The sequence below is a fragment of the Phocoena phocoena genome, chromosome 3 (assembly GCF_963924675.1).
Source record: "Phocoena phocoena chromosome 3, mPhoPho1.1, whole genome shotgun sequence".
Taxonomy (NCBI): Eukaryota; Metazoa; Chordata; class Mammalia; order Artiodactyla; family Phocoenidae; genus Phocoena; species Phocoena phocoena.
Genome location: NC_089221.1, coordinates 10,416,253 through 10,560,431, shown reverse-complemented (window position 1 = coordinate 10,560,431; position 144,179 = coordinate 10,416,253).

The window sequence follows — 144,179 nt, the reverse complement described above, 5'->3', positions numbered from 1 at the left end:
TTATTCCACACCCTAACCAACAGACAGATGTATTATTAGGGTTTTTGATTGCTGCCAATCTGATAGCTAAAAACACAGCGCTCTCTCATTGTGGTTTTAATGGGCATTTTTCTTCAACCATGTGAGTTATAGCATCTTCTTACATATTTAATTGAAATAAATCTCTCTCTATTTGTAGACTGTATATTCATGGATGCCTATTTTTCCAGATGTAAATTGGTTTCCTTTGTATTCTTTTTGTATTAATGTGTAGAAAACATCTACATGGGTTAAAAGAGCCATTTGTCTCTAGTAATATTACAAATATTGTTTCTTATTTGGTCATTTGGTTTTAGATTTTGCAGATTTTCTTTCCTATGCAGAGATTTTTTTTCTGTATTTTAATATAGTGGAGAAAATCACATAGTTTAAGTTCTGTTCCCTCATACAAAACTAAATTCCAGATGGATGAAATATTTAAATGTAAAAAAAAAAAAAAATTACTAAGGAACCTAAAAAGCACCACAGGGCGTACTCTTAATTTATAATCTACCAGGAATAGTTTCTAAACCAAGACCATTTTCAAGAGTTCTGTGCTAAAGAATGTAGGAAAGCGAGGTCAAACGTACCTGATGCAAACTGCTGGCTGGGTGGAGAGGCCTTTAGGCAGATTAATTTTTAGGATCCCCAAAGGGAGAACCAGGCCCACTGCTCCAGACACGACAGTCCCCACCCAGCTGAGGCCTCTCACTACTACTCGGAGGTCATTTCCAACCTCTCATCATTGCCCAGAGGTAAGACTACAAAAGCACTACTCAAAAGTCATGTCCTTAATAGTGGCATCCCATATACCTTCTCTAAAATTTCAATAACATTCACCACACTTTCAAACTCATTTTCTTTCTTTACTTTTTTCCTTTGATATTTTCACTATCTGTTATGTATATTAGCTGTTTAACTTGTCATTTCATTTTCTGTCTCCCCCGGAAATGTAACCTTTACAATAACAAAGATTTTGTCTTCTTTTGTTACTGCTGAATCTCAGGAATCAATCATGGTTCCTGGCACACAGAGCACAGTAGGTGCTCAAATCTGCACTCTTTAATGAACAACTGAATGAATTAATAAAAGAGAAACAAGATAAAAATAAGACAGGAAGTTATTAAAGTGAGATTCACTCATACTATAACAGGACAAATAGAAGTCTAATGAGATGCTTAAATTAAAGGTTAATCAAGACAAAAAGAAATGGTAGTAATTAACCACATAATCTTACAATAAATACATGCCTGCATGCAAACATGCATACATGCATGTGTACATATTTTTCAAAGGAACACTGATAAGTAACCCAGAGTGAAAGAAGTTACCCCAAGAAACAGAAGAAAACTCCCCTGAGTGTTTTTTAAATAGAACTTATTAAAAATATGAAGTAATAAGGCTTCCCTGGGGGCGCAGTGGTTGAGAGTCTGCCTGCCGATGCAGGCGACACGGATTCGTGCCCTGGTCCGGGAGGATCCTACATGCAGCAGAGTGGCTGGGCCCGTGAGCCATGGCCGCTGAGCCTGCGCGTCCGGAGCCTGTGGTCTGCAACGGGAGAGGCCACAACAGTGAGAGGCCCGCATACCGCAAAATAAATAAATAAATTAATTAATTAATTAAAATAAATAAAAAATATGAAGTAATAAATCGATAAATTGAGAGCTTAAAATTAAGATCAAAGAGTAGATAGTGGGCTTCCCTGGTGGCGCAGTGGTTGGGAGTCTACCTGCTGATGCAGGGGACACGGGTTTGTGCCCGGTCTGGGAAGATCCCACATGCCGCGGAGCGGCTGGGCCTGTGGGCCATGGCCACTGAGCCGGGAGAGGCCACAACAGTGAGAGGCCCGCGTACCGCAAAAAAAAAAAAAAAAAAAAAAGAGTAGATAGTGAGCAAAACAGAACTGTTTGCCAAGAAAAATAGAAATTCACATTAAAAATCCATAAAAGAAATTAAGAGCAACAGAGAACAGAATACACAGATTTGAAAGGAACTTAAATCAACACGGTATTAAAATTATTTTAAGTTCATTTGACAGGTTTCCTAAGGGTGTTAACAGCCAGGGGATAACTTCTGCCTGAAACTGACCGACATTTAGAACTTGATCTATTCACTAGAGAACATAATCCCTCCATTAGAAAATACAGATGTTTTATTTGCATTTGGCCCTTTTCTCCTTTTCATATTATCTTGTTGTCTTAGAGAAGCCTTATATGAAATATCCAAGATGGCCCATTTATACAGTTGTAAGTTAATTATTTTCTTTGGATATTCAACATAATCTTTAATTAAATATATTTGCTTTTATTTCAATTCTTCAAATTCATCTTGTAGAAATCAGAAGTTTTATAATAGAATTCTCAAAAAGACTTTTATTTAATTTCTTTTTGCTAACTCCACACTTTAAGAATTATTTACATCTAATTATTTTAGCTCATGATTTTTTAAATAGACTCAACCATTGGGAAAATCATAATGTAAATTTAAAACAATACATTTAGAATAAATTTTAAAAGTTTTAAATAAAAATAAAACTTTAACAAACCCAGACATTCCAAGTCCATATGAAACCAGAGCAACAGTGTCCTTGAACACTGGTGTCTGCTGACAGGAGCCCAACATGTACATCCCAGAACATTTTTTAAGGTGGAAAGCGAAAGTGAAGGAGATGTACCCTATTATTCTACTTCAGGGAGAGCAGTAGAGCCACAAGCGTAACAAGAAATTGCCTAGGACTAAGAAGTCACATGACTTTTTAAGTTTATGCTGCTTTATTTGCTGAAACATATTAACAATTGACCTGAATTAATGTACTAATCTTGAAGCTTTCTTAACAAATCTGCTAGAACAGAAAACAGGCATTTTTTCCCCTTATTTTGTTATCACAGTATCCCCAACACCTAGAACAGGGTCAAGAATATATAAGCACTCAACAAATATTTATGAAACACTACCTATTTGAGGTATGTTTAAGACATTTGTTTTTGTTATTGCAACCAGTGGAAAGACATTCTCATAAAATTACTGGTGATTATTTCTGCGGATAGGAGTAAAAAAAATGTAATTTTCTTTAGGTAGCAGATGGGGATTTTCACTTTGCAACTTCAACCATCCAAAATGTAACTTTTCTATACCAATTTATTTTGACTTTGGATTCCATTCTGCCTGCTAACAGAAAAATGGTCTATTTAATTCCAGGAAAAACTGGTAATTGATTTTTTTTCCAAATTTGTTTCAAGATTGAAACTCTTTCCATTGAAAATTAAAATTCAATCAACTCATTACACTCTCACATCTTCATCTTCCTCTGTCAGTCCCTGTCTACATTTTTCAGTCTGTTGCCTTCAGTCACTGGACCCTGGGTGCTGTGATTCTACCTTCAGTTTCATTCATCTGCTTGGATCCACTAAGCTGTTGCCACCATGCTGTTCGCTTGGTCATAGGTACTCTATTCTCTGGCTCAGGGTGGGATTTGCAGCCTCTGAAAGAGGTCCACTGTTGCCTTTTAGCTACATCTTTGGAAGATAAGCACAAGACCAAGTATTCCTGGATTCTGCCAAGATTATCTGGCACTTCTTCCCCAGCTCCACCACATTAAAGTTCTGTCTTGAGGAATGTGAGTCACTTTTTAGAAACTTCCATCTGTAGTTAAATCTATTGCTGCTCCTTCCAATTTCCCAGTCTTTCACCAGCCATTTAATTTTTTCTCCTTTGCAGCTGTAAACCAAAATCCTTCATTGCTGCATAGTATTCACAAAGCTAGCACTCATAGTACAGGTCACCGAAGCATGAGGTATACTGCCCAGGGGGCAGTTGAAGTGACCCACATCTGAACGTCTATTTCTATTTACCTTTTTATCTTCTTTTTTATTGTATTTTTGTATGAAATTTCCAAAGTATACAATATATTACTACAGCATTATATGCATACAATTTATAAATAATGGTATACGTACATTATCTTTGGTGTCCCAAGCATTAATAAAGTTGGGCAATCCAAAATATGACACTTGTGCTTTGGTGCACAGCATTTATGTATCATGTTCTGTAGGAAAACTCAAAGCCAAGTTTTCCAAAATCAAAACATTCTCTCCAGCAATACAAAGCCTTTTTCTTTAAAACTACAATCTCTCCTATGAATTTTAATAGCCTATTTTGCAGCTCAAAGACTATAATCTATTTTTTTGTTATTTCTGTGTTTTACCAAACTTTGAATAACAGTCTCTGCACAAACTGTTATTGTCATTTTACTTTAGAAAGTAATTATTTCAGCAGTTTGATACAGAATGTATTTTTTAACTGATTTTGGGGTGGCTAGTTTTCCTCTACCTTATAGTTTTGGAAAATTTCAATCATACAGAAGAGTTAAAAGAATAGTACAATAAGTAACATTTACCTAGATTTACCTAACTATTAGCATTATTAGCACTGCCAAATTTGTGTTCTCTCTCTCTCTCTCTCTCCCTTCCTCCCACTCTCTCTTTCATTCACAATTCTGAAAATTTGAGAATATACTGCAGACATCATGCCATTTCACAAATAAATATTTCAAGATGTATCTAAAAATAAGGTCATCCTTTTACATAACCAAAATAAATCATCAAGTACAAGAAATTTAACAATGAACAGTATCCAAATGTCCCCAGTTTTCCCAATAATATCTTTGATAACTTCCTAGTCTTTCCCCAGGATTTAGTTAAGTATCCCCTTACTGCATACACTTTGCATTTAGTTACCACTTGCTCAATCTTACAATGAACCCAGAGTTGTATCAAAATCCGTAACAGTACCTATAAAAAACCAAGGAAAATTCAAGATTACTTTTGTATTCGTGCTTAGAATATATCCAACTGAGAGCAGACAGAATACTGTCTTCAAAAGTTTCTTGGGTCATGTTTTATCTTCTTTATCCTAATTAATTTGATGTTGATATAAGTGATAACCAAGAGGGCATTAACTTTCTCTCCCTTGACTAAACTTAGGTATCTTCCTCTCTCTAGGCCAGACCTCCCTTTTCTTAGTACTTACATTAGAAAAGTTGTAATTGTAAATTTTTACTCTTCCCCACTGGGATATAAATGTTCTACATCCCAGGAATGATTTTCTCAAGGACCTGGGAGCCATTCCTTTGAAATGTAACCATCAAGGAAGACATGGCTTCTAACTCAAAGTCTCTATGAATGCAGATAGGAGCCCAACTCTCCAAGTTTTAAAGCTACCGCCTGTCAAAAAGATACAAGAGAGAAGGTTGACTTTTTCTTTGGGTAACCCCAATTAGCAAACACAGATAGCCTATGACCCTTGTCACATTTAATACTTGTAAGTCTGAGTCTGAACGTTTTCTCATATGAGGATTACAATCCTTGCTTTCTTATTATTCCCATTTTTATTTTTTTTTCCTATGCCCTTATTTTTTAACCTTTCTGATTCCTTCATTTTATGGTAATCTGTTGTATACAGCATGTTTGGGGTTATATTTTGTAGGCTAATTTGAAATTTCTGGTTTTTTGTACCTGAATGAAGCGCATCAGTATTTATTTACATAACTGATTTGATTGTTCTTACTTTATCAAAATATGCTTTGTCCATATGATTTTTTTCTCCATGCAGACCCTAATTTACTTAGTTAATTGCTTTATTTTGTGTCTTTATGGATGCTCACATTTTGTCTACTGGTTTCTATATTCGTACTAATATAGTTACAATGCCTTCAATCCCATTTTTCCTTATTTAGGCAACTAGTTGGGTTTCAGCTTTATGTGATTTATCTGACTCCCACATATTAACAATGCGACAAGGAATAAGTTTATATCACTTTCTCTTTTTGTTTACCCTACTGATCACAGTTTTAATATTGTAATATTTCTATATTGCTAAATATTGTTTTTCTATACATGAATCCACATTTATTTTAGTATGAGATGTGCAATTAAATACATTTACTTCCCTCCATCAGTTCTTTTGGAAATGTTTACCCTTTAATTCTTGATTGAATGAACCAATCTCCTAGTAGATTCTATGGTATTTTTCATGAGTACCACATTCCCTGAATTTTTCAATATCCAAAACTTTTCTATAGCTTTGAATTTTGAATTACAGCTTGGCTGAATACAAAATCTCTCTTCACACTTTCTTTCCTTTATTTTGTTGAAAATGCTGAAGTCTCTCTTGATTTGTAGACTTTATTTAAGTCCAATGCCAACTTGATTTTCCTTCCTGCATAGCTGATTTGGTCTTTTTGTCTAAGGCCTTGAGAGTTTATTTTCATTTATTATTAACATCATTATTTTATCAGAATATGTCTTGATTTTGAAAACTCCGTTAATTTTTCCTGGTATGTGATGGCCCCTTTAAAAATAAATTCAGGTCTTCTTTTGTTTCCAGACATAATTTTTGGATATTAGTATTAATATTTTTATGTAGTATTATTTTTTCTTCTTCAAAATTCCATTAAAATATAATGGATTTCTTTTCTAGATAGTTCATTTCTTTTATGATCCATTTTAAATTATTAAAAAAATTTTCTTCATTATTTTTTTCACTGTATTGTATTTTTGGTCAAATCTAATTTCCCTCTGGTCATTTTATATTTCAGTCCAAAATAATATTTTTTTCTTTTTCTTGAAATTTCTCTTCAATTATTAAAAAAATTTTTCTTTAATTATTTTATTAGTTTAATTCTCATTTAATGTCTTCCTAATTTTTTGTTTGTTTTGATTTTGTTCATTCATTTTCTGAGTATTTTTTAATATTTCTGAATAAGGAATTTATTATGCTTGTAATTTCTTATTTAAAGATTCTTAATTCTGATTCAGAGAGTGTGTCAACATTTTTTCTTCTAAGCGGTTGGCATTGGTGGACGATTTTTATGATCTGCTGTTCTAATTCTCATATCCTGTTGTCTTCTTGTTGTAGATATCATCTACCATTTTCCATTCGCTTTGTAATATCTTGTTCTTCTAGGTCAGATACAATGGCTGTATGTAGACAAGGTGAAGGTTGCAGGAGAGTGTTACTTGCAAGCTACATGACCACTGACAGTATCCACTGGTCCTTGGTTTGAAATTATTGAAAAAGTTTGTGTGATACAATATGTTCCAGACATAGTTTTATTTAACTTTTGAAAAAGAAGCAAAGCATGCAAAAGAGCACACATTCAAATAGTAGTTTCATTCGAAGCTCATGAAAAATATCAGGTATAAGTTCTAGACCACAGCTTTCCCTGCAACTGCCAGAGGGAGAATGCTTGGTGGTTTAGCCTCATAATACAGCAACCAACCTATCCATTAAGTCTCATAGTTAGCCATTCTTATATCTAGATACAATTCTCTTGGTACCACATGAACCAGCTAACATAACTCAGCTATCTTTACTAAATACATTCAGCAAGCAGTATTGCAAATAGGTAAGTCTAGAGTCATGTACGTGTTCTGCCACAAATTTGGTACAGCATTTAGGTAACCAGCATTTTCCTAGAGCAACATACAATTCTGTAACCTAATTATGAAGGTGGAGGCTTTGTGGGCTAAAATTAATTACTGAGAATGCAGAACTATTGAATATTATTTCAAAATATAATTGTGCAACCTCTTCCTCTATTTTCTTGCAACTCTTAAAAATGGATGTGCATCCCATCTAAAATTTAAATTAACATTCTCAAATATGAATGACCATAAATCTGTCACATTGTGATAATCTTAGATAATTAATGCCATTCTTTGATATGTTCTATAATCGTCAAAAGTCTGATTAGATTATGTTTCCCTCCAGAATTTAATTAAATTACTGTTCAGTATTTGCCTATGGTCAGAGAAGACATATTACAAACATCTAACACGGTCCATTTACCTCTAGAAAAGCCAATTCCTATGTCACTACACCCTGTGAAATCTAGGATTTTCATCTCTTGTATATATGGTTGAATCCTGATTCTCCCAGATAGGTCACTGAGACAGAATTTGCTCACTGAATATTTTAAATGTTAAATAAAATTTGAATCTAATCACTGAATATATAGTCAAATGATATTTTTCTTCTATTGAAAAGACAAGACTCTGGGTCTTAAGTTGGCTTAATAACTATATTTAACTTTACAATATCCTTAAGTGATAGCCCGAAGAAAGTTTAACAACAGTTTAACAAGTTTAATAAAGCTGCACTTAGCACTGGAGAGAGCTAAGGGGAAGTTTAGTTTAACTAAGTAGTACTCATATAAGTATCTAGCCCTTGAATCTAGGCAATCTCTTCACTACCAATTAGAGTACCATATTAGAAAGAACAGGTTAATAAGGGAGAAATTATAGACATAAATTGATACAGGAAGTTGTGCCTATAATACTGTATTTCTATTACCTAAAATTTACACAATGAATAAAGAAGTACAACACAAGTTACAAAGGACCTGAGAAAATCAATGGAGGAAAAAAAAATCTAAAATGAAATTTAAGGGAACATTCCTGAGGGCACTGCAGATTAAGAATCAAAATCCTTCCAGCCAAAAATTATACTAAAAGTAAAATGAAATTCTGTGACCTTACTCATAACAGGGGCCTGCCGAAAATATCACAGGAGCAAAATACCTGTTATGGGATTGTCCTCAGGGGGTAAAAAATAATACCTCCAATCAAGCATGCCATGTACTGCTATCTTTGTTAGGGCTTTGGATGACTTGCACTTGGTGACAAATCAGTTAGGTACTTTTTACAGGCAAGAGAAGTGATAGTTCCTGAGAACAACTATCACAGCCAAGAAATTCATTCTTCTCTCAGAATGAGTTGAAACACTCTCACACACAGGATCTCAATCTTGTAATGCCCTTTTGTGAATTGTCGATTGTAAGACAGTAGATTTTTTTATCCTGAACAAGCTTCACAAGGAGAAGGAAGCTACGAAAACCTCTTGCTAAGCTGCTGGAGGAAAGGAGTACAAGTTACAAGATGTGAAACTTAATAGTAAACTGGATTATTCTATATGCTATAATTTTTTTGACCTTATAATTATTAGGTACTGAAAATAATTATTTTTAATCACTAAATGTACAGTTTACAACAGTTAAATTGGTAAGCTAGTCAGGTAATCTAAAATGAGGAAGTATAATCCATAATACATCTCTGATCTTATTTTTGGTAGTTTGCATTTTGTCTTGCTTGAAATGTTTTTTCATTAGGAAATTTTCAGGCCATGTAAAATTACGTCTGTTATCAGTTTGGGGGACAGGGAAGCAGGCAGCGGGGTTAGGAGAATTCCCATTTACCCTGCAATCCTTTTTGTCTGTCATATCTTCTCCCATCATTTTGCCCAACTGTGAGCCTAAAATCACCTTGCTGCTGGTTGCCACGTGGACCACAGAGAACACAGCGCCCTAGGTGAATGCTGCTATTGACAGCAAGTTTTGGCTAATGCATTGGTGTTAACAGTCCTGGGAGATTTATCCCATCATACTTCCCTTGCCTTGATGATAACTGCATCCAAATATTCATGGGTCATTAGGGTTTACAGGAAGAGAAGGAAACACTAAAGAAAGAAAACTGTAAGATTGTATGCTAAAATTACAAGACATGGAGAGAAATGGCGTGGGAAGCAGAAAGGAGAAACCACCTGCCATAAAGGTCAAAGGGGCCTCTTCTGGAGTCAGAAGGTCCAGGATTAGAACCCAATTCTGGTGCTTACTTAGCTCTGTAGTCTTAAGCAATTTACTTATTGCACTGAGACTCAGTTAACTCATCTGTGAAAGGGGAACCTTAATAGCACCAAAATCAGGATGATCACATAGTTGTTGTGAGGATAAAACATTGAAATTGTTTACAGCAAAATCTGGCACATACACAGTGATTGATAAATCTTAGTGACCACTAATTATAATTACAATGGCCCAAGCTAAACTTTCTCAAGTCTGTCATCTCTGCAGCTGTACCTCCTTCAAGCCTCCACATTAAGCACCATCTACCTCCCATTTCCAGTGTATTTAACTTCCTAATAGAGGTTGTTCTTGTCCAGTGATCTAATTTAGAAGAATGACTTTTCCACAGTTGCTTAATCTAGACCAACTCTCCTGTGCAGTTGTATCAGGGTGGTCTAGGTATTTTGCTCTGCGAATCCAGCACAGGTTTTGACAGTACAAGTCTGGTACATGTGTGAGGTCTCCTGCCAAAGCTAATGGAGTTGGTGCTTCAGATTAGTACATAGGTGGGTGATAATCTCTATCCTTAGTTTGCCTCGCCCTCTCTGCCTTGAAATCTGCTTCCTCCTCCCCAGATGATAGGCTCATTATTCAAGTATGTTTCTCTTCTTGGCAGTTCTTTCCTGTACACAAAACCAGGCTCGAAATAGCTATTTGGAAGGGGCAGACTCATTTTAGAGAAATGTTTTCTCCTCCCCAGAATCAGCCTAGTGTGTATGTGGAAGCATAGAGCAATGTTAAGGGGATTGTGTTTCCTTTTTTCCCAGCATCAAACGATTTTCTAGGTAGCAAAAGAAGGGAAAAAAACTCGTAAATTTATGTAACTTCTTCACATAAGAAGTAAAGGAGAACCTAATATTATAATGTATTGAATTATGTAATGTTTTTTAGATTAATTTCCTTTTGTGATATCATCCACTCTCAACAGCCCTATAAGGAAAGTAGGATTCTATTATCATCATTTTACTAAAAAGTAAAAATAAGCCCTGGAGAGTTAAGTGATTTTTCCAACATTACAAGTACGCAACTCTGTCAGTAATTATTTGGTCATATAAATATATTTTTTTACTTTAGAGGTATTAACCCAAATACTAATAATTTTTTTTTTTTTTTTTTTTTTTTTTTTGCTATATGCGGGCCACTCACTGTTGTGGCCTTTCCTGTTGTGGAGCACAGGATCCGGACGCACAGGCTCAGTGGCCATGGCTCACGGGCCCAGCCGCTCTGCGGCATGTGGGATCTTCCCGGACCGGGGCACGAACCCCTGTCCCCTGCATCGGCAGGCAGACTCTCAACCACTGCGTCACCAGGGAAGCCCAATAAATTATTTTTATATACACCTTTTTGACATTATGAATATAAAATCTAATAATATATCAATGTGAGCATCAAATAATATCTTAATTTCTGGTTCCCCATCATCATAGTTAAAACATTGGTATATATCATGTCTTTATGGTACACTTTTGTGGAATTTAGCTTTCATTCCTATGTATTATGTTGAACCATGTAAAATTGTCATTTGTGACCAACCTTGACCTACATGAACAGTAATTTATTATGATTCAAACTAATATGTAATATCAAGAGTATATGGGGTATCCAAAATTTAGATATCTTAGTACAAAGAATTCCATTTAGATGAGACTGCTCAGGAGGAGAAGATGGACAAAAAGAGATCATTTCTCCCCTTCTTTCCTATCTCCCTTCCTTGCCTATCTCAACCCTGTATATTATGTATAGATCAAATCTGAAGTTCATGGATAAAATGCATCCTTTAACATATAGTTATTAAAGACCAAAATATATCTTATTATAAAATATTCATCAAAGAACATTAATGAGGTCCATTATATGCTAATTTGCTTTTCTGAAAATGAAAAGTATCTTTGGCCTCTTAGGAAATTTCATGAAACATAGTTTCTGGACTGATGTGTCAATTTCTTCAAGGAAGCAATCAAATGCTAAGCCTGGACATGCATTCTCAATAGTTTTGTGTAAATTTCAACCAATCAAAAGAATTTTTGTGAATTACCTTCAAACTTAAAAATGGAAGGAGGTATTAATAAAAGGCTACATGATGACCAAAATGTGTCTGGATGCAAGCAAACAATAGGAAAAACCTTTCCAAAGGTCTTGTTGCCAGCTGTGCAGGCACATGGGACGTGTAGACTCTGTGGGCTGACATAAGGAGAAAATTCATGAGACTCATTGTAAAAGAGTAGACATATTAGCAACTTGACTTCAAAATTGATCCCTTGCTGTTGTGTAAAAACTGGCTGCAGAAAACAGCTGACATATAGTTGAAGAAGTCAGTAAGAAGAGGTTAGGATAGTAACTGAACCAATTACCGAAAAAGACAGGGTAAATCCAGAGAAGCAGCAAATAAAAATGATTGTCATTAGGTTTCCCATTTCTCCCAACTTTAATTTCATAAATTCTGTTTGCAGACAGTCTCAACTGACTAAATGACCTCTATCTAGAAAACAGATAAGACAATCTCATTCCCAGATAGAGAGGCCACATTTCTCTGCTAAGGCAGCAGCCCGAGTTGACCCTGAAGGAAGAAGGGTGGGGAGATGTACAAAGCACTGAAAAGCAGAAACAAGAGCACAGACAGTAATACTGTAATTCATTGAATTTAAGATGCCATATACTTTACCCAGCACCATTATTTGATGTAGCATTAACAAGGGAAAAAAGGTGACAACCAGGACACAATGTTTTCTAATAATTTTAGAGTTGTAATTTTGTTCTTATCAAAAGAGCTCTTTTAGAATTATTTACACAAAGCTTTTTTATCATTTGTTTCTCTCACTCATAGACAAAAATTAAAATACAAACTAAATGAATTAGAGATTGCCCCTCCCCCCAAAAGAGATTGGCCAATTGAAGATATTCCTCTTACGATAAATATTTGTGTCACTAAAAATATGTGTCCACTGTTCTATTTCTGTGCTGTTTTCTATACATACTAACTTTTCTTTAGTACCAAGTCATTGTGTAATCTTTTGAATATATTTCAAAAGGCAATTAAACTCACTGCATGTAATTTAACTGCAACTGAAGAAATGACAACACAAACAGTAGAACCAAGTTTATTATTACATGTAATCAATGACAACCGTAAAAAAACGGCCACCTAACTAATAACAGCAGTGAGTATTCTCAGTCATAAGAAAAATCCCAAGAACACAAATGTTAAAATGTAGGAAAAAAATCTTAGAATAGTTGAAAAACAGGAAAAACAATGATAACCTTAAAATATAAGTTTATAGAACATTACATAGTTTAAGAACTCTGAGAGATCTTTTATTTTGCATGACTGTAATAAACTACTCTTGTTTTTATACCCTCCTGTGTGCAAAAAAATACATTTTCACTAAGCTCAACAAAGTAGCTAAAATGACTAACAGTGTCAACTAGTGGTGAGTATGTAGGGTAATAAAAACTCCCTTACATATCTAGTCAGGTTGTAAAGCAGTACCACTAAGTTTGAAATTGTTTCGGGGGTTCTGTTAAAGTGAAACATACTCCTACTCTATGACCTAGCAATCCTACCCCTAAAGCAATGAGTGTATCTATCTACCCAAAGACTTGTACATGAATGAGTCTGTCTACACAAAGGCTTGTACATGAACAAGTATATCTATCTACACAAGAACTCATACTCATAGCAGTAGTACTGTTATCAGCCCAAACTAGATGATTCAAACATTCATCAGGAGATAAATGGAATATTTACACAATAAGAATTGTTCAAGTACAGACGAATCTAATGAAAAATGAAAGTTAGAATGTCAAAATAGCAGTTAATTTTGGTGTGTGTGTGTGTGTGTGTGTGTGTGTGTGTGTGTGTGTGTCCTGTATAGACTGGGAAAGTGTGTGAGGAACTCTAATGTTACCCTAGGTATGTTCTATATCTTAATCTGGATAGTGATTAAATCTGTGTACATATACAAAATCATTAAGCTGTGCATGTCAGATTAATGTACTAGGTGTACTGTATTGCATGCATGTTGTGTCTCAATTTTAAAATATCAAAAATAATTTACTCAAATTGCCTGAATTGTTTATTTCATAACTCAGTTCAACACACTTCACTTTGTTACAGTTCCTACATATATTCAAGTCACTGTCAAAAGTAACTCTCCAAATAAGCTTAGTATGGCATAAGTCATTTACTCTTTTTTTAATCATTTTTTAAAATTGAAGCATAGTTCATTTACAATGCTGTGTTAGTTTCAGGTGTACAGCAAAGTGATTCAGCTATACATATATACACATATATGTGTGTATATATATATATATATATGTGAGTATATATATATATATTCTTTTTCAGACTGTTTTCCATTATAGGTTATTACAAGATATTGAATATAGTTCCCTGTGCTATACAGTAGGTCTTTGCTGTTTATCTATTTTATACATAGTAGTTTGTATATGTTAATCCCAAACTCCTGAATTACCCTCTCCCACTATAGCCTTTCATAACCATAAGTTTGTTTTCTATGTCTGTGAGTCTGGTTTGTAAATAAGTTGATTTGTACCATTTTTTTAGATTCCACATATAAGTGATATCAAATGATATTTGTCTTTCTGTGTCTGATAACTTTTTAGTGAACATGAGTTAAACTGCCTTGCCTTCCCCCAGCAGCAAGTTAAGATCAACAAACTTAGCCATTTTTTTTAGGTTAAGGAACAGAAAAATATATTTTGAGCATGGAACTGTATGCAGTCTTTGGGGTATTGGAAAGGAAAGACCAGAATACCAGAAAGGACTACAGAAATAAATCTAGGACGTTGTCTATTTAGGAATAGACTAGGAATAGAAAAAGAGACTTTTCCACCTCATACTATACACTTTTGAGAAATTCAGTCTAGTAATGTAAATACACTGGTTTAGGTATATTACTAGTAAAGTAGCGTCTGTGGGCTGATATGAAAACATAAGCAGCACATAAAATATGGACAATTTAGTTAATGGAATTTATGGGAAATTTTGCTATAAATTGCACCCTTTCTTACCCAAACAGTACCTTACAGTGGTATTATAAAAATGCCTTATAAGTTAGGGAGAACATATACTGTACTTAAATTCAGTTATTTCAAATTTTATCATGTTAAAAAATAAATAGTTCCTGTATGTGTCAGGCTGGTTGCTTTTCTACTTGGGTGCAAACTGCAATATCAGCAGGTTTGAATTTCAAGTTTCTTTCCTCAGAGAAATAGGTACTTGCCTTCTCCTCAGGCTGACGTGTAAAAGCAAAACCTGTCTAGAGGGTAATCAGGGGTGTATAAAATTTTGAAACATGCTGAGGCTTCAGTGTCATGATATCATTTTCAGAATATTTTTCTAAGGGCAAGTACTTTTAAGGATAGTTGAGGCAGCATAATTTAAAAGTGAAAAACTAAAAACAGCCTAAGCATTCAAGATGTGGGAGCTTGTTAGGAATTTAGTGTTTCCATTCAATGGAATACTTAGTAGGCACTGAAACTAAAAGGTAGACATATTTGTGCTGACAGTGAAAAAAATGTAAACGCTAAATATATTAAATATCAATCAATCAATAAATAAACAAAATTTTTTTAGTTTAAAAAAATTTTTTTAAAGGACATTAGTGGAAAACTAGTCAAATTTGAATATGGTCTATAGTTTGGTTAATAGCATTGTACCAATGTTAATGTCCCTGTTTTGATAAATACACCCTGGGTATAATATGTTGTTAACACCACAGGAAGCTGAGTAAAGGTTATATGTAAACTTGCTGCATTATTTTTCCAAGTTTTCTGTAAGGCTAAAATTATTTCAAAAAAAAAGTTTTTAAAAAGAAAATAAAAAGCAAACCAAATAGAACTTTAAATTTAATAAAAAATTTAATTTAAAAAATTTAATTTAAAAGATGGAAAAAAAGGAATATGTAGAATGATATCATATGTCTTATGCACATAATTACCAAAATTGAAGCATAGTTGATTTACAATGCTGTGTTAGAGAGTTGTATATCAAATGACTGCAATTATCTCGGAAAGATAAACAGTAGAAAACCTTCTAAAATTTTTACATTAAGCAAAAAGTGTACATACTTAGCCAAAACACAGATCACAATTCTGTTTTCAAAACAGAATTAAAACTTAAAAATCATATTATGGCCCAACTATAAAAACCATATCTTATCAATAGTTACCAACTTCCCACTTAATAAATTTAATAAGGAAAATATCCTGCCATGCCATTTTCTAATTTTCTCATGAAAAGTTCTAATTTCCTCTTAAATTATGGAGCAATATTCAAAGCACCTTTGTAAAAATGTATTAATTATGTGAACAGTCACAGATCTTATGTAATTCTGTTTCTCAAAGAATTCTATGTCAATTAGTAACCACGGGGGAAGATCAATGAAGATGAAAAGTGATTTTATCATTGACCACAGTAATTAATAAATTAATAGCTCTATAATAGAGGCTTCCATTGCTCTTTCTCAAGTATATACTCCAAATCACCACATAAATCACTTATTTAAGAATTATTTAGTCTATTTTCTGACATCGATCTAGGGTATTCATTGTGTCCCAAATATTTATCCTCTATTTGTTTATATTTCAGTACTACAAATTGTAATTAAAGGTAGTGACTTTCTGCCTGGCATTGAATAAGGTACTGTATTTATATGTCTAATGTTAAGAAAAAATCATGCATACGCTGAAGGCAAAGAGAAGTCTTAGATTATGTTATCCATTGCTCATTGTTTCAGCACCTACTGAGACCCCAAATGCTAGGGTTCACCATTCAGATTTGATGTCACAGCCTCTGACCTCACGGGGACTCACTTTGCAGGAAGCCAAGCAATTATCACCTGGAGCAAAGCATCCTCTAACGGTGAAGATCAGAGTGAAACAGAACCCTTGGGAAAGTTCCCAGAAATAGCTGGGTTAGATGAATGAGAAAGAGTCAAAGAAATAATTGACTAAGGACATCAAACTGCTTCAAATACAACCTCATTCATAATCATAATCACTCAAACAAAAAGGAGTCATCATTTCTGTCTCTAAAATCTTTTAAAAAATGAGAATACAACTACCTAAAGTACACATTAGTGCATGCGTCATCATAGAAAGTATGTTAATCATTTTCATAGTAGGGACTAAACGGACACTCTACCCATTTGACTTCATCGACAAACTGGAAAAGGAGATTAAGAGGGAACTTGGAATGATTGGCAGCAAGGTAGACCTAAGATGCAATATAGGAACAAGTCTATGGCAGTGGGAATCTATATCCAGACACAGTGAATTGGTCTGAAATTCCTTCTCTTTTTGTTTTGTTTGGAGGGGCAGGGGCTGTAATCCCATTGAGATTGCCTCAGGAACTAAGATTTTTTGACCTGTTGTCAGATAGGATGGCGGCTTTAAGGATCCAGGGAAAGCAATCGAGACTAAAGCTGCAGAATTAGTATGAATCAAGTACCTATCTTCTACTTTTCCCATTTTGGTTTGTTTGATTCTTATGGAAATATTCTTATGCGTGTGAGAAAATAATAAAACATTGTAATTCTAAGAAGGAATTATTTTTACTAAAAATGAGGAAAGAGGATGAAGCTGAAAAATGTATGAATACAACATGAAATAAAAAGGTGGGCTATTGCAACTAATGTAGGTCTCAAGAACTTGGTCACATAAAAAGATTCGTGAAAGCACAACCTAGGAAATTATTTGCAAAGGTATCCTAAGTCCTAATGTTTAAATGTAAAACATAACTTAAAAGAAATAAAACATAAGCCAAGATTGAACTGACCACTGTATGGATGCTATGATACTCTGTTGACAATCATGTATGGAAAAGGAAACTGGAAACACATCTGATTTCTGCAATTCATCACATGCTTTGAAGTTTCACAAACATACAAAATAGATTCTAAATATGTATTTCCTGCTTGAAAACAACAGTTCTGACAGGGCCTCTCAATCAAAGCACAGTGTGGTGCTCAGTTAAACACAGTCATTTTCAAATGGCGAAATTTTGTGTTGAATTAATTTAACATCTCTCTTAATATCCCGTGATGTGAACCATTTGTCTTTTCTTCAGTCTAAACCACAAACCTTGCTGCTTAAGTGCATCTACTCTCTAAAATTCACTCAACTCCTTCAAACGTTCACTCCTCTGAGCAGTGAAGAGGGCTGCCCAGTTCCCTAATTTGTACCTAAATTGGGGGAGCAGGACAATAGTTAGAAACCATCTTTCCCGATCTAGCACCTAAAATCCTGTTGACTGGTGAAGGGATGATAATGAAGATTCATTGGTGTAAAGGAGAACAATGGGAGAATTATTTTGAAAGAATTAAACTTTTTCACAGATGTATATTTTCATTCTCCCAGTTATCCAAGTTCTCCCAAAGATATTCCAACTTCATGATCCCATTAAAAAGGGATGAGTGTTACCAGCTATGAAAGAAAAATCATACGATATAGGGGAAGTTCCAGACATCGAGCAATGAGAAAAAACTAAATTTCCTGATCCCTAGAGGAAAGGGAAAGAGAAGAGGAAGAGAAGGGATTTGGGCCATCCTGTGTTCTGACTTTCCTTTTTGGGATGCAAATAGATTGAGAGGGCAGCTGACAGCAAAATTGTCTTGTGCTCTGGTTCTCTGCAGTTAGGCTCACTACGTCACAGTAAAAGGTGTTGTGTTGGGGTTAGGCGAAGCGAGGCCCTGATGAAGCATGTGTGGACCCCATTCCATCCCCTCACAACAGGGAAGGGATGCTGGTTCGTGCATAGGATACAGAAAGGGCCAATACGTGAGCCGACGACATGCTCACTACATATTCATGAGAGTCAGCAGCACAAATAACAGGGAGAAGGGCCAAGTCAGCAAGGAAGAATGGCTCAGTCTCAAGGAAAATAATCCACTGTGGACAGAGCTCTCAGACAACACAGCTGAATAGCTACCTGAGTCAGTGACCTGGGGTGACCTGGAGGGAAGCCTGAGCACCTGCACTGGGGTCATCTTCCCTTTCACCAGCAGTCAGGTGATCTTCACATATCTCTTCTCACCTTGGGAAAGAAGGATGAAAACACTGAGCTTTTGACGCAACTACTTGGACATTTCTTTAGCATCTCAAACTTTAAGAAAAAAACTAAAATCTTGGTATCTCTCACCATACATCTTTGCTATTACCTATTTTAGTAAATAATCCAATCAAGCCAGAAGTTGGAGAATCATTCTTGGTATTTTCTTTTCCCTCATTACCTGCATCTAATCTACCAACAGTCCCATTTGATTTTACCTAGAAGTCACCTCAAACCTATCCAGTTCACTCTCTCCCAGCCCAAATCACTATCCTCTTTCCTCTGAGTTCAGGTGTTAGCCTTCTAAGGAGTGATGTGGCACTCAGGCTCCCACTACATTCAGGACAATGATGCGGTAGGTAAATGTGGACTGAAGCCAGACTGTCACAGCTTTGCCTTTTAGTCATGCAGTGGCTGGGCGAGTTACCGCCTTTCGGAGCCAGTTTTTCTAGCAGTAAAATGAGAGATAGCAAGAATACACACCATTTACAGTTGAGGCAAGGATTAAAGGTGCTCATATGTGCAAAGTGTTTAGAATGATGCCTGGCCCATAGAAAGTACTATAGAAGTGTTCTTCCTTCCTCCTGTCCTTTCGTCCTTCCTTCCTCCCTCCCTCTTTTCTTCCTCCCCTTCTTTCTTTCCTCCCTCTTCCTCCTCTTTCTTCTCTCTTCTTCTTTGTCTTATTTCCTTCATTTTTTGGTTAAGCTCTAATTCCTTGTCACTCTGAAGTTTTTCATTTCTTCCCATACCCGGAGCACATTTCCCTCTCACTACCTGTTCACTGGCTGTAGTGTGCTGCCCCAAAGGCTCCATTCCCCACAATATGCAGGCTTGGTTGTACCTGTGTTTTTACTTGAAGCTTGAATACAAAGTCCTCAAAAACACTATCTCAAACCATCCAAGCTAAATTTCCCCTGAGTACACCCCAGAGTTTTCATTTTATAAACTACATTATTTTGGAATCATTTTAGATGTATTGAAAAGTGGTAAACAGAATACTGAGAGTTCCCATGTAACCCGATTTCCCCTATTGTTAATATCTTAGATAACCATGGTCCATTTGTCAAAAATAATAAAACCACCTTGGTACATTACTGTTAACTAAACTGTAAACTTTATTTGCATTCTGTCAGTGTCTGCACTAATATCTTTTTGCTGTACCAGGATCCAATCCAGGGTACCACATTATATTTAGTCATTATGTTTCCTTAATTCTCCTCTGGTCTGTGACAGATTTTTTGTTACCTTGACTGTTTTGAGGAGTACTGGTGACATATTTTGTGGAATGTCCCTCAATTTCAGTTTGTTTTTTGTTTTGTTTGTTTGTTTGTTTGTTTTTTCATTATGAGACCGGGGTGATAGATTTTTAGGAAGAAAACTGTACAAGGTTGAATAGTGTCCTGGCAAAATTCATAACTACCTGGGACTTGTGAATGGTGAATATGACCCTTTTCATAAATAGGGTCCTTGCAGAGTCTTTGGAATCAATTTAAGATAAGGTCGTACTAGATTAGGGTGGACCCTAAATCTAGTAACCGGTGAGCTTATAAATCGAGGGTCATCTGGACATACAAACACCCCCCAGTAGGCCATGTGATGACAGAGGCAGAGTGATACAACTACAAGACAAGGAATGCCAAGGATTGCCAACAACAACCGTAAGCTAAGAGGCAAGAAAGGATTCTCCCTTAAGAGTCTTCAGAGGGAGCTTGACCCTGACAATGGAATTTCAGAATCCTAGCCTCCAGAAATGTAAGAAAATAATTTTTTGTTGTTTTAAGCCATCCAATTTATGGTAATTTGTCTTCAAATTTCTCTTCAGTAAATACATAGAAGTAGAATTGTTAATTATATGGTGGATACACTTTCATTATATAAATAACTGCCGAACAGTTTTCCAAAGTGCCTAAATCATATTGCATTTCTGCTGGTAATATATGAAAGTAAAGTTTCTCCATATGTGTTGGTGTTGGCCAAGATTGGATCTCATCTAAGTATTCAAATGGGATTGGTCCAGTCCTAAGCTAATTTTTGCTGTTCCTCATAGAATCTAGTTCCTTGAGGACATTTGGACTGAGGGCATCAGTTTCTCACTGGTTATAGCCTGGAGGCGGCCCTCAGTTCCATGCCCTATAGACCTCTCTGAACTAGCAGCTCACTTAGTCAAAACCAGTGCTCGCAATTTTTCTTGTAATGTAATCATAGAAGTTACATCACTCCAAAGTTGCCATATTCTATGGATTAGAAGGAAGTCATTCAAGGCTGGATGTTATACAAGGACATGGATATGAAAAGGTGAGGATCATTGGGGATGGCACTGTATGTGGCATTGCATTTGTTTCTTTCTATTTTTTTTTTTTTTTTTTTTTTTTGCAGTACGCGGGCCTCTCACTGCTGTGGCCTCTCCTGTTGTGGAACACAGGCTCCGGACGCTCAGGCTCAGCGGCCATGGCTCACGGGCCCAGCCGCTCCGCGGCATAAGGGATCTTCCCGGACCGCAGCACGAACCCGTGTTGCCTGCATCAGCAGGCGGACTCTCAACCACTGCACCACCAGGGAAGCCCGCATTTGATTCTTAACAGTATCTCTTGAAGAACAGAAGTTGTTAATTGTGATGAATTTCAAGTTACCTTTTTTGTTTTCTGTTTGGGCTTTTTATGTCTTCTCCAAGAAATGTTTGCCTACCCTAAATTTGCAAATATAGTCATCTATGTGTTTTAAGAGGTTTTACGTTTCTAAGTGTTATGTTCATATATATGATCTATCATAAATTAATTTTTTGTGCATGGTATGAAGTAAATGTAAAGTCTCATTTTTTCCAAAAAAAAATCTAGGTTAATCCAGCACCATTTATTGAAAACATATCTTTCTCCATTGGCTTATCTTAACATCTTTGTCAAAAATCAGTTAACCATATATGCATGGATCAATCTAGACTCCCTATTTTGTTCCATTGATCTATCTGTCTATGTCATACAAATACTACATTGGTTACTCGGGTTTATAATAGAGCTTATCAATATTAAGCCTAGCTAACCAATTTTAAGTCTTCCAATTTTGTTCTTTCTCAAAATTATATTTGCTCTGTCAGGTACTTTGCATTTCCACATAAAATTTTGAATTAGTTTGTCAGTTTCTATCCAAAAATATTTGTTGAAGTTTAATTGATATTCCTTTGAATTTATTAATAATATTTTTACACTAAATAATATTTTAAATATTTTACACTAACAATATTTTACATTAAAATGGTTTCATGACTTTTACCATCATTTTACAAATGCTTTTAGTGTTCATCCTTGAAAGAAAAATATTGGTAAATGAAAAATTCCTAAATATAAAGACTACTATAGGAAGATTTCCAGTCAGTTACCAAAATACATTATAATGAATTTAATTAAATGGTTGGTATCAGTACAAGACTGATAAATGTAATTAAGAATCCAGAAATATACCTGCATATAAATTGCCATTGAACTAGAAAATCTTGAGCTAGAAAAATTAACTATAAAACTGACAAAAAGACTGAAAAAAAGACATAATTAATAATAGTACTATTCTAACTTAAGTTACATAAATATTATAATTCTGTACAGTGCAAATATTTTAAAATGATAAACAGGACTATTTATTCAATTTTACAATAGGCAAAAATTTGTGTCCTTAAAAATCAATGTGAAAAAGAAAAACTCCCAAGAAATGTAAAGATATGAATAAGTAATTCATAAAAGAAGAAACACAGTTGACCAAAAAGTATTGAACATTCAGCATATTAATAAACCAATTCAAATTAAAACAATAATAAAATATTTTTGCCATTTAGCTGATCAGCCGATTAGAAAAAGTAAACCATATAGCTCCAGGATTTGTTATTGCTATATGAAAACAAATTCTCTAATAACCTGTAAATTTGTGCCATCTCTGTAAAAGGTAATTTTTAGCGTATGTATCAATGTTTAAAATGTGCATATTGTTTGCCCCAGCTGTTTCATGTCAATGAATGTACTCTAAGATGTTAATGGAGAAGGTGCATGCATGTGGTGCGTGTGTGTGTGTGTGTGTACACACATGTAAAGATTATCATTGCTATGTTGTTTGTAATAGCACATAACTGTCAACATTCAAAATATCCACTCATAGGACATTAGTCAAATAAATTGTGTACATCTATACTAGAGATGAATATATTGCATTTAAAAAGGTTTGATTTTGTATAGTAATTGGCATAATAAAGGACCACATCCTTTGTCTAGATTTTAAAAAGGCTCTTGAGAAAACTACATGCATAATAGGATCGCTTTTGATTTGTGTGTGTATACACAAAGACATTTAAAATCACGTTAATAGACCTTTTATCCTGACTTGTGGTATTTGGATTGCTACCTCTTTTTGTAGTATTTTAAATACCTTAGAATTTTAAATAGTTACATATAATAAGAGAACCAGCAATGAATATGAAGACAAATTTACAGACTAAATACACAAGAAATATTAATGTCCAATAAATGTATGAAAAGATATACAACCTAAGTAATTATCAGGAAAGTGTATATTTTAACAAAATGTAGTATATAACTCTTCCTAATCACTTGCCTGCATGTAATTTTTAATGTGATAAATTCAGAATGGAAAATAGTTATGGGAAATGCATCGTTTTGTACATTGCTAGCAGAGGGTTTAAACTGATACTGATTTTCTGGTGCGCAATTTCATATCTTTAGTAAAATAATTATTAACAGCTTTACTGAGGTATAATTGATATATAAATAACTGCACATATTTAATGTGTACAATTTGATGAGGCTGGACATATGCAAACACCCATGATACCACTACCACAATCAAGGTAGTAAACATAACCAAAACTGCCCACGGTTTCCTTGCAACCCTTTGGTTTTGGGCATTATTTTTAAATTTTATTTTCTCTTTTATTTCTCACCCTCATGGTAAGAACACTTAACATGAGCTCCACCCTCTTAACAAAGCTGAAGTGCACCATACAATGTTGTTAACTCTACACACTATGTTGTACAGCAGATCTCGAACTTATTCACTTCCCTGGTGGCGCTGTGGTTAAGAATCTGCCTGCCAATGTAGGGGACACGGGTTCATATCCCTGATCCGGGGAGATCCCATAGTTGCCCATGTGCCACAACTACTGAGCCAGCACTCTAGAACCTGTGAGCCACAACTACTGAAGCCCACATTCTACAACTACTGAAGCCCGCGCACCTCAATGAAGAGTGGCCCCCGCTCCCTTATGCGCAGCAACAAAGAACCAACACAGCCAAAAATAAATTTTAAAAATGTTTTAATCTTTAAAAAAAAAAGAACTTATTCATCTAGCCCACCCAAGACTTTACACCCATTTAACAACTCATTTCCCCCACCAAAGTGTGCATGTAATTTGGTGTAGCAAGTCTTCTTCTCGGAATTTCTCCGAAACTATTTGCTATGTGCACAAAGAGACCCGTAGAGCCACATTCTCTGTGGCACTTTTTTGTAACAGAAATATTTGGAGAGATACTATACAATAAATGACTACTCTTACAAGAGTGAAGGGGACTACTATATAAGCCTGTGGAATACTGGACAGCAGTTATAAAATGATTAACGCCATATAAATTGACAAGAAAATAGCTCTAAGATGTATATTAACATAGAAAATTGATAGAAAGTAATCAGTTTCTCATTGTAACAAGATTAAAATTTAAAATATATACTTTCTTAAAGTTTAAATTTTCAGTAGGATACACAAAGATTGTTGTTGAATAAGTCTAATGTAAGAAATGGGAAATAGAATGAATGAGAATATGTAGCTTCCTATTTTTGAGGATTTTACATGAAAACATGATCCCATCTAAAATATGGCAAACAAATTTTAAAAGCCTAAAATGAATGTTAAATACAAGTTTTCATAATGTCATAAATGCTTTTACATTTTCTCTGTAGTTGGATTTTGCTTTCTTTTCCAGAAGTGCATGAAGAGGTAGCTCTAAGCTTCACGATACCAAGGCAGTATGCATCCTACTCATAGCTTTACCTTTAGTACATAGCACCTAACAGACATTTTAAAATATTTGTAGAAATAATTCACAAATAAATTCACTAATTACTTATACCAGAAAACTAACTAATAAATGGCACTTGCAAGAAAGTGGTAAGTGTATTGACCTTGACATAGCCGGCCTAATGCAGGAAAGCAAAACAGTTTATCATTGCTGATGATATTGTACTTCTTCACTCAGGGAAATGTGCTATTTGTAGGATTCTCGCACATACTGAAATATTATCTCATTAAAATATACACTTATAGACATACATCACTATGACATCTTTTATAATAGTGCTATTAATGTTACAAGCATACTAAGTAAACTGTTTTATAATTGCTTTCTTTACGAAAGTTCTCAGTGTTTGAGATGATGGTGCCCTTCTTTTACATAGCCTTACAATTAAATGAAATCTTGCATCCTTTTACAGTATAGTAATTATAATTAATAAAGGTTGGAAAACAAAGTCTCTTGAAAAAAGCAATGTATATTACAAGTCCAATTATTTAAATGAGACTAAGAAACTCTCATTCTTTTCTACTGCTTAGTAATTGGGAATGAAAGGTTGCCGTGACAACAGAAGACAACAAATAAAATGTTAATGAATAGTAATTGTTCTAATCATTGCATAAAACCCTGGCTTTATATTACGTAGGACAAATGCTTATTGAATTATAAATCATATAATAACAACAAAACATTAAACATTCATTCCTTTAATGCATATTTCAAACTATCACCTTTGATAATGAACTGATTTCTTCTTTTTTTTTTAACTGATTTCTTCTTGAACCCAATTAATGTTACTTATGGAATCCAAAGTTAAGTTTGCCATCTCACATTTATCTCTCAGTAATGGATGGCCTGGAGATGGAAAAAAGTTGGAAGATATTAAGGGAAAATATTAAATAACAGTCCTCTTTCCCCACATTCTAAGATTTGAACCAATTGAAAATTGAAAAACAGTAAGGCAAATAGAGATGATATTGGCATTAATACTTTTAAAGCTTATAGTTGTTGCAGTTAACACCAGACTTCCTAATATTGTGCTATAATGAGCCATGCTTAGGCAGTTAGACAATCAAAGTGTTTCTAATATTGAAGTCTGCTCTTTACAGAACTTGTTTCATGGAAGAGCAAATCACATACCTGGCCAGCTGCTTCTACGAAACACTCCTATCAGCTCAGGGACCATTTCTCCCCTGGGAAAGTATCAAAGGCATAGGCCAGTAGTGTTCAAAATACTATGGCATAGAAATATAGGGCATGGAGAAAACTGCCCCATTCTAACATTTGCCAATACTCTTAAACATTTATAAACATGCGGTTTAGTCTCTCCTACATTTACATAATTTTTTTTTCAATCTCAGGGGTTGTCATATACCATATCCTTGCTAGTCTGTTCCTACATTCACAAGACCTTACTGTCCCCAAACTAACCAGTTCACCTTTGTGTGTCTTCCAAGAATTGCTATTGGTTAGTAATTATTTATTCCTCAAAGGTTCTGAAATGTATACGTGTCAATCCCAATGCTCTCTTCACCCAAGACTGAAAATTCACTCTGTAAACTATATCTTATCCCAGATTGTTGTACATAGCCTCCAGAGACCTGCTATTTGAATGCTATAAAAAGCTTATTTAATCATGAAACACAGCTATGTAGAAATGCCAACATTTTAAATTCAGTTACAATAATTAAAGCTTCTTAAGGTGTTAAAAATCCAAGGAAATTAAATTCGAAAAAAAAGGTTATCTCATTCTTGTAAGTTAAAACCCAAAGTAAAAATATATATCTTAAAGTTCAAAACAAACAGATCTGCCCCCATCCACCATTTTCTTATTTTAGTCACTCTTAACCAGAAACCCTCTCAACACCTGGGTGGTGGTTGTGCCCTAAAGCAACTGCAGCCTGGCCACATTTCACTGGACCAGGATGAATCCTTTATGGTCTTAGAAATGTAATTAGATACATTTCAAAGCCAAGATGCATTGTTCACTTTTTAAAGTGTTCAAAGGTTTAAAAAAGTGTTATTTCCCCAATTCAGGATCCACAGTAACCAAATTTAAAGCACATATCAGACTCCCACCTTGACAGCAATTATCCTGAGAAAATTATAATATCAGAAAGCAATACTTAGTGTTATAAAAGACCATAGAAGAGATTTAAGGGTACTGATTACTGGAGTGGTGATTCCATCTGAAAAGTACTTCTCAAATTACCTATTTCTCTTGAGGGAGCTTTGATAGTTTGTGTCTTCCAAGAAATTTGTCCACTTCAATTATTATCAAAGTGATTGATATAAAGTTGTTCATAATACTCCCCTTATTTTTCTTTGTCTGTGTAAGATCTTAGAGATGTCCCCTTGTCTTTGTAATATTGATAATGCGGATCCTCTTTCCATTTTCACTCAGTGCATCTGGACAGAGGTTTATTAATTTTATGCATCTTTTCCAAGGATCAGCTGCATTTGGTCTCATTGATTTTTTTCCAGTTTTCAATTTTATAGAGTCCTACTCTTTATTATGTTTTGGGTTTATTTTGCTCTTCATTCTCAAGTTTCTTGGGAAGGAAACTTACCTTATTGATTTAAAATTTTCTTGTTTTATATTCTGAGCATTAGATGCAATAAACATTGTTCTAAACACTCCTTTTACAACATCCCACAAAATTTGGTAGTCTTTTTAATTTCATTTAATTCAAAATACCTTGTAATTTCCATTTTTGACTACTTAACTCTTTAACCAGTAAGTTATTTAGAAATTTATTATTTAATTCCAAATCTTTGTGAATTTTCCCTGAATACCTTTCTGCTATTGATTTCTAATGTAATTCCACTGTAATCAAAGGACATCACTATGTGGTTTCAAGTATTTTAACTGCTTGAGGTTTATTTTATGGTTCAGAATATGGACTTCTGAGACTCCAAATACATGTACATTACACCATTTTACATTGTCCCATAGGTGTTGGATATCCTATTTGTCTCTGTTTTTTGGGGTTTTTTTTGTTTTTGTTTTTGAGAATATGGGTAGTGACAATTTATTCTGTGGTCAGTGCAGAGTGGGCATAAGCCAATATATATTTTCTTTTTTATTTTTTAAATGTTTTCCTTACAGTTTTATTGAGATATAATTTATATCCAGCACTGTATAATTTAAGGTGTCCAGCATAATGATCTGACTTACATACATTATGAAGTGATGACCACAATGAACATCCATCATCTCGTATAGATATAAAATTTAAAAAGTAATAATACTTTTTCCTGATGAGAACTCTCAGGATTTGTTCTCTTAACAACTTTCATATGTAACATACAGCTGTGTTAATTATATTAATCATGTTATAGATTCCATCCCTAAGTCTTATTTATCTCATAACTGGAAGTTTGCACCTTTTGATCACCTTCATCCAATTTCCCCTCCCCCAAGCCCCTTCTTCCTGTAACCACTTTGTAGCATGCTTATAAATTACCAGCAATTAAATTGAATCAATAATTTAAAAAGCTCCCAACAAACGAAGTCCAGTACCAGAGAGTTTCACGGGTGAATTCTCTCAATCATTTAAAGAAGAGTTAACACCTATCTTTCTCAAGCTATTCCCAAAAAGTGCAGAGGAAGGCATGCTTCTGAACTCGTTTTATAAGGCCAGAATCACCATGATACTAAATCCAAGACACTACAAAAAAAGAAAATCACAGGCCAATATCACTGATAACCATAGATGAAAAAATCCTGAACAAAATGTATAAGATAAATAACCAACAGGACCTACTGTATAGCACAAGAAACTCTTCTCAGTATTCTGCGATAACCTATATGAGAAGAGAATCTAAAAAAGAAGGAATATATATTTATGTATAACAGAATCAATATGCTGTACACCTGAACCTAACACAACACTGTAAATCAAATACATTACAATAAAATTAAAATATTACAAAATAAAAAAGCAAACAAAAAATATTAACAAGTTGAATTCAACGATGAATTAAAAGGATCATACACCATGACCACGTGGGATTTATCACAGGGGTACAAGAATTGTGCAGTATCTACAAATAAGTCAATGCGATACACCACATTAACAAACTGAAGAAAAAGATCGTATCCTCCTAATAGATGCAGAAAATACTTTCGACAAAATTTAATATACGTATACAACAACCTCTCTCAAGAAAACGTGCATAGAGGAGCGTACCTCAACGTAATAAAGGCCATATATGTCTTTTGGGACTTTAATTTGACATTTCTATCGATACATCTTTAATTCCACAGATTCTTAACTCCGCTACACTGCTATGGAGAGTTCTGAGATGAGTTCATCCAAGGAATTTTTCATACATGGAAGTGTTTGTAGCACTTCCATTTGTCACTTACTTATCATTTCCATTTCTGTGCTGAAATTCCCCATCTGTTCATGTCTGTTGTCCACATTTTCTACTAGATTGTTAACATATAAATTATAGATTTTCTAAATTCTGCACGGCAATTCAAGCATCTGAGTCTGGTTCTGCTTATTGCTATAGCTCTTGAAAATGTTTTGCTTTTGTTTTTTGTGCCTTGTAATTTTTGATGGATTGCCTTTTTCCCAATAATTGAATCCTGCTTTAGCTGTTTTTACTAATGAAAGCATCCTTGAATACATAATTCTGACGCAGCTCCCATTCAGCTTATTTCTGTATGTACTAAGGTTGGCATATATGTTTATATAGACAAGCCCCAGCAAACTGCACACAAATCTAGTGCCAGCTAAAGAACCTAGATGCCCTCAACTATTTTAATACCCAGAACAAGATTCCTGCTGTTGGCCTAAGAACCACACATGCCCTGCTTGCCATTTTCTTAAAAGCCTGCATTAGTAATTTAGGCACTTTTGAACCTTATATTTAAACATGGAGCCTTTGTGTCAGGTTTATCTAACAAAGTATGTTTCTTACCCCAGACAATAATTTAAGCTAATTTATGATTCTAATAACTAAAGCATAATACAATAAGAAATATACTTTCAGGGAAAATTATTTTTCTAAATAACTTTAGCCTATTGATCCATTCTCCAAAGTATTGAATGAATATTCAAAGTAAAAAGAAAAAAAAAAGTTAGCTAATCTTGATCAAATCAACTATTTTATATAAGTTTTTTTTCAAACTTTCTTGAACTTTGAAAAAGTAATCAAGACACATTTCCCATGATAATGTTGATCTCTAGTGGGGATAATATCTTCATTTTCCAGAATGAAATAAATTATGGTCACCATAAAACTGCTCATTCACAGAAGTCATTTTTTAAGCAGCATTTATCCAATTGTTTATATGATTTTTTTCATTATACATTCAGCTCTTATTTTAAAATAGACAAAGTCCTTCTTATTATTTGAAGGTATGCATGGGCTGATATCCAAATACAGGCAATAACATATATACATACACACAGAGATTGTCATTTTAAATCATCGAAAAAATACCGTGGTAACCTACTCATATGTAGGGAGTAGAAGAGTGAGTACAAAGAATAAGAAATTACTGAAGAAAATGCCTTTCAGCAGTGCGATGTTTAATTCCATATCAAGCTTACTGGGTCACAGGATGCCCAGATATCTGGTCAAACATTATTCTTGGTGTTTCTCTGAGGGTGTTTTTGGATGAGTTTAATATTTAAATCAACTGAATAAGTAAAGCAGATTTCACTCCCTAATGTGAGCAGACCCCCTCCAACCAGTCAAAGGCCTGAAGAACAAAAGTCTGTCCACCCTTGAGTAAGAGGGAATTCCTCCTGTCTGATTGCTTTAGAGCTGGGACATCAGTTTTTTCCTGGCTTTGGACTCAAACTGAAACCTCACCTATTCTGGGTTTCCAGACTTCCAACACTGAGATGGGATCTATATCACTGGTTTTCCTGGGTCTCTGGCTTTCTAACTGAAGAATTTAGGACTTGTCAGCCTCTAAAATTGTATGAACCAATTCCTTACAATAAACACACACACACATAACTATCATGTTGGTTCTATTTCTCTGGAGAACCCTGACTCCAGATAACAATACAAGTAGCCTGGCAACACGGGCATTTAACTAGCTTGATATAAGACCTAATCACAATTTTTCTCCAGGTCATTCCAGGATAAGTACAGTGCTTTGAACAACATATAGATTTAGCAAATGCTTCATGAATGAATGAATGCTTGCATGCATACAAGTTGCTAATTGCTGAAAGAACTGCAATATAATTATCTAAGATCTGTAATTATTTATAGTATTAGAAAAAATCAAGGAACAAGCAGATTAGCCCAGAAATTAGAAGTGAGACATAGCAGATTTGAGAGAACCTTTCAGCCTGATGGAAAAAGAAAAGAACAGAGACATTCACCCACTGATTTATTTATTCATGGTGACAAAGAGGGTCATGGTTATGACCATAAACAGTGAATTTAGCTTGAATACTGCCTGCTATTGACTTTAACCCATGGGTTCCTCCTCTGTAAAAGAAGTAATAATATCACATTTGTTTATGGAGTTATTATGGTTAGTAGATAGCATAATCCATTTAAGTTGTTTGATAATTGGTAAATCTTTGGGAAGTCTCTGAAACCATCATAAATTCTCATTTTTCCAAGCATCATTACAACTATCCATTGGACATCACATATGTGGCAGCTACTATGTTAGTTTCTGGGAAGCAAAGCTGAGCATTAGTTCCAGCTCTCAAGTTAGTCACAGTCTCCAAAATTAAGCGGATATGTATAGCTAAGAATAAATAAGGAGCAGGTATTTCTTTCTTCTCTGGGGAACAAGACAGAGGAGCCTTGGAAAGATTCAGCAAGGAACTTGAAGCTTGGTTTTATCTACTTGGGTTGAGTAGGTAAAATAAACTAATGAAAATTTAGACAATTCAATGGAAGGGACTTTCCTTCTGGGGTGAAGAGTAGTGTAGGAAAAAGGTCCAGATATGGGACAAATCATGCTTTTTAAGGAGTGATAAATAGTTTCTATGTTTCAGGCACTGTTTATGTAATAAAGTTGGTAATGGTAGCATAGGAAAGCATATATATATATATATATATATATATATATATATATAGAGAGAGAGAGAGAGAGAGAGAGAGAGAGACATTTGATTTCTTTATATGTATATATATATATAATATATGTATTTAATCTTCAGTGTTTAAGATTTTATCCCATAAGCTAAACTATTCCTTTGAATAGTTTTGAGTAGTCTCTCAAAATGATCAGATTTGAATTTCAGAAAAATGCTCTGATAGCAGTTTGCTTCAAAGGTAGGGAAAAGACCATGCCTATTCAGAATTTTGAATGAAAAGGTCTAGATCAAGGAAGTGGCAATGGCAGTGGATAAGAGTATCCTGAATCAAGAGTTTCGGGCAAAACAGTCTCGATTTTGTAATCAACTGTGTATAGGTGTAAAAAAATAAGATGTCTGGGTTGACTCTAAGCTTTCTCTATGGAGCAACTGAGTGGATGGTTGGTATCATCACTTAATACATGTTATAGTATGTTAGAGAAGAAGATTAGAAGCTTGTTTTACAAAAGTTGAATTTCAAGAAGCTATGTCACATCCTCGTAGAAATGCTCAGTAAGCAGGAGAAAGTACAAGATGTGAGACATATCTATTCAGTCATCAGCAATTTTTTTTAGATTAACAGCAAGATCTGCAAATAGAATAGGCACAGCCCTAAAGAAATATGAAAGTAAAATATAAAATATGTAAAAATAAAAATATAATTGGTTATGACAGACCTTGTGGTTGTCTCCAAAATACCTAATCAGATGATCAGTCCAAGCCAGGATGAGTTTTACCATTCTTCTTGACAGGGTAGATCAGAAATGAGCATGTGGGGAATTCCCTGGCAGTCCAATGGTTAGGAGTCAGGGCTCTCACTGCAGGGGCACCGGGTTGGATCCCTGGTTGGGAAAATAAGATCCTACAAGACACGTGGGACAGCCAAAAAAAAAAAAAAAGAAAGAAAGAAAAGAAATGAACATGTGATCTGATTCTGACTATTAAGATGTGAGGAGATGTTTGAATGTGGGGTTTCTGAGAAAGCCAGATAGTGGGATTTTCCTTCTTTCTTTTCTTTTATTTCTTTTTAAAGAATACAAATGAACCACCAGATGAAGAGAAACAGGGCAAGATGCATTTCTTAATCTTAATGGTGAGAAAAATACCTAGGAAGCAATGGTCTTTCTCTTTTATTTCTGGGTTGTGAGGCCTCAAAATGCTATAGCTCTCTTGCTATAAGTCTGAGGATAAAGTCAGCCTGGAAAATACCAGATTCGAAGGATGGAAAGGATCTGATTCTACCAATACTGGGACCACTTTGGATTCCCTTTGATGTGAAGTAATACGTATCCTTACTATTCAAGTCATTTTGATTTGGGGCTTCTGTTACTTGAAACTGAAATCTTATTTGTTGACTGTGATGATTACTTTTATGTATTGACTAGACTGGGGTGATGAGATGTTTGCTCAAACACTTGTCTATGTGTTGCTGGAAAGGTATTTTTCAGATGTGATTAACATTTACAATCAGTTGACTTTAAGTAAAGAACATGACCCTCCATAATACTTATGGGCATCATCCAATTGGCTGAAAGCCTTAAAAGAAAAGATTGAGGTTTCTGGGAAAAGGAATTGTACCTCCACGCTGAAACATAAAAATTCTGCCCCAGTTTCCAGCCTTTAGACTCAAGACTGCAGTATCAGCTCTTACCTATTCTCCAACTTCACAGTTTGCCCTACAGATTTTAGTCTTGCCAGTCCACACAATCACATGAGCCAATTCCTTAAATCTCGTAATGTGTATGTATCCTACTGGTTCTATTTTTCTGGAGAAATCTGATTAATACACTGATGCGGTGCTTCTATTTTGCAACTAGTAATATTATGTTCAAATAATAGAAAATAATAATAATTGATAGATAATCTAAATAATTACGTACAGTCCATTATCTGATTCTTTTATGAAAGCATCTACATTTGGTATGCGTTGGGGGAACAAAGAGATGTAAGTAGTCTTAATCCCAGGTTCATTTTATTAAATATTTATTCATACTAAAAGCTATTTATTATTTTCAAAAATACTAAGTGAATATTTTTATAATTATTTTTAACTTAAATTGAACAAGGGCTATTTTGCTTATCCCCACTTCTTTTGTGTTCTCCGGATCTGGGTAAGATATGTTCTTTTATAATGGCAGGATTATCTTACCTACTTATGTTTAGTACAAAGGAATTTTCTCTCAGTAAGATAAAAACAATGAGAATATGCATAGAATTATGAGATAACATAATTTTAAACTCACAAATAAATTTTTACTATTTCTTGTTGTCAAGGAAACCACTTTGTATGCCCTTGTGCTAAATTACTAAAATGTTAAGCTTTTTCAACACAAATGCTTATTCCTATTTCACTTTGTATGTTGCATTAAATTAGTCATTGTAATTTATATTTGATGAAACTATTTTAAAGTGCTTGCCAATAAAACGCATGAAAAATGAAACACAAATCAAAGAGCTATTGCCATAAGATAGGAATCATTATAGGAAAAAATCTATCATTTATCAATTGAAAATGTATGAAAATAATTATATATGCTTGGTAAGAAAAATATTATAAATTTGAGTGAGCACTAAGATATGGTGTTGTAGTATGCTGTATGAGTTATATCTTAAAGAAGGCAAAAGCATTTTGCCAAAAGTGATGGGATATAAATACTTGTCAATACCTACAGAGCTTAGACAATTTTATTTATGTAGAATCATTAGGAAATTGTAAATTCCACATAGAATCAAATATATCTTCCATTTCTTTGATTGGTCTCAGTCTGAAATAGCATCGAGTATATGTTAAATGGGATTAATAGACAAAAGTCTCAAAAATAGAAGACTACACTGCAGGCATTATAAACATCTTTCAATAATTTTTCATGATTTTCACAGTTAGAAAATATTGAACAAGTTTTAGTTTTTAAATTAAAGCATATAGGTATAATGAAAGCATATATTTCAAAGATACTGTGGAAAGCCACAAAAATCTTGATTGCCTTTATGTCAATTTTTCAACATTTTAGAATTTTGCAAGTGTATTAATTTCTTAAATATATATTCATAGTGTGTCTATAATGGCAACGCAACACAAAAACATACAAGGTTCTGCCTTCCTATGTAGTGAGGATATGGACAAAGATGACTATCTGGAATTGAATGAGAAACACATAGACAGGCCGACATCACAGCTTTGTAATAAATAGATAAACAAATAAAATGAAAAATTGGGCTATTGATTTGGCAATGTGAGGCGAGAAACTAGGTGGCCAAAAACAACGGAGAATCATCTGTGTCACTGGAGAGAAATGATGGTTAAGCCACCAAGTATCTATGGACATACACAGGCACATGTACACTCTCACACCCAAAGAGGTGTGCACATGCACACACACACTTTGATATTTCCCTGATATTAATCAGCAGTACAGGTGTTCAGCTTTCAATATTCATCTCTATCAATTTTGTTCTGTTGTGCATGTGAAGTGCTCTGAACCAGAGTCAGATTATAATGATTTATTTTAAAAAATTACCACATGGTTTTCCAAAGGGGAGGGAGCTGGGGAAGGGAAGGCTTGGGAGTTTGGGATTAGCTAATGCAAACTATTATGTATAGGATGGATAAACAACAAGGTCCTACTGTAGAGCACAGGGAATTATATTCAATATCCTGTGATAAACCATAATGAAAAAGAATATGAAAAGGAACATATATATATATTAACACAACATTGTAAATCAAATATACATCAATGATTTTTTTTTTTAGAGTGACCACATGGCTCCCCACACTCCAAATTTTTATCCCAGGTCAACAAAACAAAAGCCAGGGCAAATATCCTATGCATACAAAATGTGATGTCTGTGTCATAACCAAGGAATGGAGAAAAAATGAATTTTCTCTGCTTACAGAGAAGAGAGAGTCAGCTGTTCTCCTTCCCTCTTGAAGAGGTCTCCTTGAAAATGTAGTGGGGTGGGGTCCATACTCCAATTCTTTAATATATAAATAAATGGCAGCCAGATAAATTATGTGTCTCCAGGTAGAGATGTGTCCAATGCCCCTGTCATCATTCCTCCTTGAAAAGGAGAGTTATGTAAATCTCTGTGTAGTTCTCACAATCTCTAGAATTGTAAATTAATTTTAAGTCTTACTGTTAGACCAGGATCCCAGGTTTCAGAAAAATTAGTTCAGAAAACCCTAACTGTGTGGAAACACAAAGATATTTTCTCTGTGATCCTATAAACCTTAAACAACACAATTACACTGTGTCATAAAAACTGTAGAAAAAATTAATGGAATGCTGGCATAGAAATTAAATAGGTGGAGTACTTCTAAATGGTCAAAAGAAGCATGCCTGAGAAGGTAAATTTTAAACGAATATGTAAAAGTGGAAAGCAGCTGCCATATAGGAGCAGACTGTGTACCATTAGACAGAATTAATAGCAAATGAGAAAATTCCTGAGCCAAGAAAGAGTTTGATATGCATGAAAATTAGAATAACATATTAGTAATAAACAAAATCATTGTAAATGAGGTGAGGGGAAATATCATGCCATGTAGTTGGGCAGGTCTCATTCCACAAGGCCTTTCAGGCAATGATATGGTGTTGTGTTTTATGTACAGTATGTATTTAATCTTTGTTGGTCCCATAAATTGCAATAATAACTCCCTTTATATCAGCTATCACTTTGCTTTGTCTGTGATGTTGTTCATTTGGCAATGATTATTCAATAATGACCTAAGTATTTAATGTTTGAGTATCTTTTTTTGGTTGTTTGTTTTGTTTTGTTTTGTCTTGTTTTTTGCGGTACGTGGGCCTCTCATTGTTGTGGCCTCTCCCGTTGCGGAGCACAGGTTCCAGACGCGCAGGCTCAGCGGCCATGGCTCACGGGCCCAGCCGCTCCGCGGCATGTGGAATCTTCCTGGACCGGGGCATGAACCCATGTCCCCTGCTTCGGCAGGCGGACTCTCAACCACTGCGCCACCAGGGAAGCCCATAATGTTTGAGTATCTTGATTAAGAATTTCTTCCCCATTTAAAGTAATGAACATTCTCTTCCACATTATTTTTTTATTTTCATATTTTGTACTTTCACATTTAAATCATTGATATTTGGTGACATATTTTTATATGTGATGTGAGATAAGATATATGTTTTCCCATATAATTAAGGTGATTAATCCCAATAAGCCCACTTATTCCTAGATTTGTGATGCATTTCCACCAAAGAGTAAGGTCTGCCACAAACGTGGAGGAACTATTTTTGAACACCCTAATTATACTAATTCTTCTTCATTTTTTCTCATATCAGTACCATATTACTGTCATTTCCATGACTTTGTAATTTGTGCTAATATCTGGTAAGGCGAGCCCCATACTTTGGGAGTATTAATACCTTTATGATATTATATGTCTATAATTATTCAGATATTGGTTTGTGCCCTTGAAGCAAGGATTCCTAGCTGGCCCCATTTTCAACCTCCATCTTCTCCTTGCTCCTTCATAACATAACTATGATTTTTTGGCTGGGCACATAGATTCTCAGATAAAAATCTATATTATGCAACTTTCCTAGCAATTTGGAAAATTTTTGAACACACTGATGTAAGTGAATTGCCGTGTTTATGTCCTTCTTCTTCTATTTTCATTTCTTCCACCTGGAATACCTGTGATATCTAGAGCTCCAACAACTACCTTGTTGAAATAGTATTGAAAATCAATATGATGGAATATTTATGAGAAATAGATTTTTGACAACTTTCCTGGTTTCTGTTCTGGTGACTTGCTTAATTTTTCTCTCTCTTCTTATGTCAGCTTTCTTTTAATCTGTTTAATTTGTGCAATCAAGTTTATTTATAGATTCCAGCAAATTGCTTCTGGTAATTCTTTGACTTTCCTTTGTATTTATAACTTTGATTATTCCCCTTTATGATTTCCATATTCTGTAGTTCTTCTTTATTAAATCCACAGAATATCTAAATGTTTATCTCTTTTATTCTTTTCCTTAAGAATCATTTATTTATAGTTTATTCATAATTTCTATTCTTTTGCTACTTTATTAAATTTATTTTGTAGTATTTAAGTTCTGTGGCTATCTTTTCCTATAGTTATCCTATTATTTTACTATTTTTAATAGAATATATTATTCATTTACTTTTTTATTTTAAAAAATATGACTAACATTTTTCTATGAGCACCATTTTCAATGTATTTTTTAAGATTAAATATGGTGTACTTAACTTGCCTTTACACAGTTTAAAAACATAAATGAAACAAAAAAAATGTTAAAATGATGATATGTTCCATGGAGAAAAACAAGCCATAAAAATGTTATAGAAAATACTTAGGAATCATAACTGTATTTGGAGTTATCAGGAAATCCCATGGAAAGGTAACATTTCAGCAAGGACCTGAAGGTCAGGGAGCCAGGCATGTACATATTTTGACAATGAAGATCACCAGCAGAAAGTTTGTGCAGACCCTGAGGTAGAAATATTCCTGGCCAGTTTGAGAAACACAGTGCAGGTCATTGCTCTGGCAATATCGACTATTAACAGGAATCTTTTGTCTTTTATTTATCAATACTTTGATACACATGGGAAACTATTTCTGACATTATCTGACAGGTATTTTTAAAAGGAAAACTCTAAACTCTATCTATTGCATTGAAAATCCACTGGGTCAGCACTGGGGGTGGAGACATGAGAAGACTGAGATGATATTGACTTGGACCAGGACAGTGGTGGTGAAGGCAGTGAGAAGGGGTCTGAATTAGATAAATTTTGAAGCATGAGTAAAGAATAGAATAGAGAAACAGTTAAAGTTTGTTTTCTAGAATCAGTAGACCACAGGTCCCTGGGTGGTGGAAAATTTTGTGAGTGAGCTTGAATGAAAGAGTGAAGATAAGCATAGGAGCCTTGAAGTTAAGAAAATAAAAGGCTTGTTGTTACAGATAATGACAAAATATGGGATATGTCCTGAGAATGAATGGTTGAAAGAGTGGGGAGGGCACAATCATTCAAGAAATTCAGAGTGCAGTGTTTTGGAAGGATCATCTACATATAGACTGAAATTACCAAGAATTAAATCAGAAGAGAGAGTAAATAAACTAGGTGATAAAATCTTCAATGAATGATGATTTAACCAAGTATTAGGAGAGGACCACAGCAGAATGGATAATTAGATGATATAGCCCAATGACATACGATTCAAAGCTGTGGATGGAGTTTAGGAAAAAAGAAGAGAGAAAGATTTGGAAATGGCAATAAAGAGGAAGACAGATATCTACCCCACCTCCAGGTCAAAATGTAGGTGATATGGGAGAGAAAACAGCCCTTACTGGAGGGGACTGCAAAGGCAGCAATGGCTGTGGCAAAGAGCCCAATTTTCGTTAAAACAAGAAGCCAAAAAGGAGAAGTTGAGGACAGAGAGTATTTTGTTGATGATAAACAGTGAATTCCAGAGGACACTTTGGAAAGGTCTCAGGAGCTAAGGAAAGATAGGACAAGGAAAGTGAAAGAGAAGTGTCCAGGCATTGGAATGCAGGAGATGAAGGCTAACCTGGAGTCTGGAGCTTATTATCATGACACCCAGGTGATTAATCTTCATGATGTCTCTATGACAGATGAGATGGTAAGACTATGACTGTTGAAGGAGAGTATGCAATGGGGACTTTTCAGGAGCACTGAGAGTCCCCAAACTTCCTTTTCCTTCCTGCCAATACTGACTGTAATGCTGGGAGAACAGCTTATTTAGAGCACCTGGATTTAGAGTTCCTTCCGAAGGTGTGGTCCCTGCACCAAGAGCCTCAGCTGCAACCCCTGTAAATCCATGAGTTCCAAACCACACCTACTAAATAGGAAGCTCCAGGATGGGGCCCAGTCTTCTTTGTGTTAAAAAATAGAAGGGGTGATTCTAATGCACACAAACATCAGTTGTTTGGGACAACTGCCTTTAGAGCATGAGTTCTGGGGCTTTCTCCTACTTGATTTATCCCAGTGGTTATCTGGGTGTGAGTATTCAAGGCCAAAGAGTCTGATTCTAGGAGCTGTGCTCTTAACCAATACACTGTATTTTCTCGTAATAGCATAGTTTGTTATATAACATTTTAAAGAATTTCAATGATATTGCCATAAGAGCCATGGACCAAGACTCGGAGATAATTAACAGATACAATTGAAACTCATCCCAAAGATTAAAAATCAAAACTATTAAGATTATTAATTCTGTTGAATATCATTTCCTAAACAAAAATAAAATATATTTGTTGAAACAGATATATGCATATCCCCAAAACAAAATTAATATTCTTTCAGATATATGGAGATTTGACATTGAAAATTAAACCATATTTTTAGAAAAATGAAAATATCAATATATAACATCTTATAAAGAAAAGTCAAAAAAACTGAAAGTTATTAAAGCTGAATAGAATTCTTTTCATTCAAGAAAATTTGGTAAAAACATCTGTTAATAATCCAAAACTTATTTTTTTCTCGAATGGTTGCATTCAATTCGGTTAGCATATACACTTTACACTGCATATTTTATACAATAAAGTGGCTAAATACTGATGTTTAAGCCATCTGTTATAACAGAAAAATAATCCTGTCAAAACTGTGATTGAAAAGATAATTAATAAATAGATAAAATGGAAGTGGAGTTATTACTATTATGTTTAATTTAACTCCACATGAAAAATTGGCAGATTTCAGATCGCATTAGTATTATCGAGACAGTTAAAATGGAAAAAAAATCAGTTTCTCATGAAATATTAGAAGACAGGCTCAATCAATAAAGAAGCAGGCTAGATTAATCAATTCATTTATTCAACAATGCATTCTGCTGGATTAGTCCTAGAATTACAAAAAGCCAGTGTTTCTGCACTTCAGCCATTCACACCCCTGACAGAACAGTGTGTGTGGCGCTGTAAAACAGTTCTTCCCATTCATCCCTCTATAAGAAAAGTTCCATCTAATTAGTGTGAAATCTTCATAATTAGAATTTATGTGTTTATGCTTTCAATATTTTTAGTCATTAAGATTTGCTATTTTGTACCATGATATTGTGATTTATAGTAAGAAATATATATTTGGTCTTCATACTAGTTCTAGCACAGAGCTCCTAAAACCCTGGGAATTTCCTAAGTACTGAGGACCCAAAAGTTCTTTTGTTATGTCTATGATGTGCCCTTTGATGTGCCCTTTGGACAGCACTTAAGGATTGGAGATTGGTTGCAAGGAGAACCAACAAAGCTATTAAAGGATTAGAAAGGTCGGTCCTACCCCTTCAACCTTTGGGCAGGGAGGAGAGGCTAAAAAGGTTGAATCAGTCACCAATGGCTAATGATTTAGTCAATCATGGTTATGTAATGAGGTCTCCATAAAAACCCAAAAGGATGGGGTTCAGAGATCTTCCAGGTTGGTGAACATATAGAGATTTAGGCAGAGTAACATGCCTAGAGAGGGCAGGGAAGCTCCAAATTCTCTCCCAATACCTTGCCCTATGCGTCTCTTCCATCCAGCTGTTCCTGAGTTATATACTTTTATAATGAACCAGTGATCTAGTAAGAAAAATGTTTCTCTGAGTTCTGTGAGCTGCTCTAGCAAATTAATCAAACCCGAGGAGGTGGTCCTGGGGACCTCTAATTTACAGCCAGTAGGTCAGCAGCACAGGTGATGACCTGGGCTTATGATTGGTGTCTGTAGTAGGCATTGTACTACTACACAGAAAGACTAGATGGAAAGGGAAAATATATATGTGAAGTTAAACGTTTCTATGTCCTATATTGTATAAAGCACAATCTGTTGAAGTATATGGCAGAAAACTTAGCCCAAAGAAGTGTGACCTTTAAAATTTAAAGACCAAAGACAGTACTTGTCAACTTCAATGGCCAACTCCAATTTAGCCAAGATTATATCTAAAGCTGAGCCCAATTTTTATCTCCAATAAGCATAATGTGAGCTGAAATTAATGGGTTTTAGTGGGAGGATTAAAATCTCTTTTTCACTGTAAAAATCGTAAGAACATATTATATGAAAACATAGAATTTGATTAATATTACCAACTATTTCAATGGCTAGATATATAATGAAAAGAGATTGCTTTTACGCAAAATAATCTTATAAATACTTCATGAAACTAATATATTCTTACAAGGGTGAAGCTAAGAAATTTGTAGGAAGAAACAGTACAACAAGAATTCCAATCATGTTACAAAATTAAGCCAAAATAAATAGAAAGTCTTTCTAATAAGACTAAAAAAGTATGTGAAGCTAGAAAAAAAAATTCCAAAATTTCAAAGACTATGGTTAAACACATAATAGACAATAGATACTTGAATTAATGAATTTATTGATGGACCGTTTGAAACTAGCTAGAAGATTTCACATATGTTTGCCTGAATTGGAGCCACTAATCAGAACACTTAACTTCTAGATGCATATGGCATATGTTTGGTTGCATGTGTAACTCAGTGGTAGGTCACTCTAATCCCTGAGACAGTAAGCCTCGAATTACTGAGTTTTACTCATGCCTCTTAGGGCAACTCATTTAAGCTTATTGATCTACAAGCTCCTTGGTTTTTAAAAAGTGATATTAATAAAAACACCAAAGTTTTCTAATAAGTATTGAAGAAAACAATGAATTGAAAACATTTTTACAGTATGTAAAGTACTAACTATATGTAAGAAATAATCACAAGGATTATAAATATCATGTTAGGAACATACGCCACCCCCTAAATCAAGTAGCCTAAATCCAAATCTCTCCTTTCAAACTCCAAAAACAAAGTATACAGAGCAAAATTGATTATTTCACCCAGCAAAACAAATCAAACAAAAAATCTTTGATCAAGGCCAATAGCATAACTAGGAGACACAGAATATTCCAAATGTCAAATAATATATAAATAGGGAGTAAACACCCAAATCCAACAAAGTCGGTTTCAGAGTGCATTCAGAAGTAAGAAACTGTAGGAGGCACTTTGTGGAAAACACAACAACGGGGAGGGACCTGGAGGAGACAAATCACTGATAAGGTCACCCCAAGAAACAGGAAAGCCCCACCACGAGTGTAAAAAATCTGAAAACATTCTGAGCCCTGGTAGATCATAGTATATAATGTCAGTGGATAATGGCAGTCCTTCACCAAGGTCCTCTGAGCTTCCTTTTATGGTATTTTTATGCACTAGCATCTCTATTCCACTCCATCCAACAGTCAACATCAGAACTGCCTTTTCAGAGGACCTCTGCTAGGCTTGTGGAGCCCTTTGTCTTGCAGGCATAAAGAACTAATGGTGACCCTTAACCAATGATTGCAGAGTGTGGAATATGAAGGTCCGGCATCATTGCTGATGATTGAGACAACGCTGAGGACCTACAGAACTTTGCCAGATGTCACAAGCTCCCCTGGCCTCCTCTCTTTCCTAGTTTCCTTTCTAAACTTCCTTTCCAGCTTCCTTTGGAGGATTTTATTTTTTTTTCCCAGAGAATTCAAACCAAAACAATTAGGGAATTGAAAGAAAGAGGCCTGAAATTCCATGAGATTATAGAGGAAGCAGTGCTTTGGGGGATGAATGGGATTAAACTGGAATGAAAAATGCTCTTTGGAGATTTGACACTGAAGGGAAAGGATGCAGGTGGAGTAAGTAAAATCTTTACAGAAACAATAAAGAATCCTGAGACAGACATGAAAGTATTCCTCTCTTCCCCAGTGAACAAAATCAGTTTAATGAAAGTATATTCTACTATATCAATACTACTGACAGACAGATTCAGGTGTCAGCCACTTCAGGGATTAACCAAGATGTGGAGAGCTGCCCCATCAAAGGTGATTTTCCTTCCCCAGGTAGCTCACACTCAAGATTTTTGAAATAAGTCTTTATGAAGACCTGGCCATCTGCCCTCACTGGGACAATTTTGAAAGACCACTGTAGCTCCAGAAAGTTGAAAATGGCATAGTCTCATTGCGTCACAGCTATAACAGGTTGGAGTCAAAAAATATCTGGCAACACTGAAAAATCCACTGTAGAAAACTAATCAAGAAAGACTGGGACTTAGGGCATTTTATGAGGTCTTAATATAAAGGTAACCAATAGACTAAAAAATACAAAACCATTTTGAATTTAAAAATGTATAGATAAAGAGATATAAAAAAGGACAATGTGGAGAATAGATGCAAAACCAGTAACTTGTACAGTAAATATAAAATAATATGACTGGTTTGAGACTAAAGATATCAGTTACATCATAAATGTAATTTGGCTTCACTCACCTGTTAAAAGAAACTAAGCATGTTGGTACCAACAGTGAATAGACAGCCCAATAAACAAAATTCCATATGAATGTACATATGAACAGCTGGCATCTCAAATCAATAAAAAAGATGAATTTTTCAGTGAATGGTACCTGGACAACTGGATAGCCAACAGAGAATAGGTAAATTTGAATCCATTCTTTATGTCATAATGAAGAAGTAACCCAAAATAGATTAACAATCTAATTGTGCAGAATGAAGTACACTATTTTGAGCATACTTTTTACTATGGTTTTAAATTTGTACAGTGTTGTTTTACATATTCATAAAATAAAATTGAATTAAGAGCAATGGTGGGAATATGATTAAATATAACCATAAACAGAAAAGCTTGATTGTATATAAAATTGAAAACAGAACAAGAAAAAAAAATCAAATTTTTTAACACAATGATATGATTATACAACATCAGTTGGATATATTTTAATTTCAAAAGGAACTCCAAAGCAATCTTGAACTAGATTTAAAATGTGTCATTGTTAGTAATATTGGTTTAATAATTCCCAAAACTCTTTTCATACAATGTATGTATTATTATATTAAAATAAATTATATTGAATAAATATGTGTTTATTATACTGAGTAAATTGAATAAACTAATAAATATATTGATATTTAGAGAAACCAGTGTGATTATTGTGGGAGAATGCTGATGTAAATGTGGATGGAGGAGATAATTATCCCTGTATTGTTAAATTGGCTGTGAAGGTATCAGTAGGAACCAAGAAAAAAATTAGTGTTATTTTCTTGCTCAGTCTATTGAAAGTACCTAGAAACAATGATAGCCCAGTAGCAATTAGCACACCTAACACCCAGATATTGGGCTATAATATCATCTCCTGCTAAAAGGAAGAAAGGTTCTTTGGAGAAATCACCTGTTCCAGATATAGGGAAGGAAATATGGATGGAGTGCCTAAAATATCTTACTATGCCAGAAAATAAGGAAATTCAAAAAAACTGATACAGACATTTCAAAAGGGCACAAGAACCAGTTTGATGCGTTCCCACTGACATACATTGGAAAATTTGAGACTCTAAAGAGTAATGACAGTAATAAATTATAATACATTTTTTAAAGCCCATGAGTCCATAATTATAATAAAAATAAGAAAAGAGAGAAGAAAAAAAATTATTTTTCCCCCGGAGGAATGCCACATGATAAATGCAAAATATCCAAGTAATAATTGGTTGAGGCAAGGATCAGGAATGGCTACTAAATCATTGAGTAAAAATTGTTGAGAAGTAAGATAATGAGACAAAGTATCATCTTGTAGATTATTCATTACAAAGAGGAAATGATACTTTAACAATGAAGAAAACCAGTGATCCAACTCAAAGACACCAATGATGGTACAAACTCCCATCATGTAAATCTAATCATGAGGAAAGAGACAAATCCAGTTACCCAACACCTGACCTAGGTTCTTCCAAATTATGGATGCTCTGAAAGAAATAAAAGCCTGGAGAATTATTCTAGATTAAAGAAAATTAAAGAAACATGAAAACTAAACATAGTGTATTATCTTTAATCGGATTCTGTTTTTAAAATGCTGTAAGACCTATTAGGGAATTGAGCAAACATGAATTTGTTATCAATGCTAAATTCCTTGAATGTGATCATTGTACTGTGGTTTTATCACAGATTATCTTTGTTCTTAGAAAATTCATGCTATAGTACTTAGGGGTGAAGTGCCATTACGTCTACAGCTTATTCTCAAATGGTTCACCAGAGAAAAAAATGGTTGTATATATTTACCTAAAAAGATTTTTTAAATATGGCAAAACATAAATAATTTTGGTAATAAAATATTCATGTATGCTGATAAAACTGTTCACTCAATTTTTTCTTTATCTTTGTTGAAATTTTCAACATAAGTTATAGGGAAAAAGTATACTTGAATTCTTACCAGGGCTATAAGACATCTTGAAACAATGTTACCTGGTTGCTTAACACATTAAAGCTAGCTAGAAACTAGGATAAAATTCATATGTCATCAAATTTTCCAAAGTAGTAGCTGTAAAATTCTTGATTGGTTAGAAAGAAAAAAAATATATTGAAAGAAATAATTTGGAAACATTAAAGTGATGGTGCATAACTGCAGTGAATTTATTTTTGAGTTTACCCTTAAGAATCTACAACATATATGAAAATAAGTATAGATGCAATTATCCCTATCCTATATATTTTAATAAGGTAACTAAAAACTGAGGTTCCTGTCAAAAACATATCTCTGGCAAAGAAAACCACCTTATACAGTATTGGAGACAAAGCTCTTCAGATCATGGCTTAACTGAAATGATGGGATGTGGCAGTGGCACTCCTTAGGGACTCTGCTTTCCTCTCTTACCACCACCATCACCATGACAACCTGGATTACATGTACTCATAAGCTAATTAATACTCCATTAGGCTTAACATTTTCTTCCCTGGTCTTCTCCCAGAACCTCACAAACTACTTTTGTTCTTAAAAGAGCACTGTACTAGAAGGCCTTGACTCTAGTTAAACTAAGGCCGGAGATAGATGGGCTCCAGGCTAGACATTTACAACTAGCCTCCTGTTTATATTTCTTGAGGCAAGAAATAGATGGGCTCCAGCTTAGACGTTTACAGCCAGCCTCCGGTTTACACTTCCAGATAGAAATAACAACAGGAACAAGGTAAATATCTGGACTTTGCCTCTGGTGGACACTTTAAGATAACAGTAATGGAAGGGCAGAGAGGAGCTGAGTCCTGCCCAGATAAAAGAGAGAGCACATATTTCTCTTTCTTGAGGTCAAGATCTCCATGCACATGTGACTACACATGCACAGGAAGGCTCCTGGTGGTGGGAGGAGGGGTCAAAAAGGAGGGGATGCCACCCCATAATAGGTGATGCAAAGCCTCCCACAGGCCTCTGCGCTGGAATCCATCTTGGCTAAAAGATGTGTACACATGCTGGGGAGGGTCCTAGGGCAGGTCAGGTGTGGAAAAAGAAACAAGATAATTGGCCAGAGGTAAACAAAGACCTGGAAGAACTGCTTTATGTAAATGATTTAACCGCCTCTTTACTGTAATCTTCCTTATCAGGGAGCGGACCCACACCTTTCTCTCCGGGTGTGTATTTCTGTCTTGCTTCTGTCTTAACTAAACAAAATGTTTCTCTGTGTGCTCTCCCGCTTGTTGTTGTGCTGTGTCTCTAATAAACTTTGTACCTGTTTTTACACTTTTTGCCTCCTTGAAACATTCTTGCTTTCAAAGGGGGCAAGAGCCTGGGGAACTTTGTTTCTAGCCTCTAGCCCTTGCTGGTCTAGAAGCTATGATTCCTGGTTTTATCCAGGCTACCCAGGTCCAAGTCCTGGGCCAGGAGCTAAGATCTCGCTTCAAGCCACCTCTCACAGCTGTCTCCTGGAGATCAAAACTTATGCTAAAAGTTCTATATACTAACTAACCACTTTGGGCATGCTCTCCCAATTCCAATAGCTCATCCACCAAACTGTGGATCTATCTTTCAAAATAAATATCCATTTTTGAGTAAAAAGTAAATACAGCCAGTAAAAGTGCTCAAAGAAAGCTATCAAATACATTTACTTAATTTTATTGTGCATAAACAATTAGAAAAAATTACAAAAATCACTACTGAAATGACATTCCCTCTTTGCTGTTGATCACATCTTTTCTTATAATTTTTACAGGAACATTTTCTGAATTAATTTCTTAATTATTACTACTTTTTAATGTGTATTTTTATAATATAAAAAATTATATTTATTAGTTTTCCGTAACTATTTAAGTGTTTTGTACCAGCCACTTCCTACAGATTATAGTTTGTCCTACCTCACCTTGCTAGGATTTACTAAAATTCCTGCTAGACTGTAAAGCTCTGGAGGTCAAGGACCTTATTTTTCTCAGTCACCATTGAAAGCCCAGCTGACAGCAAAATTCAGGGCTGCCAGTTGTGGTAGGCTAAAGGACAGCCACTCCCAAAATATCCCTGTCCTAATTCCCAGAACCTGTGAATAGATTACCTTCTATGACAAAAGGAAATTCGCAGATCTGACTGCTTTAAGGATTTGGGGTGGGGAGTTTATCCTGGATGATCCCAATGGACTCATTGTAACCACAAGGGTATTTATAAGAGGGAGGAAGGAAAGCTAGAGACCCAAAAGTACACTACTGGCTTTGATCGTGGAAGAAGGGGCCAGGAGGAAGACAGGTGGCCTCTTGAAGCTGGAAAAGACAGGAGGAAATGTATTCTTGCTATGGATGAAAAATGTTGCCTGTCATCAGTAAACAAAGGATGTTGCAGCCATCAAGCCACTACAGCTGCCCTAGACTGTGAGCCCGGAGGGAACTCAGGATGGAGACCAGCAGGCTGCCTGTTTGCCAAGCCCTCAGCCACTGCGACCACCCCCAACAGTGCCCCCTGAGGACACTCAGGATGGGAAAGCAGAGGATACTGGCCCTAGAGAGCTGAGCTGCATATCAAAGGGACCATTTCAATAAGCCCAGACTCTTGCATCTCCTCACACAGAAAAACTGCTAAATTCATTAACTTGAGATATCTGGTTTCCTTTAACTAACAGTAATCTACTGATGTTCTGAATACCAGTTTTTGTTGCAAAACTCCTATATATCTTAGTTCCTCTCTCGCCTCTTTGAAACAGTCCCTCAGAGCCATCTGAGAGGCTGTCTTCTGGGCTTAAGTCCTCAGAAAATCCACTAAATAAAACATAATTCTTAACTTTTGGTTGTGCTTTTTTTTTCCAGTTGACATCACCTAGAGACTCCAGAAGAAACAAGCCCTACTGAGACCATTGCCTATAGTACAGTGACTGATTTTAAATTTCTGACCTCCAGAAATCTAAGATAATAAATCTGTGTTGTTTTAAGCCACTATTTTTGTGGTAAATATTTACAGCAATAATTAAGGCATTGGTAAATAATCTTAAGTTTTTACTGTTGTAAACTCAGGTTTTATACTTTAAGGTAATTTTCCTTAGATCATATGTAAATACAATCAGGATACAAAATGAGATTTTTCTGACCATAAACACTATGCTATTTTTATTAGATTTGCTAAATTATGACAGTTACCACCACAAGACAATTGTATGAAAACTGGACTGTGTGTTTGGTACTAAAATATTTTTTCTGCATTACTTTATTCATTTTAAGTAAAATAGATGACAGTAAATAAATGAGTTTTAGTAAGTTTCAATGATTAACATGCATTTGTGGGGTGAATGGTAGAATAAAACTGTTACCTATGTAACTCAGTGGTACTTATTTTCAGCTTACTTACTAATTCAAGCAGAATGTGTGTGTTCAGCTAAACATCATTAAAATGATGGAATGGACGTTAAAACTATCCAGTATATTAAATAACTATTTTGAAATATTTTAGATCATCTCATTTATAATCATTTAGTACAAATTCAACTCCTCAATAATTTCCATAATGTAGTGCATCAAATTTTGTGTGTTTAATGTTATAATTAAATAGTATATTGTTTCAGCATCCACATCATAAAACTGCAAAGATTTTTTAAAATCAGGTTTATTGAAGTAATATTTATGTACAATAAATCACACCCTTTTAAATCGTGCTATTTGCTGAAGTTTGATAAATGTATACTATTGTGTATGCATTACCACAATGAAAATATAGACTATTTATATCTCCCCAAAGATTTCCTCATTTTACTTTGCAATGAAAACTATTCCATCCCTAATCCCTGGCAATCATGGATTTGTTTACTGTCACTCAAGTACTGATTTTTAAAGAACTTGATATAAATTGTATTATACACTACGTAGTCTTTTGTGTCTGGCTTCTTTCATTTAGCAAAGTACTTTTGAGATTCATCCATGCTTTTGTGTGTTTCAGTACCTCATTCTTTTTATTTCTGAATTGAATTCCAAGGCATGAGTATACCAGGATTTGTTTATCCATTCACTAGCTAATAGACATTTGGGTGATTTGTAGTTTGGGGTTACCATAAATAAAACTGCTATGAATATTCACATACCTGTCTTTGTTTTCACTTCACTTGAATAAATACCTCAGAGTCGAATTGATAGGTCATATGGTAGGTATATGTTTAACTTCATAAGAAACTTCCAAACTGTTTTCCAGATTGAATGAACCATTTTGCATTTTCATCTGTAATGTATGAGAGTTACAATTTCTCCTGTCTTTGTCAACATTTGGAATTGCCAGGCTTTTTAACTTCCGCCATTCTTGTGGGTGTGTCTCCATTTTCTTAATGAAGAGCAAGCAATATGGATCATCTTTTCATAAATATTTTTTAGTCATTTTTATACCTTATTCTGTGAAGTGTCTCTGCATGTTTTGCTTATTTATTTTATTAAGCTGTCATCTTAGTATTGAGTTGAAAGAACCGAGTACACATTTTTGGTATAGAACTTTTATGACATATATATTTTGCATGTATATATTATACATTCTTCCAGTCTTGGGTTTGACCTTTTATTTTCTTAATAGTGTCTTTCAAAAAGCAAGTTTTAATATCAATGAAGTCTCTTTCACACTTTATATATTTTTCTTTTATGACTTGTTCTTTTGTATCTTGTTTAAGAAATATTTGCATACATATATCTAATAGATATTTAATGAATATATTTATAGTCATTTAATGAATGGTTATTTAAGCCATATAGCCATTTAATGAATATATTATCCTATCCCCATTGAGTTACTTTGTCACCTTGTTGAAAATTAATTGAACATATATTTCTGGGTCTATTTCTGGACCCTATAATGTTTCAATGAAATTTTACACTTGTGTATGCATAGGCATATGTATGCATATCTAGATATAGACACAGATATGTATATCAAGATAGATAGATAGATAAATAGATATCATAATAATTCTTGAAATCAAGTGGGCTGAGATACTTAATGTTATTTCTCTTTTCTAAAATTATTGTGTCCATTCTAGATCCTTTATTTTGCCAGATAATTTTATTAACAGTCTGCCAGATTTTTCAAAAATGACTGTTAGTACTTTATTTGTGATTAAATCATTCTGGGGAAAATTGCCACCCCAGTAGAATATTTCTACCCATGAAAACAATATCTCCAGATGTATTTAGGTTCTCCTTAATTTCCCTCAGCAATAATTTGTAATATTCAGTGTAGAGCTTTTCTACATTTTTATTAAATTTATTTGCATTATATTTTATGCCATTGTAATAACGTTTTCACTTTCATTTTCAATTATTCATAGCTAATATATAGAAATAAAGTTGATTTGAATATAGACCTTGTATTCTGCAACCTTTTTAAATTATTAGTTATAGTAGATTTTCTCTGTAGATCCCTTAGAATTTTATATAGTTATGTTATCTGCTAATAATAACAATTTTACCTCTTTCTTTTTAATCTGTATGTCTTTTTATTTCTTTTTAAAATCAGTTGTGGTGTTTCTTCTTCCTGTTTCTATAAAAATTTGTGTAGGATTGGTACTATTTATTGTTTAAATTTTGGTATGGTAGAATTTATCAGTGAAGAAACCTGGACCTAAAATTTCTTTGTGGAAAGTGTTTAATTACATATTCCATTTTTAAGGTTGATATAGGTCAATTCGCATTTTTATTTTCAAGGTACCATTTTGGTAATTTACATGTTCCAAATAATCTGACCATTTAATCTAAGTTGTCAATTTTTGGGTCATAATGTTGTGACAATATTGCCTTACTATCATTTTAATGTCTGTAGGAATTTAAGTGATGTCCTGACACTTACAATCCCAGATTTGACATCATAATTTGTGTTTTCTCTCTTTTTTCATGGTCACTCCAGCTATAACTTTATCAATTTTGTTGATCTTTCATAACTTTGTATTTCTTTGATTATTCCAATTATTTACTCACCTCTTCCTTCTTTGATTTTAGCTATTACTTTAATTAATTCCTTCCTTCAACTTTCTTGGAGATGAAGTTGTCCTTTTTCTAGTTTCTTAAAAGTGAAAACTTAGATTATTATATGATACTTTTAAAATTTTTAAATAAAAATATTTAAGGCTATAAATTTACCTCTAAGCACTGTTTTAGGTGAATATCATAATTTTTAAATTTTCAATTAGTTGAAAATATTTTTAATCAGCCTTTCATTATTCAAAAGCCTGTTTTTAATTTCCAGATATCTTGGTGTTTAACTAGTTATCTTATGTTTGGTTTTTAATTTAATTCCTCTATGTTCAGAGCACATGGTCTGTATCCTTTTCCTTTTTTCTAGTATTGAGACTTGTCTTATGGCCCAGCATATGTTATACAGTGGTGCAAATACCATCTTTATTTGGAATAAATGTGTATTCTATTGTTGTCTGTGTAGTCTTCTAAAATATCAGTTAGGTTCCAGCGGTTGTTATGGTTGCTCAGATGTCCTTTTTTTTTTTTTTTTTTTTTGGCGATACGCGGGCCTCTCACTGCTGTGGTCTCTCCCGTTGTGGAGCACAGGCTCCGGACATGCAGGCTCAGCGGCCATGGCTCACAGGCCTAGCCACTCCGCTGCATGTGGGATCTTCCCAGACCAGGGCACGAACCCGTGTCCCCTGCATCTGCAGGCGGACTCTCAACCACTGCGCCACCAGGGAAGCCCCAGATGTCCTTTTTATTTAACTGATGTTTGGTCCTACTATTCTTTCATTTACTGAGACAGTACTGATCATATCCTCAATTATGCTGGTAAAATGTATGTTTCTCCCTTAATTTAGTCAATTGTTGACTCATGTATTTTGAATTTCTATTATTAAATGCATAAACAGTTATAATTGTAAATTTATCCTGATATATCAATACTTTTATCATTAGCAAATGCTCCTCTGTTTCCAGTACAACTCTGTCTTGACACCTATTTTATCTGAATGGATGTGGCCACTCCAGCTATTTTTATTTATTGTTTCCATGGCATATCTTTTTCCATTGGTTTACTTCCAAAATATCTGTGTCTTTACATTTAAATTATGTCCCATGTATCATTCTGATATTTTGCCCTTTAATTAGAGATTTAATCTGTTAGCATTTAGTGTAATTGTTGAGATAATTGAGTTTACCCTCATAATTTTTTTCTATTTGTCTCTGGCTTTTTTCCCTCTGTTTCTCTTTTTTGCCTTTCCTTGCATAAAGTATATTTTAATTTGATTTATTTTTTCCAGATGGATATTTAGTTAAACTTTTGCATTTTCTTTATAGTGGTCGCTCCAGGAATAACATTACTCAGAGTTAATGTTGTAACACTTCCCTTAAAATATTAAAAGTAACTTTACAGATCATTTATACCCTCTTATGTTTTACTATATATGTATATATAAAATTCTACATATGTTATAGACCTCATGGAACAATGTTATATTTTAATTAAATATTCATATAAATTAGGAAGAAGTTAAGAGGAAGAAGACCAAAAATTTTTTAAATAATACTTTATATATACCATTTCTGATATTCTTCATACTTTCCTGGTGATTCAAGTTTCAATCTAATACAATTTCCCTTCAGTCTGAAGAACTTTTTGTTTGTTTGTTTGGTTTTTGTTTGTTTTTTTTGCGGTACGTGGGCCTCTCACTGTTGTGGCCTCTCCTGCTGTGGAGCACAGGCTCCGGACGCACAGGCCCAGCAGCCATGGCCCATGAGCCCAGCCGCTCCCGGATACATGGGATCCTCCCGGACCGGGGCATGAGCTCGCGTCCCCTGCATCGGCAGGCGGACTCTCAAACACTGTGCCACCAGGGAAGCCCCTGAAGAACTTTTTACAAACTTTTTGTAGTGACATTATTCTTGCAATTAATTTTCTTAACTTTCTTATATACAAAAATGTATTTTTCGGTTTCATTTCTGTAGAAAGTTTTTGCTTGATACTGAATCCTGGGGTGACACTTTTTATTCATTCAGCACTTTACATATTATTTGAGTGTTTTCTGGTCTCCATGATTCCTTCCAGTAAATTTCTGATTAGCTGAATCATTGTTTCAATTTGTTATGATATTTTTCTCTTGATATGAATATTTTCAAGATACAGTATTAATATCTGGCTTTCAAAGGCTTGCTTATGATATGCATATGTGTGACTTTTTTGTGTTTGTTCTAGGTTTTCACTGAGAATATTGAATCTATAATTTGATATATTTCATAAAATTTGGGAAATTTGGAGACATTATTTCTTCAAACATTTTTTATGAATATATTAGATTTTAATTTAATGTATTTTTGACTCTTGGATATTATATGAAAGTCACTGAGTCTCTGCATTTTCTTTTTTTCAATGCTTTTTCACTTTGTTCTTTGATAATTACTGGCAATCTGTATCCAAGTTTACTGATTTTCTTTTCTCTGTTGTCTCTCTTCAATTTTTAAATCCATCTGGTTGATATTTGTTTATATTTTATTTCAAGTATTTTAGTTCTCAGTTCTAGAACTTCCTTTCTTCCTTTGTTATTGATTCTGTTTACCTGATGAGATTTCCTATTTAAAAAAAAATTTAAGCAACTTTTTTTTACATCCTTAAGGATATTTATCATGGCTCTCAAAAATCTTTATTTCCTTATTCCAACCTCTGGGTCTTTTCAAGCTTGATTCCGTGTAATTGTCTTTTTGAGACAATTGAGAATGTTACCAATTTCCTGGTCCTCTTTATGTTAGAAAATTTTGGATTGTGTTTTTAAAAATTAATTGTATTTCAATAGAGAACTATGCATTGTCTAGAAGACACTCTCCAGGTAATCTGGTTTAAGTCTTTGTCATCTGAGCTATTGTAGAACTTTGTAAGTTGTAGGCAACGTATAAATCTGCAAATTCTGTTCCCTCTGGTAAAAAGTTCAACTGACTTCCCTCCTTGCTGCAGGAAATAAAAATGTTTTGCCCCCATTTGAATACTAATTTCAATATCCCTGCTATATATCTGTGAACTGGTTATAACATCTATCTGATCATTTCTTGCTAAATAAATAGAACAAAATCTTTCAAATGTATTCATCGTTATGCCTGTATGAGGCTCATAATTTTACATTTTCTTTTTTGAAAATTATCTTTGAGAGTGTCCTAGACATTATGAATGTTGAGATGTGGGAAATCTAAAATCCATTGTTATTCTCTGTCAGTAATATTTCTTCTGTTTTAGCAGGCAATAAACTTGGTTGACCACAAAAAGAAAATTGTTTTTTTTGGACATTAGCTTCAATCTCAGTTCTGATCTGAGTTTCTCTGAGCCCACTCCATTTGGGAGTGGTTCAAGGATTAGCCAAAGGTGTGGTCAGAGAGAAGTCTGAGACCCCTTCTCTGGCCTTTTCAGAGAAAATCCACAAATGCTGTCATAGGTACCTTGCCTTGTTTTCAATGTGGCCGAATCACCATGACTCCTAAATATGGTTCCTTGGGCCAGAAATACTGTGGCCCCTCTACCATCCCCCACTCCCCAGCAACGTATGTGAGCACTGCTCTTGGGGGTTAATAATGGAGAATTTACCACACAACTTCCCTCAGAACAATATTCTAACACCCTCCTGCTCTTTTTCATTGCCTAGTGCCTTCAGGCAGCTGCTTATTGTCTTATGTCTGTATTTATCACTGTTCTCTGTGGCAACATCAGTCCACTTTGCCCTTACTCCATCACTATTAGAAGTGCAATTCTGCATATTATAAGGTTTTGAACAAACATGGGTGTGTTATACAAATGAACACTGTGCTTAATAAGGTATCAACACATTTGAGTCTAATATGTTTCATAGTATTGAAATACATGTACATATGATGGGAACATATATATTTAATATGTGATATATTTTCCCTACATTATAGATGCAGTCTAATAGTTGGATAAGTATAATATTTACCATATATAATATTAAATCTTTTATATATTTATTTGAGTTGACAGTAGTATCAAGTACAGTATCTCAGGAAATAAAATAGGTAAAAATTGGAACTTTAGAAGATGCACTCTATTGTGTTGAAAGAAAGGAAGGAAGGAAGGAAGAAAGAGAGAGAGAAAGAAAAAGGAGGGAAGGAAGGAAGGAGAGTGAAGGAAAGAGAGGAAGGGGGGGAAGAAAAGAGGGAGGGAAGGAGGAAAGAAAATAAGCCAGTGACAACAGGGATTAAGAACGGTTACAAATGAAAGCCTCAATATAAAAATAGAACAGAATTTTCATGAGCTGCACATCTATCTTCATGTACTTTTGTCATTACCCTTTTCAAAATGCTCAGCTTTACCTGTGACTACATCTTATATTACCCTTTCTGAAAATGGCTTTGTATCTGTCCCCTGGGTAGGATGTTGCACTCATAAGTCTCACACTCCTTATTTCCATGATGTAACAAAACACCATCTGTTGCTATGGCAACGATCAGCATCTTGCAGCATGCGCCACTGTGATTACAGGTCTCTAGTGCCAGACTCTTCTTTCAATCAATTTGTGGAGATTGCTTTTGTTCTTACACACACACCAAATTCAGCTCTTAATGTGCTTTGATTAATGTTTCAAAGTTTAACCAGTGTAGTAATGTGTTAAGTGGCAGTGCTTTACCTGTATTTTTCTATAACCGTATTGTTCAGCCTATATGAATATTTTACTGAATCGCAGTAAACGAGGTGTATCTGACATTTTTAAAATACATAAATCAGCCTTGAAATAACACATTCGTTTTGTACAGTTTGTGTATATGAGATCTGGATTATAGGACTCAAGTATTCAACACATAAACTGAATTATAAAGGAAAACTTTTTATTTCAATAGTATCTTGATTATTAAATACAGGTCATGACCCTGAATTATTGTATGTTGGAGAAACAGGGAGCCTATTCCTACCACATAAAGTCACCTCAAGTGTGACACTACCAAAGTGTTCATCAAATAATATTTACAATATTTTACAACTTTGAATAACACTCTGCCTCAGGTAAAGCATGTACCAGAATTAGCATCCTACGTAGCAGGAGTGTAATAATAATTGTTGTATATAATGATGTTTTGTATTATAAGATCTTAAAGAATCTGAATCAAATCAAACAAGGATCACATTATATTCTAGTAGTTTACTGCATATACCTATGAAAACATATTTCAGAGCAAGACAGCATATATTTCAACGCCAAAACCACTGATGACAACTTCAAGTAAAGCAAGAGTTTTAAGCCACATGGATAAACCCTAAAGGAAAACATGAAACTTCAGTTGGAACTTTAAAATGAGGCAGTTTTAGATTCCTAAAGCTGAATGAGAAAAACACTGCAGTAGGGTGAGGAAAGAAAATACTACAACATCTGTTTATAATTATCTCATCCTCTAGAAATTTCTCATTCTGTATTGTATATAGAAGTGTGAATGTTATATTTATTTTGTGTAAATTTTAATATTATGAAAAACCTGCATTTTTGCAATTTGTATGCTTTGAACTTTTATCTTGAATGGTGCACTAGATTGATGATCAACAAAGGACTGAGCCATAGTATGTACAGTGTACAGTGTGGCAGGTAGATTCTAAGATAGCCCCAGTGGTCCCCATTCCTTGGTATTCACACTTGTATACACCCTTCCCTTTGGCTATAGGCAGGACCTGTGACTGACTCCTAACCAATAGAATATAGCAAAATTATGGAATGTAACTCCCATGATTAGGATGCATGAGATTGAAATTTGTATAGTGCTAGCCTATTCTCTCCCTTAGCTGTGCTACATGTAGCAAGTTTTCACGTCACGAAGGGAAGGCTCATTTGGCAAGGAACTGAGAGTAGCCTCATGCAAACAACCAGCTAGGAACTCTGGTCCTCATTCCAACAGCTCAAAAGAAATGAAATCTGCCGACACCATGTGAACTTGGAAATGGGTTCTGCCACACCCAGGTCTTCAGCTGATGCTCCCAACCCTGGTTGACACCTTGACTGCAACTCCCCGAGAGACCCAAAACAGTGAATGAAGTGAATGTATGCCTGGACTTTGACCCATAACAGTATGTAGTTTTAAGTTGCTATGCTTGTAGTGATTTGTTATGTAACCACAGATAACTAAGACAAACAGAAGCTTCATTTTATGCTAATCCCTAAACAGTATTTATATCACCCCAACGGTTAAAAGATTAATAGAGACTCATTGCAAGATTTCATAGAAAAGGAACTCTTACCAAACAGAAATCAAAGTCAGCACTGGTTCAAGGTCCCAGCATGTTTAGTGTATATTCATGCTCACCAGGCTAAGATTATCTTAAGGACGCATTGTTTAATGTGAAGTAAATTCTTAATATTGATTAGGAATAGCAGTAGCCAAAAATGTCATGGCTATAATCAATTCTGTATAGATAAATGATAAAAAACAAAACAAAGGTTCTAATCACAATGCCCATTATTTCATTTCCAAAAGTTAACTATGTGACTATGATCGTGCTGTTATTTCATCAATATTTCTGTTAACCAGCTTAAACAACAGAATACTTCATGGGTTCAGCATAGCACCGCAATCTGAAAACTTTGTTGAAGTATTTAAAGGAGTACTCTGACTATGTGCTCACTCTGTGAAAACTTTTATATGGTGAGCCTAGCCAGATTTTCAGAGGGTGCATCCAGTTTAAATGTCAATTTTACTTCCCTTTTTCCTATCCCTCATTATAATATGTCTTCATATTGAAAATCAATGCAACTGTTCTTTCTATCATTAAGAAAAGATTAAATCTAATTGTTATAGATTTGATATAAATATTACTACACTGATTCTTCTGAATTGAAGTGTAAATTTTCAAGAATTTCTATTTCATTTGGAAATAGAAATATCCAAGTTGTTCCCTTTCTTAAAAGAAATATCTTTATCAACTGTTTTAACTTGATAACAAATTAAAAAAAAAAAACGGCAAAAAAAACTATTCTACTTGGCTGATTTGAGCAGGTAGCATGTTAAAGTGCATCTAAAGGGGAAAAAAGTCAATATTTTGTTTAAAATAAAAGCCAAAAGAGAAGTAGGCAAGTGAAGATATTTTTATGAGGAATAAGTATGCATCTGATAGTTCAAAAAGGTGAAAATGAAATGCAATCAGTCCTTTAATGAATTAATAGGTACAGCAAGGACTCTCATGTTACTTTATGTGAAATCGCTAATGAGCAGCAGAGAAGTTGGGAAAAATGGTAGTCAACAAATTCCAGGAACTCACTTGCCTTTTAAAAGGCTTTATACATAAAAGATGGCTGTTTATTCAAAATCAACATATTTTCCTTTCCTTCTACATTTAGAAGAAATTGTTAGTCTTTTCTATCTTGAGAAATAACAGTAACACAGAAAAGCTTAAAGCTACCTGTTTTAAACATCATATTTGCACTTTATTTTTACTCTTCCTAATTTGCATTACTCTTAATATGAAATTTACAGCTAGTTTCTCTTAGAGAGCTCCTGTGTCCTTCCCAGAAGAATGGCACTTCTAAGAGTCATTTCACTGACACATATGAGAGTCACACACTCAGATGTTGGCAGGACCAGGTAGGTAACTTAAGAGACTGGAGTTCATTAGATAAGAAACACACTCCTACACAGGGAGTGGGTACTCCGTCTAAAGGGCAACCCCTTTTGAGCTTTAGTCTTTTGGGAATATGTGGAAATAGACTCAATATTGCTTGATTATTGAGTTTTCAAAGTGGTATTGTTACCTAGGCTGTTGCCCCAGAATCATACCCCTGCCTCTCCCTCAAATGGATACCAATTATTCTTATCTAAGTTTCAGGAGGAAGCTGCACAGAAAAAAAAAAAAAAGAACTGGTTGGAACCAACTGGGCCCAAAATGGTAGAAGATTTGACTTCCTGTAGACCCTCAGCCTCATTATATGCTCACTGTAATACATTAGCATATGCAAAATGGCACAACCACCAGCACCATGACGGTTGACAATTGCCATAACAACCAGAAGAGCCCATACAATGACTGGAAAGGAGTGTTGCATCAATTTCAGTTTCAAACCACACACTTGTTCTTGGATAAGTCATGAATATTCCTCCCACTCTTTCCAAATCCCTCCCTTTTATTTCCACCCTCCTATATATTTGGTATCTCCACCTGAATTGGACTGAGACGTTGATTTTCAAACGAGGTTCACCCTTCTCCATTCTTTGGCCATTGAATAAAGCTTGTGCTGCCCCAGTCTCTGCATTGGTTTCATTATTGGCTGTGCAAATCCCATCAGAAAACCTCCCTGCCAGGACAAGGGGTCTTGGCCCGAGCAAAGAACCTGGTGTGGGTGCAATAGATCAACAGTATCCAACTGTTTATTTGAAACTTTCTGATTTTTATATATTGACACTTAAGTCAATTTAAAATATTGGGAAGGTTTAGTAAAATATGTCTAATTATAGATGACCTAAATTAGTTATAAGGCACTATACATTGCAGTGCTTCTCCAGTGGCCCCTCTGAGATAACCCCCTTGTTCCTTAGCTGAGAGAATCCTAACTGAGAGATTCATGACCAGAACTGAACCAACCACACTCTGCTAGGAATTTGAAATATAAGAGATACTCAGGTACCCAGTTTGTTGGGGACAAATCATCTTATAAGGTAGCAATCCAAAATAGTAAGAAGGTCCAAAAACTGTAGGAGAGCATTGATTTCTAACCCTCCTTCACTTTTTAAGTGACTTTAATCGTTCTTCTGATAAATACACTTTCATTATTTTTTCCCCTCAGAGAGCTAGAGTTGAGTTTTGTTACATGGGAAAACAATACAAAACACAATTTACCAACATGAAAACCTTAATTAAGATGGAAATCAGTCTTTTCTTTCCATCCAACTCCATTCTCTACTCGAATGGCCTCCAACCAGGAGAGAGATTGGGCTTCTAGGGATGTTTGAATAGCAGAGAAGTATTTTGGTTGTCAAGTGCCATTGATATTCAAAGTTTCAAAAGTCCCATGAAAGACCAGTCTTCCTGCAATGTGAGGCACAGTTCTATACATGAAGATTCGTGCCATTCAAACACCAAAGGAAATTTTGCTTTAACCATTTCTAAAATATTCTGAGAGGGGTGCTCTCATTGCCTAAAGTCAATAATCTGTTATTTCAAATCCGAGCTGTCAACTTGAGTCTTTTCATTTGTCTTCACAAATTTTATCTTTGTTCTCGAGTGTTTACAATACTCAAGAAGGTGTATTGATTAACCTGGAATACTTTTTTAAAAAATAATAAAAAAAGGAAACATATGTAGTCTCAAGAATCTTATACCCAGAATGTATACTTTATTTCTCACTAATTTGGGTACCAGCTCTAAAAAAATGAAATCCTGTATATCACCTCTCTTGCTCTCTTATGTCGTCACTAGAGAGAAACATGAAATTTTCTTCACTTTTCACTACCATTTATTTTTGGAATCCCTACTAAAAGTAAATGAAAGTTTTCCCCAAAATGGCTTTCACTTGTTATTTACATAGGTAATTAACCATTTTATTGCTACAGTAGCACAAGCCCATTTTAAAAAGTACTAAACACATATACCTGTAGAAATTAACACATATACATTTTTGGTTCACTCTGGTTGGAAGCCTAGATGAGTGTGCAAAAGTTGTGAGAAGTATCTTGCAGGTCTTTGGCAGGTTGCATTGTGGGAATGCACTGATAAAGCTAAGTAAAACAAGAATTGTCTGCATTTCCCTCAGCCTCAGTTGGCTCTCCTTTCTTATTCAAATTAAGCTACTTTCTTCAAATCAACCGCCTCCAGGTCCATTTGTCATCAGTAGCAGGCTTGGTGAACATATGTTTTTTGAAAAGCTGCCACATTCCAGAAAACACCTGTGAATTGTAACAGCTGTTGGTCATCAATAGAAACATAGTGAAATTATAGTCACAAAAGCACAGATGAGAGGTATTTTTAATGTGAAGGGATGGAGAGAATATTTTCGGCTGGAAAGCTTGATGTCATTAAATTTTGTAATTCTTCTGTTCTTCTGTGTTACAGTTATATTGCAAACACTTGTTTATTCACACAGTCATAACTTTAGTAGATTGTGAACCACGCCAGATAAGTCAGTACCTCCTAGCTTATATCTCTATGTCTGAGCAACCTACCTGCCACAAAGTAGGTACTTAATAAATAAATGCTTATAAATAAACATATGGAACACAATTCTAAATAAATTATTGTTTTAATCAAGTTTCCTTTGAATTCACTGGCTTCTCAAGATTTCATATTCCAATTGGAGCACTAGGTAAGTGACTTTGCCTGACAATTGAATCTTTCACAGAAAGAGACAAAGAGAAGAAAGAGAGAAAGAAAGAAAGAAAGAAAGAAAGAAAGAAAGAAAGAAAGAAAGAAAGAAAGAAAGAAAGAAAGAAAGAAAGAAAGAAAGAAAGAAAGAAAGAAAGGAGAAAGAAAAAGAAAGAAAGAGAAAGAAAGAAAGAGAAAGAACAAGAAAGAAAGAAAAAGAAAGAAAGAAGGAAAGAAAGAGAGAAAGAAAGAAGGAAAGAAAGAAAGAAAGAAAGAGGAAGGAAGGAAAGAAGAGGAGGAGGGAGCAAGGGATGGAAAAAGAAAGAATTTGGATTTCCAATATTACCTAGTTAATTGACTAATTGGAGTCATTATGTAAGATTCTGCCTGAGGCACTCACTACATCTCATTCCTTAGCCTAGCAAAATTGAGAGCCAGAACTGAGCCATGGTGAATGCGTGAAGACAAATTCATTTCTTAAAGACAGGATGATTTGTTGCTGAACTAAGTGTGAAATTCTCAATTCTCAAAATTCTAAGCGGAAACCTGAGTCAAGCACAGAATTGCCTGAACACAGTTTACGTGAGATCCGTACACTTCTAATGGATTACAAACATGGTGCTCCCATGTGGAGTATGGGTTACTATTTGTTACTGAAGAGTATCTCTGATGGAAGGCATTAGGAGGGAGTGGAAAGCAGCAGATATTTGGAGAAAGATAAGACTGGACTGCTCACTGACTCAGTCACTTACAATCTATAGAAAATCTTCTTAATGTTGCAGAGTTTCAGTTGACTCATTTTTAAATATACTAATGATTATAACATCTATTTTAGGTGATTTCTATTTTAATAGATTGAAAGGCACTTTGCCAAGTGCCTGACACACAATAGGTGTTTAAATGCATTATTTCCCTTCCCCCATTGAAAATCAGAACAGATCCTGACTATCCACCTTCTATACATTTTTAATTCAACACACAAACTTGAGGACCACTCTGATAGGTATGATAAGAGATACAGGGAGGAAGCAGATAATGGCTCTGCCCTTCTGGAACCTTAACGATTTGAGTTCAGAACCATCACAACATATGTAACTTAGAGAGAAGGTGAGCCTTGATGAGTGAAATATTAAAGTTCAAATAATACAGTGCAGGGGCTTCCCTGGTGGCGCAGTGGTTGAGAGTCCGCCTGCCGATGCAGGGGACACGGGTTCGTGCCCCGGTCCAGGAAGATCCCACATGCCGCAGAGTGGCTGGGCCTGTGAGCCATGGCCGCTGACCCTGCGCGTCCGGAGGCTGTGCTCTGCAACGGGAGAGGCCACAACAGTGAGAGGCCCGCGTACAGCAAAAAATAATAATAAAGTGCAGCCTTATGGTGAAGAGTGAGATTAAGCTGAGCTAGATGAATCTCCAAATTTCTCTTTGAGAGTGAGTAGGGCATACACAGCCCAAAGTTTTGAATCTTATATTAAGCCTTCTCTAATCAGTGCAATCGCTAGGGAAATCTCCACTTTTTATTTTATTGTTTCATGTGTGGTAGACTCAACTCACTTATTGGATTAAAAAAAGAAGTCTTAAAGTTAGTGACTTTTATCACAGAGGTAAAACTTGTGATGAGTTATGCCATGGGGTAAGAAGAGGGGGAAAAAATCCCAATTGGTTTGGAATGAAAAGATCAGAGATAGGTAACATTGTTCATTCTCAGGGTATTTTTACATACTCAGCTCATCTCACGAATGTAGTCATCTCACTAATTCTAAGAGTTAGTATGATGACTAAACAAGGAAGTGTCTATAGGAAATCACCTTAACTGCCAAATATTATAGAATAGAGGTTATTTTTAGTATAAGTGGAGCTCAATTAGCAACAGTTGATTAAAACTTGGAGTTATATGGCTTAGAAAAAGATTTTCCGTTCTCTAAGTGAATCACTAAGATGTTTCATTGAAGACTAAATAACTCTTAGTTTCCTGTGTAAAAGCAGTCAACCATACAAGTGATATCTCTAGACAATTCCTTGAGTATATTGGAAATATTAACATTTTCATTATTAGTGTTGATAATATCTCAACTTTTGCTGTGGTAAAATGATGCAAAGCTTTGGTAGAATAAGAATGACAATCATATCTGAGGAAAAGCTAAATTGAAAATTTTGAGAATGCAAGTCTTTATACTGTTAAAGTAAACTGTAATTCTGATTTTAGGGCAATGACCTTGCAAATAAATGGAATTACAGTTTTTCCCATTGTTCCCGTCATTTCCCTTAAAATGTATCAATTGCTTAGCTCCTTTAGTTGAAAAATATAGAATATGTGCATTTGAAAAATCATCTAGCTTATCCATTGTTTTGACATTTTTACTTTATTCAGACAAAAGCAAGCTGAACTTCAATATTGATCTACAGAAGCAAAAGGTAAGATTTAATTTTAAAATGTGGGGTGAGGACATATTAATGTAGACATGCTTACCTGAGAGCCACAGAGGTGGATTTAGAATCTAGGACTATCACTACTGGACTGTATATCTTGGTAATTTACATGATTATTCTGGCTTCAATTGCTTTATCTTGAAAATGAAGCTTAATAATGCCATCTTTGTAGGAAAATTTCAAGGGTCAAAGAGGTTTTATATTTAAAATTGTATTTTAATTGTTTATTGAAAGGTGTTATTCATATTTGGGACACAATACTTCCAAGCTTTTTAAAATTTTCCATTCACATACAATCTATATTAATATTGACCAAGAAAAATTACTTAAGCCTGTACTTGAATTTGTCAATTACAAAATATTTCTTCATCAAAATAAGACCTACCACAAAACCATAATTGTTGTAAAAGCAAAAAATTAGGTTTGAAAGTATATATATATTTTTTTACATCTTATTGGAGTACAATTGCTTTACAATGGTGTGTTAGTTTCTGCATTATAACAAAGTGAATCAGTTATACATATACATATGTTCCCATATCTCTTCCCTCTTGCATCTCCCTCTCTCCCACCCTCCCTATCTCACCCCTCTAGGTGGTCACAAAGCACCGAGCTGATCTCCCTGTGCTATGCGGCTGCTTCCCACTAGCTATCTATTTTACGTTTGTTAGTGTGTATATGTCCATGACTCTCTCTCGCCCTGTCACAGCTCACCTTTCCCCCTCCCCATATCCTCAACTCCATTGTCCAGTAGGTCAGTGTCTTTATTCCTGTCTTACCCCTAGGTTCTTCATGACTTTTTTTTTTCTTAAATTCCATATATATGTGTTAGCATACGGTATTTGTCTTTTTCTTTCTGACTTACTTCACTCTATATGACAGACTCTAGGTTTATCCACCTCATTACAAATAGCTCAATTTCGTTTCTTTTTATGGCTGAGTAATATTCCATTGTATATATGTGCCACATCTTCTTTATCCATTCATCCAATGATGGGCACTTAGGTTGTTTCAATCTCTGGGCTATTGTAAATAGAGCTGCAATGAACATTTTGGTACATGACTCTTTTTGAATTTTGGTTTTCTCAGGGTATATGCCCAGTAGCAGGATTGCTGGGTCATATGGTAGTTCTATTTGTAGTTTTTTAAGGAACCTCCATACTGTTCTCCATAGTGGCTGTACCAATTCACATTCCCACCAGCAGTGCAAGAGTGCTCCCTTTTCTCCACACCCTCTCCAGCATTTATTGTTTCTAGATGTTTTGATGATGGCCATTCTGACTGGTGTGAGATGATATCTCATTGTAGTTTTGATTTACATTTATCTAATGATTAATGATGTTGAGCATTCTTTCATGTGTTTGTTGGCAGTCTGTGTATCTTCTTTGGAAAAATGTCTATTTAGGTCTTCTGCCCATTTTTGGATTGGGTTGTTTGTTTTTTTTTGTTATTGAGCTGCATGAGCTGCTTGTAAATTTTGGAGATTAGTCCTTTGTTAGTTGCTTCATTTGCAAATATTTTCTCCCATTCTGAGGGTTGTCTTTTGCTCTTGTTTATGGTTTCCTTTGCTGTGCAAAAGCTTTAAAGGTTCATTAGGTCCCATTTGTTTATTTTTGTTTTTATTTCCATTTCTCTAGGAGGTGGATCAAAAAGGATCTTGCTGTGATTTATGTCATAGAGTGTTCTGCCTATGTTTTCCTCTAAGAGTTTGATGGTTTCTGGCCTTACATTTAGGTCTTTAATCCATTTTGAGCTTATTTTTCCTGTATGGTGTTAGAGAGTGTTCTAATCTCATACTTATACATGTACCTGTCCAGTTTTCCCAGCACCACTTATTGAAGAGGCTGTCCTTTCTCCACTGTACAATCCTGCCTCCTTTATCAAAGATAAGGTGACCATATGTGTGTGGGTTTATCTCTAGGCTTTCTATCCTGTTCCATTGATCCCTATCAAACTACCACTGGCATTTTTGACAGAACTAGAACAAAAAATTTCACAATTTGTATGGAAACACAAAAGACCCCAAATAGCCAAAGCAATCTTGAGAATGAAAAGCTGAGCTGAAAGAATCAGGTTACCTGACTTCAGACTATACTACAAAGCTACAGTAATCAAGACAGTATGGTACTGGCACAAAAACAAAGTATATTTTTGAATGCCAGCCTTCTGCCAAATAGGAACATGTGCTAACTCACAGCTATTAGTTAAAAAATAATTCATAGCTTTTGCACTCTTTCAGACTTCTTTCACAGTTATGTTCAGTTATTTTACTTCTCAGAGGAATTACAAAGCATCTGCCTAAATGGATGGCTGGATGAGGAAGTAAGAGGACACTTAGTCAGGAACCAGAGCCTCTGGTTGTCTGCTGTCCTCAGCTCTTGCTCAACAAACTGGACACTTCAGGCTGCACTACCACCCTCTTCTAGAAAGCTCCTTTGCTCTGTAAACATGAACTGAAGGAACTAGATGATCTCTACGTATTGAAAGACCTTAAAAATGTATTGCTTTAACTTATGGAGAAGGAATGATAACAAAGAGTTTTGCTTTTATATATAAAATATAATTCAGTAATAGGTCTCAAGCATTCAAAATAAATTAATATAAAAATAAGCAGTTAATTTTTTGTTGCCTGACATTACACAGATGATAAAAAAATTCTGGACCATTAATAGTCACTTAAAAATGGAATCCCTACTAGCACTTTAATTCAGCATAAATCTTTGTCTTGGGGGTATACTTTAAGCAGGCTCTGAACTAAAGGATGGAATACAGTTAATCTCTGCCCAGCCAAATTTTTCACATCTTTCAAGACACAGTGTAACTGCATCACTCTCATAAATCCAATGGTATCCCACTTAAAATTCTACTGTTCTTCTTATCATTTAACAATTGATGGCCTACTTTCTTGCATTTGTCTCTAATTGCATTCTTTAAAGATTTTGATGATAGTAGAAACCACTGAGATGATGAGAAACTTGAAGTCTAAATTATGTACATTGTCCACAATCAAAAGAAAATAAGACAATTTGTCCAGTGGAGAATGGCAACATGCTAACTTTTGGTAGGAAAGGGTTAAAATGTAAATATATGAAACTGCATATGTGATTTCTTTCTTTCCTGTCATTAAATACAAGAGGTAGAAAATAACACTGTACAGATGCTAGAAAAAAAAATCATGTAACACAGTCTGTACCCCTGAGAAGTTTTTCTCACATATTATAAATTTTATTTTTTTCATATCTAAGTACAATAAGCTTTATTTGTTTGTTTTTTAGTTAAAAGATCTTCTTCTGGGGCTTCCCTGGTGGTGCATTGGTTGAGAGTCTGCCTGCGATTCAGGGGACACGGGTTCATGCCCTGGTCCGGGAAGATCCCACATGCTGCAGAGCGGCTGGGCCCGTGAGCCATGGCCGCTGAGCCTGCACGTCCGGAGCCTGTGCTCCATAACAGGAGAGGCCACAACAGTGAGAGGCCCACATACCACAAAAAAAAAAAAAAAAAAAAGATCTGTATGTTGTTTCTGAACCTATTCAAATTATACATATAAAAAGTCTAACAAGACATTTTGAATATTAAAAATACAAGAAAATATTAACAGAAAAGAAACAAATATCTTAGACTCCAATAACAGAAAAGATAGAAGTCATGAAGTAAACTCCCTGTTACTTCATATTCTATCGATCTCTGAAATTGTGATATAATATTTGTAACCGATGACATTGATCCCCTGTTATTGCAAGATCGTCAAAGATTTTTAGATAAGACTAGTAAATGTCATTGTTACTGAGTCCATGCTTGTACTGCTCACCACACAACAGGCCATTAAATTGAGAGACAAGTTGTTAGGGCAAGGAATAGTGACTTTATTCAGAAAGCCAGCAGACTGAGAAGATGGTGGACTAGTGTCTCAAAGACCCATCTTACCTGGGTTTGGATACTAGTTTCCTTTATAGAGCAAAGAGGGGGAGGTGAAGAGGTAAAGTAAAAAAGGGGATAAGTTTTTGCAAATGTTTCCTGGTTCCATCAGACGCAGAAGGGGATATGTTAATTTCAACTTTCTTGTAGCCATTCATAGGTGAGCAGGTCAGGATGTTTCCTGTGAGCTGAACAAAAGTATTTTAGTTTAAACTTCAGGCCTGGGAGGCAGAGTCCCCAGAGGTGGGCCATTATGTATACTTTAAGCTACAGGCAACATCACTTTAGTGATTAACTTGTAGCAAAAGCAGTAGAATATAAAGATTAAAGAAACAGATCCAATGTGGAGTCAGATTTGTTCTTCCCTATTACATTATTTGGGTTATTTTGTTCTATCTGTGGATTAAGTATGTATTTATAAAAGTCTGGGTTCAGTGTTCTATAAACAACATTGTCCACAGATCCCCATTGCTCTTTATTGCACCAACTTCCCTATCTGTCTCCTTGACTCACATTTGTTCTTTCTACTATACATATGGAAAACAGTGATCTTTACAAAACCTAAAATTAATCAAATTCCCTGCTGACCATATGGTTCCCTAATATCATCAAGGTAAAATAAAATGTTCTCAATATACCATGCAAACCCTTTTTCACTTATCTAATCTCCTTTCTTCACATTCACACCCTAAACTCCAGCTATACTAGCTACATATTATTTCCTTAATCATTCTCACCCATCGGCCTCTATACACATACCTTGTATTAAGGTAGTGTCTATGATTTTCTATATTATTAAGCTGTGTTTGTTGTTGTTTTTCATCAGAAAGCCTCTTGGATTTTGTCTCACACATTTTCTGCATCAATGGAGAGGATCCTGTATTTTTTCTACTTAGATCTATCAATACAGTGGATTATACTTTTGAATTTCCTAATATTGAAACTATCCTTGCATCCCTGGAATAAATCTCTCTTAGTCATAATGTCTTCTATTTTAAATGAACTGTTGAATTGTTTGCTAGTATTTTTACACAAGTTTTCTACCTGAATATTCATAATAAGATCAACCTCTGGCCTTTCTGCTTAATACAACCTTTTGGGGGCTTAAAAAAGGGGCTTAAAGATCCAAGTTATTCTACTTTCATAAATCAAATTTAGATATTTTCTTTCTTAGCCTCTGAGACAATTTATGTTGCATTACAATTACTTGATCTTTGCTACATTCCTTCATGAATTTGTCTGGGCCTGGAATTTTTTATGGACAAGCTCTGTAACTACTTCCTCACTTTATGTATTAATTTATCTCTCTATTTATTCTATGAAAGTAGTCTGTTTCTTTTTGAGGTTAACCATTGTTTTGCCTAGTTGTTGATTTCTTCAAGCAACTAGCTTACTGGTTTATTAGTTCCTTTTTTTCTATTTTCTAATTCTTTTTAATTATTGAAATTTGCTGAGAATACAATTTAATGTTCTCCCCTCACCCCAAAAAAAGTAAATATACAAGATGAGGGTATGTTAATTAACTCGATGGGGGAACCCTTTCACAATGTATAGGTATATTAAATCATCATTTTTACACTTTAAATATTGTAACATTTTATGTCAATTATACCTCAGTAAAGCCAGGAAAAAAATTTATTTTGTTTTTAGTAATTTCTTTTATCTGATTTCTTTTGCAGTCAAATGCCCTGCCCCTGAGCTATACCTCCATTATCTGATTTCTTTTGGTTTACATCAGTACTCATATTCTAGCATTTTGAGTTGAGCATGTTATTTAGCAATTTTATCCTTAAAAGTGTTATTAATATAGGCATCTATTGCTATAACTTTTCTCTGGAAAGTTTTTAACTGTGGTCCATAGGTGTCAAGGTGTCATTCTACCATTTATTTTGAAAAAAAAAACTTTGTTTTTTTATTTTCTTTTCTCTTCAACCCAAGCTTGTTTGTATATTCTTTTATTTCTTAAAAGAATTTGTGTGTCTGTGTGTGTGTGTTTTAAGTGCATGCATATGTGTGCATGTGTCCTATGGTAAATTATTATAAATGTTCCATGTATAATTTTTAAAAGTATATTCTATATTTGGGATACAAATTATATATATGCATATATATATGTATAAAAACATATATATTACTATAATATTATATAGTACACATATCTATAGTATATATATTTCTTTTCTAGTTCCAATGGTACCAGCATGATTCATACCACATGACTCACCACCTGGATTACTATAATTGTCTCTTAAAAGCCCTCCCTCCTCTGCCCTTACTCTTCCTTGGTATTTTCTTAATATATCAGCTAGAATAATCCCTTTAAGATAGAGTGAAAGGTGACCTTGGGCTTCCTTTCCTTCTAGGGATATCTCTGGTTTCCTCTCTGAGTAACCTCCCTCTGCTCATGGTATTCCATCGACACAGATGACATGGCTGTTCATCAAAAACTCCTGTCATATACCTACCCTAGGACTAGCTATTTCTTTTGCCAAAATTATTCTGCACCCAAATAACCACATGGTCAAGTAATGGTGGTTAACCAGATTATTTGCATATTTATTGTGATTATTGTTTTTTGTTGCTTCTGTTCACTCCAAGCTGCTAAAGTTCAAGATCCTTAAGAGCTGGGATTTCCATCTACTTGGTTCATATATCATGACCCTCAGAACAATGCTGGGTATATATTTGACACTTAGGAAAAATTTGTTGCATAATCAAAATGCAATACATTTTATATACAAGTACACTGTTTAAAAGAAGCAAATATTCATTAAAAAGAAAGTCAATGTTATTCACTGTCAAATACAAATATAATGATATTAATTGACCTCCTTGAATGAAGGGGAAAAGTGGTGTTTCATTTGAATTTCCTACTGGATAAAACAGGAGTTTCTACTTCCAAACCCTTCACTGAATAACAGATTATTAGAAGATAAGCAGTGTCCAGTTTGCCTCTATCAATTGAAAGCAAGCCTCTAACAAGCATAAATTAAGGTCATAATGGATAATACTTCCATAAGCGTAGGATACTTGCAAGTTTGGAAGTTGTCCTAAGTTTGAAAATCCTATTGTCTGTCTCAGGCATTTGTCAATTTCTACTATCTGGAATGTGATAGTATTTTACATGTTTTTAAAGAAAAAATGTGTAGACAACTTTTGAGCACTCAGAGAAAATTTTCTAGTAATAGGAAATAATTTGCAAGGGAGTATAACATTCAGAACAACTGGCTCCCAGAATAAAGTGTGAAAGTAGTAGTTATAGTTCAAATTATTATATTGTCAACAATATCCATCTGGATAAATTTGAGTCAATTTTAATCAATAAGAAGTTTTTGTCTTAAAAGGCCAATCTCAAAATTCAGGGCTTTAGAAATGCCCTAATTTTCATGACCTTCAAGAATTTCCTATAGTTGATTGTTTATCTCAGATTTTGAGAATTATAAGCTGTTTGGGGCCTAATTTTTGTTCTCCTACAGCCAAATGTGTGGTGAGGCTAAGGGCAAAATAGCAGAATTGCTTTCCCAGGAACATGTAGTGGTGATCCACAAAGGCATGGATTTTCTTTTTTTAATTATTATTTTTCAAAGTTATTTATTCATTTATTTTTGGCTACGTTGGGTCTTTGTTGCTGGGCACGGGCTTTCTCTAGTTGCGGTGAATGGGGCTACTCTTTATTATGGTGCATGGGTTTCTTATCATAGTGGCTTCTCTTGTTGCAAGGCACAGGCTCTAGAGCACATGCTCAGTAGTTGTGGCACACGGGCTTAGTTGCTCCATGGCACGTGGGATCTTCCCAGAGCAGGGATCAAACCCGTGTCCCCTGCACTGGCAGGCAGATTCTTAACCACCGCATCACCAGGGAAGTCCAAAGGCATGGATATGGTTAGTGGTTTTTCTTATTCAGAACTATTGATTTGTTCTATTTTGACTATTTTATTTATACAAGGACAACCGATTATATTGATTAATATATAACAATACCCTTTTCGTATGGTTAACAAATCTAAAACTCTAAATACTAAACCCGGAGGTTTAAAGTACCTAGAATTATTTACTCATGGTAATTCTCATGTAAAACATTGCTTCATTGTCCTTTTCTAGTCATTCATTCTAAGCCTGGAAAATTCTGCAAACCAGAATTTCCAAACTCACCAAGTCACCTGCCAAGAAATAGCATTGTATAGTACATGTAATGATGGGTTCTGTAAGCTCCAGAGCAGCAACAGACTTGTTTAATAGGAGGAGCTTGGACTCATAATCTCCATGTATGAAACATAACTTTTATTTTCTTAATTGTGTGATGTCATATCTAATCAAGTACTTTTTCCTTTAAATATTACCTCTCTGGCCTGGCCAGGGTTGAAAAGTTGGGGTTTGGTTTAGTTCTGTTCTGTTTTTTACCTACCCAAATAATGATTTGTCATGAAATTAAAGGACTCAAAAAATCACTTAGATCAATGGTTAGCCATTTTTCTGACAAGAATTATCAATATATGTCATATTTTCAAAAGAATCATCTTCTTAGATATTCTTAATTACTCATTTGTAATGCATATACAATTTCCCATAAAGTAGTTTTTATGAATTCTGAGAGATCAGTTAGAAGAAGCCACCATTCAAAAGTTGTATCATTCTAATTTTCCCAAGCAAGTCCTTTTAAACTGATGGTGCGATTTTTTACACTGTTGTGTCACAGACCCACCAGAACGTTAAAACAATAGCAACCAGAGGACCAGGAGAAGACAGCGGAAGAGTAAGACTCGGAGATCACCTTCCCCCTCACAGATACACCAGAAATACATCTACACGTGGAACAACTCCTACAGAACACCCACTAAACACTGGCAGAAGACCTCAGACCTCCCAAAAGGCAAGAAACTCCCCACGTACCTGGATAGGGCAAAAGAAAAAACAGAGACAAAAGGATAGGGATGTGACCTGCACCAGTGGGAGGGAGCCGTGAAGGAGGAAAGGTTTCCACACACTAGGAGCCCCTTCACGGGTGGAGACTGCAGGTGGCGGAGGGGGGAAAGCTTCAGAGCCGCGGAGGAGAGCACAGCAACAGGGGCGCGGAGGGCAAAGCAGGGAGATTTCCGCACAGAGGATCGGTGCCGACCGGCACTCACCAGCCCAAGAGGCTTGTCTGCTCCCCCTCCGGGGTGGTCGGGGCTGCGAGCTGAGGGTCGGGCTTTGGTCGGAGCGCAGCGAGAGGACAGGGGTTGGCGGTGTGAACACAGCCTGAAGTGGGCTAGTACACCACGGCTAGCCGGAACAGAGTCCAGGGAAAAGTCTGGAGCTGCTGAAGGGGCAAGAGACTTTTTCTTCCCTCTTTGTTTCCTGGTGCGCGAGGAGAGGGGACTCAGAGCACTGCTTAAAGGAGCTCCAGAGATGGGCATGAGCCGCGGCTATCAGCGCGGACCGCAGAGACGGGCATGAGACGCTAAGGCTGCTGCTGTCACCACCAAGAAGCCTGTGTGCGAGCACAGGTCACTATCCACACCTCCCTTCCAGGGAGCCTGTGCAGCCCGCCACTGGCAGGGTCCTGGGATCCAGGGACAACTTCCCCGGGAGAACGCACGGCGAGCCTCAGGCTGGTGCAACGTCATGCTGGCCTCCGCTGCCGCAGGCTCGCCCACACTCGGTACCCTTCCCTCCCCCTGGCTTGAGTGAGCCAGAGCCCCTGAATCAGTGGCTCCTTTAATCCCGTCCTGTCTGAGCGAAGAACAGACACCCGTCGTCGATGTACACGCAGAGGTAGGGCCAAATCCAAAGCTGAGCCCCGGGAGCTGTGAGAACAAAGAAGAGAAAGGGAAGTCTCTCCCAGCAGCCGCAGGAGCAGCAGAGTAATTCTCCACAATCAACTTGATGTACCCTGCATCTGTGGAATACCTGAATAGACAATGAATCATCCCAAATTGAGGAGGTGGACTTTGAGAGCAAGATATATTATTTCTTCCCCTTTTCCTCTTCTTGTGACTGTGTATGTGTATGGTTCTGTGTGAGATTTTGTCTGTATAGATTTGCTTTCACCATTTGTCCTAGGGTTCTATCCATCCGTTTTTTTTTTTTTTCTTTTTCTTTTTAAAATTTTTTTTCATAATATTTTTTATTCTAATAACTATTTTATTGTATCTTACTTTGATTTTATTTTACTTTATCCTCTTTCTTTCTTTCTACTTTTTCTCCCTTTTATTCTGAGCCGTGTGGATGAAAGGCTCTTGGTGCTCCAGCCAAGAGTCAGTGCTGTGCCTCTGAGGTGGGAGACCCAACTTCAGGACACTGGTCCACAAGAGACCTCCCAGCTCCATGTGATATCAAACAGCAAAAATCTCCCAGAGATCTCTATCTCAACACCAGTACCCAGCTTCACTCAACGACCAGCAAGCTACAGTGCTGGACACCCTATGCCAAACAACTAGCAAGACAGAAACACAGTCCCATCCATTAGCACAGAGGCTGCCTAAAATCATAATAAGGCCACAGACACCCCAAAACACACCACCAGTTGTGGACCTGCCCACTAGAAAGACAAGATCCAACCTCATCCACCAGAACACAGGCACTAGTCCCCTCCACCAGGAAACCTACACAACCCACTGAACCAACCATAGCCACTGGGGAAAGACTACTAAAACAACGGGAACTATGAACCTGCAGTCTGCAAAAAAGAGACCCAAACACAGTAAGGTAAGCAAATGAGAAGACAGAAAAACTTACAGCAGATGAAGGAGCAAGATAAAAACCCACCAGACCTAACAAATGAAGAGGAAATAAGCAGTCTACCTGAAAAAATAATTCAGAGATAGTAAATATGATCCAAAATCTAGGAAATAGAATAGAGAAAATGAAAGAAACATTGAACAAGGGTCTAGAGGAACTAAAGAGGAAACAAGCAATGATGAACAACACAATACGTGAAATTAAAAATACTCTAGAAGGGATCAATAGCAGAATAACTGAGGCAGAAGAACAGATAAGTGACCTGGAAGATAAAATAGTGGAAATAACTACTACAGAGAAGAATAAAGAAAAAAGAATGAAAAGAACTGAGGACAGTCTCAGAGACCACTGGGACAACATTAAATGCACCAACATTCGAATTATAGGGACCCCAGAAGAAGAGAAAAAGAAAGGGACTGAGAAAATATGTGAAGAGATTATAGTTGAAAACTTCCCTAATATGGGAAAGGAAATAGTTAATCAAGTCCAGGAAGCACAGAGAGTCCCATACAGGATAAATCCAAAGAAAAACATGCCAAGACACATATTAATCAAACTATCAAAAATTAAATACAAAGAAAACATATTAAAAGCAACAAGGGAAAAACAACAAATAACACACAAGGGAATCCCTATAAGGTTAACAGCTGATCTCTCAGCAGAAACTCTGCAAGCCAGAATGGAGTGGCAGGACATATTTAAAGTGATGAAGAAGAAAAACCTTCAACCAAGATTACTCTACCCATCAAGGATCTCATTCAGATTTGATGGAGAAATTAAAACCTCTACAGAGGGGCTTCCCTGGTGGTACAGTGTTGGGAGTCCACCTGCCGATGCAGGGGACATGGGTTCGTGCCCCAGTCGGGGAGGATCCCACATGCCATGGAGTGGCTGGGCCCGTGAGCCATGGCCACTGTGCCTGCACATGCGGAGCCTTTGCTCCGCAATGGGAGAGGCCACAGCAGTGAGAGGTCCATGTACTGCAAAAAAAAAAAAAAAAAGAAAACATAAAAAACCTTTACAGACAAGCAAAAACTGACAGAGTTCAGCACCACCAAACCAGCTTTACAACAAATGCTAAAGGAACTTCTCTAGGCAAGAAAAACAAGAGAAGGAAAAGACCTACAATAACAAACCCAAAACAATTAAGAAAATGGAAATAGGAAGATACATATCGATAACTACCTTAAATGTAAATGGATTAAATGCTCCCACCGAAAGACACAGATTGGCTGAATGGATACAAAAACAAGACCCTTATATATGCTGTCTACAAGAGACCCACTTCAGACCTAGGGACACATACAGACTGAAAGTGAGTGGATGGAAAAAGATATTCCACACAAATGGAAATCAAAAGAAAGCTGGAGTAACAATTCTCATATCAGATAAAATAGACTTCAAAAAAAAGACAATTACAAGAGACAAAGAAGGACACTACATAATGATCAAGGGATCGATCCAAGAAGAAGATATAACAATTGTAAATATTTATGCACCCAACATAGGAGCACCTCAATACATAAGGCAAATACTAACAGCCATAAAAGGGGAAATTGACAGTAACACAATCATAGTAGGGGACTTTAACACCCCACTTTCACCCATGGACAGATCATCCAAAATGAAAATGAATAAGGAAACACAAGCTTTAAATGACACATTAAACAAGATGGACTTAATTGATATTTATATGACATTTCATCCAAAAAAAACAAAATACACATGTTTCTCAAGTGCTCATGGAACATTCTCCAGGATAGATCATATCTTTGGTCACAAATCAAGCCTTGGTAAATTTAATAAAATTGAAATTGTATCAAGTATCTTTTCTGACCACAACGTTATGAGACTAGATATCTATTACAGGAAAAGATCTGTAAAAAATACAAACACATGTAGGCTAAATAAGACACTACTTAATAACCAAGAGATCACTGAAGAAATCAAAGAGGAAATCAAAAAATACCTAGAAACAAATGACAATGAAAACACGACCACCCAAAACATATGGGATGCAGCCAAAGCAGTTCTAAGAGGGAAGTTTATAGCAATACAATCCTACATAAGAAACAGGAAACATCTCAAATAAACAAGCTATCCTTGCATCTAAAGCAATTAGAGAAAGAAGAACAAAAAAACCCCAAAGTTAGCAGAAGGAAAGAAATCATAAAGATCAGATCAGAAATAAATGAAAAAGAAATGAAGGAAACAATAGCAGAGACCAATAAAACTAAAAGCTGGTTCTTTGATAAGATAAACAAAATTGATAAACGATTAGCCAGACTCATCAAGAGAAAAAGGCAGAAGAATCAAATCAACAGAATTAGAAATGAAAAAGGAGAAGTAACAATTGACACTGCAGAAATACAAAGGATCATGAGAGATTACTACAAGCAACTCTATGCCAATAAAATGGACAACCTGGACGAAATGGACAAATTCTTAGAAATGCACAGCCTTACAAGACTGAACCAGGAAGAAATAGAAAATATCAACAGACCAATCACAAGCACTGAAATTGAAACTGTGATTAAAACTCTTCCAACAAACAAAAGCCCAGGACAAGATGGCTTCACCAGCAAGATCTATCAAACATTTAGAGAAGAGCTAGCACCTATCCTTCTCAAACTCTTCCAAAATATAGCAGAGGGAGGAACACTCCCAAACTCACTCTACAAGGCCACCATCACCCTGATACCAAAACCAGACAAGGATGTCACAAAGAAAGAAAACTACAGGCCAATATCACTGATGAACATAGATGCAAAAATCCTCAACAAAATACTGGCAAACAGAATTCAACAGCACATTAAAAGGATCATACACCATGATCAAGTGTTGTTTACTCCAGGAATGCAAGGATTCTTCAATATACACAAATCAATCAACATGATGCACCATATTAACAAACTGAAGGAGAAAAAACATGATCATCTCAATAGATGCAGAGAAAGCGTTCGACAAAATTCAACACCCATTTATGATAAAAACCCTGCAGAAAGTAGGCATAGAGGGAACTTTCCTCAACATAATAAAGGCCATATATGACAAACCCACAGCCAACATCGTCCCCAATGGTGAATAATTGAAACCATATCCACTAAGATCAGGAACAAGACAAGGTTGCCCACTCTCACCACTATTATTCAACAGAGTTTTGGAAGTTTTAGCCACAGCAATCAGAGAAGAAAAAGAAATAAAAGGAATCCAAATCGGAAAAGAAGAAGTAAAGCTGTCACTGTTTGCAGATGACATGATGTTATACATAGAGAATCCTAAAGATGCTACCATAAATCTGCTTGAGCTAATCAATGAATTTGGTAAAGTAGCAGGAAACAAAATTAATGCACAGAAATCTCTGGCATTCCTATACACTCATGATGAAAAACCTGAAAGTGAAATTAAGAAAATACTTCCATTTACCATTGCAACAAAAAGAATAAAATATCTAGGAATAAACCTACCTAAGGAGACAAAAGACCTGTATGCAGAAAATTATAAGACACTGATGAAAGAAATTAAAGATGATACAAGTAGATGGAGAGATATACCATGTTCTTGGATTGGAAGAATCAACATTGTGAAAATGACTCCACTACCCAAAGCAATCTACAGATTCAGTGCAACCACTATCAAACTACCACTAGCATTTTTCACAAAACATGAACAAAAATTTTCACAATTCGTATGGAAACACAAAAGATCTGGAATAGCCAAAGCAAGAAACAGAGCTGGAGGAATCAGGCTCCCTGACTTCAGACTATACTACAAAGCTACAGTAATCAAACAGTATGGTACTGGCACCAAAACCAAAATATAGATCAATGGAACAAGATAGAAAGCCCAGAGATGACCCCATGCACATATGGTCACCTTATCTTTGATAAAGGAGGCAAGAATATACAATGGAGAAAAGACAGCCTCTTCAATACGTGGTGCTGGGAAAATTGGACAGCTACATGTAAAAGAATGAAATTAGAATGCTCCCTAACACCATACCCAAAAATAAGCTCAAAATGGATTAAAGACCTAAATATAAGGCCAGACACTATAAAATTCTTAGAGGAAAACACAAGCAGAACACTCTATGACATAAATCACAGCAAGATACTTTTTGACCCACCTCCTAGAGAAATGGAAATAAAAACAAAAATAAACAAATGGGACCTAATGAAACTTCAAAGCCTTTGCACAACAAAGGAAACAAACCATAAACAAGATGAAAAGACAACCCTCTGAATGGGAGAAAATATTTGCAAACTAAGAAAGTGACAAAGGCTTAATCTTCAAAATATACAAGCAGCTCATGTAGCTCAATATCAAAAAAAAAAAAATCCAACCCAATCCAAAAATGGGGAGAAGAGCTAAACAGACATTTCCCCAAAGAAGACATGCAGAATGCCAACAAGCACATGAAAGGATGCTCAACATCCCTAATAATTAGAGAAATGCATATCAAAACTACAATGAGTTATCACCTCACACTGGTTAGAATGGCCATCACCAAAAAATCTACAAACAATAAATGCTGGAGGGGGTGTCTCAAAAAGGGAACCCTCCTCCACTGTTGGTGGGAATGTAAATTGATACAGCCACTATGGAGAACAGTATGGTGTTTCCTTAAAAACTAGAAATACAACTACCATCCGACCCAGCAATCCCACTACTCTGAATATACCCTGAGAAAACCATAATTCAAAAAGAGTCATGTACCACAATGTTCATTACAGCACTATTTACAATAGCCAGGACATGGTAGCAACCTAAGTGTCCATTGACAGATGAATGGATTAAGAAGATGTGACACATATATACAATGGAATATTACTCAGCCATAAAAAGAAACAAAATTGAGTTATTTGTAGTGAGTTGGATGGACCATGAGTCTGTCATACAGAGTGAAGTAAGTCAGAAAGAGAAAAACAAATACCATATGCTAACACATATATATGGAATCTAAAAAAAAAATGGTTCTGAAGAAACTAGGGACAGGACAGGAATAAAGATGCAGATACAGAGAATGGACTTGAGGACACGGGAGGGGAAAGGATAAGCTGGGACAAAGTGAGAGAGTGGCATGTACATATATACATTACCAAATGTAAAATAGATAGCTAGTGGAAAGCAGCCACATTGCACAAGGATATCAGCTTGGTTCTTTGTGACCCCCTAGAGGGGTGGGGTAGGGAGGGTGGGAGGGAGACGCAAGAGGGAGGGGATATGGGGATATATGTATACGTATTGCTGATTCACTTTGTTCTACAGCAGAAACTAACACAACCTTGTAAAGCATTTATACTCCAGTAAAGATGTTAAAAAAATGATTGAATTAAAAAAAAAAAGATATTGAATATAGTTCCCTGTACTCTACAGTAGGTCCTTGTTCTTTATCTATTTTATATTTAGTAGTGTGTATATGTTAATCCCAAACTCCTAATTTATTTCCTCCTCCAGTAATTTTTATTTTATAAGATGTGCCCTGTAGTGAATAAAAGAATCCGATGTTATACATCATTACAATAGGAAATGATTTTCAATTAAAAAAATCAGTCTCTACACTTTGTACCAAAGAAAATATGAAAGTTGCAGCTAATAAAAGAGTGGTTCACAGCCCCTCACTTCATATAAGATCTACCTGTATTAATACTCTTTCCTCCCCCCAAAATTATTCCAGGTGAACTCTGCCCTTATCAGTTAATTTTGACGAGTGGTAGTGCAAGTTGTTTCTGTTTTCCTGGAATTGACAACAAGAGGTTAAGAGCTGAGTTATAAGGCGTCAGTTTGTCCGTATTCTATTGATAACTTCAAAGAATCAGCGGATATGGTACCTGACAGTTGTTTAGAGCTTGCTGATACCTGTTGTTCCAGCAGGACCAGTGTGAAAAACCCCACCTCATTTTCCTCACCTTTTCCAACTTCTGTATGAATTGAGTGTTATTCAAACATTATTCTTTTCTCCTCTACTTGCTGGGGCCTTAGATGCTCTATCTATTTCTTTATATTTACTTCACCTATTTTTTTTTTGTTTGTTTGCAGTACGCGGCCCTCTCACTGTTGTGGCCTCTCCCGTTGCAGAGCACAGGCTCCGAACGCGCAGGCTCAGCAGCCATGGCTCATGGGCCCAGCTGCTCCACAGCATGTGCATCTTCCCGTACCGGGGCGCGAACCCGTGTCCCCTGCATCGGCAGGCAGACTCTCAACCACTGCGCCACCAGGGAAGCCCTACTTCACCTATTTAATGCATATATTTTTAAATTTAACTTACAACAAATTATGGCTTTCTCCATCATTTTCACTCTTGCTTTTATGCAATCAATAGTTGCTAAATTTTACTCTCATTTTTACATATGTCTTTATTCAACCTTCCTTCTTTTGTTAGAAACTATCCATTTCCCCCTGTCACAGGAGGGTAATTAGTAGTAAACTCTGTTTTGTTATCTACGAATATCCTTATTCACCTTCTTTCCTAAAAGATCACTTGTTGGGAATACCATTCTTAGTTAACAGATATTTTCCTTGAATTTAATACAGATGTAATTCAATACAGATGGAACTCTACCTTCATTGTTGCAGTGGAAAGGCAGTCAGTCTAGCTTTACTATGAAGATGACCCCCTCTCTAAACTTACCCACCACTTTTTAAGATCTCTTTTGCTTTGGGGTTCTACAATTTCTCTGGAATGTGTCTAGGCTGGGCTATGTTTTTTTATTTGTATTGTTCTGAAATCTCAGTTTCTTCATTCTTTTGTTTATCTGGCTCGTCTGGATCTAGGAGAATCCAGATCACCCTGCTGGGTAGCAGGGTCTAACTCTTATTCTTCCTTTTAGCTTCACCACATTAAGGCAACCCTAAATGTTATCACCTGTTATATATGGTACAGTTGACAAAGTCAAAATTCAAGGTTTTCAGAAACCCTCTGAGTGATTAGTGCTAGCTATCTTTTCTCCCAGTGATTCAGCTTTCACTATATTTAAGGATCTGAGGATTTCTTATTTTCATGTCCATTCATAAATACATTCCTCTTTTTAAATGTATTATATGTAACATTTTACTTGCCTTAATTTGCAGGGTCACTCAAAATGTCTCATACAACAATGCACAGAAAGTTGAGTCCGACTTCTTTATTAAGAGGGGTGTGAAGGCAGAAGGAAGACAGGGACTCTCTTACTTGAGACGTAGAGTCTGCAGTGTGTTTGGCCTCCCTTCCCCTTTTCTCCTATTCCCCTCCATGGGTGGGTGGGGGACAGGGTAGGGTGTCAAATTAGATTTGTCTTTCAGAGTCCTGACTTGAGGTTTCTTATGTAGGATGACAATGATTTAGAACAAAAGCAACCAGAAGGGACTATTCAATTCACGCCCTGAGTAGAGCCCATTGTTTTCTATTTCTTTTTTTAAAGGACAACCCTAGGAAAAATCCAGAAAGAGGAAAGTATGTGTGACATAGACGTTCACACCCCCATCTCTACCGCAATCCCAACCCAACCAGTGAAGTCACAGCTCCCTCGAAACCATAGGCACCTCTAAATAATACATTCATTAGTCCAGCTTGGGTTAGGTGCCAATCCCTTGGTCAAGGGGCAGTAAGCATTTTCGTGATTCTCCCACCAGGAGTACATGAAGTGGGGAAGGGGCATTTCTGTAAGGGGATAGCCAGATAGCTGTAAAAGACAAAGGGAAAGACATAATGGGCAGACAAGAGCATCACGTGACCAGGATGGCTCACATTGAAATAAAGATGTTATTGGAACAGGGAAAGGGATAGCAAAGCTTGTAAGATATATATGCCTAGAAAGATATCATGGAGGAATAATATTCTTGCACACAAGAAGGGAGCCCAGAATATTAAGGATTAGTATTTAACATGAAAGAAACTTGGACAAAACTGCAAATAGTCTAGTTTAAAAAGAAAAAAATCAATCAGAGTTGCAGATTTTGGGCTTCCCTGGTGGCGCAGTGGTTGAGAGTCTGCCTGCTGATGCAGGGGACACGGGTTTGTGCCCTGGTCCAGGAAGATCCCACGTGCCGCGGAGCGGCTGGGCTTGTGAGCCATGGCCGCTGGGCCTGTGCGTCCGGAGCCTGTGCTCCACAATGGGAGAGGCCAAAACAGTGAGAGGCCCGCATAATGCAAAAAAAAAAAAAAAAAAAAGTTGCAGATTTTACATGAGATGTTAAAAACTCTTGATGAGTGCCTTAAACCAAAGAAACCAACACATTTTTGTATTAATGTGAGGATTAATTATATTTTCACTATGGTTGTGTGTTTTTCCTTAAAGTCTACTAAACAATACTGATGGTTTAAATAACTATTCTATGAAATAACTATTTTGTATTATACACAGGCCTGTATGTGTTTGGTATTTTCAGGTTAGTTGTGTATATTTCCTAGAATAAACTATAAGTTTCTTAAAAGCAAAGGAACAGTTTGTCTTGAGGAAATGAAATATTTCAATGCTACATATGTCTCTTCAAAATTGATAAATGGATTGATTAATTAACAGATTAAATTGTGTAGGAGCTCTGATTTGGCCTTTTTAAGCAGCTTTGATCATAGTTCTAGAAAATCAGTCACTGGCAAACAATAGAAAATAAAAAGGAATATTCTGAAGCCCATTGTATTTTGTTTTTCTTTGTTTGATTTTCTCTTCCCCTCTCTACCAAGGCAGAATTGAAAAGCTCTTTTCCACTGTCATCCAATATTAGACATTTTGCCAGACAGGCAAAGTGGAGGTAATATCATAAAGAGTAATGACTAAATTTATTTTAGAGCATCTGCTTCTACAGCTTTGGAAAGAAAGTGATTCAGAGCTGAGAAATCTGGTTAATGCAATCAAAAATCCCTGTGGTACCATTCTTGACCTTTAAAGCCAACACGCATTTGCAGAATGGAAAATTGAGCAGGAAACCTGCTTTCAAACCCTTGCTTAGTGACGTTTGGTGGTTTACCAGCTAGACAGTACTCCTTATCAATATTTCAGAGTCTGATGGAACAGCTGCCCTTTGAAACCAAAGGTCATATTCAGAACTGGAAAATAGAATGGCTTGCAGAAAGTCATCTCTAGTAGTACTAATCTCAGCTACAAAACAATATTGAAAACATTTAGAAAGAAATATTTTTGGAATATATTTCAGAAAAGCTATTTCTAATAGTGGACTTAGAAGCTTCGAAAGTTATAATTTGTTAGTTATTATTTATTTTTAATTTTTATTGGAGTTTAGTTGCTTTACAATATGTGTTAGTTTCTACTGTAGGCAGTGTATCAGCTATACGTATACATATATCCCCTCTTTTTTGGATTTCCTTCCCATTTAGGTCACTACAGAGCATTGAGTAGAGTACCCTGTGCTTTACAGTAGTTTCTCATTAGTTATCTATTTTATACATAGTATCAATAGTGTGTATATGTCAATCTCCATCTCCCAATTCATCCCACCCCTCCTTCCCCCTTGGTATCCATATGTTTGTTCTCTACACCTGTGTCTCTATTTCTTCTCTGCAAATAAGATCATCTATGTCATTTCTTTTAGATTCCACATATATGTGTTAATATACTATATCTGTTTTTGTCTTTCTGACTTACTTCACTCTGTGTGACAGTCTCCAGGTCCATCCACATCTCTACAAATGACCCAATTTCATTCCTTTTTGTGGCTGAGTAATATTCCATTATATATATATATATATATGTGTGTGTGTGTGTGTGTGTGTGTGTGTGTGTGTACCACACCTTTATCCATTCATCTGTCGATGGACATTTAGGTTGCTTCCTAATTGCAGTAACAGAAAGACATTCGTACCGATATAGGTATAGGAGTTTCTTTTGTTAAGTCACATAGATGATCTTCTAAATATTTGTGGAACTAGGAAAAAATGCACACCCAAGGTGCATGGATCCAGAATTTGAAAGTTAGAGACTGAAACCATCCTTCTTTTCATCTCTGCCTCTCACTGTATTATCTAATGCATTCACCTACTTCTCTACAAAAACAAACTTCCTAATGAGTTATGCCATTTCCTCAATGGCTTTAGTATGCTCTATCATCCACTCTGGTTTTACTTCTATAGGGTTGAACTCAAGTTCAACACTTGGCATACTTTAATTAGCCTCAACTCTAAGGTTTCTAGTTCAAATTCTTGTAAAATCAAACTCAGCATTGTTTATAGATTCGGTTCCTTAAGTCAAAACTTCATTCCTGTTAATGGCAGTAAAGGAGTTACATGCTACCAAGAAAATAAGTAAATAAAGGCAGAAATGGATGGTTGGAACTTCAGTTGGCTTCAGATTATTTTTAAAGAGGGTACAGATAGGGAAGCAATTATCAGCTTCTCTACTAAAATTAGTAAAGTAAATTCAGGGTAGAAAGGAGACTATTGATCCATCAATTTAAACCAATTGAGCTAATTTATTTTACTTAACGAGGGACTGTTTTTTGATCTCCAAAGTAAACAGCCTAATTCTGAAAATACCTATGGATGAACTATGTTTTCTTGCCTTATTTTCTTAAGGATTACCAAAAAGCATTGGAAAATAGTAAGACATAAATGATATCACTGACCAGGATTAGAACATCAGACTGTTTATGATAGTAAAGAGGTATAAAGTTACAAATAAACTTGAGAAAAAATGTTTGGAGAAACAGCAATTAAACCTCAACAGATGACATTATGGTTAAAATGGTGACCTTGACACTTAGGAAATTTTCCCTTTTGATAACATAGGAAAGTTGAACTAGACTCATGTGATAGTCATTTTTATGAGCACTAACAGTGGGCTGGACAATAAACCTAGAATTAAACTAATAATAACAACAACAATAACAGCAGTAATAAACAAAACCCCACCCCTGGCATCAGGGAGCTCATAATCCCGAAATTTTATGCCTTCTAGCCCTAAAATTCTGCTAACTCATGTGTTCAGGGCAATAGCAGTATTGAAGAAGATAATATTATATATAATATCCCAGAACCAGGGATGCACAGATCTGCCCTAGTGCAAGCTTTCTTCCACTATAAGACTCCTAAAGCTACCTGCACTACAGAAATTTCAAATTGGAAGCAAATTAACACTTTTTATTAATGGAACGAATGCTAAAACTCCCATGTTAGGCTTTGGCAAATGCAGAATTATGGAATGTGGAATACATTTATAGACCTAAAATGGTATTTGCTTAATTTCTAAAACCCAAATCCAAAATTGGGTCTTACTGCCTTCTGGTCAGCAGCATGACATGAAAGACTGGAGCAGTGAAGGTCAGGGGTCATAAGTGAGTTCATTGACCCATCTGGCTGCTAGACTGGTCGTTGTGGCAGATAGGAAAGATATTGTTTCTCAAAAGAAAAAAAAAATGGCAGTGGGGGAGGAAGGAAAGGAAAGAAAAGGAAAGGGGAAAAAGGAAAAGAAAGAAAAAGAAAACATGGCTCAATCACTTTCTTAGAGTTCAAAGTCAGATTAGCAAATAGTTGAAAGAGAAAAAAAAGCATGGTGGAGGCATGGTGGGATAGGAAAAGATATGCTTTCTGGATGTAAATAGGAATCTGTGAATCCACAAAACATAAAAATTCAGAGATTGAATGTCCTGTGGATTCACAGATTTTACAAATTCTCATAAAATAAGTCCATATTCCTGACTAGGGTCTACAAGGCCCTTCACCATCTAGTCCCCATCCACCTTCTGATTTCAGCCTCAGCCTCCTCCTCCTGACTGCTGGATACACTGATTTATTTCCTGGTCCCTGTATGTAACATGCACATCCTGCCCTCCCCCTCTACATAATGAACTCCTGTTCATCTCTAGCTGGAGATCAAGCCATTCCATCTAATGAAAACATCCCCTAACTCCCATAGAAAGGCCTAGTTCTTCCTTTGCCATGATTTCCATAGAGAATTTACACAGCCTTTAGAAAACCATGATGTGTTTTTTTTTTCTTGCTGCTTTACTGTCTTCCTGATAAACTGAACTCACTGAATGTAAGGCAGACGGTGCTTCATCTTTGCGCTGTGAAATATCTTGCTTAACAGGTGTTTAAAAATAAATAACATACAAAAATTAAAAGTAATCTAAAGTACTTAAAGATATCATGTAGTTTGCAACTAGCAACAAGAATCAACAATAAAGAAAATATTAATATAATGGTTTATTGTCTTCTTTAATACCAATGACTACGATCTTTTAAAAAAATCCCTTCTCAATTCTTGAGCGGTTTGTAATCAACTAAGTAAATAAAGCATACAATATGTGTTAGGATAGAGGTCCAAAAATGGTCCCTATTCTCCAAGCCTTCCTGTGCCCCCTCATCCTTTGCAACATGACTTTGCAATTTTTACCTTTGAATCTGGTCTGATCTTGTGACTTGTCTTAGGGTTAGACACTCACTTCTACTGTCTCTCTTGGAGCCCCGCCCACAATGAGAAACCAGACTGGACAAACATGAACCACGAGGGACCATATAAATCTAAGCAGAGTCAAGTAGGTCTATCCCAGGTCTTCCCAGACCAACCAGTTCCCCGAAATCGGACCACAAATGCATGACAAGTCCAGGCCACTCAGTGAAACCATCAAATCAATATAGACACATGTCAAATAATAACTTTCTATGGTTTGAAGCCACTAAATTTGGGGGTGATTTATTATCAACAGCAGTAACTGACACAAAACAATACAGAATTTTGAAAGGAGAAGAAAAATATCCCCTTACCTTAGAATAAGGACCAGACAAAAGAGCTAAGATCACAATTATAAATATTTAAATATTTGACATAGAATAACAGATAAAAGAATCAGTCAAAACCAGGATCCAAACTAGATGAAAAATCATATAATTATTCTTTTTCATAGGGATATTTTTGTCAGATTATTTTGTGAAAAACAGTTTTCATTACCTCAGGGTCTTATAGTCACATAAAAATAATTGTGTCATAATAAAAGAACTTTATTCATAGGAACATAAACACTCATATCAATATCTATTTTTTATATTGCTATCTGGCATCCAGTTTTCTTGTAACATTATATTTAGACTCACAAATGTGATTGAAAATGTATCTCCTCATTTGATTGCCTGGCTTTTCCATCACTAAAAGTGAAAAACTGAAACATTAGTTTTGTTCTACGACTTCATTCATTTTTTTCTTTTTAATCTCTTGAATGAGTGACTTTTTCAGATCAATATCCATGATTTATAAAGCTATTTCATTACCTGTAGTATTAAACGATTTGAAGATTAATAATCCTTCTATTAAAATACTACTGTCTATAAATAAAGTGTGGAAAAATCTGTTTATCTTATACCTAAAGGTCACTATACATGTAACTAAAAACATAGTTCTATTTGGGATCATGCTTTCTATCTCATAGACTAAAAAGAAAATCACATGTACCTGGTACTGTGTGGGGACTTTAATATTAATTTGATTAATTCTCTGCATGATTCATTTTGTTTTTAAAAAGAATCATCATGTGTCTTTTCTTCGTTTTCCTAAAGAGGACAGAGATTCAAGGACCTTTAGCAAAGGTTTTAAGATTGAAAGTTTTAAAGTATAAGGATTTCAAGCTTGATATTTCTGTTTAGTAATACATGTGTAGTAAGTGGAATTTGGAAAATTCAGAACCATATATGAAAGAAAAAAATGTATAACTGTAGAAAATTTTACTCCACAATTAAGGTATTCTCAAGGCTTCAAGTATAGGACCACAGAGCATATAGCTAAAGACTGGAATGATATCACTTACAGGTGGAATCTCAAAAAGCCAAACTTGTGGAAACTGAGAGTAGAATGCTGGTTACTAGGGCCTGGGAGGTGGGGGAATTGGGGAGAGGTCGTTTAATGTACAAATTTTCAACTAGTAGTTAAATAAGTTCTGGAGATCTAACTCACAGCATGGTGACTATAGTCAACAATTCTGTTGTGTCACCGTCAAAGTTTTTAAGAGACTGGATCTCAATTGTTCTCATTTCCAAAAACAAAAAAAAGAAGAAGAAAATGATAACTATGTGATGTGATAGAGGTGTTAGCTAACACACTGGTGGTAATCATATTGCAGTATATAAATGTATCAATATGTTGTATACCTTAAACTCACACAATGTTGTATGTCAATTATATCTCAATAAAAAGAAAGACTGAAATAATCAGATCTGATCTCTTTACTAAGGTTTAAACCTAAGTATCTAATTATTAACCAGGCATGTCAATTTGAATACACAATGGATCAAACAAACCAAACCCTCACCTTCCCCTGCAAACCTTAATTCTATAAGTAACATCATGATCCATCCCTTTGGTCAAACCAGAAACCTGGGCAGTAGCTTTGATTTTTGTTTTTCTTCAGAGCTCTCCCTCCTCTTAAATCTTCTCTTTTTTAAGACCTACCCTTTCCGTCTCATAAATACTTCTTGAACTTGTCTGCATCAAAATTTCATTCATCTAATTTAAGCTAACACATCACACACAGACTCAAGCCACAACTCTCAAAATGGTCACTGGGATTTTATTATGATCAAATCTTAATCTCGTCATTTCTAGACCAGGGGATTAGGCATTTTAACATGATCCACCAGGCCCCATGTTCCAAATCCTGATAAACTCTTAACTTCCTGGTCTAGATAGGCTGAGCTACTTCCAGGTTTCATTGTCTATCTCCCCTTGGAAATCTCGCAAATTCAGTCCCCTCTTCTCAGAACACTCTCACATACTTCTTCCTTAAGTGGATAAATCCTACTTGTTTTCAGACATCATTTCCTCCAGGAAGTCTTCCACAAGGTTGGGTAAGGACTCTCGTGTTATTCCCATAACACCATGTGTTGACCTTATATCCCATCCCCCACTCTATTGCTTCAATCTCCAACTAAAGTATACCTCCTGTATCTCCAATTAAACTATAAGGTCACAGAGAATACAGCCTCTTCTTCTCATCCAGTTTAGTAATCGTTTAGTAATATTCTGATGCCTAGCAGAGTTCCTGGTTCATAATGAAAGAAATATTTGTTGAATAAATCAAATAAAGAATAAATAATTGTATAATAACTTTAAATGGATAACCCTAACTTGTCTATTGATTATGTACATTTCCAACGTGGATTTGTTAAACTGAGTATTTTTCTTATTGAACTTTACAAGATTAAGTACACTGAGTGATGCAAGGAGGCAGACTATAAGAGTAGAAAGAATATTTGAATCAAATCAGAATAGAAGAAATCCAGTTTTGAACTACATTTACACCTGTAAAACCATCACCACAATCAAGATAGTGAAACTACCCCAAACTTTTCAAGTTGTACATTCAAAATAGTATTCAATATATAGTTAATCATATGTCATTTATGCTTCAATAAAGCTATTTTTTAAAATGGGGGTAAATTGGTCAAGGGAAAATATTGAAAAATTATCATTTTAAACATAAAATATTAATATGTAATATATGCATTCATTCATAGATGGCAGCTTTTGCTGTAAGACAAAGGAGAGATAATCAGATGGCAGAAGCATAGCAGGAGAGTAAAATTATTACAAAACACCACTCACCTGGATTGGTTATGTGCTATGCTGCTTTCTACCATATACTCTTCTATCCAGTCTCTCTTTTAAAACATCACATGAAAGTAGAAACAAAGCACTTAGTATTGTCTCAGCTCCCAAAGATTATATTGTAAACCACTCCATGTGCTCAATTATGTGTTCTGTTAAAATTCATTGAGCATAAGAAAATAATGAAATTGCATTTTAGACTTCTGGAAGTGGAGAGAACTTTACAATTTGGTCCACCTGCTAATTTCCCAGATGAGCAATCTGAGATCCAGAAAATGGCCTGAGCTTTAAAGGGCCACACAGCAGGCAGTGGCATTGGCATTCGTATCACCCATTTCAAAATTCAGGGGAACACACTGCCTGAATTATTTTTTTGAGTAGCATTTTGGGTATAATTTATTATTTAATCAAATTCTATATCAGTCATCTTCCCCCAGTAAAGAATATAAATGATATTGCATGAGGAATTTATTCTATCCACTTAGGTAAAAATTAAGAATACTCCTTGCTACATACATCCATTTTTACCACTGCCTTATATCAATAGTTTCTCTCAATTACTCTCTCAAGTTTCACTAATAAAATTAACCTGCTGAACTTTCATTCTTCTTTAAATACCTAAATCATTACATTCATATGGTAGGCAATTGGCCAATATAAATCTAAATAATGAAATTTTGGATTAGGAAAATTCTTTCTGAGAAATCTATTTTTATTTTAACTTTTAGAGAAAAGCAGTCACTAAGGATAACCTCAGTATTATAATTTCTGTCAACACTCTGAAAACTTATTTATAGCCAACTATTTATTTTAGGCCTGGGGGTTGAGATTATGGTCCATTTAAAGATAAAAAGTTTACAATGGTTCAGTATAAAGTTGCAATATATATGCTTTCAATCACAAGGCAATATTCTTCTAAGGTAACAAATAACTCCATGGAAAAAAATTTTATATTAGTCATTGCTTTGAATCTTTCATTTTCATGAGCACTAAGCCACATTTTCTAAGACTGAAAGGCATTTCAAGGAACAAAAATGTTATTGGGTGCTACACTGATTTTGTTTATTTATAAAATCATAAAGTGTTTTAAAAAGTCATTTTCTTTTTGTCTTTTTCCTTTCCTTTTCCTTTTTTTTTTTTCTGTTGTTGTTGCTGTTATCACTTTTGACAGGTAGTGAGAAAAGATATAAAGAAAAAATGACTTTTTTCCCCAGTAATCCAAAGAGATTCATGAGGCATTCTTTAAACTGTATTTATGCCATGGTTCTAATGAAATTATAGCCCTAGGTAAGTAATTGTCATAGTTGTTTTTTACACAAATCAGCTACTGTATTTATGGCCTTTAATTATAACATTCTGGCTATCATCTTTCAATTAAGTTATGGGAAAAAAACATGACACAGCAAGTTTAGCAGTATTTGAGAAGCACAAAATGTGGTTTCTGTTAACCACTAGAAATGACCACTTGCAACACGGTTCCAACTCATAGCATCCCACTCACAACATGAAGACATTTATGACTATCACAAGGTTGTTTATACTCACTTAAGATTCACTCAGCTTAGACAATGGTTCATGAATTCACATCAGCTGCTTGCTTCCAATAAGTAAAGTATTAAAACCTGTCTGTTTTAGTTTTAATAGACCTTAAAACAATAACTCACATATAGCCAAAATATTTGGTGTATCCTTACCAAATACACACTTCCCATTAATCAGGATTCAACCTGAAAACCATAAGCAAAACTAGCCAGACGTCTCATAGGACATCTGTGTATATGTTATATGAGCGTAGCTTAATAAATTTTCACAAAATAAACACACTAAGGAAGCCAGCACCTAGGTCAAGAAGCAACATTATTGTAATTGCAGATACATACCTCCCCTTCCAGGTATTACTTCCACCCACAGGGCAACCACTCTCCTAATCTCTAACACCCTGGGTAACTTTTGTGTGTGGTTGACCTTCTCATTAATGGGCTAGTATGGTATATTCACTTTTGTATTTAACTTCTTTTGCTCAACTTTAAGTTGACAATATTTATCTATTTGGTGTGTGTCATGGTAGTACATGCTCATTGCTGATTAGTACTTTTAATTATTCAGGCTTTTTAAGAGTTGAAAATTGGTATATATATATATATATATATATATATATATATATATATATATATATATATATATATAAAACATTTTTTTCTATAAGAGTATGTTCTGTACCAATGTAAATGTATATGCCACTATGTACCACTGTTTTCCTACAATGTTTTCCTTTTGCCTTTTGATTAGCTAGTGAGAACTATATGGAAAAATGAAGCATGAAGGAGAAAACAGAAAATATTGGTTAACCATCCTCCACAGTAAATATTAAAATTGCTATATCTGAAATAATTACATTTCAAATTTGTAACATTCTTTGGTTTGCCTTACATCTGTGTGCTTCAGTATAAGGAGGTTTTATATTTACACTTGCATGATGCTTGAGAGATAATAAAACATTTTGTATATTTTTTCATTTATATTTCATAGAACTCAGCTAGAAAAGGCAGTTACCTTTAAGTATCTCTTATGTGTCTTGTACAATACTAACTATGGTGTGATATTTTTAAAAAAGCAAATGTCAGCAACCAAGATAATACTTACTATCACAGTTATTGTGCTTAAATAAAATAGTTGTGAGAGCTGAATGTGACTAAGGCATCCTTGGAAGTAAAGGAATAAAAGAAAGCAGTTAAATCAAGAGAATACAATACTCCTTTTTTAATAATAGCTTTAATTCTCTTTCTCCATTTTGAATGTGTCATTTTCACATTCTGGCTTTTTGCATGCCTGCCCCCTCCCTCATAATCCCCAAAATTGGATTTTGAGATTGAATTTTACCATGATATGGGCAGAAGGGGACGTATTAAATTAGATAACATAGAAAAACATCTTTCAGACAGATATCTAAACCAAAAGATAAGATAAGTGTCCCTAGACCCTAAGATATTGTTGGAATCCCTTTGGCTCATGATGGAGAACCACATCTGCATCCAAGAAGGTAGTGCTGGCCTCATATAGGTTCACAGAGGTGGGAAGACCTTCTTAGAAGAAGCTCTCAAAGCAGTTAAGTTGTGAACATCTAGGACCCCAGGAACAAGTGGTATATTTCATCCATGGGGGGTGAGAATTATAGGTCCTTGCACAGGCCATAGGAAATTTGTGAGAAGAGAAGGACCAAAAGTGAGAAAGACAGGACCAAAGTCCACAGGACCTTATTCAGGGAAACAAGGGAACGATTTAGGTAACAGGGAAGAAAGTCACTGGATCACTGACTATGGAAATACACAAATCAGGGACTTGGCAACAGAGTAAATTCTCAACACTCAGCTGCTGGTGGATGGATATTCAAAGTTTCAGCATTAGAAATTCTAATTTTAATCTGAATTATTCAGCACTTAGTCTAGGATCTCTTATACTTCCACTGACTTGGGATATTGTTGGCCTTGGGTCTGCAGTTCTGCTGAAGCAAGGCTTAGAGGATTTGGCAGCCAACATTGGAGGGTTACAAACCTAACATAAGGTCATTCAACTGTCCTTTCCCCACCTTCCTCTTTATAAAGTTAGAAAGTTGAGGAAAATCATCTCTAAGGTATCTTCTTGGTCTGCAAGTCTCAATTTCCTTTTTCTATCACTTTTTCACATCATCTTTTTGGAGGTTAGCACTTTTTAAGGTCATCCCCACCACATGATTCTGAAAATTCAAACTCATTAAAATCGAAGAATTAATCTAGCCATATAATGTAGACAGAGGTCAACAGAGCATCTAAGGCCAAAAGGAAAACACGAAGGAGGCTGTGATGAGAAAATTGTACCCGACTTCACCTTTCTCTTTGGCTTTGGTTTTTATTGGATGCTATGTTTCCTGGGGAACCATTCACATTTGCTGCAGGTAAATGCTTGTGCTCTGAATTTATTGACAGGCAGCAGATGGTCAAGGTATAGACCAAGGGTAGCTAAAACTGGGAAAGAGAGCATTTGAGAAAGATGACCAAGGCAAACTTTTTGGATTAGACATACATTGGGGTGGGGAGTTGTCATGAGCACTTACAGAAAAATGTAGCAGGCTTGTTTTTATACAGATAAGACAAGGGAAAGCACTGACCAGTTTATTTTTTTTTTATTTCCTCTGTTCCTAAAGTTGTCCTGAGTTGATACAAATAATTCTGAAGAAAGGAGGTCCTCAAAATTATAATGCATTGCATGTAGAATTATTGTTATAGTCCTATGCTTAATTTGTTTTAGGGGTGGACGGGACAACATTTTTACATAATACAAATTCAGTCTCTGAACTGGACTCTTGGGAGACAGGTAGATAGCTGATCCAGACAGATGACATCATTTTTTTTCCAAATGTAAATGGTCAATGATATTTTCCATTCAAAAACCATTCCAGTGGGTTTAACTGAGCACAGATATCCTTATGAAAAATAAGCAAATAAAAGAAAATTAAAAGATATAGACTAAACAGATGTTATACAGCTTCCTTTAGAGAAGGTATATTCCATTAGCACAGATCAAATAGCTTAGCAGTGCTTTCCTTCTTAATAGATATTAAAAGCACTGAGTGAGAATGCTCTTTCAAATAATTTAATTTGACATATGATATTTAACTACTTCTAGTAGATTCCAGGATGTTCGAAGCACAGAAGTTAACAGAATGGCTTTTAATTGAAAACCAAATAGACTTTTGAATATGAGTTCATAATTTAAATGAGATGCTCTTACAAACATATATAGCAGTATTTAACCTGGTTATTAACCTGTTAAAAGGATGCAATTCCTATGTGTGTGTAAACTGAGGGACTCCAGTTGAAGAAGAGCACAATTATTTTTTCTTTAATTAAATGTTTATTGAGATAATTCTAGATTCCCATGCAGTTGTAACAATACAGGGTGATCTAATGTGTCTTTTACCGGTTCCCTCCAATGGAAACATCTTATAAAACTATAATATAAAATCATAACTATTATGTTGTTATTGATAAAATCCACAGATCTTAGATTTTACTTATATTTATGTGTATGTGTGTATATTTAGTTCTATTCAATTTTATAATCTGTACGTTTGCACATCCACCACCACAATCAAGATACAGAACAGGGCTTCCCTGGTGGTGCAGTGGTTGAGAGTCCGCCTGCCGATGCAGGGGACGCGGGTTTGTGCCCTGGTCCAGGAAGATCCCACATGCCACGGAGCGGCTGGGCCCGTGAGCCATGGCCGCTGAGCCTGCACGTCCGGAGCCTGTGCTCCGCAACGGGAGAGGCCACAACAGTGAGAGGCCCACATACTGGAAAAAAACACAAAAAAACAAAACAAAGATACAGAACTTTCCCACTGTCATAAGGATCTCTCATGTTGCCCCTTTATAACTGCAAATCATTTTTTATCTCCCAAAGGGTAGGATGTCAAAGGAAAATGAAAGAAAAATATTTTAAGAAAATTGAAAAAGGTAAGAAAGTGTGAAGAATTAGTAAGACACAAAAGAAAACAACAGGAAAGAAACACAGATAATGAGGTCCTTAGCCTGGTTTTTCCCCCAGAAGGAGCTTGGACATGTATATGAGTAATTTATTTTGGAAATTGACACCATAGGAAACTGGGAAGACTAACACATGGAAAGTGGAGAAAACAATTTGTCTTTTAAGCTGATCACCACTGAGGGCACCTGGGTCTTGATCCTACTGGGACGGATGCTAGGAGGAACCATTAAAATGCATCAGAATATTCACAAGCACTGAGACAGAAAGGTGAGTATTTATCCTCTGATACACACTACAGCTTCCGGTTGGTCAAGGGCTGGCCCATGGGCTCACTAACAACTCCAGATACCTGCCTGGGTCACTGGTCAGCTGCATGTATGGAGTCTCTCTGTGAGGCTGCCGAGATGGATTCCTGTCTCTATTATTTTTATCCTTACTGACAGTCATGAAGCTTAAAACACAAAACTCATGTAGCATACTTAATTATTGTTTACAATAACTGACGTTTATTTTTATTTCAAGTTCCCATTTAGTTGAATCTGGAAATTTAACTTAGGTCAATTTCTAATGCCCACCCTTACTCTTTCTCTGCAGTTGTATTAAATTCCAAGGGACTTAGGAACAACAAAGATCTTGGCAGTGCTGCAGGCAACTGCATGAGTGATAACTGTGAAAGGGTAAGTGGGAGTCTATCTTCATTGGCTCCTGCTGATATATATGTATGTGTGCACGTGGTGTATGTATACACACATACACTCGTACATATACACATATGCACGCGTGTGTGTACGCATGTATGTAGAGAACCTTGGATCCTGGATCCACAAACTGATATCGTCTTGAATCACAAGATCTCTTCCTGTCTCTCAACTACTTCTAAGTCCTCATTTTTCATTAGAGTCTTTCTACTGATACATTGTTGAGACTCTGCCTTGGAGAGGCGGTATGTTTCCCTTCTGCTCTTGGATTCTCCAAACACATAAAAGCATTTGATTGCAGCCACCCCCATCCCCAAACCTGGGATTGATCTCTCCCTGGAGAATCGGGGGTGGAGGTGGGTGGGGAGTGCTGAGCTTAGTGTCTCTTTCCCAAATAATACAGTGTCTGTTCAATATCCAGAACTGTTCACCTAATCTCAGTCCTGCCAACCCAGGGGATAATTTTCCTGACTCAGGAACAGGAAGCCTTCATTAACTATTCCCTAAAATATGATATCTAAGCCCAGAAACTTGTCCCTAACTCCCTCCTCCTTTGATATCAGGATTTTTGAAGCAAAGACCAATAAGAATTGGCTCTATATTCTGTTCTGTCATCCCTTCCCCGAGGTGATGAAGGTAGAAAACTCAACTGCCTGAATGAGGTAAAGGGTCTGGGATATAAGATAATATTGAAGAAGGACCCTTAATTAATATTTCAAGGACATAGGCTGAAATAGTCATAATAATTATGGAAAAATATGTAACCTAAACACTACTCTGATTTTCTTAAAATAAAAACGAACCAATCAATCTCAGATGAACTGTTTCCCTTGTGAATGAATCTTAGCCAAAATTTCAGTGTACATGTACACAGTATGTTGTTTAAAGTATACTTTTTATAGGTGTGCAATTTTCCACATAATCTTTTTAATACATATGCATATATTCTAAAAAGTATATATGCATACTTAACCTGGAAAAGCAGAGTAATTTTTCTTGCCACCGAAAGGAATAAAGTGTATCGAGGTCATAAATAACAGTGTAATTATTTCATATTCTGTTACATTTGCATACTGTGACAATTTTTACTGACAATAAAAATCTCTCATATTCCAGAGTTTGAGAAATAATTATAATAACTGCAATCAAATGTTAGTGCTATACCTTGACATTTACAAAGCATTCCTTAGTGTATTGCTGCATTCAAATTTTATGAGAGAAACTGACTGGAAACTTTAAGTGAGCCAATTTTAAAGCAATAAATCATTTTACTTTTTTCCTAAAATGAAGGATGTACATGGAAGTACCATCGGTTGCCCCAGTACTCACAGCAGTAGTAACTTTATAGCAATTAAACTGTTACAGTAATTTCCAAAGCTAAAGAAATTTACCCTTCACCTTTCAAGGCTTATTTGATATACTAACATCAAACCCTGTCTCAATTCTACTCTAGTGGTGGCTATATTTCAATCTGTGAACTGTATTAGCAGTCTTTGGTTGACTACACCCATGATCTGGAGGACTGTTTATTGCATGTAAACTATGATTGGTTTTTCAAGTAATTATTTCTATTAGAGTCAAAGATTTCATATCTTTTCTTTCTATATCCTTTTTGTAACATGGCTGCAGCATTCCTTCCTTCGTACTCAAGAAGACACTCAGTTTTCCCAAGGGTTCCTACATTTCCTTCTACCTACATTGCAACTGTATTCAGAAAGTAAACAAATCATCAAAAGTCTGACACCTTGTCAGTCTAAGTTGGGAAAGGCAGTCATGTTTTAATCAACAAAGTTTAAAGAGAAAGAAAGAGGGAGAGGGAAGGAGAGAGAGGCAGAGAGAGATTCTTTTAGAATTTGTTGCATGTAACTTTTTAAACACAAGTTCTTTCAGACACTCCAGAATTGCTGGTTACATAGGAAACAGATTAGTTTAACAACTACAATGATAATATTTTTTAAAATGGAGTTTCAATTTGTATACTGAATGTCTTCAGTGCTAATATCAATGAAAGGAATTAATTTTGTATTCATGAACATGAAATATGGCTTTTCAAAATGTGTATTTATGGCATAATTTTTTGTCTAAAATTAAAAAGTTATCTAACTCATTAACTAATGAATCAGTATAGTGGATGTTTACATGTATATACTAATTGTAATGGAGAGGACAAAAAAAGAGATGAAAGAAAGAGATAGAGAGAGAGAGGGAGGGAGGGAGGGAGGGTAAAAGAAAGAAAGAAAGAAAAGAAAGAAAGAAAGAAAGAATGAATGAATGAATGAAAGAAAAGAAAGAAAGAAAGAAAGAAAGAAAGAAAGAAAGAAAGAAAAAGAAAGAAATGATGGTATTTTACTTTCTTTCACGTCTACCTTTCTTTCCTTACCCTAGATTATTTTATTGTTTTGTATTATTTCCTTTTTTATAGTGTTCACTGTAATGCTAGATTTGCTTCATTCAAGTTCCTTGTGATTCTCTCTCTCTCTCTCTCTTTCTCTTTCCCTCCCTCTCTCCGTGTGCATGTGTGTGTCTCTGTGTATTCTTGTGTCAGAGGGGGTAGGAAGAGAAAGAGAGAGAGGTAGAGAGACAGAGAGAGAGAGAGAGACAGAGACAGAGAGAGAGATTTGACCTAGATATTGGATGCTCATTCTAAAATAATGAGGCCAGTACAATGAAGGAATTCTCTCCTGTCTCATGATTTGGGAGCAGATTTGAAAGTGACAGGAGTGCAAGGAAGTTTCATGGCACATAAACACCATTTTTATTTATTGTCTGATAATTCCATATTATATGTCTTAACTTTATTCAATCTACTTCAGTAACCTAAAATGGACATCATATGCATTGACATCAGTCCTATCAGATTCTCAAAAGCATATAATTTGATGAGGGTGGCACATGCACAGAATAATTGTGTTTGCAAGAACAGCTTGACTTTGGCCATGAGAATGGAAGATAACATAATTCCTGAAATATGAGTGAGGGAAATGTAGCAATACTGATTTGCCTAAAAGTCTCCTTGGCATGGAATTGGGTTGGTGAATTGAGGAGAATATTAATTTGATGTTGGGCTTGTTCAGTTTATTTGCATTTTGCTAAACGACCAAGTAGGAATATCAGACAGACAAGTATATGCATGTGAATGGGAATCAGATGAAAGCCTCCACCAGGAATCCTCCAACTCAGTCTTAGAAGTAATAAAAGTAGATGAGCTCATAGTGGTATTGCTTTCCATGGAAATTCTTTCCCATGGATCTAATGATGAGGTGAATAATTCATTTTAGTATACCAACACATTTCTTTTTTTCTTGTTTATATGTATAAACAAGCAGTATATCTTATTTTCTGTGTCACTATAAAATCAAAGAATTACAGTTATGTATTTTCTATTTCAAGTTGATATAACTTTAAATTTTCATTAGAAGAAACCTAGCTCCCCAAACATTTCGGGATAAGTTTTTAACTTGATAAGGGCCATCCCACTGTCCTTATTTTATGGCATGTAAGATTCATATACTGCAAGAAAAGAGTAGAAATGTTGCCTAAGAAGTGAAAAGATTGAGGCCCATATCCTTTCTCTTTAGCGACTCACTCAAAGCTATTGTGACACCTCCCTAATTGAAATAGTTCCAAGCAAGACAAATAGGCTGAAGGTTCATTATAAGTAGTTTTGAGGGAGTGAGGAGGCTGGAGGGAAAAGGAAATATTTTTCTGTTGCACTCAAGTTTCTAGTTTTGGTAACTGGGTGAATGATGCTATTAAATGATACAGGAAATGTGAGAGGAGCCAGATGAGAAATTGTGAGGGGAGTGCAATTCAACCTGAAAATTTTGAATCCAAATGGAAGACGAAAGTTGCTATTTCTAATAATCTGCTATAGATTTATATCTAAAATGTAACATAATTGTTCATACTTTATACTTCTGGAGAAAGTACACAGCTAAAGTTCACCAATGCTGTCTGAACAAATTTTGTGTGTGTGTGTGGTACGCGGGCTTCTCACTGCTGTGGCCTCTCCCGTTGCGGAGCACAGGCTCCGGATGCGCAGGCTCAGCCGCCATGGCTCACGGGCCCAGCTACTCCGCAGCATGTGGGATCCTCCCAGACCCGGGCACTAACCCGTGTCCCCTGCATCGGCAGGCGGACTCTCAACCACTGCACCACCAGGGAAGCCCATGAACAAATTTTAGAAATATGTGTGTACATATCCTTTAGTTATAGAGCCATGAATAGATTTTTGTCAATGCAATTCTGTCTTAAAGTCTAGATCGGTACTGTCTAGAATTTTCAAATGTCTTATTCTTTATATTCCAGATGTGTGCCTCCAATCTGATAAGACTGTCCTTTAATTAGAGCATCTGGTCCATTTGTATTTAACTAACTTCTTATTTAGATATGAATTCACCTCCCTTTCTTTTAGTCTTGCCTTTCTATCCTTATTTTATCTGTTTTCTTTGACTTCTCTTGGTTTGATTATTTTTCATTATTCTATTTTACTCTCCTATTAGCTTGGTGGGTTTACAAAATTTATAAGACTACAAAGTTTGTTTACTATGCTTTTCAGTGGCTACCCAGAAATTATAACATACATCCTTGACTTATCACTATTTCGGGCTTTTACTACTTCCCATGGCAGGTAGTGATCCTCAACCACTTTAATTTCATTTGTCCTTCTGACTTTACAACTTATCTTTGTCAAGTGATTTAATTCCCTTTATTTTATGATTTTATTTATTTATTTATTTATTTTTGGCTGCATTGGGTCTTCGTTGCTGCATGTGGGCTCTCTCTATTTGCAGTGAGCAGGGGCTACTCATTGTGGTGGCTTCTTTTGTTGCGAAGCACGGGCTCTAGGCGTGCGGGCTTCAACAGTTGTGGCACGTGGGCTCAGTAGTTGTGGCACACGGGCTTAGTTGCTCTGCAGCATGTGGGAATCTTCCCAGACCAGGGTTCGAACCCGTGTCCCCATGCATTAGCTGGCGGATTCTCAACCACTGCACCACCAGGGAAGCCCAGTTCTCTTTATTTTAATCCCACAAGTCATTGTCAACATCATTTTTAATAGAAAACATTCATTCACATTTACTGATACATCTGCCATTTCCAATGTTCTTCCTTTAAATTTGCATCTTCAACCTTTCATTCGGTATTATTGTGCTTTCCCCACTGCAAAAAAAATCTATTTATTTAATAAAGTTCTGCTAGTAACAATATATCCTCTTCACTTTTATTTTCCTGAAACTGTCTTCCTTTAATCCTCACTTTTTGAATGATATTTTGATGGCTTTGAAATTCGAAGTTGACAGATCAGCTTTCCTCCCTTTGAAGATGCCATTCTGCTGTCTTCAGCTTCCCAGGCTTCTGTAGGGAAGTCAGCTGTCTTCCTGTTGTTCATTTAAAGATACCTCATCTTTTTGTCTGGATTCTTTTAAGATTTCTTAAAGCAAACATGTTGACAAATCTTTTGTATAGGCTTTCTGGTTTGTAGTTACTTTGGCGTAGAGTAAAACAAAGCTTTTTAGTTAATTCGTAACAAGGCTTTATCCTGTTTTCAATAAATTAGAGAGATCAGCCCGAAGTCATGATACACTGACAAATTTAAAAGACACACTTGACCTGCTAGGCTGATTTCTAACAGCACTTTAGTTCACTGCTCTTCCCTGGCCACCAGACCGCATACATTTTCTTCTTTTCTTTACCTTACTTGTCAAACGAATTTAAGCAGAACCTTGTATTATTTATGTCAACAATTATCCCTATTCAAGCCTTCTCTCAAGTAAAATGTATTCAACATTTCCTCAAATAAAATCAAATAAATTAAAATATATGCTTTTTAAAGCATGTTCATTACAAATTCTAGTCTTTTTTTTTTTTTTTTTGCTGTACATGGGCCTCTCACTGTTGTGGCCCCTCCCCTTGCGGAGCACAGGCTCCGGACGCGCAGGCTCAGTGGCCATGGCTCACGGGCCCAGCCGCTCCACGGCATGTGGGATCTTCCCAGACCGGGGCACGAACCCGTGTCCCCTGCACTGGCAGGCAGACTTTTAGCCACTGCGCCACCAGGGAAGCCCCTCTAGTCATTTTTGATAATGAAATTATTTTAATTAAATATGAGCCATCTACATATGCCTTCTAGGGTAATTTTAACAGATGTTCCTGATTACAAAACAATTAACACATGAAATATCCAAGTTGTTGAAGGGTGTTTGACAAGGAAGGAATGGGGATTTTGAGTACATTGATGATCTGGCTTTCCTCTGGATCATCAGTATGCCTGTGTTGTGTAGGTGAGCGGGCACATATGTGTGATTGTATGATAGTTTCATCTAAACATTTTAAAGATTTTTTCTGAGGATTCCACCATAAGCTTTAGCTTCTCTGGTATAAAGGAGATTTAAGAACCAAGTTAAACTATCAATGTACAGTAGAGTCATTTCAACATGTTTTTGACTTAAATGTAGAGGGAAGACATTTATTAAATTTAGTGTATTGACATTTATATAATTTATATATGTTGTTAAAATATAAAGAAAATGATTAGATGTACAGAGCACAGGACTACAGATTTGACTCAAATGTAAATTTTAAAGAATCACCATTTACTCCACCTATATTTCATGCTAGAATTTCCTGTGTAATTAACAACATTATAGGTTCAATAAGCAAATATTGAACTAATGTGTAATAGAAATATCATCATATACTTAATACCTATATCTAAGCATTTTTCTTTTAAATTCTTAGCAACTAATGTCTGGTAGTCTCTGATTCTTGAGGTCTACCACTATCAGCTTTATGACAGCTTCCAGAATTTTCCCAAGAGTGATTATTTTCTAACAATTGGTTTCATTACAGTAACTAGAATTATCAAATTTAGCATATCAGTCTCCAGCTGAGAGTGGTCCACACTGATTTTCTTATACTTTTCCTTTTTTAAATGACTTAATATCTCTTACTATTTCTGTCATGTTGTGGTCATATACTAAATTGCTAAAACTTAAATGGTTTTTCTTATCTAGTCTTCTAGTTTACCATATAAACTGTAGCTTTTTCCTAGATAATCAACTCATCATTTGGGTTAAAGCAAAGTTTTGCCAAAATTTAGGGGTCCAGGGCTTGGCAGAGTAAGGATTCAGGCCCCAGGAATGGAAGGACTCTTTCGAGATCTAGAAACAGTGTACCTTATGCCATAAATATTCCTTTAAGGTGAGCATAAAAATTTAACCTTTATTTCCAAAATTGTGTCCCTGACAAGAAGTATTCTTAATCCAAAATAGTAAATGTAAACTTCTAAAGTACAATTTATTCATTATTTTAAAATAGCCCATTTGTTTTTCTATCTATGCTCAGTGTTTAGATCTTGTGTACCTGCTTCAATTAAAAAATTAAATTATATTAATCTCAATACCTGTTTTGAGTTTGAGCATCAGTTTAGAAGCATGAACTCCCTGGTGTTATTAAGTTCAGTGACTAGGAATTGCCAGCAATATTACAGGGGATCATAGGTCTGCACATTTTTCAAAGACCAGAGATGTATTACTAGTTAACATTAAACTCAGAGGAATGTTGGTACCTAAGTTATGTAAAAAAAACATCCATCAGGAGATGATGAATCAGTGTCAAAACCATAAGTATGTGTGCGGTCACCATTAAGCAGTTACTGAATATCTTATCTAAATGTTGAGGGCTTTTTTGTATAGTGATTACAAATTCAGAAATGTTACTAGTGATCTCTAGGATCTAAAGAATGGTGCCATTAAAAGGAATAAAGACTTCACAGAATTCACGGATTTATCTACCTGGGATTTTGTTAAATTAAGGAAACAGCATCATCCTCAGCCTCTACCCACTAGATGCCAATAGTTTTCCTTCTCCAATTTTGTCAAACAAAATAGCCCCAGTCATTTGCAAATGTCTCCTGGAGGGCAATCTCTCAAGGTTGAGAAGCATTGCTTTTAGATAAAAGTCAAGAAAAGTTTCCTAACTTCCTACCATGTGCTTGAGTTTCATTTACCTTATTTGACATAGTGTATATTTAACCATTGCCTATATTTGCATTTTAAAAAAGGGAAATTATCTACTACAGTTAATGTCTAACTGTAAAATTTATCCAATCCTTCCTGCCTGGACCAGTTTGTGCTCCAACAATTATCACCTACCAGGAGCACCAATCAGTCTTTCTCCAGTAGACATCAGCCCTCTGCTTACACCATATCCAGTTTTGCTCTTAGCAGAAAAAAGTATTTGAATCGGTTGGCAACTTAAGAACTTCTAACTGCCTACACTTGAATAATTTAATGATTTGAAAGTTCACTTCTAATTACCATGACTTGTCAAATGACTGGCATTTCACATGAAGTGAGTCAAAGCTTCAATGCCACTCCTCCAAGTTGGTGGCTATGACCAGGAATTCTTAGTCATGCTGGGGTCCTAAGGATATTGGTTAACAGAACACCTCTGGGAAGGGAGAGATTTATTAGCAGGCAGCCTAGTCACCTCCTTTAATCAAGTAGCCTGTATCGTGTGTGAACATCAAATGTCTTCTCATTTTTTTAATTGAAGAGCTAAGCGGGCTATCTGTGTGTCCTTTCATGAGGGGGACGACTCCCCTGACTCTATGCCTTTATGTGGTCAGGTCTTCCTAAGAATAGGAACCCCCAACCAGGTCCTGCCCTCCATACAAGCAAAGGTGACAGCACAAAATTAAAAAGAGTCACCAGAGGACATCAATGCCTTTCTCCATTTGCATTTATATAAACCCTACACCTCTCTCAAGAAAAGGTCTACCCTCTAGACAATCACTTAAGATTCTTTAAGAAGTTTATTTTGTCCATGAACTTCATCAATGTTTTTGATTTGTCAAAGTAAAGTGAATGGGCATAAAGCATAGGTTCTTAGATTTCTTGGATATGTTAAAGAAAGGGACTGTCTAAAATGCATGTATACTTTGCAAACAGAAGCATACTAATGAGCTGCTAATATGAGACTCTGGCCCAGAAAATAGGATTTTTGATGGGCCAATCACCAAAAAAGACCACCGGAATAATAGACACACATATAAATGTATACCTTGATATATAATCTGTGTATGTGTGTGTGTCTTAAAGTCAAGTTTATTAGACTTACTGCAGTAGGGAGAGCACCATATTGACAGATATCAATATTGTCTAAGAACGGGAGTGTGGATGGAGAGTTATTTGTACATTTGGGGGGTTTGTATTCAAGTGGTGTGAGGCAGGATTTTCAAGGTGAGGGACAGATTGTGATTGGGCAATATTTGTGACCTAATAATGTAGGGTTGGTAAACACAGTGAGGTTAGGTTCTTGCAGCAAACTCTGATCATTGTCTGATAACTGAGCTGTTTGCCCAGGTGAAAAATCTATCAGAACGTTCTATTAATTTCATATGAGAGCTGTCCCAGAGGAGCTAATGGTCATTGCCCAGTTAAGTTGAATGGCAAGAATTTCCTGAATCAAAAAGTGAATTTTTTTCCTACTTGAATTATTTTAATGTCTTCCTGGGCAATGATTTCCTGGAACAAACAGATAATTCTTATCTGTACCTCTTCCATACCTCAGTCTATAGCACCAGGCTTTTCACTCAGTACAGTGAAACAACCAACCAAAGTCAGCATTTTGGGGCTTATGGCAGAGATTACAGTATTATCTATGTGAAATCCATTCTTCCCTTTTTTTTTTACTACTAACATCATCCTCATATTTTAGAGGACAGCAAATTGTCCTACTAAAACCATACTCCAGAAAACCCTAAAATGTACCTTCCCAATCAATATCCACTCCCTGCTCCCAAAGGGGACAATTATCCTGACTTCAGATAATATAAATTAGTATTCTATCATTTGAAATTTATGTAATGGAATCACACTATTTATTCTTTTGTGCCCAACTTCCTTTATTCAACATTATATTTGTGATATTCATTCACATTATAACATTATTGTGTCGACTTAAAAAAAAATGCACAACGTGAGAGTTGTGAGTTAAGTTTTTTGGGGGCAAAATGAATACTGCAGCCCAAGAGACAGCATTTCAGAGAGCTCTGAGAAACTGCTCCCAAAAGGTAGGGGAGAAGGTCAGTATAGATGAGATTTTGGTGAAGGGGGGATACATGTAATCAAGCACATATTTTTTGCAGAAGGTTTCTGCTAGTCACGAGGAGTAGACATCACCATGAAGGATTTTAGTGCTTTTCTAGATATGAGAAGATACAAGAATTGGGCTCATAAAATCGGCTCCTGAAAATATCTAACTATCTGAAGACCTGTTCTGCCAGTTTTCCCCAGAGCACAGAGTGCCTCATTTCAGCTCTCCACCCTGAACTCCTTTCAGGGGGGCGTTGAAAATCAGCAGCTGCAGCAATACATGATTTAATCCTTGTAGAGGTAGATGGCAACTGCCAATGGTGAGTGTCAATTGTAGTTGACAATTGCTATACAGTGTCTGGTTGCACAAATGTAAAACAATGTATCTATTATATTGATTTAAAGTCTTTTATCAGTTTAGAAAAATTCTCAACCTTGATCTCATCAAATAATTCTGCTTCTTCATTCTCTTTCTGCTCTTCTCAGATTCCAGGTATACAAGCATTAGATCTTTGAATATTTTCCCCTCCCATGTCTCTTAAGCTCTGCTGTGTTCTCTTGATTATTGGTCACATTTTTCTTTCCGTCTCTTCACATGTCTAGTAAATTTTTATTTTATGCTAAACATTGTTATAAAATAAAATGCAACTCTAGATATTTTTCTCCAGAGGGTCCCCCCTTTCTTCCCTTAGGTAGATAAGGTAAAGAAAGGATTACCTCAATCCAACGAAGTTTAAAGCTGGGTCCAACAAGAACTAAACTTTCCTTAGGATTCAGTCCACATCTGTATCACCCTGATTCTTCAGGCATAGCCCTATTAGGCTTCTGATTGATTTCACAAGAATCTGTTCCTTAAGTTCTGACATTTCAAAGCTTCAGTCTTCAGTTTTTAGCCTCCTGCCTGATGAAGGTTCAAACTCTGGTAGGTGTCTTAAGAAAGGATGGGCTGCGGGTTCATGGCAAGCCCTTCCTAGAGCACATCTTTGATTCGTAAGCAGTGAAAGACTGTGAAATATTTCCCTCTGCTTTGACCCAAGCCTAGCCTCATTCCCCATTCCAGACCTTCAGAAATTTCCATGCTAAAAACCAATCTTGCCTTTGCAGCTCATTCTGATTTCAGTCCACCTCCATATAAATGCCAAAAACCCTCTGGTTTCTCTTTCCCCGGTGGAAACTGAGCCAAGTCTCATCCTCAATCTGCATTCAAAATTGCCAACTGCTGTCAAGAACGAAAATGGTCAGCATCTATCAGTTCATCTAAAAAAAGCTTTCTCTCTGGGGAATTTTATTAATGCATCTACTGTTCATTATTTCCACAGTTCTTCATGTCTTTAAAAATATGATGTTTACAGTCTATCCTGTTTTTGTCTCTAATTGTTACAGCAGGAGTGATGGCCAACTGTGCCTACTGCATCCTACTGTAAGCAAGAGTTCATTTCAAATCTTTTGATAGCTGGTACTGCCATTATAGTTCAGTTCAAAATATCTTGGATTAACATTTTTCTTAATCGGCCCTAGAGACTTTAGAAATGTCTTTGCATAATTTCTTTACAAGAGGCATTTTTCAAATTACCTGTTTATTATTGATTTTTAGCTCACTTCCACTGTAACCAGAGAACATATTCTGTATGGTTTTGAGACTTTAAAAATTTTGAGCAGTATTTTATTTCCCAGTATAGGGTCAATATTGATAAATGTTCCATGCACAATTGAAATTGCAAATTCTGCAATTTTTGATGGAAAGGCTCTCTATATGACAATTTTATCACGTATAAGAGTACTGTTGCAAATCTTAAATATTCTTACTGTTTTTTTGACTGTTGGCCCCATAAGTTATTGAGAGAGGCAAGGTAATATTATTTTTAGATTTGTCTATTTCTCTTTTATTTCTGTCAATGTTTATTTATATATTTGAAGCCATATTTATTAGGTTCATACAAATTTGGAATTGCATTATCTTCCTTGGGGTATGATAATTTAACACTGAAATATTCCTCTTACAGCTTCTGTTTAATGTCTACTTTGTTTTATTTTACTATGGATATATTTTCTTTCTTTTGCAAGGGTTATCTTTTTCCATTCTTTAAATTTTAATTTTTTTGTGTACTTATTTTAAAAGTATATATTATTTAAACAGCCATAGTTTAATCCAGTCTGATAATTGTGTTTCCTTTCATTTAGATTACCTGGTTACTTATATTTATTATAATTATAATATTATTTTAAATCTACCAATTTACTATTTACATTCTACTTGATTCACAACAGTTCTACATCCTTGTTTCATTTCTTCTCCTCTTTAGGAAGACTATTTTGTTATTCTTCTAGTGGTTATTCAAGAGCAGTGCTGTCCAGTAAAACTTTCTGCATTGATACAAATATTCTGTGTCTCTTCTGTCCCAAACAATAGTCACTAGCTGCATGTGGCTCCTGAGCCCTTAAAATGTGGCTAGAATGAGTGAGGAACAGAATTTCTTATAGAGTTTAAGTTGAAATGAAATAGGCAATATGGCTAATGGCTACTATGTTGGGATTATAAATTGAACTCTGACATATCAATGTCTAATATTTATATTACTCTTCTTTACCACTTCCTGAACAATTAGAGAATTTAACTCATTCATTGATATTGATATCTTGCATCATAACATTGAGGTATATTTTAATTCCATATGTATTTTAACCAAACTCAATATTCTGGTTATTGCTTTATGCAGTTATATTCAGTTAGAGTCTCACATATTTACCTGTTGTTGTTCTTCATTCTTCTTTTTCTACACTGTGAATATTTCCCTCTTGTATCAAGACTATCCTTTTGTATTTTGTTTTTGTAGTGATCAATGATATCAGGGTTTGCTTTCTTGAAGAATATTTATCACATCTTCATATTTAAAATATATTTTTTGTTGGGTGTAAAAGGTTGGCACTTGTATTTCTTCAGTCATTTATTTTTATCAGGTGTAGAACATGATTTTTTTATTGAAGTATAGTTGATTTACACTATTATATTAGTTTCAGGTGTTCAGCAGAGTGATTCAATATCTATAGATTATACTCCATTTAAAGTTATTATAAAATATTGTCTATGTTTCTTATGTTGCAAAACATATCCTTGTGTATATATATTTATGTGTATTTACACATAGTATTTTGTACCTCTTAATCCCCTACCCCTATCTTTCCCTACTCCCAATCCCTCTCCTCACTGGTAACTACTAGTTTGTTCTCTATATCTGTGAGTCTGTTTCTGTTTTGTTATACTCATTCATTTTATTTTTTTAGATCTCATATTTAAGTGACAACAACAGTATTTGTCTTTCTCTGTCTGACTTATTTCACTATACATAATACCCTCCAGGTCCATCCATGTTGTCACTAAAGGCAAAATTTCACTCCTTTTTAATGGTTGATTAATATCCCACTGTGTGTGTATATATCTCACATCTTCTTTGGTCATTCGTCTGTTGATGGACAATTAGGTTGCTTCCATATCTTATCTATTGTAAACAATGCTGCTATGAACATTAGGGTGCATGTATCTTTTTGAATTAGTGTTTTTAAGATATTATTCCATTGCTTTTGGATTTCTTTGTTTTAGTTAAGATGTCAGCAATCAATCTTATTATTGCTCCTTTGTGGGTAATGTGCTTTTTTTTTCCTCTTTATCTTCTGGCTGCTTCAAGTTTCATTCCTTATGTTAGTATTTGGCAGTTACATTTTAGTGTGGCCCAGAGAGGTTTTATAGCATCATTTATATTTGGGTTTTGAATGGCTTGATTTTGTGACTTTTGTCTCCTGTTTTCAAAAAAATTTCAGTAATTATGTCATCAAATATATCTTCTGCCAGATTCCCTCTCTCCACTTCAACTACATGTATGATTGAATTTTCCCTGTATTCCATGTATGGCTTATGCTGTTTTCCAAGTTTTGCAATTATTTTTCTTCAATCTCAAATTATTTTTTTGGAACTAACTTTCAGGACACTAATTCTCTCTTAATAGGTCTGACCTGTTGTGAAACTCACCCAGTAAATTCTAAATTTCAGAAATTATAAGTTTTAGTTATACATTTTAAATTTGATATTTTGTATAATTTCCAGTTCTCTGCTGATTTTTTAAAAAATTTCTTGAGCATATTAATTATACTGTTTAAAATCTATGTCTGGGAAAGGAGGAATGAATAGACAGAGCACAGAAGATTTTTAGGGCAGTGAAAACACTCTGTATGATACTATAGTGGTGGATACATGTCACTACACATTTGTCTAAACCCATAGAACGTACAACACTAAGAGTGAATTTTAATGTAAACTATGAAAGTGATTATGATGTGTCATTTTACATTCATCAGTTGCAATAAATGTACCATTCTGATAGGGGATGTAGACCACAAATCGAGAGAGAGAGAGAGAGAGATAGTTCAACAGAAAAATTAGCAAAGATTTTGATCAGAAAATTCAGAAAGGAAACAATGCAAAGACTAGTTAAACTAGAAAGTGATTCCTAACATTATTAGAGTAAGTTAAAATAAAAATAATGTGGTAGCATGTCCTAACATAAAATTGTCAAATATTAAAGTTTTGAGAGCATGAAGCATCTATGAAACTATTTGGAAATGAGTATTAGCAGGCACTGCAAAAATATCAGACCATAAAGATAACTATTTTAGAGGTCAATTTAACAGAGTCTGCAAAATTAAAAATCATGTAATTTGTAACCCAGAAAATTTTTCTTCCAGATATTTACCCTAGTAAAATTGCGTATATGTACATGAAGAGGCACATACAGAGAGTCTTACAGAAGATTCACATGTAAGAATGGAAGCCACCCACATATCCATAAAAAAGAGAGTTCTAAATACAATGCTAATTCCATATTGTTGGCTATTATTTCCAGGATTTTAAAGGAAGATACAGTCATGGAAATTTTTCCAAGACTTGGTGTGGTGATGGTGGGGTTGAGTGGGTGCAAACAAATTATGAAGAGTAAGGTCCTATTTCAATAACAAGTGAATAAAGGAATTACCACATTCATTAAACTACGCTATATATTTCCAGAAGATCTGGAATAGATAGAAGAAGAGAAACACATGGAAGATCCCCAAGCTAACATCATTTCCAACTGGAGCAGGCATGACTGGCATTGGTTAAGCGGTATGTAAGCTGGAGCTACATTGTTCTAGCTTACTTTTTATGTATAATTAGTTATATTTTATTTGTCTAAAAGGTAATAATTATTTCATATATCAAATAAGGGTTGGGTACCGCAATAGAAAATCTTTATTAAGAAATTTCTATTTGTCAGACTCTTTTCTACATAGTTTAGATGTGCCTTATTTCAAAATAACCTTATCAAGTAGCTACTCTGATTATGCTTATTGTACAGTTAAAGAAAAGGAGGAGAGAGATGATAAACAAATTGCTCAAGGTCATACTCCCAGTAAGTGACAGAGCCTGGATTCCAAATTATGCATTCCATCTCCAGAATTCTGCTCTTTGCCTCTAGAGTATTCTATATGGTACATTAAAATAACAGTGGGATACAGATCCCCATCACATTTGTTTCATTTTAACAAATTAAATGACATAAAAACAACTTATTAAAGAATAATAATTAGCTGACCTTGAGTGAGAGTAATTTTATAGGTTCATTTTCCTGAGTTGATGAATATGATGGAGGAATTTTACTTGCAAACTGTGTGTAACATACAATTATTAAGTTTAACTGAGCAAACGTTTTCACACACTATGAATTTCTAGTTTACAAAACTAAACAATTTATTTCCACTCTTATGAAACTTGTATCATAATAAGCCTTCCATATGTGTATACAAAGCAGTTAACAATTAATATTTGATATTTTTAGGTAGTCATCTGTTAAGGTTGATTTGTGTGTCCCCCCCCCCACAAAATATATGTTAAAATCCTAACCCCCAGTACCTCAGAATGTGACCTTCTTTAAGAAAAGGGTCCTTGCAGACATAAGCAGCTAAATGAAGTTGAATTCATACTGGAGTAGGGTGGGCCCTGAATCCAATACGACTGGTGTCCTTATAAGAGGGAAATTTGGACACACACACACACACACACACACACACACACACACAAGAAGACCCTGTGAAGATGGAGGCAATGACTTGAGTCATGCCATCACAACCAAGGAATGCCTGAGACTACCAGAAGCTGGAAGATGCAAAATGTCCTCCCCTAGAAGCTACTGCGGGAGCATGACCCAGCCGGCAACCTGAGTTGAACTTGCAGGCTCCAGAACTGTGAAAGAGTACATTTTTGTTGTTTTAAGCCTCCCAGTTTGTGGCACTTTTTGACAGCCCTAGGAGAGTGATGTACCATTCATCACTGACCTCATATTTAGAATATTCCTTCTTTAAAAGTCCGTTTTCCAGAATCATATTGGAAAATGTAATTTCTTGGCTGAATCAACAGATTGTTACTTGTTAAAGAAATTTTCTTCGTATGATGGAATCAACACATACATCACACTCCTTGGCTCTTAGCTGTAGATAAATTATATCAGGCAATTTATAGTGTGATGCATGAACCACTTGAGAGCAAGCTCATAAAGACTTTGTACTAAATGGTCAAAGATGATATGCAGTGTATTTTTCCCACATCAGGAAGAGTAAATGGCTGACCATGTAGTAGTCCAATTAGTTCCTCCAAGGTTTAAGGTAGTTTTCTTGGACCTTGGAAACCTTTAAAAACACAATGCTTAGCAAGGGAGGGCAGAAAACTGACGGCTTATCACCTGTCCATAGTGCTGGGACTAATAGAGTTATTCTGTGTACTTTAAAGTACTAATCAAAGTAACTTGGTGTATATTTGGGCTGCTACCATGGTGATAAATATGATAAAAAATTATTCTCTTTATCCAATTAATGCAGTTGAAAATATCAGAGACTGTAACACCTTCTCACTTGAAAATATATAGTAGAGGTATGAAATCCAGTAACTTAAGTTTTTTCTAAAGACAGTATCCACATGAAGAATTCAAAGGCCCTTTATATAGATCATTCCTAAGCCTAAACCAAAATATTTCACTTAGATTTCAAACTAGTGGCTTTGACATTCCCAATTCATAGCATCTCTTAAATAATGCACTGGTATAGATAAAACTTTTCAACAGCTGAGGAAATATCCCTAAATAGCTCAACAATAACTTGTTGTACATGATATATACTAAAGTTATATAGTGTTATGTTACTGTCTGCACAAAAGATTATCTTTCAGAAGAGGCTTAAAAAACTCTCTAACTATACACAAAAATAATTAAATTGTCTAACACAAAACACTTGTAAAAAGCAACTGTCCAAATAACTCTGACCAAAATTAATTGAAATGTACCACCTAGCCTTGTATTTCTATGAGAATGCACTTAATGAACTTATGACTAGAGATTCATAAGTAGGAAAATACCATATGACCAAAGATTTTACTTATCACTATCATGTGAAAACATTGTCATTTTAGATAATGGTGATCTGAGAAAAAATACTAAGACCAACAGAATTTTTTAATGGATGATTATTACAATATCATTTTATAACTTTCAATTGTAAGGACGTATTTGATGTTTAGATTCGTAGTTAAATCATCTTAGACTTTAATTTATTGGAAATTAAATGCCTGGTAGATAATAAGTAAGGATTAGAGTTTAGATCTTCAGACTTTAAGTGATTGTGTTTAATTTTATAGAAAAGAATCTCATTTTAGATAAATAAATATTATATCAAAAGAACCAAGCCTTAGGTTAATAATTTATTGATGTGTAGAAATATGCCTAGATTTTGAACAAGAGGCTTAGAAAACCAAACTATTTCTTCAACTCTGCTGGCAAATATCTGTGTGTGCCTGTGTGAGAGACAGAATTACATTACCTGCTCATTTTAACTACTCAACTAAAAAATGAATGTACATTTATAATTCCCTCTAAAAGTGATTACCCTAGTTGATGTGTGGGTGAATAATACAATCTAAGAAGGCAAAACTGGGTGCTAAGAGAACAATTAAGCGTCTTCTCTAGTTGTATGTAGACCAAGGGTGATGGGTTGGACCAGGATGCTGGTGGAGGTGGCAATAAGTGAAAAGAAGTGCAGCACACTGGGAGGACGAATCCAAAGAGACTGATGATCAATGAGGGAGATAGAAGAGCCAAGAAAGACTTCTAGACTTCTAGCTAGTGCAAGCAGATTGACAGTGATGCCATTCCCAGAAATGAAAAGCACTGAAACTTTGAGTCACCAACATGAACAGTTCTTGACCTTCACTTATAATAAGAAATATGCAAATTAACAGGAAAATGAGTTATCCCATCACTACCAACATCCAACACCTAATCACTAGGTGAGGGCGAGGAAAATGAAATACTAATATACAGAGAGTGAAAATATTAATTGATAAACCTCCTGGAGGAGCAATCTGACAACCCTTAGTAAAGTTGAAGATGCAAATGAAAACGTACCTCAAGACTAAGCAATCCAAGATGTGTCCTAGAAAAACAGACATTTGCCTGAGAAGACACATCCAAGCATCTTCACTGCAGCCCGTTATAGTAAAGCAAGGAAAATGCAGCATAATTCCTTCTCAGGAATTACAGTAACTATAATTTTTTTTGAAACAATGGAATATTTTATAGTAGCAAAGAGAAATAAATTTGACCTATAGGTACTAGCACGGATAAATAACTAAAATAAGACGTTACGTTTAAAAGCTGCAAAAGGGTAGGTACCTTAGCTTCCTGCATATGTAAGTTTTCAAAGCAAGAAACAATACTATAAAGCATTAATAGACATACAAATTACAAAATGATACCTAAGAAAAATTAGCACCATTTTATGGTAGTAATTACCACTAGGGAAGAAAGGCAAAGGGAGTTTTATATATGCAGTGCAAAACATACCAAAGAATTGGAAATAATAATTTCTGGATTGTGGAAATATCAGTGAATTTTATTTCTTTCATTATACTTTTCTGAATCTTTTTTAGTTTAACAATAAATAAGATCAATAGTTAATAAAATTATTCACTAAACATTAGTGAAAACTATTTTTATTAGATCATAACTATTGCCATCCTTCGTTATATCAAATCATTTTGAACAGTGGTGTTTTCAAAAATGAAATATATACTGTTTCAAGAAATAGACATACTGTAGCACCGCTGTATGCAATGCCATGAAGGCTTATATTTCCCACTAAGTATTCAGAAGCTATGCACTAATAAGGAGTAATTGTTACCGTAGCCTCACTTGTTTCTATTCACTTCCACCAGCTCTGCAAAGGTAACCATCAACAGTAGTTATCTCAGCTTTAGTCAAATCTGTTTTCCAAATCTGCAATGTAACATCATAACACAGTTTAGAAAATCAAAGGCAAGAAGCTGTGACTTTCCTAAAGTCAGAATAAAAAGTCAAGTTTTGTAATGTCTTAATGCATTAGAAAAGTATGGCCATGGGTGCGATGAACCTGGTTATCTACTCTACTTCATACATGGTGCAACTTTGCAAAAGTCACTTAGTCTAGCACGGTCAATTTCCTCAGCTGACACCAACTGCCTCTCTGCACTGCCTACATGTTTCATGTACTGTTTTTGGTTTCATTTAATTCCTAAGAAAATCTAAGAGGAGATACTTTTGCTACCATTTGATACACAGGGAAACATATGTTTACCAGTCTAAGGTCCCCAAGTTGGGAATTGGCCCAGCCAACACTTCAATCCAAGTTTTCTGATCACCTGCTTTGCATTCTTATGATCAAGACAAAGCGTTCAGTCTGTTGAATGCATCGGCATATATAAGCTTTGTGTAGAGAAAATAAAAGGCATTTTCAAAAGTGAGAACTGTAAAGTATATTACAATTATTAGCTTATCAATATTAACAAGTTCTGAAATCAGACGTAATCTACTGAAAGCCAGAGAAAATCAGCCAAATCACAGCTAAGACAGACAATCTGCAATTAGCCAGGAGTCTTCACTGGCCTTCCATGGGAGCTCTTAAAATAAAAATAGTGGTTTTTGTCATGATTATTTCTTTAGTACCACCCAATTTGTCTGGCTCAATCTTTCACTGTTTTCTCTGTCTTTAATCTTTCCCCCTGTAAATGTGACTTTGGAGATGTGACTGGTGGAGGAATTACACTTAGGAAATAAAAGACTGAAAAACTGTAAATCAGTTTGCCCTTTAATAAGCCTGGAATCATAAAATTTGCTCTGGGTCACACTCACAAATAAGAAGATCAAAGTGTATGTATGCATAAGTGCTGAGCAGTGGGTATTGAGGTTACATCAAGGACACTTGACATATAACTGTGCTGAATAGCAAACTCTAAGGGAAAACCCAAATGACTAAGTGTGTTATATTTTTTAATGATAATGTTATCTTAAGGCTTTCTTTATAGACGTATATGCCCTTAGCACTTGTAAATTATATACCTTCCAAAATCACCATAGCTCATGTCTGTATTTTGAAAACGTTTTACCTCATATTTTGCCTCCAAGAATCTTTGACTTTTTGAAAATGAGATCAATATAAGTCTCTGTGAAAGGGAACTTCATAATTTATCGGGGTTGTTTGATAATTCCTAAGCAAACAAATTCTGCTCCAGGATAGATATAGTGATAAATTTCATTGTCCCGGAGAATATTGGTAATTTAAGCTCTCTGTGCTCTGAAGTTCCTTATTGATTTTACTTAACCCTCAGGATCCAATTTAAAATAAAACCTTCTTTGCTTATAATTGAGACACAGAATTTTGGAGTAGAGGAATCATGGTAATATATACCCAAATATTATTTCATTTTCTGTTTGTCATTTCTTTTGTAATTCTCTTATCTATCCTTTCTTTTATTTTGGGCAGGAGTGGGGCTTCAGGTTCCATTTTAAGGATCTTGGGGAAATCAGAATGAAACTAGGGGATCCATCCTGACCCTGAGTTTCAATCCTGATTTCTCTGGGTTTCAGTAACTCTCAAGAAGATTGAGAGTCTAAGAAAAGTTAATGTATTTGGGGTGCTTTCGGGATGGAAGTTATTTCTAGATGAGAAATAGAGTCCTTGTTGATTCCTCTTTACACTGAAATTTATCCTTTGAATTTGGAATTACACTTTTTCCTAGGATGCATTTTATTTTTGGTTAATTAACAAAAACTACACAGGCGCTGTTCTAAGGGCTTTACATATAAGAGAAAACTTGGTTAGCACATGGTTAAGGTAGGTACTATTATAGCCCCATTTTACAGATTAAAAATGTAAGGAGCAAAGAGTTTGGGTGATTGACCCTGGTTTGTATAGTGAGTGAGAATAAAGTCCAGGCAGTCTCCCTTTAGAACGTGTGCCCATGACTACGTGTAGTCCTAAAATAAGGTATGCTCTTCCTTGAGTTTCTGGTGTACAACATTGTCTACTATATTGGAATGGTCTAAAATAAAAGTAAAGTACTCTCCATGTTTTAAGAATTTTAAGGGACTTCAGTGGTGGTCCAGTGGTTAAGACTCCACCCTTCCACTGCAAGAGGTGAGTGTTGGATCCCTGGTCAGAGAAGAAAGATCCCTCACGTGGCACAGCGAATTTTAAAATTTCCCTTAATTTTACTCCATTTATAAAAGACATCCCTTCTTATTCACTAAGAATAGGGTCATCTGCCTCCCTGTCTTTCAGGACTATAACACTGTCAGCCTTGACTGCCCTCCTCCCATCCTTCATCATGATCAGAACATGGGAGATAATGATGCCTGTGCACCTACAATGTAATCAGAATTAATCGTTTCGGATTTATGCCTGCTACCTCGTATTAGTTCCATTCACTTTATTTTTCTGCTAGTCAAGTCTCCCTCCATCTATCACAGCTCACTCTTGTTTAAAGATGATTTTAAATGACGATGCTTGGTTCCTTCTCGATTCAGAAAAATGATTGATTTTTCCTAACAGGAGCTGGTAGTACATCTAGCTTCACCTTTCATTGCTATTCTTAACGCTGATCCTGACAAAGACAATGAAATGTGTAAAGAAGGCTTTTCTTTGAGACCCCTTCACCCTAACCCAAACCACAGCTCCTCGGGAGACACAACACTGTTTGAACATGGTCTTCTTTTTCCTCATCATCCCATCTTACCTGTCTGCTGTCTGACTCTGCCAAAACCACCTTTTTACTAGCATGATCTCAAACTAATCCCAGAAACTAATATCACGGATGTGTAAACAGTCCTGAAACTTATACCCCTTCCAATCCAAATAGAACGTTCCTTCTGACTTTGTCATTTCTCATCGTGTTGTAAACATCCAAAGTTAGAGAATTCTGAGCCACAAGGCACTGGTCCTTTCTTCTGATGTATACTTAGTTGCTAACTCAGGAAGGATGTTCATTTAAAATCTCTTTCTACCCTATTTCCAGGTTTTACTAGGTCTCTCCTGCGCTATTGTGATAGTTTTCACCTGACTTGTTTCAAGGCCTCCTGTCCTTATCCAATTATTTAGTACTTTAACAAATATTGTTGACACCTACTCTGTGCTTGTAGCTAAACAATGTTCCGGTAAAACAATCATATACTATATTGTTCCTTTCCTTTAAAAAGCTTAATCACCTAATTGTGTGTGTGTGTGTGTGTTATGCTCATCCTTCACACTGAAGCCACATTAACCTTCCTGAAACATAGATTTGATTGTTATATCCCCCTACTTAAAATGTTAACCCACACATATATAGTCAATTAGTTTTGGACAGTGAGTGCCAAAACTACGCAATGGGGAAAGGGTAACCTTTACAATTAAAGGTGTTGGGAAAACTGGACAGCCACATGCAAAAGAATGAAGGTGGATCCCTAGCTTACACAACACATGATAATCAACTCAAAATGGATTAGACTTCAACTTAAGACTTGAAAGCATAAAACTTCTAGAAGAAACCATAGGGGAAAAATTCCTTGACATTGGACTCAGCAAAAGCACTGGCAAGGAAAGCAAAAACAGACAAGGAAGACTACATTAAACTCAAAGGTTTCTGCACAAAAAAGGAAATAATCAATGAAGTGAAAAGCAATCTACAAAATTGGAGAAAATATTAGCAAATGATATATCCCAATTAGGGGTTAATATCTAAAATATAAGGAACTCATACAACTCAACAGCCAAAAACAACCTGATTTTAAAATGAACAAAAGTATATGAATAAACATTTTCTTGAGAAAAAGACATGCAAGTGGTCAACAAGTGCATGAAAATATTCTCAAAATCAGTAATCATTAGGTAAATTCAACTCTAAACAAAGAAATATCGCCTCACACCTGTTGGAATACCTATTGTCAAAAAGTCAAAAGATAACAAGTGTTGAGGAGGGTGTGGAGAAAAGGTGATCCCTGTGCACTGTTGGTGGGAATGTAAATTGATGCAGCCACTATGGGAAGCAGAATGGAAGTTTTCCCAAAAATTGAAAATATAACTACCATGTGATTCGGCAATCCCACTTCTAGGTATATATCCAAAGAAAATAAAACCACTATCTCAAAGAGACACCTGCACTCCCATGTTCATTGCAACATTAGTCACAGTAGCCAAGATAAGTGTTCATCAAAAAGTGAATGGATTTTAAAAATTGATATAGATATATATATAGATATAATGCAATATCATTAAGCCATAAAAAAGAAGGAAATCCTGCCTTTTATACTGACATGCATAAACCTGAAGGACATTATGTTAAGTGAAATAAGCCAGACACAGAAAGACAAAAACTGCATGATCTCACTTATATGTAGAGTCTTAAAAAAAGAGTCCAATTCGTAGTAAGAGAAAAATAGAATATTGATTACCAGGGACGGAGAAGTGGGACAAATGAGTAGATGCTGGTGAAAGTATATAGACTTTCAGCTATAAGATGAATAAGGTCTGGAGACCTAATGGATGGCAGGTGACTATAGTTAATGCTACTCTATTGTATACTTGCAATTTGCTAAACGAATAGATCTCAAGTGTCCTCATCACACGCACGCACAAAGGGTGGCTATGTGAGGTGATGGATGTGTTAATTAGCTCGAGAGTGGTCATCATTACATAACATACACATATGTCAAAACATCACACTGTACAACCTAAATATACACAATTTTTGTTTCTCAGTCATACTTCAAAAAAGCTGGGGTGGGATGGGCGTGGGGGAAGTCCTCACGACAAATGGTACTAAAATTAGAGGATTTCTTTGTTCCAGAATGTCTCTCAGCTTTCCCAGTTCCCTACATGTGAACCCATAATTGTTCCTGTGTTTATAAAGCTGAGAATTCTTCTCCTTCTCCCTTCCCCAGCCGACTTCCCTGTTCCAGCACCAGGATGGTGCATTTACGCCATTCAAACACGGTCTTCCTACAGCAAGGACTGCCCTGCCCTGCCTTCATCCTTCCAGCTGAAGTGAGCGCCATTCTCACACTATTATGCCCATAATACTGTCTCTTTCTTAAGACCCGTCCCTGACTATAGTTTGCATTTCCCACATTTAAGGCAAGTAGAACACGTAGCAGAAAGGTGTTGGTTAAAACCTCAGGAGTTTCCCGGGTGAAACCTGAAACCAGCCTCTGTACAGAGGGCAAGGAGAGGGTGAGGCAGATCCCCACAGATTGGTAGGTAACAGTTGTAACAAGCAAGGGAATTTATATACCAGGCTTGTCTTGGGCACTGCAAGATGAGTAGATCTCCACAACCAACCACCAGATTCTTAAGATTTTATCTTGAGGCCTTAACTGGGTTAAGTCATCTATGCCATCCAGATGGTCTCAACAACACCTTACTCTCTCAGGGTTACATCCTTGGAACAGTTCCCACTATAGGAACAATGGGCAACACCGACATTATAAAGGACAGGGGAGGGGTAAAGAAACTCCAGAATTGCCTGGGTCCAGCTTGTGAGCCAACTGGTGGTCATATCCTCTCAATGACCTCTTCCAGCAAAAGGAAAGGGGGATTGGAGCCGGCTAATTAAGATTCAAAAATCTAACTCTGCCTCTTGGTCTCCCTGTAATCTGGGCAATTATTAAACCTCTCTGTTTATATTTTCCTCATCTGTCAAATGCAGATAATATATAATGCCCCATCTGAACTTGATGTACCGAAAGTCTTTGACACCAATTAGATTCTCAATGAAAGGTCTCTTGCTCCCTGTGCAGAGGGTTTATTTTGCCTCTTGAATTATATGCTTCTTAAAACTCAGCCACTGCTTCACTGAGGTTTGAATGCCCTGGAGTTCTTCACATGCCACTTTAAATATATAGGTAATTCAACACCATGTTATCGATTTAAACTGAACTTAATATTAGCCTTAAGAATATATGCACGAAACCAGGGTAATTATTTTAGTAGCAAAGATTTTGCAAATCTCAACATGTCAAGGAGAGGGAATCTAGTTTTTTTAACTTTTCAAATCCTCCCAAAAGTATTCCCAAGCTGTAAAGTCACTACAACTTGAAGTCAGGGTTACCGGCACAGAGCTTTGGCTTTATGTCCTTGCCTGTTTCCAGAAGGGGTTGGTCTCTTTGGGATTACTCAGAGTAATGCTTTGACTTGTATTTCCTGCACTTGGGAAGCACAGGGAACCTGTAGACTGCTATGGGAAGCAGCAGGAGAAATCGAAAATGGTCGTAGATACAGATGTGAGGCTATGGAAGAGAGGGCTGGCTTGGATTCTGTTCAATAGGATACAAGAAGCTGGAGGTGAAAGATGGACTCCTGGAGACTTACAATGACTGACAAGCCAGCAACCAGAATAGAGGAGCATCTCTACAGGCAAAGGGAGAGGAAGAAGAGAGATGCAGAGCGATGTAAATATCACAGAGTTCACTAAGGTGCCAGAAGAAAGTCAGTTCCTAAATCTGCCTGTTCAAGAGGGATCTGACACTCTTCTCATCCCTGCCTGGTTCCTGAAAAGTCAGAAACACACCCGCAGGCTTGTGGGAGGGAGGGTAGAGGACCCTGGCAGACGGAAAAAATAGAGAAGAGACCAACAACACCGTACCCAGTACTGGAGCCCACGCTCGGGTGGCTAGAGTTGGCAAAGGTATAGTCACATGTGGAATCAAGTTCATGGTTGTTGACATCTTAGAATGAACTTTCTACTTGTGACATGTGACTGTATTTGTGACGTAAAGTGACAATTGGACTTTTTCTTACCAAAGAGGAAGCAGACAGGTGATGGGCTCTACATTAGTTTTCATCCTCTGATGGTGAAATTTTCACCACTGAATAAAAAAATCAATAAAGGTGCACTTGAATTTATCTCTGATCACAATTGTTCAATATGCTACTTACATTCATATCATGGGGTTCCGTGTGGCTGAGAGCTGCCATGTTTTAGTCTTCTCCACTTACACCATGCCCACGTTGTCCCACTAAATGGGTCATACACTCGGATAACAGGTGCTGGAAGAGGTGAATTATATGAACCCTTGAATAGGATACAATGAACCCTCCTGTACCCTCCTCTCCATTTCCTTCCCCTCAAAACTGAACATTTCTTCTCTCAGGCCACAGACCACATAGCGACTGAGCCATTATTAACATCAGGGTGCTTAAAACTGTATCACAAAATTGTGGGTCCCTGATTTTTTTCCCTTTTGAGTTGTTGCAACCTAAAAAGCCTTTTACTGAAAGAGGGGAGAGGGATGCAGTAAATCATTCCCCTTCAACAGCCTTTGATTTTGCATGCAGCCCTTGGGGACAGCTAAGAAATACATAGCTGCCTAAGACAAACCTTGTGCCCTTACATATAGCTCCAGAGGACCTCATTCCACCAAGAACAAGGAACACACAGGGGCAGGACTACTAGTTGCCCTGGTGAAGGACCCACCTTAAATTGCCCCCCTCTAGTGTTTTTATGTGACGTTTTGTAGGAAAGTTGTCAGCAGCTTATCTTTTGGGGTCTACTTAATCACTGAAATCCTGCAAAGGCTCTATTCTCTTTTCTTGTAGACTCTCTGGCCCTCTGCCCAAACCACCTTTTAAAATTCTGTGGAAATGTTGACTTGCATTAGGGGTATAAAACCCCAAGAAAAAATTCTACTTCATTTGAAATGCTCATGTAACCAGAAATAAAATCCAATGCATAATTCTAAGAGAAGATAGAGGTCAGAATTCCTGGCATAGATTTGTGGATGTGAGACTCATTTCCCATCCCCACTTCTACTTCCCACACTCTGCATGTACTCACCCACAAAGGTGCACAAACACACATACACATGCATGTACACACAGGTACACACTGGACATTTGCTTGGATTTTAGCTCAGCTGAAAGCACTAGGGATTGCATGATAAGTGCCAGGTAACTTACTACTGATCTTTCATTTCTGGATTGTATGGGGGTAAATCACAAGGGTCTACATAACCCCATGAGGACACTCATAGGTCATTAAGAAGTGTGTGCACTTTTTTTAACAATCATAATTGCAAGTCATTTATATATAGACATGCTCATTTAAAAGGATTTGCTTCTATTTCCTGTGTAATTTTGAAATATATATAGTAACCATCTCTTTTAGAATAACCAACTGAACGTATAATTTAAAAGAAAGACACTACTAACCATGTTTTTGAGAATAACAGACCAGCTGTATTTTTTGGTTGTGGGATGAGATGAGTAGTTCCTTGCTGTTTTAAACCAGTCTTTCATGACCGGCACCAGAGTTTGGAGGTAACAGTCACAAAGAGAGTGTTTTTTTAAATTAACTTGACCATAAATCCCCAGAATCCTTACAGCCAAGAGGATGTACAACTCAATCTTCCTACTTATGGGAAAAAAACAAGGCTCAGAAACTGTGGTTTCTTGGGTCAACTGGATTGAATCTAGGCTCTCTGACCCTCTTCTCCATGACTGGTTGGTAATGTTTACAAAACCAGATTAGGCACACATTTAGACTGATTCATACATGTTGTTATGCTCTGCATAATTGTGATGTTGTTTTATGAATGTTTTTGATGTACACACATTTTAGCTCGTGAATCTGGGGAGTAAATTGTTAAAACAATAGTTTTCTACAAGTGTGATCAGAGATTTTCTGTGCAATCTGCTACCAAGATGGTAATTTGGGGTTTATAAGGCTTGTATCTCTTTTTCAACTAACCCAGTCAAATATGGATAGTGAAATGTCAAACAGATTTTAAAACAGAGACATCTCTTCTCTGAATTTTTAAATATTCTACCTGCAAAGCAGAAGACATTTCATTGTTATGGAGCCAAATGTCTCAGTTAAATACATGACTAAAAGAATTTTAACTGTACAGTGTCACTTAGTAAATGAATGATACTTAAAAACCAGGTGAGCTGTTCCCATTGCAAGTAAATAGAAAGATGTTGGTGATTCCTTTGTGAAAATAACAAAGAAAAGAAATGCTAGTTAAAAAATAGCTAAGTGCACTAAAAAAATTGTCAATATAACTAAATTATAGACATATGAATAGAAATAAGTGTTTCATAGCTTTTTGATAAATTATGCACTGACTTAGAGTGACTTGTGTAAACTTTTAATGGCAAGGAGTTTCAAAGGATATTGTACTAGCTTCCTATAGATGCTGTAAAGAATGACAAACTTTGTGGCTTAAAACAACACAAATTTTCTCAGGGCTTGAAGTCTGAAATCAGTTTCACTGGAATAAAGGCAGGATCTCAATAAGGCTAGTTCTAGCTAGCGGTTCAAGAGGAGAATCTGCTGCTTGCTCCTTCTATTTCTAGAGGCTACCCCATTCCTTGGTTCCTGGCTGCATCACTATAATTTATTTCCATACCACATTGCCTTCTCTGCCACTGTAGTCAAGTCTCCCTGTGGTTCTCTCTTTTAAGAACACTTGGGATTGCTTTTGTCCACTCAGATAAATCCAGGAGAATCACCCTATCTCAAACACTTAATCACATTTACAAATTCTTTTTTGTTATATAAGGTAACTTTTACAGTTTCTAGCAATTAGGATGTGGGTATCTTTAGGGTTATTATGTTGGAAATACCTGGAAATGTATTTATTCCTTTGGAATTATTCCTAATGTGCAGGTTGGAAAACGCAGTCAGAATTCCATAAAATCTCTGAACTAGTAGGAAGTTGAACCTTCTTCATCCCCATCTGTCCTCACTAGCATCAGTAATGATAGAAAAGTCTTCCTTAGGTTTGTGTCAATAATTTATTGAACCTGTACCATCACCAGAAACAAATTTTGTCCAAGAAAGAGTAGATTATTTATTTGTGAATCTTTTCCTAGACAAGCCCTTGGGAGGAACGCTTAAACTACATTAAGAGAATGCTAACATTGATCTTTAAAGCTATTCATTAGTGAGTTCATTATTGACATGTAACCATCCCCTGATTGAAACAAAAAAACCCTAAATGCTGGGCCAAAGTAGTCAAGCAATAACAAGGACTGAGAGGTAAACTAGACTTTTGGATAACTATATCGATAGCAGAAGACCATGATTATCCTTTTTTTTTAATTAAGCACCAACGAACTATAAGATTTAATTGTGTGGATTGGATGAGAGACAAAAGATGTTTATTTCATAGACTTGTATACATTAAAGTGAAGTGAGTATTTGAACAGTTGATAAATTATGCATCAAATTAAGATGTATGATAATTAGAAATGATTATTCCAAAAGAAAAATAACTTTTTGCTTCAATAATAGTTTTGTTTCGTTTTGTTTTTAGTTTCTAATTTTTTTTAATATCTTTATCGGAGTATAATTGCTTTACAATGGTGTGTTAATTTTTGCTTTATAACAAAGTGAATCAGTTATATGGATACATATGTTCCCATATCTCTTCCCTCTTGCATCTCCCTCCCTCCCACCCTCCCTATCCCACCCCTCTAGGTGGTCACAAAGCACCGAGCTGATCTCCCTGTGCTATGTGGCTACTTCCCACTAGCTATCTATTTTACGTTTGGTAGTGTATATATGTCCATGCCACTCTCTCGCTTTGTCACAGCTTACCCTTCCCCATCCCCATATCCTCAAGTCCATTCTCTAGTAGGTCTTTATTCCCAGCTTACCTCTAGGTTCTTCATGACCTGTTTTGGGTTGTTTGTTTTGTTTTTTGTTGTTTTTTTCTTAGATTTCTTAGATTTTTTTCTTAGATTCCATATATATGTGTTAGCATACGGTATTTGTTTTTCTCTTTCTGACTTACTTCACTCTGTATGACAGACTCTCCATCCACCTCACTACAAATAACTTAATTTCATTTCTTTTTATGGCTGAGTAATGTTCCATTGTATATATGTGCCACATCTTCTTTATCCATTCATCTGTTGATGGACACTTAGGTTGCTTCCATGTCCTGGCTATTGTAAATAGAGCTGCAATGAACATTTTGGTACATGACACTTTTTGAATTATGGTTTTCTCAGGGTATATACCCAGTAGTGGGGTTGCTGGATCATAGGGTAGTTCTATTTGTGTAGTTTTTTAAGGAACCTCCATACTGTTCTCCATAGTGGCTGTATGAATCTACATTCCCACCAACAGTGTAACAGTGTTCCCTTTTCTCCACACTATCTCCTCAATAATAGTTATTATGCCTAAATTTGCTACACCTCTTTACTCTATCACATGGACACAGCTTTAGCAAGACCCACTGAACTTTTTCCCAGGTAGAAAGAGGCTTCAGATTCTGTATAAATTAATTTTTATAGTTATCTATGCAGGGTCCTATTATAGCACCTACAAAACAACTGCATTGTTGGAACTGTGGGCTGATCAATCAAACACTCATAGCTGTTTTTTAAAAGGGGGCAGAGAATAAAAGAGAAAGAAGGTGGAGGAGGGAGAGAGGAAGGGGTGAAAGGAGGGAGGGAGGGAGGAAGGAAGGAAGGAAGGAAGGAAGGAAGGAAGGGAGGGGGGAGAGAAGGAGGAAGGGAGGGAGAAAAAAAGGAAGTGAGAAAGAGATGCTCCTTATCATATAATTAATTAAATTGTAATCTTCCAAGAACAGAATCACCTGACTCTTTTGAGAAACGATGGCATCTGTAATGACTTTAGGTAGCCAAATCCCCAAAGAAGGCCTTTTACTATTAGGATGGTAGACAACTCTCTCTACTGATTAAGTAGAGGTATGTTTCTTATATTATCCATATGCCAAGTTAATTTTGCAGGTGAATCCAGTTAAAATGTTCAGATGAGGGCCCTGAACCAAGATGGCGGAGTAGAAGGACGTGCTCTCACTCCCTCTTGCGAGAACACCGGAATCACAACTAACTGCTGAACAATCATCGACAGGAAGACACTGGAACTCACCAAAAAAATACACCACATTGAAAGACAAAGGAGAAGCCACAATGAGACCGTAGGAGGGGCACAATCACAATAAAATCAAATCCCATAACTGCTGGGTGGGTGAGCCACAAACTGGAGAACACTTATACCCCAGAAGTCCACTCACTGAAATGAAGGTTCTGAGCCCCACATCAGGCTTCCAAACCTGGGGGTCCAGCAATGGGAGGAGGAATTCCTAGAGAATCAGACTTTGAAGGCTAGTGAGATTTGATTGCAGGACTGGGGGAAACAGAGACTCCACTCTTGGAGGGCACACACAAGACAGTGTGCACATGGGGACCCAGGGGAAGGAGCAGTGACCCCATAGGAGACTGAACCAGACCTACCTGCTAGAGTTGGAGGGTCACCTGCAGAGACGGGGGTGGCTGTGGCTCACCATGGGGACAAAGACACTGACAGCAGAAGTTCTGGGAAGTACTCCTTGGTGTGAGCCCGGGTAGGCTCCAGTGTTAGGTCACCACAGACCAAACAACCAACAGGGAGGGAAGCCACCCCTACTGATCAACAGACCAGTGGATTAAAGTTTAACTGACGTCTGCCCACCAGAGAAACACCAGCTCTACCCACCACCAGTCCCTCCAATCAGGAAAATTGCACAAGCCTCTTAGATAGCCTCATCCACCAGAGGGAAGACAGCAGAAGCAAAAAGAACTACAATCCTGCAGACTGTGGAACAAAATCCACATTCACAGAAAGATAGACAAGAAGAAAAGGCAGAGGGCTATGTAACAGATGAAGGAACAAGTAAAACCCCAGAAAAACAAGTAAATGAAGTGGAGATAGGCAATCTTCCAGAAAAATAATGAAGTGAAGGTGAACCAGGACCTAGGAAAAAGAATGGAGGCAAAGATCGAGAAGATGCAAGAAATGTTTAACAAAGACCTAGAAGAATTAAAGAACCAAAAAAACAGAGATGAACCATACAATAACTGAAATGAAAACTACACTAGAAAGAATCAATAGCAGAATAACTGAGGCAGAAGAATGGCTAAGTGACCTGGAAGATAGAATGGTGTAATTCATTGCTGCAGAACAGAATAAAGAAAAAAGAATGAAAAGAAATGAAGACAGCCTAAGAGACCTCTAAGACAACATTAAACAAAGCAACATTCTCATTATAGGGATTCCAGAAGGAGAAGAGAGAGAGAGAGAGGACCCGAGAAAATATTTGAAGAGATTATAGTTGAAAACTTCCCTAACAAGGGGAAGGAAATAGCCATCCAAGTCCAGGAAGTGCAGAGAGTCTGATACAGGATAAACCCAAGGAGAAATACGCTGAGACACATAGTACTCAAACTGGCAAAAGTTAAAGACAAAGAAAAATTATTGAAAGCAGCAAGGGAAAAATCACAATTAATGTACAAGGGAACTCCCATAAGGTAAACCGCTGATTCCTCAGCATAAACTCTACAAGCCAGAAGGGAGTGGCATGATATACTGAAAGTGATGAAAGGGAAGAACCTATAACCAAGATTTCTCTACCCAGCAAGGATCTCATTCACATTTCAGCACCACCAAACCAGCTCTACAACAAATGCTAAAGGAACTTCTCTAAGTGGGAAACACAAGAGAAGAAAAGGACCTAAAAGAACAAGCCCTAAACAATAAAGAAAATGGTCATGGGAACATACATATTGAATTACCTTAAACGTGAATGGATTAAATGCTCCTACCAAAAGACACAGGTTTGCTGAATGGATACAAAAACAAGACCCATAAATATGTTGTTTACAAAAGACCCACTTCAGACCTAGGGACACATACAGACTGAAAGTTAGGGGATGGAAAAAGATATTCCATGCAAATGAAAATCAAAAGAAAGCTGGAGTAGCAATACTCATATCAGATAAAATAGAGTTTAAGATAAAGAATGTTAAAAGAGACAAGGAAGGACACTACATAACAATCAAGAGATCAATCCAAGAAGAAGATTATATTATAATTATATATGCACCCAACATAGGAGCACGTCAATACATAAGGCAACTGCTAACAGCTCTAAAAGAGGAAAGCAGCAGTAAAAAATTAATAGTTGGGGACTTTAACACCTCACTTACACCAATGGACAGATCATCCAAAGTGAAAATAAATAAGGAAACAGAAGCTTTAATGACACAATAGACCAGATAGATTTATTTGATATTTATAGGACATTGATCCAAAAAACAGTAGATTACACTTTCTTCTCAAGTGCTCATGGAACATTCTGCAGGATAGATTACATCTTGGGTCACAAATCAAGCCTCAGGAAATTTAAGAAAACTGAAATCATATCAAGCATCTTTTCTGACCACAACGCTATGAGATTAGAAATGAATTACAGGGGAAAAAATGTAAAAAACACAAACACATTCAGGCTAAACAGTACTTTACTAAATAACCAAGAGATCACCAAAGAAATCAAAGAGGAAATCAAAAAATACCTAGAGACAATGACAATGAAAACATGATGATCCAAAACCTCTTGTATACAAAAAAAGCAGTTCTAAGAGGGAAGCTTATAGCTATACAAGCCTACCTCAAGAAACAATAAAAATCTCAAATAAACAATCTAATCTTACACTTAAAGGAACTAGAGAGAGAAGAACAAACAAAACCCAAAGTTAGCAGAAGGAAAGAAATTATAAAGATCAGAGCAGAAATAAGTGGAATAGAAACAAAGAAAACAATTACAAAGATCAATAAAACTAAAAGCTTGTTCTTTGAGAAGATAAACAAAATTGATAAACCATTAGCCAGACTCATGAGGGAAAAGAGGCAGAGGACTCAAATCAATAAAATTAGAAATGAAAAAGGAGAAGTTACAACACACACGGCAGAAATAAAAAGCATCTTAAGAGACTACTACAAGCAACTCTATGCTAATAAAATGGACAGCCTGGAAGAAATGGACTAATTCTTAGAAAGGTATAACCTTCCAAGACTGAACCAGGAAGAAATAGAAAATATGAACAGACCAATCACAGCACTGACTTTGAAACTGTGATTAAAAATCTTCCCACAAACAAAAGTCCAGGACCTGATGGCTTCACAAGTGAATTCTATCAAACATTTAGAGAAGAGCTAGCACCCATCCCTCACAAACTCTTCCAAAAAATTACAGAGGAAGGAACACTCCCAAACTCATTCTATGAGGCTTCCATCACCCTGATACCAAAACCAGACAAAGATACTACAAAAAAAGAAAATTACAGACCAATATCACTGATGAATATAGATGCAAAAATCCTCAACAAAATACTAGGAAACAGAATCAAAAAACATATTAAAAGGATCATACATCATGACCAAGTGGGATTTATCCCAGGGATGCAAGGATTCTTCAGTATACACAAATCAATCAATATGATACACCATATTAACAAACTGAAGAATAAAAACCATAAGGTCATCTCAATAGATGCAGAAAAAGCTTTTGACAAAATTCAACACCCATTTATGATAAAAACTCTCCAGAGAGTGGCCATAGATGGAAACTACCTCAACATAATAAAGGCCATTTACAACAAACCCACAGCAAACATCATTCTCAATGGTGAAAATCTGAAAGCATTTCCTCTAAGATCAGGAACAAGACAAGGATGTCCACTCTTACCACTATTATTCAACATAGTTTTGGAAGTCCTAGCCATGGCAATCAGAGAAGAAAAAGAAATAAAAGGAATACAAATTGGAAAAGAAGAAGTAAAACTGTCACTGTTTGCAGATGACATGATACTATACATAGAGAATCCTAAAGATGCCACCAGAAAACTATAGAGCTAATCAATGAATTTGGTAAAGTTGCAGGATACAAAATTAATGCACAGAAATCTCTTGCATTCCTATATACTAATGATGAAAAATCTGAGAGAGAAATTAAGGAAACACTCCCATTTACCATTGCCACAAAATAGTAAAATACCTAGGAATAAACATACCTAGGGATACAAAAGACCTGTATGCAGAAAACTATAAGACACTGATGAAAGAAATTAAAGATGATACCAATAGATGGAGAGATATACCATGTTCATGTTCTTGGATTAGAAGAATCAATATTGTGAAAATGACTATACTACCCAAAGCAATCTACAGATTCAATGCAATCCTTATCAAATTACCAAAGGCTTTTTTACAGAACTAGAACAAAAAAAATCTTAAAATTTGTGTGGAGACACAAAAGACCCCGAATAGCCAAAGCAGTCTTGAGGAAAAAATGCAGAACTGGAGGAATCAGACTCCCTGACTTCAGACTATACCACAAAATTACAGTAATCAAGACAATATGGTACTGGCACAAAAACAGAAATATAGATCAACGGAACAAGATAGAAAACCCAGAGATAAAGCCACGCACCTATGGTCAACTAATCTATGACAAAAGAGGCAAGTATATACAATGGAGAAAAGACAGTCTCTTCAATAAGTGGTGCTGGGAAAACTGGACAGCTACATGCAAAAGAATGAAATTAGAACACTACCTAACACCATATACAAAAATAAACTCAAAATGGATTAGAGACCTAAATGTAAGACCGGACACTATAAAATTCTTAGAGGAAAACATAGGAAGAACACTCTTTGACATAAATCACCACAAGCTCTTTTTTGATCCACCTCCTAGAGAAATGGAAATAAAAACAAAAATAAACAAATGCGATGTAATGAAACTTAAAAGCTTTTGCACAGCAAAGGAAACCATAAACAAGACAACCCTCAGAATGGGAGAAAATATTTTGCAAACGAATCAACAGACAAAGGTTTAATCTCCAAAATATATAAACAGCTCATGCAGCTCAATACTAAAAAAAAAAAAAAAAAAATCCAAAAATGGGCAGAAGACCTAAATAGACATTTCTCCAAAGAAGACATACAGATGGCTAAGAAGCACATGAAAAGCTGCTCAACATCACTAATTACTAGAGAAATGCAAATCAAAACTACAATGTGGTATCACCTCACACCAGTTAGAATGGGGATCATCAGAAAATCTACAAACAACAAATGCTGGAAAGGGTGTGGAGGAAAGGGCACACTCTTGCACTGTTCGTAGGAATGTAAATTGATACAGCTACTGTGGATAACAGTATGGAGGTCCCTTAAAAAACTAAAAATAGAATTACCATATGATCCAGCAATCCCACTACTGGCCATATACCCAGAGAAAATCATAATTCATAAAGACACATGCACCCCATTTTCATTGCAGCACTATTTACAATAGCCAGGTCATGGAAGCCACCTAAATGCCCATCAACAGACGAATGGATAAAGAAGTTGTTGTACATATATACAATGGAATATTACTCCGCCATAAAAAGGAACGAAATTGGGTCATTTGTTGAGACGTGGATGGATCTAGAGACTGTCATACAGAATGAAATAAGTCAGAAAGAGAAGAAGAAATATCGTATATTAACACATATATGTGGAACCTAGAAAAATGGTACAGATGAACCACTTTGCAGGGCAGAAATTGAGACACAGGTGCAGAGGACAAATGTATGGACACCAAGGGTGAAAAGTGGTGGGGTGGTGAGGGTGGTGGTGTGCTGAATTGGGCGATTGGGATTGACATGTATACACTGATGTGTATAAAATTGATGACTAATAAGAACCTGCTGTATAAAAAAATAAATAAAATAAAATAAAATGGAAAAATAAATGTTCAGATGAATCATTTCCATGCATTTACTATATGAAACCTGGCTCTTTTAACATTGATAAAACAGAAGTATATAATCGAAAGTAAATGATGACACCCTGATTACTTAAAAGTTAAAAAAAAAAAGATAATAAATACAGTTCTTCACAGTTAGCATTTTCCCCAGGCACACGAACTTTATGAAATTTTGTAGGCACAACATTAATTTGGAGACAAACCTTATTGAGTCATTTTTTTCAGCCTACATCTCTATTATTAAATGTTTAGCTTTAATTACAAATAGAAAGTTCCAGGCTACAGCAGAATAATGTGAAATTTATATCATAGCAAAGGTACCACAAAGGTCTCAGTGCTCAAAACAACCATTATAAAAAAAAATTCATAATATGAAAGTTGTGCTTCAAAAGAAATGAAATATGGAATAATCTTGAAATAAAATGTATATATCAGCTTAACAAAATAGGAAATAATCTTAAAATAAAAAGTACGTATTAAAAAAATTATGGACTCCTAAAGTGTTATAAGTAGATTTATACCCTACTTATGACTTTCTTTCAGTGAATCACTACAAACAACTAAATTTCACGCTTAATGTTGAATTTATTACACCTTAATTTAGGAATGGAAAATAGGGTACGTTTTTCTAGAAAACAACAACTTCACAATAAAGATAAGCTGAATTATATGTGTTTTTCCCTTCTATTTCCCCTACTTATGTTGATGAATATTTCAAAGGTATGTGAAGACATATTCTGATCTAATTTCCTTCCCAAAGAGCCTAATATAACCTTCCTTTTATCTTACAGAAATAAGGGTCCCCATGGTTCTTAAGAGCATTAAATTAATTGTTGGTAAAATACTTAGAAGATAAAAAGCCTATCCATGCTAACTATTAATAGTATTTCTATTATAAGTATGACCTTGAAAGATGAAAATTATAGTTCACAATTAAATGTTGCCTGTACTTAGCAGCTATAAATACATCAGTGAAGAATCAGATTTTAGATTGAACAAAGAGAAAATGTTTTCTAAATACATTCCATATTCAGCTTGAGAATTGAACTGTCCTATATGTATGATATACATATGATATCCTACATGTATATACACACATATAATTTTAGCCATGATCATTAATATTATAATTGTCCAAGGACTGAGGTAAAATATCCAAGCTATAGCTAACCCAACTTGTTATAAAAGTGGGACGAAAAGGGTATAAATTGCAACAGATATAAAATTAATATAAACTCATCTCTACAAAAATGTTATTTCATAATTTTCTGTAACGGAACTTAAGTACTGTTTTGACCCTTATAGGGTGAAGGAGACATAATTTTGGTCAATTTAGATTCTTCCCATCTGATCAAATTCTGGAAGACCTAACAAATAACTGAGAAGCAGCGTGCTATGTGTGTTATAAGTGCATTTTTCTGTTTCTAATCCATCAATCTTGGCACTGTTTGTTATTAACTGATCTACGATGGCTTCTTCTGAGCATGCTTCTTCCTGCTGAATATATCTTACTTTTGAGAAAAGGACACAGAGCTTCCCTGCTCTGGGAATCACAAGACGTCTTTGATTCAACAATTATTTCTAGCAATCCCACGAGATTTTGTTTTGAGAAAAATATTACAAAACACAAAAACACTATAAAAATTTTATGTACCAACAATCCCAAATTTATATTTGTTCACATTTTGTTATATTTTCTTTTTCAAGTTTTTTATATAAAACATTATAGATAAAGTTCAAGTCATTTAATCCCCAATCACCAGTTTCATTTGCTTTCTGCTTCACAGATTCAAACTTCCCAGTCCAAGCTGATATGCTCACACACAGAAATATAAAAGTAAAAAATATTTATCACTATTTTTGTTTGTACATTGTATAAATGCTATCCTATTATTTGCATCATTCTGCAACTTACCTGTTTTTACTAAATATATTTCTGCTGCATACCATGCATTACAGATGACCCTTGAACAGCATGAGTTTGAATTGCGTGGGTCCACTTATGTGTAGATTTTTTTCAGTAGTAAATACCATAGTACTACATGGTCTGTTTTGGTTCAATCCTTGGATGCCAAACCATGGATACAGAGGGCAGACTATAAATTATACAAAGACTTTGAACTACATAAAGGGTGAGCATCCCTAAATCTCCCACCGTGTTGTTCAAGTGTCAACTGTGTGTATTCATTTCTGTTAACTACTATTCAGTCTTCCCTCATATTAAGAGGGCAACATTTGGATATCTGTATCTTTTTCCATATTAATGGTCATTTTTTTGTTATTGTTATTACAAGGAACTTTGTAATCATGCCACATACAGAAGTCTTATTTGGTTTAACTCAAATATATCAGGCTTTTCCTTTAAAGTTTATGTTTTATATTCTGCATTTAGGAAGTCATTTTCAGCCTTGCAATAAAAAACATATTTTCCTATATTTTCTTTGAGATATTTTAAATGTAGTTATTGTTACAGTTTGGACTTTTTATGGGTTAAATAGAAATCTTGTTTACTTTTTTCCATGTACCAGTTGTTGAATAGGTAATCTTTTCCCACTGTTTTGTAAAACTACATCTGTCATAAGTACAGTTCACATATATATATGGATTTCTTTCTAGTTTATGTTTGATTAATACATTTGTCTATATCTTTTTTGAATCCATTGTATTTCAGCCACTACAGCTATACAATTTGCCTTGATATTTGAAATAACAACCTACATGTAGAAGAATTCCCTCTGAAAAGAACCTGAGAACTGACTGAACAGCTTACTCCACAACAAAGGATAAAGGGCCATATCAAGACAGGAAAGAGAGACACTGACTAATGCTCCCCCACCCCAGCCACTAGTGGGTTGACACACAAGCAGGAAGGTTCTCAGAAATACAGAACTTCTCCCTAAGGAGTAAGGGGTTTGTACCTCACATGCAGCATCCCAACCCTCAGGACTTGCACATGTGAGATGAGCCCTAAAAATGCCTGGCTTTGAAAACCAACAGAGTTATGTTCAGGAAAACCATAGAGCAAAAGGGAATGGAGATTCTGATCTTAAAGAGCTTGCACACAGACTCATTTTACGTCGCACCCAGTGCAAAAGTAGCAGTTTGACAAGAACCAAGGCCATACATGAAGGAGATCCATTTACTAATCTTAAAGGATCTGCCAGAGGGACAAAAGCCTGTTGAGACCTTCTCCAGGAATGGAGACACTGGCAGGCATTATTTTTATATTCTCCCTCTACCTTGCTAGTGTCAGCACTGCAGGTACTACCTCTGCACTCTCACCCTAACCTCCTAACACCTCCTTCTCCATGCTGCTGTCTTGACCCACCAGAGGTAGCAGGTAAGCACCCCACTCCATGCATCACCCTTGTGACCATTCCAGCAGCAGCATAAGCCCTGGCTCCCATGGTCTCCCAAAACCAACATGTATGCCCCGCCCACACAGGGAACACCCATGGGCAGTGGGATCTGGTGGCAGGGAAGAAATGCATTTCTGACCCCCACAGGTCTGAAACAATCAGAGAGACAATTCAAGAGGTAACCAAGAGCTCAGGCAAATTTAAACCATAAGGTCCATTGCCCACACAGGCCATCCATTCAAGACTAGGAGATGTAACTGTTTTGCCTAACAAATTCAAACAAATACAGAGAGTCAAGCAAAATGATGAAACAGAGGAATGTTTAAAACAAAAGAACAAGATAACCCCCTAAATAAAAACCTTAATGAAATGAAAATAAGTAATTTACCAGATAAAGAGTTTAAAGTAATGGTCATAACAGTGTTCACCAAACTTGGGAGAAGAATGAACACAGAGAGAACTACAACAAAGGGATAAAAACTATAAGAAAGTATCAAACAGAAGTCACATAGCTGAATAATACAATAACTGAATTGAAAAATACACTACAGGGGTTCAATAGCAGCTTAGATGAAGCAGTGAACAAATCAGCAACCTGGAATATTGGGCAATGGAACTCACCCAAACAGAGCAGAAAAAAGAAATTTAAAAAGTGAAGATAGCTTGAGTGACCTATGGGACAACATCAATTAGAATAATATTTGCATTCTATGGGCCCCAGAAGGAGAAGAGAAAGAGAAAGGGGCAGAAAACTAATATGAAGATATAATGGCAGAAAACTTCCCTAACCTAGGAAAGCAAACAGACATCCAGATTCAGGAAGCCCAGAGAGTTCCAAAGAAGATGAATCCAAAGAAAACCACACATTATAATTAATATGTCAAAAGTTAACGATAAAAAAGGAACCTTAAAACTATCAAGAGTAAAACAATCTGTTATTTATAAGGGAACCCCCATAAGACTATTAACAAATATTAGAGCAGAACATTTGCAGGCCACAAGGGAGTGGCATATGCTGAAAGAAAAAAAATTCTAACCAAGAATACTCTACCAGTAAGATTATCATTCAAAACTGAAGGAGAGATGAAGTTTTCCAGACAAGCAAAAGCCAATATTCATCACTACTAAACCAGCCCTACAAGATATGTCAAAGGAACTTCTTAAGCTGAAAAGAAAGGCACTAATTAGTAACAAGAAAACATGTGAAAGTAAAAATCTCACTAGTTAAGCTGAATATATGGTAAAAGAAGTAGATAAAACACTTATAAAGCTAGTATGAAGGTTAAAAGACAAAAGTAGTAAAAGTAACTATTATTACAATGATTAGTTAAGGGATACACAAAATTAAAAAATGTAAAATGTGACATCTAAAACTTGCTGAAGGGGAGTAAAAATGCAGAGTGTTAGAATGCATTCAAACTTAACTTGCTATCAACTTAAAATAGACTGTTATATATATTATTGTACCATTACCCAGATACAAAAACCAGACAAGGACACCATAAAAAAAGAAAATTGCAGACTAATATCTCTGATGAACATAAATGTGAAAATCCTTAACAAAATATTAGTAAATCAAATTCAACAATACATTAAAAGAATCATACACCATGATCAAGTGGGGTTTATTCCACTTATGCAAGGATGGTTCAGCATGCACAAATCAATGAATGTGAGACACCACGTTAACAAAATGAAGGATAAAAATCACATGATAATCTCATTAGATGCAGAAAAAGTATTTGACAAAATTCAACATCCTTTTATGATAAAAACTGTCAACAAAGTGGAAATAGACAGGAGATACCTCAGCATAATAAAGGCCACATATGACAAGCCAATAGCTAATATCATACTTAACAGCAAAAAGCTAAAAGCTTTTCCTTTAAGTCCAAGGACAAAACAAGGATGCTGACTCTTGCCACTTTTATTCAACACAGCATTAGAAGTCCTAGACAGAGCAATTAGGCAAGAAAAAGAAATAAAAGGCATCCAAAATGGAAAGAAAGAAATAAAACTATCACTATTTTTGGACATGATACTATATATAGAAAACTCTAAAGACCCCACCAAAAAAAACTGTTAGGGCTAATAAAAAATTCAGCAAAGTTGTAAGGCACAAAATCAATATAAAAAGAAGTCTGTTGTGTTTTTACACACTAATAACAAACTATCGAAGAGAGAAATTAAGAAAACAATCCCATTTACTGTTATTTTTTCCAACCCCCTCATTCTTTTTTTTTTTTGAATTTTTGAATTTTATTTTATTTTTTTATACAGCAGCTTCTTATTAGTTATCCATTTTATACATATTAGTGTATACATGTCAATCCCAATCTCCCAATTCATCCCACCACCACCACCACCACCACTTTCCATTTACTATTGCATCAATAAAAACAAAATACCTAGGAATAAATTTAATCGAGGAGGTTAAAGATCTGTGCACTGAAAACCATAAGACACTGATGGAAGGATCTAACTCCAAAGACAATGGCAACAAAAGCAAAGATAAACAAATGGGACTACATCAAACTAAAAAGTTTCTGCACAGAAAAGAAACCATCAACAAAATAAAAAGGCAACCCACAGAATGGAAGAAGTTATTTGCAAATTATATATCCCAAAAGGGGGTAATATCCAAAATATACAAAGAACTCAAACAGCTCAATAACAAACAAACAAACAAATCAAACAATCTGATTTTAAAATAGGAAGAGGAACTGAAGAGACATTTTTCCAAAGAAGAATTACAGATGGCCAAGAGACACATGAAAAGATGCATATCAGAGAAGTGCAAATCAAAACCACAATGAGATATCACACCTATCAGAATGATTATTATCAAAAGGGAAAGAAATAACAAGTGTTGGTGAGGATGTGGAGAAAAGGAACCCTCATGCCCTGTTGGTGGGAATGTAAATTGGTGAAGCCACTGTGGAAAATAGTATGGAGGTGCCTCAAAACATTAAAAACAGAACTACCATATGATCCAGCACTTCCACTTCTGGGTATTTATCTGAAGAAAACAAAAACACTCATTCAAATAGATTTATGCACCTCTATGTTCATTGCAGCCTATTTACAAAAACCAAGATATGAAAACAAACTAAGTGCCCATCCGTGGATGGTTGGATAAAGATGTGGTGTGTATATTTATACACTAGAATACAACTCAGCCATAATAAAAAATGAAATCTTGCCGTTTGCAACAACACAGCAGACTTTCAGGCATCATGTTTCATGAACTAGGTCAGACAGAGGAAGACAAATACCCTATGATCTGACTTATATGTGGATCTAAAACAAAACAAAAATAAAAGAACAAACAAAACAAAACTCATAGATACAGATAACAGATTGGTGGTTGCCAGAGGGAAGAGGGGCTGCGGGTAGGAAAAATGAATAAAAAGGTTCCAGAGATACAGACTTCCAGTTATAAAATGTCATAGGGATGTAATGTATAGCATGGCGACTACAGTCAACAATCCTGTACTGCAAATTTGAAAGTTGCTAAGAAAGTAAATCTTAAAAATTCTCATCACAAGAAAAAAAATATGTAACTTTGTATGGTGACAAATGATAACTAGATTCACTGTGCTGATCATTTGCAATATATACAAACATCAAATCATTATGGTGCACACTTAAAACTAATATAATGTTGTATGTCAATTACACTTCCATAAAAACATTAGAAAAAATTAAGTTAAATTAAATGTTAATACTACTTAAAATGCATGTTAATAGCCATTTAATACATTTCACTGATTTAGTTTAATTGTACATATTCCCCAAAGTGTTGTGTCTTAGGCTTTGTTCCAGATCATGGAAGATTTAATGTACAAACAAATATACTGCCTGTCTAAAATTTTGTGCTAAAATAACGTACTTTTTCAGATGGCCTAGTTATAGAACTGCAGTGATAATAGATAAAAAGAGACTTTTGAGTCTTAAAAACTTATGTTATCAAGCCTTTCAATGTTATGCTTCAAGAATGGAAATATGACACCTTTTGAATTCTGATTTCTCTTTCCATAAGTATGTAAGCAATTTATTAACATATGCTCATATAGAATTGCATTTTTAAAACGCAATGTGTAAGGAATTCATCAAAGTGACACACATTTCAATGTTGAACAGTGAATATCCAAAATGTATTTTATTTTGTGTTATAAAACATCAGTGTCTTAAATAGGCTAAATTGCTTTTGAGATGCTTCAATGATCTTGAGAGTATCATCTACCGTGCTAAGTCAATCAATCTCTAGGGAATAAAACTCTAATTCTCCTTTAAGTATAAACGTGATGATATTGGTCAAAATAAGATTTCCATGTACATGAATTTAGATTATAACTCACTTCTAAGATTTTTAAATAGTGGTGTTAACATGGAAATGAATAGCATGCTCAAAAGGATTTTCTGCATGTGAGACAATGGTTAAATTAATTACCGAGACAAGTTTAATATTATCTGAAATTATAATACATAGAAAAAATATATTCATTATTTAATTAGTATCTAAATAATACAAGTTCAAATTCCATTGGCTTGTTCAAATGTGTTTTTTCATCTTTATCTTCTTTTCCCTTTTATGTACTCTAGCAAACCTACAATCAGTCGAAATATTAATCATCTTAGGACAATTCCCTGTAACTTCATACCTGTGTTTATTTGCTGCACCTCTTCCCTCCACCAAAAATTCTTTTCTCTTTCCCAATGTTTCCCAGACAGGCTCTGCCCATGGATGTCATATCATCCTCTGAAAATCCACTACATTTATTAATATTTATAAAGCAACTTTACTAGAATTACTTACTTGTAACCTACTTGAGGTCAGGTTTTACTGAACAGGAGATATATTTTTAAATTTTATTTTAGAAAATTATAATATCAAGTAGGAACTTCCTCCACACACACAAGATATTCAGGCTTCTTTCGGTTCCATCATTTGGTGCTTTTGTTCTCACTCTGCACGTTCCCCGGATTTTAACTGATTCTCCAGTTGTCCTTCTCCAATTCATCCCTGACATTTCCCAAGAGCCCCAGATCCACATGTTTGCCTGGTTGTTGAAGAATTCCACACTAATATTCCAGGAGCAACACAAACTTAACATGCCTCAGTCTAAGTTCACTATTCTTTACCCATATAATTACTAATGTTGGTGGTACCATTGTGGTTTCAGTAACCAAAGCCCAAAACTTGGACGTCTTTCTAAAGGCTTCACCTTCCCAACCTTCCCATTCACCACCAAAACCTCTGGATTTTCCTTCATGTCTGATTATCTCATATCTATTCTTTCTATTTTGTCATCACTACTGCCACTGCTTAGCTCAGGATCACAGTGTGTGTTTTTAAGGTGACTGCGGTAACTCTGTCCTTCATTTTCATCCTCATTTCACTCTACTCCAATCCATCCTACAGACTGTTTTCATTTCAACCTATTTCTAAGATGCCAATCTGTTATTTAAGAGATCTGCTTCAAACTCTCCATGAACTTTCTGTTTCCCTCAGAAAATATTTAACCTCTAACTATTATGCATGACTCTTCAAAATCTGACTTCTTGTTTTTGCTAAATACTTTCTCAAAATCACTTACTAAAAGCAGTAATTTTCTCAACATTTTGTAATATGCTTTGACAGAATTTAGAGTATAGGATAAAAATCATGTTCTCTTTCAAGGGTGTGGAGTCAAAGTCATCTGTGTTGTTGATTAAGGACAATTCCTTGTATAATAAATGTCACAAGGAAGTAGAGTTAATAAGGTTGAAATTATTTTACCAATACTCAACCATGATACCCTCCTCAAGTAGGGGGATAGAGGGATAACATTTCTGGGTTCATACCAACTGAACAAATGACTAAAATCTCTAAGGTTTCACACCTGACATCACTACTTAGAGCATTGGGTACAGAAAACTTTCCAGTTAAGTGTTACCTATCAAGAGACCTGGGACTAGAACAATCTCATTAATGATTTCATTTAAGTTCTGTTGTTGTTCACTGCAGCTCCAAGAGGAAGTCACCTGTGTAATTTACTTGACAACTATAAAAATGTACTTAGACTAGACATAAAGTAAGAAATGTGGAGGTAATTTTTACAGTGCTGTTCATTTGGGGTTGATTTTAATGTATTCTCACTGAAAATATTTAAAGTCATTTATTGAAGACATTCCTCTTTTATCAGTATATACAATAGCATTTATCTTTCTAATCCAGATAAAACTGGGATATACAACCACATGACCCTAAGCCATTTCAAATCACAAAGATGTATACCAAGAAGAATGTAGAAGAGAGGAAATATTATAACCTTGAGATAATAAAGAAATATATCTATTTATCCTCCTGTCTGCAAACAATGATAATTTATTTCCTTATAATACAAGGACATGAAAAAGAAGGAAATTTATAACCAAAATTACAATATCTGTGTAGCAAGACTGCCAAGGTCACTGAAATTATGGGTGAGGGATGGAGGACTAAAGCGAGGATCCCTGGCTTGTGGAATCCAGTAGAATCTCAGAGAAAAGAGTTCTCCAGTAGATGGCCTCATCTGAAGGACAAAAGCAAAGACCTTTT